General features: G+C 40.2%; 9 protein-coding genes and 1 long non-coding RNA gene across 12 annotated transcripts in view; 5 read left to right on the forward strand and 5 right to left on the reverse strand.

Annotated features, from left to right (window-relative positions):
• Nucleotides 1-4,667: 4,667 nt before the first annotated feature.
• LOC145436156 (uncharacterized) lies at nt 4,668-7,899 on the forward strand. The gene is made up of 2 exons (XM_080313436.1): nt 4,668-5,423; nt 7,163-7,899. The coding sequence occupies exons 1-2, from the start codon at nt 5,035-5,037 to the stop codon at nt 7,455-7,457; spliced, it is 684 nt and encodes a 227-aa protein (XP_080169562.1). The 5' UTR covers nt 4,668-5,034; the 3' UTR covers nt 7,458-7,899.
• An 8,438-nt stretch (nt 7,900-16,337) lies between these two features.
• Nucleotides 16,338-29,623, reverse strand: LOC145436157 (glutathione peroxidase 2-like). The gene is made up of 5 exons (XM_080313437.1): nt 29,372-29,623; nt 19,133-19,269; nt 18,915-19,052; nt 17,660-17,784; nt 16,338-16,883 (listed from the first exon to the last, which is right to left on the reverse strand). The coding sequence occupies exons 1-5, from the start codon at nt 29,559-29,561 to the stop codon at nt 16,811-16,813; spliced, it is 663 nt and encodes a 220-aa protein (XP_080169563.1). The 5' UTR covers nt 29,562-29,623; the 3' UTR covers nt 16,338-16,810.
• LOC145436158 (uncharacterized) lies at nt 23,432-26,904 on the forward strand. 2 transcript variants are annotated; one of them, XM_080313439.1, is made up of 5 exons: nt 23,433-23,522; nt 23,646-23,899; nt 24,428-24,526; nt 24,690-24,913; nt 26,464-26,904. In XM_080313439.1, the coding sequence occupies exons 2-5, from the start codon at nt 23,653-23,655 to the stop codon at nt 26,656-26,658; spliced, it is 765 nt and encodes a 254-aa protein (XP_080169565.1). In that variant the 5' UTR covers nt 23,433-23,522; nt 23,646-23,652; the 3' UTR covers nt 26,659-26,904. The 2 variants fall into 2 exon arrangements, with proteins under 2 accessions (XP_080169564.1, XP_080169565.1); XM_080313438.1 differs by having other exon boundaries at nt 23,432-23,899.
• Nucleotides 29,624-41,517: 11,894 nt separating the features above from the next.
• LOC145436159 (uncharacterized) lies at nt 41,518-51,194 on the forward strand. The gene is made up of 6 exons (XM_080313440.1): nt 41,518-44,014; nt 45,900-45,990; nt 47,141-47,240; nt 48,139-48,271; nt 48,964-49,234; nt 50,403-51,194. Exons 1-6 carry the CDS (start codon nt 43,186-43,188, stop codon nt 50,614-50,616), a joined length of 1,638 nt encoding a protein of 545 aa, XP_080169566.1. The 5' UTR covers nt 41,518-43,185; the 3' UTR covers nt 50,617-51,194.
• Nucleotides 51,195-59,687: 8,493 nt separating this feature from the next.
• On the forward strand, nt 59,688-66,486 carry LOC145436160 (uncharacterized). The gene is made up of 3 exons (XM_080313441.1): nt 59,688-60,049; nt 60,192-60,645; nt 65,801-66,486. The coding sequence occupies exons 2-3, from the start codon at nt 60,205-60,207 to the stop codon at nt 65,906-65,908; spliced, it is 549 nt and encodes a 182-aa protein (XP_080169567.1). The 5' UTR covers nt 59,688-60,049; nt 60,192-60,204; the 3' UTR covers nt 65,909-66,486.
• Nucleotides 66,487-71,515: 5,029 nt separating this feature from the next.
• LOC145436162 (uncharacterized) lies at nt 71,516-77,152 on the reverse strand. 2 transcript variants are annotated; one of them, XM_080313442.1, is made up of 3 exons: nt 75,426-77,030; nt 75,034-75,365; nt 71,516-72,966 (listed from the first exon to the last, which is right to left on the reverse strand). In XM_080313442.1, the coding sequence occupies exons 1-2, from the start codon at nt 76,017-76,019 to the stop codon at nt 75,348-75,350; spliced, it is 612 nt and encodes a 203-aa protein (XP_080169568.1). In that variant the 5' UTR covers nt 76,020-77,030; the 3' UTR covers nt 71,516-72,966; nt 75,034-75,347. The 2 variants fall into 2 exon arrangements, 1 of the variants encoding a protein (XP_080169568.1); XR_013914201.1 differs by lacking the exon at nt 75,034-75,365 and having other exon boundaries at nt 75,426-77,152.
• A 6,605-nt stretch (nt 77,153-83,757) lies between these two features.
• LOC145436163 (uncharacterized) lies at nt 83,758-85,501 on the reverse strand. The gene is made up of 2 exons (XM_080313443.1): nt 84,585-85,501; nt 83,758-84,131 (listed from the first exon to the last, which is right to left on the reverse strand). Exons 1-2 carry the CDS (start codon nt 85,455-85,457, stop codon nt 84,018-84,020), a joined length of 987 nt encoding a protein of 328 aa, XP_080169569.1. The 5' UTR covers nt 85,458-85,501; the 3' UTR covers nt 83,758-84,017.
• A 5,274-nt stretch (nt 85,502-90,775) lies between these two features.
• On the forward strand, nt 90,776-105,809 carry LOC145436164 (uncharacterized). Its single transcript, XM_080313445.1, has 8 exons — nt 90,776-90,957; nt 91,719-91,777; nt 91,848-91,902; nt 93,653-93,850; nt 99,585-99,643; nt 99,713-99,767; nt 103,676-103,867; nt 105,495-105,809. Exons 1-8 carry the CDS (start codon nt 90,867-90,869, stop codon nt 105,611-105,613), a joined length of 828 nt encoding a protein of 275 aa, XP_080169571.1. The 5' UTR covers nt 90,776-90,866; the 3' UTR covers nt 105,614-105,809.
• A 9,664-nt stretch (nt 105,810-115,473) lies between these two features.
• Nucleotides 115,474-117,643, reverse strand: LOC145436165 (uncharacterized). Its single transcript, XR_013914202.1, has 2 exons — nt 116,987-117,643; nt 115,474-116,639 (listed from the first exon to the last, which is right to left on the reverse strand). It is a non-coding gene; the product is annotated as an uncharacterized LOC145436165 (long non-coding RNA).
• Nucleotides 117,644-143,950: 26,307 nt separating this feature from the next.
• The window catches only part of LOC145436177 (uncharacterized), a 4,067-nt gene continuing 3,838 nt past the window's right edge, over nt 143,951-144,179 (reverse strand). The window contains exon 4 of the mRNA XM_080313520.1: nt 143,951-144,170. Coding sequence (XP_080169646.1) covers nt 144,064-144,170 — 107 coding nt within the window. The 3' untranslated portion in view covers nt 143,951-144,063. The remainder of the gene's footprint in view (nt 144,171-144,179) is intronic.

Raw genomic sequence — 144,179 nt, forward strand, 5'->3', positions numbered from 1 at the left:
GTCGTGATCGCTGCCAAATAAAGGAGCTAACATACTGAGAGATATTTGGCGTCAGCTACGTTGGACAGTAATTAAAAACGCAACGTCGAAATCGATTCGAAAGATCCTTAGCAATCGATTCCCGGACTCAATAGGGACGATTCTGTAATCCAATCAATGTCCTTCATGCTTAGAATGTAATCAAGCGTATACGAAACCTCAGTAAAAGCCTAAATCCATGCATATGAATATGCAGTTATCGGCAATGCATTCGCTTATGATTGTCTTGGCTAGAAATGTGTATATTCATGAACATCGGATGGCATTGGATGCTTCATGAAACAGGTACTTATCGCGGACATATTCAAGATATAGGTACTAGATAGATGATGTGGGTATGGAATTTTTCGACCAAGAAAAAGGAATGAGTTATAGCCAATACCAGGCGCGCCATGCTCTGTATAGCTTTATTTGATCATGAAAAGCACAGCAAGCACAGCACGATAGAAACCAGAAACTCAGAGTCTATATGATCCAGACAACTACGAAATACACAGGGATGTCACAGTCTTGCTGTGATATAAAATCTGTGACAATAGTGCACTTTTATGTCAACACAGAGACTGTAGCAAAATGTGAAAACCAGGCGAGAAAAATCGCTTCTTAAATTTTACTGCAAATCAAAATTTTGATAAGCTTATTGAAAAAGACTGAAAAATTGATTTTATTTCGACATCATAGCATAACTATGCAATATCAGTATACCGGTTACTCCAAGAAGCAAGGGAGTCAGGCGTGAATTTTTATTCAGTTTTCGCTATTTATACTGGCTCTGACCATCAATAAGTATCAACGTCCCATTATCAAATTAAATTGATCCCGTAGCTTATTGGACTGCCCCTGTAAATCAAACCCGTCCTAGCACAGATACATATATAGGAAATGGGTTTTCGTTTATTGATCAAATTGCCAACAACGGTCAACCTGCGGCTGCGTTTACGGTTTAGAACCCCGGATTACGTTATCGTTCCAACCGTTCCGAGAGTGGATTCATGTGTTTTATGAGGGCTTCACGCCGCGATTCATAATCATACTTATGTCAGTACGAGTGGAGTTAGCTACCGTGCCTCTATTGATGGCGGCGCGAGATGAGTGTCTGTTTATGGAGCTGCTTGTCAGCGTGTTGCCAAAATCTTCAAACGGCGGAGTTATTATACTGAGCTTTACTTCGGGGCCAGAGTTCGCATGAAGCAGGCATATGAGCTGGTGCATTGCACTTGGCTTAGTGGAATATTCGCAAATTCAGTGTCTAGCACTAGGTAGCCTATATTATTTGGCTTAGCAGGTTCAGTGTGGAATAGACTTTGCATTATTGATAGGTTGTGTGGAGAGACTGCGGATAATGTGCCATCGGGGCCTACGATATTCAAATATCGTAGGCTCCGGTGCCATACTAATCATGCATGAGCAGTCGGTGCTTCTGAGTGTAGATCGACGACATTTATGATGCCTACTCGCCGAGCTGACATTTAGCGTATTGTGTAAACTTCTTCGGTCACATTGATGCGGGTAAGTCGCATATTGTATCGGACAGGGTATGGCGCGGTTGCGTCACTTAGGACAAAGTCATCACTCATCAGGGCATATGTTTGGAAAGTAGCCTAAGGCTTTGGACAAGTTACAAAAAGTGTCGCTTATCACAGCTAAATGTTTTTTCCACCACGAAAATAAACAATGAAAATGACTTGCAGTATGCTGTTTCATAAAGATAATGAACGAATGACATGGAATAAGATAAGTATGGAATAGGCTATGAGTAAACATTCAAAATTTATCGACAATACTAAAAAATAGTCAGTTCGCCTGACGATGAATCGCCGCATTGTATCATTCTAGGTTCGACAAGGAGGCTAATGGGCGAATCCTTAATTTTTTCCCTCGCATGGAGGCGCAGTAAGCTGGTTGCAGTTGCGTGTGTGCACTGCATATGTTTCAGCGTGTGTGTGTTGCAACTTGCAACGACATATAGTTTCCGTCCGTTCTGATGGCAATAAGAGCAATATAGTGATAATGATAGAAGATGAACAATAATTCAATTACGAGTCGATAGTTTTATATTTTACCAGCAAGAATAAATGATATTCCTTTCCAGAACATCACCTTGCAGACTTTATATCTAACTATACTTACCTGGCCATTGTAAAATCTGTCTGGATAGCACCATATGATTCATGTATAAATGTCGATAGACACTTGAACTATATGAATTATTCAGTGTGCTCTTCCGCGGATAATTAATTTTCGAAACGCCAGCTAAATTGCATATCCGCAATTGCGAACCACCTGCAGTGCGCCCCGTGTCTTAATTGCGAATTGATTGTCACATATGCGATATTAGCATTCGGCAAGGTAACCATTTTATCAACTGCGCCAATACGCAAACTCATTAAAACTTATTTGAAACTGTGACTGTGTCGAATTCAACAATGTCACGCTGAACGGGTAAACACTTGCCATCCCGCGGTAACTGTTTCAAGGCCGCACATGCAGCTTTTAATGACGAAGACGCAAGGGGAAATACATTCATCTTCGCGATTTCACACTTCCTAATGAAAGTCGGGAAAGTCAAGGAAAGTGTCACGTGATTAACACCGTGACCAATTGTAAGCTGTTTGAAGCTGCAGGGGGTGACTTGTTAATTTACACAGAGGAGGCAGTGATGTGAAGTCATTTAACTAAACGGGATTAGAGTGAAGATGTGCCTTACGCTGAGCGAATTGCATATCCTATTAAACAGCACGGCAGTGTGAGATTTTGAAGGATTGTAGATGAAAGACCAGCCGTTCGTTGTCAGCATCAATATATAGTTGTGGGATATTGAGGAAATTGAGATTGCGTGGCATAAACGGTAGATAAGAAGGGCTCTTCCCATCATATGCTAAACATCACCTTTCTCACGGCGTTACATTTGCTGGAGCTTGAGTTTCATGTTTTCAGTCGACAGCGTGCAACGTAGCGCAAATTTCGACGTGAAGTAATAGATATCGTGATTGGCTGTCCACCTGTGAATGCCCATCGACATATAAAAAAACTGGTTTTGAATGAGAATGCCAATCATAGATGAAAATCGAGATCAAATTAGGTAAAATTCCAAATATCCTATAATTAATCTGTTTTGATATGTAAGTTATATGGCGTTTCGATAAAGATATTTTATTTGGAGACGCATTGTCGATGTTTGTCATACTTTTAGAAGTCTATTCAAAAGGTAGCATGCATCGTGTTGATTGTTGACCTCGTTACGAGACGAGTATGTCATATTTTGCAACTATGGTAGCATGATTTTGTGTATACCATAATCGTCAGATAGATAGGAATCGGAATTTTATTACATTTCTCTACTGTAGATTATAAAATAACCTGTATCGCATTTTGGTACCGAAGACACCCGTAATGCATTCGGTGTTGCGTTACAATGCAATCAGTTTCTCTCTATTCTCGACAGCATGACCAATGAGCTATCACCATGTATATCGATAGTGTAGCGTAAGGCCAATAGAGTTTCGAAATGATCTATCCAATGCCGTGGTAGCGATAGTTGATCACGCCTTCAATTCACACCTCAACACCAAGGTGCATGATTGATACGATGACAACGCGCAGTACTGTTGACGCAGGTGCTTCTCAACGATGCTGAGGATGATATGTTTGCATGCAAGTGTAGCCATCAATTTCAAGTCTTGTGAAATATTAATGGTGGAGCATTTCCGTTACTTAGAAAGTTACCCACTTGATGATTAGCCGTGCTATGGCGTTATCCAAAAACCGTAGAATTTACCGTAATTATTCGGCTCTATTTCTTCATTTTGAACCAATTTGTATTCGACGATAATAATCACTCAGTTCCCCCATCGAATTAATACGCATTTATGTAACATCGCTTCCTTGGTACTTTCATAAATCAAGGAATGCAAACAAATATTTAATTTGGGTCAAGCAGCATAAAACCGTAGCAGTCCAGCTTACCATACCGGTACCTAATAAAGCCGTTTTATTGCATTAGCTTCTACTAGCAATGTAATTGTTGAGATACTGTAAAACTTATTGCTCTAACGGCTACATTCCTAGCAGTTCAATTTAGTAACTCAAATACTTTTAATCTGTGTCTAGTCAAAACTTGACGCCGCAAGAGAGAGGATATAAGATTCAAATGACGACCAGTCTTGAAAGATTTAACGCGGAAACGTAATCATGAAAAGAACGCCATGCGAAATCAGTTTTGCTTTAGGTGATAACGATACGTTATTCATGACAAATAATGTGCGGGGGAATCAAATTATAGAATAGACGGAAAACGCAGTACAGATATAAAGAAATAATTAGTAGTATAATATTTTAAGATTTTCAAGTAACTCCATCTGTCTGCAGAAACCCGGATTATTTATTATAAATGCGTATATACTGTATCTTTGGAAATCGCAGTGAGGAAGTGGCTATCATGACGACTACATCGCAGGTGTAAGCCTACTTAGTAGCCTGGACACCGTGATGCCACCTTCTGTTAACGTCACAGTGAATTTGTGATGTCATATCATCTTTAAATAAAATTGCCATTCCCTCTCCAAATTTTATCTCGCACCCATCAAATTTCCTTTCTAGCTACGCCTATTGGTGTACTTAGACGCACTCATTGATATCACACACGCTGTAACGGGATGCAGATGCAGGATAATCAGCGTCGAAGATATTTTAGTCCCTCCTGTTTGTGTAAGGACTTCTAATGTTAGATGTTTGTTGAGTTTATTACATCACGGCATCCTGTGTCAGCAGGAGAAATTGCATTGTACTTGAAGGGAAGTTGTTTTCATTGGCGTGTCATGTGTCAAATGACGTATTATCCCTATACAGTGATTGGGCAAGTACAAAAGAATGCGCTCTACCTTATCGTGCGATGGACGATATTTGTGCAGATGCCAATATATTGTTTGTATTTCATTCAACAGATTTGTCGCACTGTAAACCTACTGTTTATTGGCCGTTGGATATCGAAGAGAAATGAAAATATTTGGGTCAAGTCCAATCTCTAATAGACGGGGAGAAATGCTTGTGTCGGCAGAGTTTTCATACTACGTGCCGAAAGAAAACGCATCCGGACAACCGCGTCTCGAAGTCGATTGTTTCAAAAGAAAGAAAGAGCATCAACGTAACAATCAATGCGCTTTAAGGAGAAAGGAAAGTTTCGGTAAATCTGACAATGACTCTGATTACGGGACCATGTCGCACGATTTTGAAGAAGATATTTTCCGACAAAATTCACTTCTCACCAACGATATCCTGCCTACCGTGACGCAGTCGCAATGCGAAGGCTTCCGGGTGCAATTACATCCAGAGGAGGAATGGGCGAGAAACGCTAACAGAATTTGGTGGGACGTGGAATTTAACAAGTGAGTATACACGGCACTGTTTGTTTTCTTCTGTTATTGTTCTTCTTTTCATGTGTCGTATCTTGGAATTGCACTGCGCCACCGAAAGTCGTGGATCAGATGGAAATTGCTCTGGATTACGATTGATAAAACACGGCTATGCAATTGCTATTGAGTCATTTTGGGAGAAAAGTCGTTTTTATACCTCATTATTGTTTTAAAATGTTATTTACATTCTTGATAAACGGGTTAAAGATCCAAGCATGTTTTGATATTTTTTCAATTCGGCCATGCCACGAAGGTAGAGATCTATCATAACATGGAAATTTTTCGTCTCCCGAAATTCTTCTCAAACATGCATCCCTCGCGTTTCCATTTAAGGAAATAAATGTTCATTTGATTCTGGCATGGCTATTGGCTATTTAAATATCCGTACCTTTACAGGTAGACAGGTATATACAATGATATATAGAGATATGATAATTCGTATTTTCGGTATACTTGCGTTACTTATTCAAGTGGTTATGTTTTTGACATCATGTCTCAACTCAACCCGTTAGCACGATTGAGAAAAGAATAGAGTAGTTTTGAGATAATTAAGCATCACGCATATGAGTAAGAGTGTCAATAGAACTGCCTGAAATAGTCAAGTCCAGGTAACTCACGATAACTAAATATATATATTCGACTATTGCAGATATTTTGTCATCTTTCAATTTCCAAATGTAGCTATCTCTGAGTTGCTAAAAAGTAGGCTATGCGACAAGTCGTACTAATCAACGTTTGAAAGTGAAACTACTTACTTGAGTTATTCAGACCATAGATTTTCTACGTTTATCTTAAGTAGTACTGACATGTTTTTGAAATCGGGACTCCCGATTTTTATCGAAGAGCAATTTTCTGTGTCACTTCTACTTGACTCACAACTTCGACTACTACTGTTTAATTCTTTGAAATATCTAAGTAAATTGAAAATCCTAAAACCTAGGTACTCGCACTAAACTCACATTAAAATCTCTCACCTCTTCTGCCGACTCTACAGAGTGCAATCTCAATCCATATTGATTTAGCATTTAGTATTCAGAAATTAAGTGTAAAATCACTGGAATATTTTAGATCAGAGGTCTCAAACACGCGGCCCGCGTCGGCATTTTGGATTTTCATGTAGTCGACATTATTTAACCGCCACATATCACTTTTAGATTTGAGAGCATGAATTTCACTCCAAAACTGCCAAAAACCCTAAACCATACTCGTCAAACTTCAATATTGCCACACTTTCAAAGGCTACCGTGCAAGTGACAGACCAGCTATTATGTCACATTACCTGTTCATGATGATAAAACATGACCCGTTGATGATTTGTGACTGAATATTGTGATTTCGACATATCCGCGATCTTCCGTTTGTATTCGGGCTGACTATGGGGTATATATGTGTGTGGAACGCCAGCAGTCTGCATTGCAAGGTTCCGTCAGATAAGGCATACTTGAAAATACATTGAATCCCCCTATAAATGAGGCTGAGGCCCGCGGGGTCTTCAAAAACTATGAAATTGGCCCGCGAGCACATTTGAGTTTGAGACCTCTGTTTTAGATAGTAAATAATGGTCATGGTCTTGAATGGAAAGATGCCAGCTCATAGCTTCGAAGAACTGAGGAGTCAACCCACGTGCAATATGTAGCCGCAATTTCATGACATCATCAAATTCTAAGCGCCAGCCCACATAACTCGACTAAAATATCCGTTCGCTTTCTCAGGTATTGGAAAATTCTATGCGACGTGACGGAATGCAGAGCCGGCGGGATTTGTATCCGAAGCAGCGAAGCGCGAACGTCGCGAAACGGAAACGAAATCATGATATCGGGGAAGTTCAACCGCGGAAAATCGCCAGAATTTCAACTAACACTTTCAACGTCTCTGACAAACGACGACAGGCGTCGGGGGTATCTATACGTCGGAACATTGAAGCAGGGTCGACTCGGCAATCTCGTGTCGACTCATTTTGCGGCGGTTTCGTTGTATCAGCCGTCATTGCGGCCGGAGTTGTCGTGAATTGCTTGAGCTAGTTATCGACGTATGCCCAAATCATTGCTATTGTGATGTCAACGGAGGTGGTCGGCAACGAAGTATTTCTACTTTTTTTGGAGTATCCAAGTATCATTTTCTTACTTGCCTCACTTGTTCTTGTGGTTATGCGGGGAACTTTTATTTAGACGAAACTACTGAGCTTTTTCAATTGGCATTTTAAATAACAGAAAGTAGTTTTCTGAAAAATCCGAACGACTTTGTATGAGTGAAACTGTAATAGGCACAGCGTGAAATAGGTACTATATGAAGATATGAATGCGTTCACGGAGATTTTATCTATTTGAAGTGCCATCACTCAGTCTGCGTAAGTCGCGAAGATGCTTCGTGCGATGCCGAAAGTAGCTGCCTCAGATTAAATTCCATGCGAGTAATTCAACTTCTTCTTGTAACCGTGTAGAAAATTTCGACGCTCCAACTTCTACTTGAGTAGCAATTTTGACTTTTCTGAACATCTCTGGTATTGCATCAATTCTATATGTGTAGAATTGGTGACCTAAGCGAAATAGGTACCAGAACCTAAAGTTGATAAATATACTCGGGGGCTTTACGTGAACAGAGCTCTTCGTGATAGGCCTATCTGCGATAATATTTATATTACCTGTGATTGTATCCTGTGCTTGTTTTCAGTTGCTAACAACGTATGTTTTACCACAATTTACTTCTTTGATATCCCCTGATTAATGATAAGATTTGTGGCGACGTTGATCGGTAAAATGTCATTCTGCGCGTTTAGATATGTGCTTACTCGACCATAGCGAGTGGTCAGTACCTTTTTATTGCATTTGAATCTATGCACTTGTTCGTGAAGGTCGATGTTGTAATAAATTTTATTCCAATAATAATGGATTTCCGTACTTTCTTCTTTTATTGCTACCTCGTACTACTACGTATCGAAAACTTGCAGAAACGTGTCTCAAGTCTTCGCGATAGTGACAGAACAAGGTTAGAATAGGTAGATTTGCCAAATCCCTGCAGTCGACTTTGAAATGGTCGAACTCGGAAAATGTTAGTTTGGATTTGGATAGGAATAGGCTACTTCCTTAGATTTGTTGCATGATGATACCGTATAAGCTGTACGTGCTATCTAGCAGCGTATAAACTCTAGGGATGGTATGAAAAATTGTACATATGGACTGGTCAAGTGGTATTTAAGTGCGAAACGTGTAACGTAGCCGAAATTGTCAAATAGTTTCCGGACATGTCCTCGATTGATATACCGATACATTATGTACAAAGACGTAGGTCAAAGAGTCAGCTTCAACTTTCACTGTCTGTTAATGGCTCCGAACATAGTTGTATTCAGGTTGTAGAATTTGGTTTACTGAATAGACATATCTGATTTCCGTATCGCTCATGCCTGATGCACAAGACCGGAGTGGTCAGGCACCATAAAACTCCCTATACTTACTAGAGCGGGAAATAGACTGGAGCCGGATTGAATATCGGGCCGGAGTCAGATTAGAGCCGGATAATCACTCCTACTTATACCTCCGGCCGCCGCGGGATGCCTAAATTCAAAAAATTTGCAGTCAGTGTTTTACTGTGTGCGCGTTCTTCATGAAACTTAATGTGAGAGAGCACGTACTGCTGACGCCGCGATCATGCGGTAAATCTCTCAAATAATTTGACGTCTCCACGTAGGCGAGACTAAGGCGTTACTGCTCTTTTCATGATTACTTCTTGTGGCGTTTTTCGCGAAAGGACGATATCCAGCTAAATGGAGAAGGTGGTCATTGACGAATTATTTCTACTTCTTAGGTGTACACAAGTTGGTTTTGCTTACTTGCACTGCCGACTCAAGTGTTTGCTTTTGTGACCATCGCTACTTCCACATCGTGGCTTGCGATAACTTATCGTAGGATTTACTTTTCACACTTCGGACTTTGCGAAGTAGAAATAACGTGTGGGCCATGTTTGCATCACATCTACGGGTGAAATAATAATTGTACCTGGCGAAAAATCACGTTAATGGAGCGTATTTCCGGAATTTGTACGGATTTGTGGTGTCATTAGTAAATTTTCGATGTTCGCCAAGATGCACCCGTGAATTTCGAAAGCAGACACCTTCGACGTCTCCACTTCTAATTTGCAAATTCTCATTTACAACCAGGAGTGTAATCAAGTCACAAGTCAATCTCACATTAATAACTTCGACTTGAGTCAAGTCGAGTCATTTCAGTTCACCACCAAGTCAAGTCTGAGTCCAAGTCAGTGAATAGATGGTCGAGTCCGAGTCATAGTGTTGTTGCCCGAGTCATTGTGAGAGAGACATTGTGATCATTGTTCAGTTTTGGGTTCAATCCGGTTCAACCACCTTTTTTCAACTCTGCTCGAGTGATATAGTATTTCTCGCATTCATAATATCGTAATTTGCCTCAGCCCTATAACAGTTTCCAAGTATCAGGACTGATAGACGAAACACGTATAACGTGGTGACGTTATTATTCTTCGAAGTGACAAGGAATGTCTGTGTTGGCCGTCCTAGTCTCGAGTCACATCACTTGGTTTGAGTCATGCACAATGTACAACGAGTACAAGTAGACTCAATACACAAATTGACACGAGTTGGACTCTATTCGAGTCAGGACTCGGGTCATTACAACCCGGTTTACTAATTGCACTTGAAATATAGTTTCTGTATGTTTCTCAAATAGCTACTTCTGCCTGTAATTGAGAAGAAAGTAGTTGCGTTAGCTTTTACATCTATATGAGTAGAAACAATGATTACTTTGACCACTTAAGTTAATATGTTGTCTTAAAATTTGTGAGCCGCGCGACCTACATGTTGCGGTATAGCCCTGTTAGCAACTTCATACGTAATTATATGGATCAAACAACGACCATCCCCGTTCTTATAGATCAGGTGGTTTGAGCCAGTAGCACGTCACATAATAACCCGCACACGGTATGAAATTGAAGTTATTTAGGGTTACAGAGTCAATTCCTTAATTTTTTAGTTACATTATTGCTGGGTTTGACAAGACAGGATAACTGCGGTGATGACCCAGCTGTATGTGTAATTGTCTATATAGTGTCCCATGTAGTCATTGTATGGCGTCAAAGCGAGAAAGTTGACTGTGCAAGTCCCATGACTTCAAAATATTGGAACACAATGAATAAAACCTTTTTTGCATACCTCGTTGGCACAGAAATCATAAAATAATAGCAACTCTTTTCCTGCATGCTAAAATCCATGATTCTACTGTTCGTTGAGTACTACAAGATTAATATTGTTGACATTATGTAGATGTGATAGCTATATCCCTGCAGTCATTCGCCATGAAATTTGTCTTAGTGCAATTTGCAATTACTTCTCATGGAAGTGAGGAATTGTTTGTTTATTGTTGTTGTCTGCATTGGAAGATTATTTTCTGTATTCCACATGACATGCATTACCCACACGTCACCGATCTATTACGGATTTAGGTAATCTGTATACCAACACAAATCTGTCCTGTCGACAATTAATATACACGATTTAATCTTAGATAACGTGAGTCGAATTTGATTCAGTTTTCATTGATGAATGTACTGATTGATAGCCTGACGGATTCCTTGGCGAACCAAACTATCGAATAACATGTGACATGTGGATTTCAACAAATGGTTCTCATAGTTTCGAAAGCTAGCTGCAACATCTATCTTCAAATTTGATTTTACATCGAAAGAGTTTATTTACACTTCATATAGATATATATTGCTCCCATAGTGGTACCCATTTCACCGATTTTCCTATATATTGATTCACAATAGTATATTCCGATTTTTACGACACACGCCCCTCGATTACACGATTGTTATTTAATTGAATGAACTAATTCCCAAAAGATATTGAAAACCGTTCAAATCATGTAAATCCTACATATTCTACTTGTGAGATAAACCATAACAGATCCTTACTGCCTCAAACAAAAACAGGATTACAGGCTCTTAACCCCAATATAAGCCAATCACGCTATTCTCTCTCTAATTTTGGGATCAGGTTTGAAACTCGACGCTATGTTATTTATCGAGTTCGGCATATAATTGGTATCATTAACGTACTTTGTTATTTTCAAGCTCCTATGTTCGCTTTAATTAGATGATCTTGTTTTGGCAGATCATTTTCATCGAAATTTGTATTCCGCTTACCAAATTGTCGTGCTGATGTAACACCGATGCTAGTGTGTTATGATGGTGTTGGCTACTGCAATGAAAATGTGTTACGGTGCCGTTGCTCTACTTTCGCGCTCGCAAATTAATTACCGAAACCGGCGTATTACCATGTTCATTTACTGTCAGAGATGAAGCATTTTAGTTATATGTTGTCGTTGTTTATTGATATATAGATGCGCTCAAACTATATCAAACAGTACCTTTTAATGAAACCAACGGATATGGTTAAAAAATGTTACGTTACTAATCAAATAGAATTCACGTTATAGATTTCTACTAAATTCAGGGGAAGTATTAGAAGTAACTGTATAGAAAATAAGAGGTCTTTAAGTTATTCATGTGATTAGATTCTAGATGTAATTTGGTCGACAGATACCAAGCTTTTTGCAGGTTATCGGAGACACTGGCTACATTCCAAATGACTGACACTATCAGAATAGGTATACAGCTGGGGCCTACGATGTTCATCGATACATCGTAGGCCCCGGTACAATCCTCGAAAATGACAATGATAACCAGTAATCATCAGGTTATATTTTTTCATCTGAAAGAAATATACGCAATCTGCAACGCGATAAGACACAATGCGATGTAATGAACAGATAGGGGGATGCTGAACGACCGGTTGCGGTCTCTTAAACTGGCATCCACCTCGATTTAGTACCAGATGTCACAGTTCTTTTTCGACGATACTCTCTATTCTGCGGCTCTATGCTGCTGTTTTTATTCCTTTTGAGTGCGTTCTTTCTTCGGTTCTTTTTATGGGCTTTTTCTGTCGCCGTAAGAGCAGCGACGAATAGCCTCCGATCCGGAATCTAACCCGGGCCGCCCGGGTGGCCGGCGCTTATCGTCATTACTATGTTAAGTCCCCCGAGTTGTTATGATATCGGGGTTATTCCAAGCTGCTTATAGGACAATTGCATTTATAAAAGTGATGCAAACTTATCTATTTTATACCTTTCAAAATCCAAAGTGTAATACCTATTCAAGTCGATGTGGAAGTAGTCCAAAGCATAACAACTCGAGTAAGTGAAACAAGTAGACATATCAGTCATTCTGTAATCAGAAAAAGTAAAAGTGCTTTGTAACCGAACATCCCTGAAAACAAATCCCTACGCCATTGGATACGACAATTTTCAAGGAAAGCCACGCGAATTAGTTGTTCTGAAAAATATTATACGGCACCCGAATGCTCATTCAGGATGCGCCGATTATTCTTATTTGCTATGGGTCACTTTTTATTCCTGCCAGTACATTTCTCCGGTGTCGGTCCGTTGCTTTGGTCGTTTGCAGACAATGAAAATTGGGCGGTCTGTTCAGTTTTGTCAGGCGATGTGGGCAACTCAAGGAATTCAAATATTTGGATTATCACTCAGTGAGTTAATGGCGAGCGTGTCTTCAGCGCAAACTGCTCTCTTTGCAAAGAGCTTTTGAGTCTAAATTCTGAATGTGTTACCCTGTATGCGGAGATCTTATGGTTTTATGTGAATATCCGCAATGACATATAACCCTCGTTCACCATCAAGCGGCGGGATGTCATCGCAGCGCGAGTCCACATACATAGGGTTATCATATTTTGTAAATTTGAAAAGATGACACTTTTTCAAATTTTTTCAGACTTACAATACTGGAGTCAATAAAAAGTCATTTTTCCGACTCCACTATACACTTTTGTTTAATTCGCCGTTGACTAAAAAATAGGTCAACTTAATGGCTCAACTCCCGAAATACCCGCCACAACGCTACTTGAGTACTGATTTCCTATATCTCAGACGCATTTTAACCTATATCTAACCATATTTTCAAAAAATAGGACATTTGGTCGTTCATCGTGGACACTTTCAGAAAATTCAAAAAAGAGGACAAATCCGCTTAAAAGTGCACATTAGGGTTGTCCAAAATTTGGAAAATCTTAAAAATACTCCGTGATTGTGTCTCATTCTATGGATTATCGATAAATAAAAACAATGAGCCAGAAAGAAGGTCACAGGAATTCCGTTAGGATTTCGATCAAAGCGTTTTAAAGTAGCTGCCCAAGAATGGGCGTGCCACCGACCATAGAACGAATAGAAGACTAGTAATCAAATAACCACGGCTCTTGATTGGCTAATCGGCTATGCTTCAATGATCATTTAATCAACCCTGGTGGACATATTGTAACCCTAACATGACAAAGGTAATGAGTAGGTCTACCTATTAAGTTTAATTGTTAATTGACTCTTGCACCTTCGCAGGTTTTCTTAATATTAAACCTAAAACACCACCAAGGTAATTGGCCTGCAATTTCAAGAGGTACCCTCTCCACGACTGTACCTCGTTGCAGCTATCATATATGCAGGACCTGCAGTGTGGAACAGTATCTCGCCGGCTATCCGAAAATCGTCGTGCTTGTCCACATTCAAGTCGAACACAAACAATTTCTATTGAAACAATACTAGTCAGCGCTCTAGTTTACCGGACCACGACCTGACATATCGATCTCGCCTCCCGACACATATGAGGCCTCTTTTTTGTCGCCTGTCTTTTTATATTATCTTCTTTCACTTTTCTTTCAGTATGCAGGCCTCCTTTTTACACAGCCTATAGGCGAGGTGCGTGTCTGACTTCGAAGACTACTCCTGGTCGTTTCGACATCTTCCAATCTTTCATTGTATCGCAGTCTTGTGGCGCAATGAAATAATGAAATTCTTAACAATAAATTGAATTGAATTTTTAATTGCCTCCTCCTTTATCGGCAAGTCTATCAAGTCCGAAAATATCATCTATATTGTTATGTCAATGCATCATTTGATTGGTAATGCGCAATGTGTCACTTTATAACAGTACTTTTATGTCAATTCCTTTTTCATGGATAAATATTTACTCTGTGTCGCATTCCAGCGGATATCAATAATGATAGTAAATTTTGATATCACGATGTAGCGTAGCCTGTGCTTGCAATGCCTCTACTTATTGAAGAAGTAAATTGACTGATTACTAACGCATTTAAATCTGCTTGCGCTACTGACTCGATTAGGTTTCATTAGGTAAATGTATTCCCGTTCTTCAGTTGCCTTTATTCAATTAGCTCTTAACCTGAAGTCACAGACTTAACATTCGGACTTCGATCAAAGAGAATGTGCTGCATTCTCATGCATTAAATTATTGTCGATCTGCAAGGGCGAAGCAAACCCGGGTGTTAAATCGCATTCGTAGGGTCAAATTCGTTGATACCTTTCGCGTTAGCGTAGCAGTAGGCGTAGCAGTAGCGCTGCTGGCGGGCGAGAGTTCAAGTCCGGCGTGTGTACTATACAATCACGTCTGGCTTGCATCGTAACGAGTTCGCTATCCTTCTTGGCAACTTTAGTTAACCTGTTGTTTGTATTAGTACGTTTTTGTGTGTTTATCATCTCGCCTTTCCTATCCCTTTCTATAGCGAACGCCGGTGCAGGCCCCCTAGTCTTTACTTCTGTTATCGTCCAATTTCTCATTTCTCAAAGTTTAATTGTATTCGGAGTTGTATATTAGATATAATATTAGGTCGCGAGATAGCGCAGTGGTGTAATCCGCGGCTGTAACACCAATGTATTACGGGTTCGAGTCCGACCGAGGTCGACTTCTGAATTCCTATACTTAAGTGTTGGGGGTTTATCTAGGCTCCTCCTCGCCATCACATCCGGGTAAACGGTGTCTTACAAAATGCCTAGAAGTGGGCCGTACTATAAGTCGGCAGTTACGGAATAAAAAGGAAGAATATCGGCCTGGTGTAAATGACCATAGTAGTCGAAAAACACCATGAATACCCCAAAAACCAAACCAAGGTCGCGACTCGGTCCCCTTTAGGCCTAGTATTCGCAATCTTGTGATGATAAAATTATCAGAATTAAACTCAACAACTCAGGATAATGAAACAGAATATCGGCGACCAGATCAATCGCAACCCCCTAAACAACAGCAACAACCCGCGTGTAGTGTCATTCGCAATTCTGCGTAGGCCTACGTCGCGACGGTGCACCTTCCAATTCTGAGACAATTCACATCAGACCGACAGCAAAAATTGTACGACTCCACGACCAATTCTACTTTGTACTTACTTCATTACTTTTCATAGCTATAAGGTGTCTGCTGCCTCTTTAAGTAGTTTGGACATGTCTCGTAAATTGCTAATTCTACTTGTTCTTGAGTAGAAAGTTGCGGCGTCACTTCTACTGTTATTTGAATAGCAGCGTTCACTTAGTTGTATACATACGCCTGTATCATATACTTCTGTGGAATTATACAGCACTACCAACTCCTATCCTTGTATGTTGTCCGTTGGCATTATATTGGCTGTCGCGGTAGAGGTGGTCCAAAAAGTAAACACGTAGCCTACTTGAGCAATTCAATATTTAGAAGTATGCTCGTAACGGACTATCCGTGTATTATAGAGCGGGCATGGATAGGCCTAGCCCACGTAATGGATATCCGTCGGATCCGGATACATGTAATTCTATATACGGTCGAAGTACTTGAGAATAGTGCTCGGGATTCAGCCAGACCCGGGATGGCGTCTCACGACACCTTGCTATCGCAGATAAATGCCCGTCATTTCCAAACGTAACTTCAATTCTGACGGACTACCCAGTTACCCGTTACCAGCTGTCTGTGATAAGACCCCTTTGCCACAACTACTAAATATCTTCATCACCAACACTAAATTGCACTCTCCAATATCGCACACAATGTAGCATTCTTTATTCCTTCTTTAATAGGTTAGAGATCACTGCCACAATTCGTACATCCTTACCCCACCCCTTAGTGCACTGCGGTTGGTATTTTCGCAAAGATGAAATTCGCATGCAGAACAGTGGCGCTCGGGACAAGATCCTTGTACACTGTACAGTTTCGATCAAGCTCTTCATTAAGTGATCATTGACCTATGTCATAAGGATATAAAGTGACAATACTACTGAGCGAGTCACCAGAACTGATGGGTGCATACATCCAGTCTGTTCTGTTTTGCAACATGCCCCAACACAAAATAGAAAAGATAAATTCTTATGGCCACTAAGTGAAATGGCATGTTCCAATGTGTTGAAAGTGTCGAATGTGAGAAAACGTCACTACTAAATATCGCGAACCTACGGACTGGTCAACTGACAGGTCAACAAAATGAAAATTTCTCTTTTAACTGGCTTGTGGTTTTATTCTCTGAGCAAGCGGTCGATGTCGCTTGTGATTCTGTAGTCCCGCGGTCCGACTCTCTGACTGTAAGACCTGTTGAGTATGCACAGTTATTATAATTTGATGCCTTCTGGGATTAGTAAGACTTGAGATCAACTATAATCCATGCATGAACAGCTATGGTCATAGAAAATCCACATGAAATGAATTACAAAATCTGTTCCTGTGTATTAACTGCGCCAGTTAATACTTAATAGTTGTATAAATTTCCTCCGCAGTTTCGCGATAAATAGCAATATGCCCTTAAACAGCTTCTTGGAGGTACAGAACTTCAATATACAATTGAATAGTATATACATATTGAAATGAACCGAATATTTTCGGCTGACACTCGTCAGCGGTAATCGTCAGCAACTATAGTAGAAATGTCGAATACGAGAGCGTTCAATGTACTATTTTAAGATGGTACACGAGCTCATTTTGTTGACACAGCCTTGGCTGGTCTATTTTGAGAGAAGTCGACTCCAAGGCCCACAAATGAAAGTGTGAACGACCCTTTCGGAGTATGCGAAATCTGTCGTCTCGATAATTTTTCGCACAGGCGGGATTATCCAACAAGTGTTTGCCAATTGTAGAATTTGTGACCTTTGATTGTTCCGCATCAATCTTGAGCGGATGAGTTAAGGGTGAGCGTGTTCTAAAAATAGTACATTGAACGCACTCGTATCCGACAATTCATGTTGGTGACGTCATATTTGGTTATTTCCAATTCTCTACTAGTTGCTGACGATTACCCCTGACGAGTGTCAGCCGAAAATATTCTGGTTCATTTCAATATGAATATACTATTCAATTGAATATGCCCTTACCATCTCACGATGCCTCGAGTATCGACAAGAAATTTATGGAAATTCCATTCGATGTCAGTGGGACGCATCGGATCCCAATACAGTTTGCTGGTGTAGAGATCCTTTTGCGTCGGCGGACAGTTTTTCTGTTGAAAAAAATGTGCTACTATTCAACACATTTCGTAATTAATCATTCTAATGAAGCGAAAGTACTTGTAGCTAAACGGATTGTAGCTTGAAGTGTCACAATTACTTTTCAAACTCAAGATTTTGAAAAGTAGAAATAGTTTGGATATAGGTTTGCATCACTTCCATAACATAAACTGTCGTATCAAATGGGTCAGATAGTCCGCTTGATGCTGCAACTGAATATTCATTCGAAAATCGCACCTATATTAGTGTAATTCGTCATCTTTCGTTTTTAAAGTATGCGATCCCCGATCCAATCTACTCTTCAAATTATTCATTGGAGTACTTTTTAGAACTTTCGCTCCCTCTTCCACATTAAACAGTTTTAGAATGACTTTCAAATTGCTATTTCTACTTGTAATCGAGTGGAAACTTGAGATGTTATTACTCGTTGAGTACCAACGCAGACCAAATTGACGACCTCTGCATAAACTGATCAAGAGGGCAAGTTTTTGCAACTTTTGAAACTTTTTTAACAGCTTCCGGCAACTTCCTAAATACTCAGAAGTTTTGTAGTATGATGTTTTAAGCTGTTTGGAGGAATCCTATAGTGCAACGTTTTGCAACTTTTCTCCATTTTTTCACACAATTTTTTTCAACTTTATCGATATTTCATGCAAATGTTTGCAGCATTTTTTCGATTTTTCATGCACTTAACTTTTTACTGGAAATATTTGGTACTATATGTAAATGGATCGTTTGATTATTTCACTATCGATTAAATTTGAGGTCCTTTCTGAATTGTTGTATATTCAGGCTAGAACGCCAAAAATTATATTTTCACTTGGTCTATTTTCTCAGACTATAGATTTTGTTGAAGTTGCCAACACTGAGTTTTGCTACAGTGCCTTAGATACGGATCGATTTGAGTATCTCATACCCTCATAATATCAAGGAACTTGCCCGTAAATGCAACTTTGTAGTGTAACTTTTGTGAAAAATCAATGAAACTTTTTACTGCAACTTTTGTGGAAAATATGTGCAACTTTCGTCGGATTGGACTGCAACAAAAACTTGCCTGACTGATCAGCTATGTCCCGACAAATTATCATCTAGGTCGCAACTAACAACCAATAATATCACCAACCTTGAGGTATGTGTAAATGGGACTCTCCTGGTGGCCGTTGACATCAATTTTATGAAAAACTGGAAAGTTCGGTGTATAGCCATGCCCTGGTCGGATATACTTTAAACCTTTCAGGATCTCGTACGGCGCTCCAGGTTCCTTCAAAAATTCAGCAGAATGATATCGCTGTTCAATCGCATTTCAAAGCATATTCCGTGATTTCGTCATATACAACCTACCTGATGTCCAAATTGATTACAAGGAAAGGCCAGAACTTGTATCTTGGAGCCGTATCTCGTTTGCAGTGCACTAAGGTGGGTGTACTGATAGGTTGAACCTCAGTACGTGGCGGTGTTGACGATGAGCAACACTTTGCCTAAAATATATAATTTATGAAGTGCAGTAAGGACTGACTATTGTCAGCAATTTAATACATTTATTGTGTATTCAATATGTAATACTTTGGAATTTACAGGGCGCAGTGTGGATGTTACTGAATGATGACTTGTTTCAAGCGGTATTTGGCACTCTGCAGGTGTTATTTCATGTACTGCCGAGGTGACTCTAGTCGCGAATTGCATTCATTCTTTATTTCATGATGTCTTTTCCAGTGAATCATGGGTGATTAAAATGCTTTGAACCAAAACCTTGAGTCTGGATCTAGCATCAATCGTCAAATACTTCGATGGAACGAGATGTCTTGAATTAGATATGGACCAGTTACGTTGTAACAAAGTGTCATGAGCAAGCTATGTTTAAGAAATACAGAAATATTTCAGCAACGTTTGTAGGGTTGCATTTAAAACAAATGGTTGTTTAAAATACTTTGTTTAAATACACTTTAAAGAGTGTTTTAAACAAAGACTATTAAAAAATTGTGTTTTTTTACGTTGTAAAATTATGCCATAATTGTATAAATACTTTATAAAAAGCCTACGGACAATTACCACCCGATATAGCCGACGTGTACGTATAAGGTGGTTTGAACCCTCAAAATAGTCGGTTCAACAGCTATAGCACGTAGATATTTCGCCCCAAGGAGCTATATTTACACTTTATTTTCAATCGTCAATGCCAATCCACAATGACGTTACAATTGAATATTCGTGACGTAATGGCTTTTGAAAATAACTTGTTTTAAACAAGTGCCTTGTTTCAAACATGTTTTTTTAAATTTATTTTTGTTTTAAATACAGCCCTGGGCGTTTAACTGGCATCTTTTCGCTTGCGTCGGCTGACAGAATGAATTTCACGGCTTTTCACGTCAATTATCTGTGGCGGTACTCCAATACTCAAATAACTTCGTGGAATCGTCGCTAACTAACTGCAGTTGAAGTCATACTGAACAATATTACAGAAATAGATTGTATTGTATCGTTGATGTTTAAACACCGCACATCAGGTGGTTTCCAACCTTTTATGGTCGCGACTCCATTTCCAATTTGAAAATGTCCCATGGCCTAGCTCTCAATTTGATGAGCTGATTACTAATTAAAGGTCGGCACATTTGCCTGGACTTTCTCACGCCCTATTTTGGAAGCTGATTACGTTCAACAACTTCGCGCACCCCAGAATAAAGGCAACTACCCCCAGGTTTAGAACCACTATCTTTAAATAAAGCATCCAAATGGCCTACCCTAAACCGACTCTATTAATATACCGTTATCTTGTAATTGCGATTACAATTAGATTTATTGTTGTCAATCAATGTTATTTTTATTTATTTTTGATCGCAGTTTTTGCAAGGGTGATAGTCCCCATATTAAAACCAATATATTTGATACTAAATCGCGCACGGCGCGAAGAAAATTTTCATGTGGCATAAATCTGAACAAAAATAATACTATTTATGTTAATTTACGAAAAAATTATGAGCTTACTTCAAGCCTTCAAAATTCCGGACATTTAGGCATATTTTCTAAATTCCTTCCGGACGTAGTTTTAGCAGTGAAATTCCGGATATGTCCCGGAAATTTCGGACGTATGGCAACCCTACAATAGACTTGAAATAAAGCAATTGGGTTCTTCAGCACCGTAACAACATTGGACGACGTTCGACAGATTAGTACATCGCTCTCACGAACTGCACCAAGATGCGTCACCGTGGTTTGTAAGACACAGTTCCGTCATAGTATCGGCTGACAACTATCTTGAATTCCTTTTATTCCCGGACAGCTGACTTGTTTGATCTCGCCGACAAAGTGCTACGCTACGGTGAAGAAATGCATGCCAGAAATTTGACAAATGGTGAATGGTTATGAGCGGTGACGTACGAGTGACTGCGATACCTCCGAGATATAGTGGAATGGTAAACATCCCATAAAAATCCAGTTCGAATACGGTGGCTCTTAAGGAGCTGCCAATATACTTTTCACTCCTACAACTTTACTATGAGAATCCATCTTATTTAGAGCTCATTGCCCCTTTAAATTGCGTCTGTAGCTCGTTACTTCATTTGATAACTGTCCCTGGACTAGAGAGTACCAAAATAAGGGCTGAATTAAAGATGGACATGTGTTAGCTGTCGATTTCATCTTGAAGGTCCGTCGAGGTGTTCCGGCGGGGTGGGTTATGTCATTCACCATTCCTAGAGTTTGGAGAGAGATCAAAAACATTATGACGGATGTTATTACTTCTGCATGATAATGGCTCCTAAATTTTGATGAAAAGACTCTCGTGCCCTGATCTAGTTCGTCACTATTTCTTAGACTCTAGCACAGGTCAGTGGTATTGCGAAGGAAATTTCGGTTTTGACCCGTCTACATGGTTACGGTTTATGGATTCACAAATGGCTTAATTTGGCAACGGATGACTGATTCGAGCCCTATGAGTTAATTTTTCTACGGTAGCTGTCGCGATAGCCTCAAAATTCTCTCGTGATCGATGATATTGGTCAACCCTGCTATTGGTGACCGTAAGTAGGTTTTGACAGTATAACTTGTGACAAAACTCAGCGATGCAAGAAAGCATAAAAAAAATTGACAGCATCAGCAAGTCGCTCGCGTGAGATTGTTCATCTATTGAAGTGGTTCTCAAACTGCGGGGGTGCGATCCTTTGAGGGGCGTGAAAGCACCGAAAGGGGGACGCGAAGCTGCGGTCAACTTAAATCTTTTTGCGCTCCGCGCGATTTACCTCCAATTCATAATTGTTGCTGTGTATAGTTCGAGTTTCATATTTGAGAATTCTCTCATTAACAGTCATAACCTTCCATGCCGTCAAACTATCCGCTGGGATCGCTAGCATCCGGGTTGCAGTTTGTAATATGATGATAAGGGGGGGCGAGAAATTTGTCACTATCATAAAAGGGGCGTGTCTAAAAAAGTTTGGGAACCAAATTGCAAATTAAAGATTGTGCGGATCTGCTGAAACGTATGTGGGCGATGAAAGCAGATATATAATCCGATCTTCTCTTTTCTCCACAGCGTGAACTGAATATCACCTGAGTGTATTTAATTGGTCTCTTCGTAGAATTCTGGCATGAAGAAGCCCGCGTAGACCAACTCTACGCTCGTGGCGAAGTTCCCACGCTAATATGACATTGGACAATGTGATATATGCATGCCCATGACGAGACCGCTACCACATCAATCAGCTTGATCAAACTCAAGACAAGTGTTTCTCGCTCTTTGAAGATATGATTTTCTGAGAATCACTGCTGAAGATTGGTCAGGATAAACGTTCTATTCACACTATCGGAATATAGATGATAGATTGGCTTTAACCGGAAACATCGTAATTAATAAATAATTATCACGTGGACTTGTTTGTGATTCCTTGGTTCCATAATTCGACTGACACTTTAATCATATAAGTTTATGGCACTGGGGACTTCAATGTCGAGTGGTATATATCTTGGGTAATTGTGACTTTGTAATTGATGTTCTACAACCCATGCCTTGAAATCGTAAATGTATTCCAAAAACCGATTTCTTGTGCATAAAACTATGCCTGGTATCTAGTATCTATGATTCAAGGTTGTGATGACTCGAGTCATGCATGGACTTGAACCGCAACTCTTTCTTGACTAAAGTCAGCAGGTTCGTAAATATGGAAATGACTCGACTTGTCGTTATAGTTATGTTTTGCGTTGTTCGTGAATATGCACCTTGCAATTTCTGAAGTATATCGTAGCTATAGCCACCCTAGATCGACAGCGACAATTCTAAATATGCTACCATATTCACCAAATCTGCTTTTTAAATTTACTCACTTATGTATTCTTCAGATATTCAATCTCTACTTCCACATGAAGTAGTTCTGAAGTGTCGCTACTTCTACTTTTACTTGTACATCAAATGAAGTAGAAATATACTGCATTACTTCTACTTGAGTTTCCTCAATGACTATAGGCCTACTTTCACCACATAGGTAGTAGAGCCATCACTTCCAGTTCGAACTATAGCGTATGCTATATCAGCTCATCGCATTTCGTGTGTAAGTATATTCGGAGCTAATTCTCTAACGCCGGGAAATACCCCAAATCGTATTCGGTATATATATGCCTGTGGAGCTTCAATTCAAGCAGTCAACACTCGAGTGCTGGACGAGTATATACGCCTCTCGGTTTAGCCTAGATATCACATGCGGGAAGTAGTATTCTGAGGCTATTTTATGCTATGTCAATGAAGGTATATAGTTTAATGAGATGTATTATGCATATATAGGCCCATTAAATAATGTGAATATATTCACAAATATGAATATATTAACATAGGCATCGTTTAATGTCCATATAACCGCATATATTACAGGGAATTCATGATGATGGGCAGGTTTTGTGGATCAGTCGTAATCTTGATGCTCGCCAGTTACTGCTTGGGCATCAGCAACCGCATGATATGTGAGCCTGCGCAGTTGGGCAATCATGAACAGTCAGGAGGTACGGCGCAAATAATTCTTCAGGGTCGACCCGGTAAAAGAGGAGCGGTTGGTCCAACGGGTTTAAGAGGACCGCGTGGTCCGCCTGGACCTGTCAACGAGGAAGCTTTAGCGAGTTTGAAGCAAGGTACGTCATCGCTTTTCATCCGACTGATTAACCATTGCAGCGAAATATTGACGCAAAATTTGTTTCGAAGTATATGATTCGTGGGATGCGTTTTTTTCAAATTGTTTGGTTGGTGACATGTGACGGAAGGTGAGATTGATATGTTAGGTCTTGGTCCCGTAAGCTTGCGGGCTGACAGGGGGTCCGCGAGCTTGAGAATTTCCTGCAAAGAGTTCGTTACTAGAAAACGTGGCGACCATTGACGCACGCATACCGCACCATATACAAAACCGTCGTGCATTTATAATACAAATTTCAGTGACATATCAACTTCATTCAAGACTTTTGTTGTTATAGATATTGTTTCCAAGAATTGCGTAGCGTACAACTGGTTGTCTGCATATTAGCTGTGTCATGCTTCCGCGTAAAAACGAAGCATATACTATACACTAAACATCTACAATGAACATTTTTATATGTGTGAGGCTGAGGTCGCGTTCTAAAAAGTTTGAATATCACTGCTGTAAGGTAATCTAATTGGTTTTGCAGCATGGACTGAAGGGAGGTCCACTACCGAAGACGAGTTGGATCAAATCAGAAGAAGATTAACTCATATCGAAGAAAATTACATTCGCAAAGAATTGCTTGGTGAATATTATGGATAAATTACTATAGTGAAGACTCGGTACAGATCGGAATGCAGTCTAGTTATACCATTGAATAACTATATATTTAAAATATCAGGAAATTCCAGGCTTTTTAATTACGATGTAATGACAGGCAAACCAGACCATTACGTATTTTTATTCAGAATTATGCGATCTCATTTACGAGGAAAAATGCTTTTTCCTACTTATGCCCGAATCCAGAGTAAATGTCCCCGAAGCAGAAGCAGCATGTGTACGACTCGGGGGCCACCTCAGCAATATATACGACCGAGAGCATTATCGAAAAGTGGAAACTCTCATACGCTCCAGATCGCCGACTGCCCACAAATACAATCACATTTGGACTGGAATGACTATAGACGCACAGGTACGTGGAACGTAGCGAACTGCACATTTTAATATATATTTATTGTATATGTACCATATTTGTGCATCGTTATAATCCTCGAGGCCGTGCCTTTCCACCTGTGGGATGGTACGAACTTGTGAGGATAAAAAATTGTTGTACGCGGATGACAAACATGGTGCGGATGAGTGCGAATAAAAGTCTTGAATCCGATTTTTGTTTTACTTTTTTCTGACGTGTAGTAATTCAAATAAACATATTAAGATATTAAGTACAGTGGCTCCCTAACTTTTGTCGCTGCGACGAATTTGTAAAATCTTGCTTCACCAAGGAAAGTGTCGCCGTATTGTCAGGTCGAAACGCAACAGCGTGATGCCAATTGTTTGATTACAATTTCGAGCGCTATCTCCCCTACGTACCACGTTGGCACACCACGTGTACCACCACAACGAATGGCGAGGTAGCGTAGTGGTGTAATCCACATCTGCAACAGAAAAGGGTTGCGAGTTCGAGTCCGACCGAAGTCGACACCAAAATAGTGTAGGGACTTCGGGATCAAATTTGAAACGTTGGTAGTTTGCCCATACCTGCCGTAAGTGGACTTGAAGTTTTGATAAAACGTAATGACTAAACTTGAAGGAAAATACGACCATTAACTGGTCTCGATCTCGGACTCTCCCTTGTTCAGAAAAATTATGAACAACTACCACAATCGTTGGTGTTTCTTCATCTAGGTCGTCACTATCAATCATGGGGCGTCTTGACTTGCACCAATAGAATGTCCTTACTACTGTATTGGAGGGAGCATTTTCAAGGGTTGGATTGAAGTATTTTAGGTTGTGGGGAATGTAAATTTGTCAATCGGATTGTAAAGGAGTCAGTGTCGACAATAGAATGGATGCAAATACCAATGGCAATAACCAATGTTCTTTCAAGATTACCTGACCTGAACTATCGATCTCGCCTTGCGTGACATACCACCACACTGATATTTTTTTCGCCTGCACCATCGAGATGCTTCGACGACGGAGTTGCGATACGGCCGTATAAGGTCATCTAGTCTGCGCCCCCGTTTTTTTCTCCTTCATGCTATCCGTGACTGCCGAGCGCCTAGCAGGATAGCTGCGGATACCAATTTTCGAGCCTTTGGTATGACTCGGCCTGGGATCGAACCCACGACCTACCAATCGAGAAGCCGGACGTATAACCATTACACTATCTCGCTCGTGATCTTGTTGTACTTTTCATCCAGTGTATATGCCTCCTCTTTACATCGTCTAGGCCGAGGTGGGTGTCTAATTCCAAAGACTACTCCAAGTCGTTTCATCACCTTCCTATCTTTTCATTGTATCGTATTTTTGTGGTGGATTGAACTGATAAAAATTGCTAATAAACCGAAGTGAACAATCAATTTATGCAGATTACAGAATTGGCATTGGCTGTCATTCGGCCCGGAGATCAAGATTAAATTATATTTTCTTCGAGCTCGAGCCGCAAATCCAGTTTTGACATGACAGCTTACTTCACACAGCTCACTTAACTATGTATTATTCAAGATTATCTTCTATCAGGCACGCAGGATCAGGCTTACAAATGGCCAATGGGCTCCTTATCAAAAATGGTATCCGAACAGGCCGTTCACGCCAGCTCGAAACAATGTTGGGATTCACACAGATTACGACACTGGATCATCGGGAACCGGTATGTTTGACGAGCATGAAAGCTACAAACTCCTCGGTGGATTTTGCGAGAAAGCCCTTACTTGATCATCCTCCAACTGGACTGGCATCGTCTCTTAGCGGGCGGACGTTTTCAAAAACTTATTTTTATTCGACATCTGATATCATCATTGCATCGATCATTTACCATATTATTGAACGAAACAATAGCCTATATCATGCCGATCGCTGTGAACGTAGCATTTTCTGCGTTACGGATATAATTATGGAAATTAACTAACTCGCATAGGCCTATATGCTGATTGCAAGAAACAGAAAGGTGAATAAATGGATATGGTCATTTTCACAGTTTGTCCTGTTCGTTGAGAACGTTTATTGAGGATAGTATAGATAGGGGTTGATAGAGTCAAGCAGCAAAGTTCTATAGTCCATCAACAGCGATCAATAGTTTTATATCCTCTTATAAATTTAGTAGAAAAACACATTCGCCTGGTTATAATTCATATTTGACTCATGTAAAGTACGTTATTTTCATACAGTGTACTACTGTACAAGTTTCGGGAGTAGGGGAGACCGGGGACAAATGTAACTATAGGGGCTAATGTAACAATCAACCTCACCGCTAGTAGGATGGAGAAATTGCCTTGATATTTTAAGTGCGCATGCGGTAGTTATCTCTTCTATTATACCTGGAGTTACGTTTACCACCATTTATGACGTCATAAGCACGTATCTGACCTATGCGAGGTGTAATTACATATTCTATTAAACTAGGCATTATCAGTCAGGGCTGATGGGATGCATGGAATAGTTATTTCACCACCAGTCAGTCACAAGAAGAACAACATAATGAATTATCAACAAACAACAAAAGTCAATTTATTTAATGCGATGGCTGCATGTTTATTTTCCACTAGCTCAGGGGCGGCCAACCTTTTCGACCAAAGGGCTATATGAGATTTGCGAACCATTGCGCGGGCCACATGAATGATGGTGACCTTATTTTCGCCACCCGATAGGAGCGAACCGGATTAGGTAATGATGAAAACAAGACTTATATTACTACGCATCAAAATCGATAACAATTATGTCATGAAAAGTCAGTCTGCACCTGCACAGTGCATTCATGAAGTAACCGCGCGAAGCGCGAAAAATTTTCAAAGTCAGTGAATGAGTTCGGCCAATACTAATGTCACTTGCATATATTGCGGGTGATCTCTGTATACCACTGGGCTCACTTGGCAAACACAGGATTATTTGAGTGGTACGCGTACCACAGGTTGGGAACCACTGGTTTAGACGAATAGTGGTTACAACTAGGGATGGTGTGAACGCGAGGTTCACGTTCGCGTTCTGTGTGTGATTGTGAACCTCGCAAATTTAGAGGTTCACGTTCAGAAACGAACCTTGGTAGGTTCTGCACTGTGAACCTTTTCCATATCTTACAATTTTCACTTTATTATAACATCTTAGGTTGAAATTTATTGCATTTCAACTGTGGGCCACTATATGCACGGCGCTGCCAGCATAAAAAATTAACACTAGCCGAACATGTGCCTTGACAATCTTAAAAATATTACTTGCTTTGTTACAAAAGTTTGCTCGAATATTTAGTGACTCTCTGCCGTGATCTTGACCAGCAATCACACAACATCGAGGGCGAAATGCGCCACATATAGGTATTCAGCGAATGATGCTTATTCAGCCAACCGATGAAATTGATATCGCTGTCGTTTGTATGATGTAAAAAATCAAGCGGGCGCACGGGGACAACCTTGATTTCATATGTTTATTATACCAACTGGCCTATTATAACAACTGGCCTAAACCAAATCCATGAGATTGGGGTGTTGGCTACTGCTGTATAACTTGTTAATGGGGGTAACATCGGTAGCAAGTATAGAAACCCGTTTACAGTCTGCTCAATATCAAAGTGGCAAAACTCAGACGCCGAATATACATTGTCCGGTCTGGCCTAGACCCGTCAAGGTGTAAACTTATATTCCCTTGCGATTCCTCGTTGAAATTGTTGGCAGAGCGACGGAATATATTGATTTTATGGGATTATTATATCATTTGATTGCCCCAGTCGATACATTTTGGCGACGTTTGAAACGTCAATATGTACTTCAGCGTAGTGGCATTATATGGCCCGAGTCGTCGCTAGGTATCGTGTATATTAATATAGGCTATCACTTCACTGAAACGTAGGGTTGGAATTAGCAATATGACGTCACGTGACGTCATGAGGTTCACGTTCGCGTTCACACAGAACCTTTCAAAAAGGTTCGCGTTCACACGAACCTGAACCTTTCAGAGGTTCACGCCATCCCTTGTTTATTTATGAAATTGTCTTCGTTGTCTGACGATCTTATGCGTCGCGGTCACCGAGAAATCTGATAATACACTCATTGCAGAGTATATACCGCGATTCGAGGTTACATGAAGTAACGAGCAAGGATCAGAAATAAATATAAACACTCACCTAGTAACCTCTATAATACAAATTTAACAATGTAAGGAGTTGTGTGACTGTCACTGAGCAAATCGGGTATTGAAAATCAATTTTAATTGGGCAGATTTATCAACGACGAAACTACGACAAGCAAGTGAAAATGATCCACGCTTTCAGGATAGCGGCGATGACAACAAAAAGAATAATATACCATTCCAGATTCTAAATTGGTTAAAAGCAATTTGGTACCCGTGTGACTTACGCGACGGGAACAGTAGCTATTCGCCGCAATACATTCGAAACGGCATCGAATGATCCTACAGATACTTATTATAACGGACGCACCTCTTAAAGAATTGTAACTGAAAGAGTTGTATGCCGTATTCAATGCACGCAAGGGCGTCCTGCGGAGGATTGAGTATATCGAATCGACTGTCTCGCACTCCATCCTGTCCGTATAATCGAAGCAAGACGCCATTACGCTACTGGACATCGTCATGACCATGGCTGACAAAGCCAGAAGTCGGCGCGCCATAGTTTCGCGCCGGCCCTCAGAACTGCAATATTTCACTGTAGAAATGACATCATTAAATGCGAGTGAGTTGAAAATTGACAATGTCACCCTCATTTCACAAGACCACCGCATGGCGTACCGATGCCGTTACCTGCTTCAGATTAGCAGTTAGTGGGATTCCTTGCTTGAAATGATAAATATAGCAAAACTAAAAATGTTTGTCCCGTTGGTATGTAATATTTTCAGATTGACATATTTTGTCACGCTTCAAACGACAGGTTGCCTTCTTGACTATTTCTGATCTAGATTCCACCTTAAACCATATATATACAACGTAATTAAACCGCCATGATGCGTGAGGGACGCACTATGCGCTGCATCCTGGATAATGCTTCCTGCCTGGCTGCTAATTTCTGCAGAATGAGGTGCTGCAAAAACAAGCAGACTCGTATTCGTGTTACGCGGGTTCGACTTTTTCTTGAAATCGGTCTGCGTTGCCAAATATGGGGCTGAAATAGGAAACCTATCGCTGCCTCTCAGCACTGATTACGAAACTTGTTTACGGTCGGTTAGCAGCTTCTCGCTAAACCCAATGACCCATATTGAACAATCAACTCCATCGATTACTCAGAAACGCCAAGAAGAGCACGTCAACGACTTTCTTGTGCAACCGTGCGAAGGTAATTACATAATATTGTCTTTTTTTCGTAACTCACTTCACAACAGAAGCACCAACATTTAAATACACAATAAACCTCTTCTCATATTTTGCTATATTTGACAGCGTACCCAATTAGTCACATTTGCTGCAACTGTATTGACTTGCAATGTTTGTTGTTTTTTATTTTAATTATGTTGGTTTTGATCGATGGAATTCTATGACACCGTCAACAGAGATTCAGTATTAGTCAATGGGCTTTTCGTGGATTTGACATTGATCAGAAGTCACTGTAAGTTACTCTGAGCAAGAATTGGATTCTTATAACTATTGACATAGCATTGTTGCTAAAATGAGCCGTTGCAACTGTGTTGGACTGTTTTATGGAAGATGTCCTTGACTTTTCGAGCGTCACTAAATTGTAAAATGCTTCTGGCTACGCGCGACTTATTATCGCTGCATATCTTGATTTGAACATGAGTACGTACTCCTCAGCCATAATTTACTCGAGAGGTCTATGATATTCGTAGGCCCGAGTACTCGTAACTTAAGGAAATAGGCATTTCGGTGCCGGTCATTACTGCGCCACGACACAACAAGGCATACTAAGTTTCGATCAACATGTGACTCCTTTAAGTGTGCTGTCAAACATATCGGCGGCGAGCAATCCTTGGCTGAAAATCACCACGACTCGTTGGCCAAAATCTTCGATATATCTCTGTCCAATTGTCCACTATTCATATAGGTGCCTGGATGCTCCTGGCAATGCGAATCTCGCAGTAGAAATACCACCAGGAGCGGGGAATGATTGACCCCGTGAAGAAGTGTCGACTTGTAATCCTGTGCGTTTCACAAGAGAGGGTTTGTTTCGTTTAGTATGGTAGTATTATGCGATTTCACTGTCATTTGACTATATAACAGCAGGGAGGTCATAATATGAGAGCATCGGGTGTTTCCGTAGTGGTGACATCCAGTGCGATTTGCGTAAACAGCCCGCTGGTTCAATTCCCCGACAGAGGTTTACCCTGGATTCCTCTTCCCCAGATCAAGATCAGATGAATAACGTACTCAAACCAAACGTGAACGGGAAGAGCAAGAATGAGTGTCTAAAAATACGCCTAATAAAGGTTAACATCGTAAAAAATGTGACATCAGACCCTAGGACTGAAGTCTTAGCCAGATTAGGATAGTGTTCTGATCATAACACTACTTACGAGTCCCAAGTCATGAATGTCAATGCGCAATTTGACTCGAGTCATATCAAGCCACTCATTTTTAAAGTGACTCGGATCAAGTCAAGTCGCTGGATTTTGAGAGGAGAGTCAAGTCAAGTCAAATCAGGTCCAGTCAAGTCAAATCACAAGTCAAGTCCCAAAGTGATGTCAAATTATCGGTGCACGAGATATGGTTCAAGTCATTACATTTTGCAAGATGATTGAAGTACCACGGATTGAGTGGCTGAATCGAGTTGATTGCACCTTGATCGGAGCGTTGTATGGCTGAAATATTTACCTAGAACTATATTCTCCCCACACACGCTATCACCAAGTAACAATGAACTCGCTGGTAAATGGATGTCTATGCTGGTAAATTCGATGATAAAATGGATGTCTAGGAACAAGATCTACCCTGAATTTTGGTTGATCATTCTATTTAGTTTATGGGAGACTGATGAATTGCTGTTTCGGTTTTAATACACAAATGTGTTAAGTAACCTACGAATTAGTGGTACCGAAGCATTTCCACTTTCCGTCGCGTTGGCTTGTTGTGTTGATCCAATTTATTGGCAGCCCAATACACATTATGGCCGATTAACATTTTTGTAAGAATTCTAGGTCAGACACAATCAGTGAAAACAAGGCAATTTCTCTTCCGAATCATTGTACTTTGTTGCGTTGCGAATTGCGGTAAAAACTTTGCCGTCCTCGTTGGACATACGTTTTAATGTATGCTCGTAACTTGCGCTCGTTTAGTGTCACTGAGTAATTTGTCATTTCGATTCGTTGTTTGATTGATAGTCTGGCTAGTTAGAAAACTAAATGTTACAGAACAATGAACAACTGCACAGAGCGTTGGTGACGATTTTCGATTGAATGCACGTTGTACAACCGCAACCAACGTGCCCAGTGCCCATATATTCACAAATCAGACATTGGTGCACAGAGAGCGGTACTATTTTACGGATATTCCCAATCAGCTTCCCATAGTCCATAGCACCCACTTTCACTCTCCGCGACGCCTTATTCTCCCAGCGCTCCCCGATCGCCCAATTTGTAGCTAGTGCCCCCTTCGAGGTCGCAAACGTCCCCATGGGGCGCTGGCGCCACTGGTTTAGTGTTTACCGCAGTAGTGGTCAGTAAAGAAATGCTTTAACTTTTTCACAAATCCCTCCAACAGTTCTACTGGTAAAACCTACCACTACCTGCCTACTGGAGTACTTCATTAGATACCTTGATTTTCGACTTCGACCTGGAGTAGTTCTGACGTATTTTGGTTATTTCTACTACTTTTATTCGAGTATAAATTCATCGCGTTACTGCTACTCATACTTGAGTGATAGAGTGAGTACCAACAATAACTACTTTCGGTCGTTGGCGATATCGCCACCCAGCGAATGATTTGAAAAACAAGGGACGATCGAGTGGGGGCGATAGGGGGCGAAAATGTTGAAACTTAGAGATGCATATTTAATTGAAACGATACAAAAATGCACGTGAAGCCGGCTTATTCCGCATATGAAGCGGAAGTTGATTGAAAAAGGGTCAACCCAACGGAAAGTAGACGTGGATACCGGTTGCCCGAGAAGCCAACCGTCTCGGAAATTATATGACCTTCTTTTCGTCAATTCACGATCACAGTTAGTTGAAGAATTTCCCCGTTTATATGTCCCTTTTTCAGATCCGAAAATAAGGGGGGCGAGCTTCATAAGGGGGCGATGAGTCGAAAAAAGTTGGCAACCACTTGGTTAGACCGTCTATAGTTTACTCCATATTAATCTTATTCCTTTGGTGTATTTCACCCTGCCAGTAAATGTCTCTGTCGGCTCAATATTCATTCAGAAATAGGGATCGAGCGTGGCACCCATTACTTGACGTATGGTTAGCTGGATGTACAGATCATATCGCTTGATACGGCAACAATTTGTAACATTTTAATGTCCTGTTTATACGTGCTGAGCCTCCCCAGACATGCAGGTTAAGGTTGGGGTACAGGTTGCGTGAGACGTAGGCTACACCTAATGAGGAGTGCAAATATGCAACAAGGTTGCGCAATAATATCTCCCAATGGATGTATGGAAAAGTTGAATTGAATAAGAGCAGATTCCATTCAGCCGAGTGTGATCCCGTCAGGCACTTGTAAACTAACGTGTTGGGTTGGTTTTACGCCGTATATTCATGAACGTGCCTTACAGACATATTGACCGTTTTGCAATACAAATAAATCCATTGTCTCTGTCTCAAGAACACCATCGAATTTTTGACTGCAAGAAAACCGGAGAGAAGAAATACATCTTGTTTAAAGCTTTTGTAATGCATATCATAAACATTTTATCACCTGAAACTCGTATGCATTCAACGGATGATAGCGCCGACTGTTTGTCAACAGCGAAGAGGCGGCGAGAGTACAACGCCCTCGGGCGCAGCGAGCAGGTCGTCACGAAGTCCTACAATAGATTTTCAGAATTGTAAACTTCGCGATTGAATGGGAGCTTTATAGACTGTAAAGACTACGTGGGTCTAAAACCTAACCACATAACATCCTTTAACGAGCGGGACTCTCTGAATCCATTGATTTGAGCAGATGATGCAGTTCGCAAAGCAAGGATAGTAGTGTGTCATATACGTACTCAGGTATAGAACTACTGATAGGTGTAGTTTAACCAGTGGATATTAAAGGGATTCCCTAGTATAGAGGTGTGCATCATACCAATATATTGTATTGTAGTTAACTCTGGGCAAAGCCTGATGGTTGATTCGATTTAGACTAGTGTAGTAAGCTTCGAGTCGTGTCGCGTATTATAGTACCGCTGTTTATGACGTCATACCAATGATGGTGACGTAAAATGTTTAATAATGTATCTTCTTCTGATCACAATAAATTATTCCTATAGTTGCATGTCCTCAAGAATGATTTGTCTTGTGGATTATGTCTGAGAGTTTGACTAACATTGCACGTACACCTGCATGGATAAGTTGAGAATAACTGTAGCGACACAGCGAAAATATCCAGGCCATTGATCGATGACGGGTCTTCGATTAGCCTACTTTGTAACCAATTCAGTGTTCGCCATCGCCACCATCATTCAAGTTGTTGGATAACGATAATCCACGAACGCAATTTTCTGTAGAGACATGTGGCATCAACACGTGTTCTATCTCTTTGGACAAAGTATTCGCACTCTTAACAACATAACCAAAGCGTATAGAATCATACACGCACCGTAGCTTCGGTGTTTGCGCAGTGCGATGGTGTAGGGTGAATTACCGGTAGACTGCGTTTGGCGTGACTCCTACGTTGGCTCATTACGTTGCATGGACGCACTGTTCAATTTCTTCGCAAGAATTTGCGTCATACAGGTTATTTCTCTGCGATGTATATAAGAGCAGTGTGAGCTCTTACGAATTATAATGTACTTGTAAACGGATAATTTAGTTGAAATGAAGTGTTTGTTATTCGCAGTACAGGAAGATGATCTTGACGCCGTGGCGTTAGATAAGAAAGATGCATTGTAAGGTATCTGGAAGCGTTAAACGACGATATTCCGAGACTTTGCGGTATTCATTCACAAATTAAATCACTTGTTTGGACGATACTAGACGACATCGTGAGAATGAGTCATTTTGTTATTATGATTTACCTGACATTTTGGGATCTTTGGACCACGAAAATCGCGCTAGAAATGAGCTGATAGGTTCTAAAGGATTGATCAAACTTTTGTCGAGGTTGATGTTTATCAGTCACTACTCGGGGTCGTAAAATGCCTAGTACTTCGATGATTAGTTGCAATATTTACAAGGGATGCAACAAGTTACGTCCACTGTCCACCATTGCTTCACTATTACATTAGTATAACGTTTCTATAATTAATTTTATCATTTAGGCATAATCCTCAGCTGAGACGTATCTATGCGACGAAAAGTAGTACTAAAGTATATCCTCGACTGAAAAATGCCACTGTGACAAGCATTCTGCGGCAGACGAATTGAGTAGGTGTGAGATCTTTACACCATCGACATCGCAGACCGACCAAAATCTATTTTCAAAGCAATCAGCAAGTGAGCTATACCTGAATGAGCGTGGGCGTTTCGAGTGTATTATAGAGACATATTTTCAACCCTTCGTGTCGGATGATGAATGATGATGCATACCCAACTGTTTAGATCTAGCTTGTGCTCGGCACTGTGCGATTTATGCCTGTTTTTCATATGACAGCGCAACCTGCTCATTTGCTCTTATACCTTTCAAGCAGGTGTACTTATCTCGATTGTTTTAAACCTACGTAATAGCAAGTCTACGTTTCGCTGGATGCATCTGTGTCATGAAAGCTGTCTTTTACAGAACTCACCATGCAGAGATTTTCTAATCTAGATTCCTATCATCAGTTTACTGGAGGTCTATTAAGTTTATAGTTAGTTCTGAGAAGACCGCGCTAGGTTGACACGAAGGTATATAGTAAGAAGAGTTGAATTCCCCAGGTATAATTTTAAGTAAGAGCATACTTATGGCGTATCCCATAATAATTGCGATACTGATTCGCTACGGCGAATCCTATGGAAATTGTATCATGTCTCACATGTGGATGTTTGAGGAGACTGCTAGTGCATCGGAATTGATAAGTCTGACAAAATCCTACTAGTGATGTGGATAAGGCTGTATTCGAAAAAAAAAATCAATTTGAAACAAACACATTTAAAACAAGGCCCTTGTTTAAAATAAATTTTTCTATGCCATGACGTCACGCATATTCAATTGTGACGTCATATTAGATGGATATTCACAATTGAAAACATAGGGTAAACATAGCTCCTTTGACGAAAAAGGCTTCCAACCCCTGTCATATACGGACCAAAAATATCTTTAACCAGAACTTTAACGTCTTGCAGCATTTTCACGGTCGTCGGCGGTCATCATCATCAGTACTAGCATTCCGTACCAATGAAAATGATCTATATTTAAGTACTATAGCTGTTGAATCGACTATTTCGAGAGTTCCAACCATTCCATATCGTATACGTCGGCTATATCGTGAGGTAATCGTCTTCCGTAGGCTCATACAACATGTTTTTGGAAAGTATTTACAGAATCATGGCATAATTATACAACTTAAAAAAACACAATTATTTTTCAGAAAGGCCTTTGTTCAAAACACTGTTTAAAAATGTTTTAAACAAAGTGTTTTCAACAACCATTTGCGTTAAATGCCACCCTAGATGCACCTGAGATGTAGCATTATTACCGTCGTTTATAGATAGGCCTATTGCTTTAATGCTGCTGCCGAGAGCAATTGCGCTCCGCATCACCTCTTGTGAAACCGAAGGCCTTTATATGCTTCGCAGAGTATGTGGAATGTACACAGACATAAAATAGAGTTGGCCATTTTATGCCACGAATTTAAGTAGACCTTCCGCCTATGCCTGGTATATTTAAATAAAATCAATTACTAGGACGCATACGTTAAGTTTAAGAATCATTCAATGAAATTACCAATGTAGGATCGATGGAAAGATATTCGCAATTGCTTCGCTGATGTACTTGTTTCAAGTTCTTGCCTACTTCCGATCAAACTATTAGCAACACTTTAGCATTAGCGCGATTCACTTGTAGACAAATCGTCTGTATACTGAGAACAACACTCGCGAAGCTTAGCGCGTCGTTCTTACAATTCCGATTCCTCTTCGAAATGGCAATGAAATCACAGTTAATACTCGAAACCAGATTTTTCGAAAATACTTGACCAAATTTACGTCCTTTTATCCCCATATTATGTTGCATAAATCAATGACGTCAAGAGCAGAACAGACGCCTGGAGATACGTATGTTGCTAGATGCCGTTATATAATAATTGAAGTAGCAAAAAATACGTAATACGAAGCTTCACAAAATTGCAATCAACATAACAAGGAAATATCAGTCCCAGGAGTAAACAATGTTTCCGTCTTGTTAAATACACTCGATGAATGTCGTGAAGTCTGTCTTTTGGATTGAGATTCCATTAAATGGTAAGAAATCGGCACTGTTGTTTTAGTGATATCAGAAAATGTCCGAGGCCGTCTTCATTTCTGCCACAATAATGTACACAATCATCACTCTATTTAGCAGTGTTTTAAAAGCTTAGGTTGATTTCGTTGTCAACTAGGCCTATATAATGTCGGTTCCCCGACATATGAGCATGCGACACAATGGAAAACGACAGTTCGGCATGGAACAAATCAGCATGCGTCACTTCAGCATGTGACTGTATAACCCAAAAACTTACCCTAACCCGAAACATAGCCTAACCTAACCTAACCTAGCCTAACCTAACCTAAACCCTAACCCTAACCCAACCATAAATCCAACCCTAACCTACCCCTAACCCGTAATTTAACCCACATGCTCATGTGTCGCATGCCAAATTGTCGCATGCCGAAGTCTCGCATGCTGTAATGTCGCATGGTCATATGTCCACGGACCATATTGTAGGATTTCTCGAAAGGTTGTCTCTAGTGTTAACTGGATGAACAGCGACACTATATAGATATATATTAATAGCCGTGAGTGATAGACTAATACAACGATATCGTTAACAGCTATGCAAATATGTGTCATAGGCTAGACTTATTGAATATTAAAAATAATGATTTGGTCATTCGCACAAATTCAAGGTTTTAACGTGGAGGAACGGTAAATACGCATCAGTAATGTACTATTGAACGCTACGCCGAAAGCGAATTGTTGACACATGTCAAGTGAAGTGGAAGACCTGACCGAGAAGTACTTTTTAGAATGCAATCGACATTAAATGTTAATCGCATTGTTCAACTCCATTTTTTCGTTGCCTTAGAATGATTTAGAAGAAAACCATTTAAGCTATTATGCATTGTTAAAATTACTATTAAACGATTGCTTGATGGCGATGAACAATAGTATGAATGTACACTTGTACAGCGATGGCTGGTATAGCCTGGTGAAGAAACAGAAATTAAAATTGGAGGTATGTTCTAGACGAGATTTTGAGTACAGTAAATCGCATCGAGTTGCAGGGATATAGATGATTATTATTATTAGAGGTCTCACACCGTATGCAATGACCTGGGATATATGATACCTGAACGAAGTCTTGTAATCTTTACAGCCACGTTTCGCGTTATAACACTAGTATACATCGCTAGCGGTGCCTATACCATCTCCCGATAAAATCACGGTAATCACTATTTCGGAGCCGATACCGATATAATATTTATTCGCCGGAAAGCCCGCTTTTTTATTCCGTCATCAGAATGTGTCATATTCTGTTCAAAAGTTTCAATGACAGTAATATTGAAATGATATCTCACTTAAACTTGTTTTGTTTTGAATAAAATCCCAGATGAGTAAGTAAGTATTACTTTTTGTGCAACACGCGAAATTGTAGTTCAGAATTAAAAACGTCGCAGCTTTTCCATTAATAACTGTACTCTTATAGTTGTTCTAAATTTATTCAACAGTATTAAAGATCATCTCTCTGATAGCAATTGTAGGATAAATTGTCGAAGCGGACGAATAACGACGAGAGTTTACCGATATCGACATTTATATAGATTCAGGTATGGAGGCTCTACTACCATAGTTAGTTCTGACAATACTCATCGGTACGGTAATTCGCATAGTGCTCACACGCATTTAATGGGATAGGGAGGTCCGATACAAGGTCATGGTGGTATGCGTGAAACTAGCAAAAGAAAATGTGCTGCGTGAGTTTCGTTCCTTGCGCTTCTCAATGTACCATGCAATAGCTTGACGGCATTGTGGTACTGATGGTTCGAGCATGCCTTGAGCAAAGAAACCCTACTCATGTTTTGATATGTGCATTGAGATTATTGCTTCGCGAAGCCCTGCTAAATCGTGCATTCGCTGTGATTCCTTAAAATGAGCCGGAATTGATAGATGTTTGACAGGGACATCTAGAACTAGATATTCCGGTTGTTTGAAGACGCAGCTGATCAGATATAATTCGTTAATATTGTGCGACGAGATCGTAGGTGTTCCGATAGGTAATGAGAGTTTTAGTCACGCTTGAGAGATAGTCCATGTCGTACGCGGTACCAGGCTGCACCGTATAAGAATGTTAAATGATAATACATGAAGTTTGGAATCCGAAAAGCACTCCATCATCAAATCATACTGTCCTCTGCAATATATTACATATTCAATACACCAAACAGCCCATGTAGCTTACCTCAAGGATATATGAGCTCATTGACTCTAAAAATGTTGCCACTGGTATGTTTTTAGATCTGAAAAAGGCATTCGACTGTGTCAATCATTCCAAACTAGTTGATAAACTTGAATTCTATGGTATACGTGGACTTGCAAAAATGTATTTCGAATCTTACTTAAATAATAGGAAACAATTTGTTCATATTGGAACAACGCGTTCACAATTACTACCCATACAGACTGGTGTACCTCAGGGATCAGTTCTCGGGCCCCATGCTGTTCATAATTTACATCAATGATATTGGTCATTTATTTTTAAATGACATCACACTGTTTGCTGATGACACCAGCCTAGTTATACCCGGTAAAAATTTATCTGATGCATTTGACAACATTAACACTAAGCTATCGACAGTGTCAAAATGGATGGCATCTAACCAACTTCAGCTCAATGCCTCCAAAACCAAAACCCTCGTGTTTCATACACAAGTCAATCGCAGTGGAATTATAGTAAATAACGCACATCTTGATACACATAAAACTGTTAGATATCTTGGCATTATCATTGATGATAAACTCGGATGGTCTGATCATATCAACAATATAAAAACTAAAATCTCGCGTGGTGTCGGGGCTCTCTATCGCCTTAAAAATTTAATTCCTCATCAAACTCTCAGATCAGTCTACTATGCCTTAATTCACTGCTATCTTATTTATGGGATCCTAGTTTGGGGACCTGCTGCGAAAAAACATCCGCAGAAATTGCAAGTCTTGCAAAACCGAGCCATGCGAATTCTCTGTCGGAAATCTAGATATGAGAATTGTAATAGCATGTATCGTAGCGTTGGAATATTGAAAGTGGAACACGTTTTCAAATTTGAGGTAATGAAATTCATGCATAGCTATCATCAGGGTGAACTGCCACTATATTTTGATAATCTGTTCAAGATATCTTCAGATACCCACCAACATCATACCAGATTTTCTTCTAACTTGTCTCTGTCTGTGCAACACCACTCTACCAGTCTAGTACAAAATTCAATCAGTTTTATTGGTGTCAATGTTTGGAATAAGCTGCCACCTGATCTCCGCAATTTAGACTCTTGTGCTTTTAAAAAACAATGTTTTCATTCTCTTATCTCTAACTACCGATAAATTCTATTTGTGTTGTACTTCAAATTGGTCCATGATAATGTGTCTTATTTTTCCTATCGTTCGTTGGTTTATTTCAATTTTATTTTATTTTATTTTATTTTTCATTAGTTATCGACTGTGAAAATTGCTCCTGTCCCGGGTGGCTCGGCTCTGAAGACTATGTCATATCGAGCCTCCCGTCTACCTTGCATGTCGCATTTCACTGTTACATTTTTGTAGTGTTGTGTTGATATGTAACGTATGGCCCATAATTGGTAACGTAAAATTTGCTATTTGCTACCATATATCCACATGTCGCAAAACCGTATCCAGAAAACTAGGACACTAACAAACTCTGACATCTTCCTTCTGACATTTCACGACATTCAAGCGAAGTCCGAAAATTATTTCCCGCAAAGTAATTTTAGCTTTCTAATTGAAATTCCAACTTGCCGTTGACAGATAATTTTGCGGTCACCGTACCGATAATTATGTGTTAGGTAAATATTTATCTGAGATTGCTGTATGTAAATCATTATGTATGTGTAGCTGTTAGCCACTCATCACACACTAAGTACCCGTCGTGGTGATGACGTTAATGCATAGCTCATGTCTTTATGAAGTGCTGCTCCAGCGAGTACCCCAAGGTCGTTGGCATTGCTACGATGTAGGTGAACGATCTTGCAATATCCCAGAGAATCCGATACAGGGAACGAGAAATTTCACCAATTCGTACTAACACAATAATTACGATACAATACAATACTAAAGTGAGGAACGACCCGAGACAACTTGGTAATTATATCAATCACACTTCCCCTAGCTAGGAAGAGCGTGTTGAATAGATGAAGAGGAAGAGGAAGGTAGTATACAGGCAGTTTTGGCATACAAAAAGTATATCTTGAAATCCCTAATGGCGCGCTCAAATTTAGTTGGCACAAATTGCTTGAATTTTCAAGCGAAATTAGATGCACCGAAGTCGCTAATTCACGCATACTTTTTGCAGTGAATAGGTGGTATAGGCACCTTCGAAATTACAAGGTGCATCTTCGTCGCGACTACCGCACAATGACGAATAACGCTACGAATAGGTACAATATAGGGATGGCGTGAACGTGAGGTTCAGGTTCACGTTCTGTGTGTGAACATCAGAAATTTAGACGTTCCCGTTCACAAACGAACCCTGGTAGGTTCTGCACTGTGAAACTTTTTCATATATTCAAATTTTTGTTTCATTTTAACATCATTGGTTGAAATTTATTGAATTCCAACTGCATACCACTCTGTGCAGGCACTGGCGGCATTAAAAATCAACATTAAATGAGCATGCACCTTGACAATCTCAAAAAAGTTACTTGCTTTTTACAAAAGTAAGCTCGAAATATTCAGCTTTCCGTTTGTGATTATTTAGTGAATCTCTGCTGTGAGCTCGACCCGCAGTTACACAATAGCGACAGCGAAATACACAACATGTCAGCGAATGATAGTCAGAGTACGACGTAGAAGTCAGCGAATGATGCTTATTCAACCAATCAATGAAATTGATATCGTTGCCTGATGTAAATAATCGAGCAGCAGCAGGCGTATACGGGATCAATCTTGATTTCATGTGTTTATTGTATCATAAGAACCAAATCCGTGCGATTGGGGTGTTGGTTACTGCTGTATAACTTGTTAATGGGGTAATATCGGTAGCAAGTATAGAAATCCGTTATGCTCAATATCAACGTAGCAATACTCAGACGTCGAATACATTGTCCGGCCTGGCCTAGACCGTTAAGGCGTGAGCTTATATTACCTTGCAAGTCCTCGTAGAAATTGTTGGCGAGGCGACGGAAGATATTGAGTTAATGGGTTTTATATATCATTTGATGGCCCTAGTTGATACATTTGGCGACGTTTAAAACGTCAATATGTGTGGCCCGAGTCGTCGCTGGGTAGCGTGTACCTGTACATTATTATAGGCAATCTCACTGTAAAGTATAGGGTTGAAATTAGCAATGTGACGTCACGTGGCGTCATGAGGTTCACGTTCACACAGAATCTTTCCAAAATGTTCTCGTTCACATATACCTGAATCTTTCAGAGGTTCGCACCATCCCTAGTACAATCTCTGACAACAATTGCTCTCAAAAAACTGATAAAAAGTGATTATGCTGCAACCTTGCACTTTTCAAAGCCCAAAGTGTAAAACGACAATAGTTTCGCTTACGAACTCTTCAAGTAGAAGTGTCAGTAGTTTACAAGCGCATCCACTTGAATTACGAATGAACGTAGGAATAAATTACGTGAGTACTTCGAAATAGTGGAAGTATTATGTTACTGACTACTTCTGTGTAAAACTAATGATGAAGTGAAGGTAAACTCAGCAGAACGTGGATATAGTCAAGGATTTAGTGTCACTATTGGTCAAAAACCGAGCTTTGTGTCTGATGCAGATTTACATTACATACCATGACTAACGGTGCTAATCCCTTCGACGAGGATGACGACCCAGTCCTGTACCCGCGTCACAAAGACCCGTTCACGAAACGCACTAAAAGCGTCAAGCAGATGCGGAAGCGCGAGAAAAAGAACGTGAAAGAACAGCAGAAACTGGAGAAGAAAGAAGGCAAAGCAAAGAAAAAGAAAGGGACTATTTCAAACGGCACTGAACCTCCTAAAAACGGCGACAGCCTCATTTCGAACAATAATAAGAACACAGCTGGCAGCAATGATTCGACCCGTGTCGAGACAAGAAATGACTCGTCAAATAGCAATTTAAAAATCAAGCCGTCGCTACCTAGATTGGCTAACGGTTCTTCGACACTTCCCGCGCAAAAGTCACCCGATGGACAAACCAAGTTGCCTCCGCAAGGCTACCAAACTTTGAACGCACGCAGCCCAACATCGGACCCCCAAAGCCCACCTATATTCACCAACAAAAGAATTCTTGAACTGAAATCGCCAGGCACCGCGAGGCCTCCGTCGTCACCGTCGACTTCAGCGGAATCGAGGAACAAAAAACAAACCTACGTCCCAACGAAAACTCCGACTCCTGACAGCAACGTTGTCTCTAAACGACCCGATACTTTGACTCTTTCCGGTAACGCGAACGGCAAGAAAAAGACTACGTCACCTCTTACGGATACGAATCATGTCATGGATGACATCACGCGTGTGCGTCGCTCTTCGTCGGTGAGCAAGCTGAATAAGGAGAAGAAAAAACGGAAGAAGAAATTAAAACGCAGATTGGGGAAGAAGCGGAAGTCTGACCGTGGACAGGAGCTGAACGTTCTTGAAGGTGAATTTAGTTTTTCTCTCGTCACTAATGGCAAACAATGCATGTTCCCGTCGTTATCAATTACTAGGAGATTGCTGTGTAGCAGCGTTCATCGTTGGTACTAAAGTATCCGTCATAGTATTTCCATATACTCTTTAACCTGATGAAGTAGGGATTTTCATGAAATGTCAAAACACTTCGATTGGATTTGGAAAATGTGAATGTGACAAGTACTCAAGTAATCTGCTTAAAATCAAATTTGGTTGTGGCGTCGTAGGATGCATTTGCGCAGCCATAACTCAAAGTGACTAATGTTGCCGCAAATTGGCGCGATTTTCGAACATATGTCCGTTTCCGTGAAGCAAGGTCCATTTCAGCCTGTAGTTATGTCAATTTCACCGAAAAACGCGATTGCAAAATATGCCAAAACGACTTTTGTCAAATAAATCGAAAGTCTAATATGTAAGTATAATTCTACCATAAAAATGTTCAGTAGAGAGGAAGTGGTATCCACTTGAGAACGCTTTAAAAGTAGTTCAAACATACGTGACGACTTGGAAAAGTATTTCGTCAATCACAACCTGCGCGTTTGACCGAACTCCCAAGACCCGTGTAAAAGGTCTTCATAAGACGTTATAGACAGAACGCTATAATTTAGTATACTGAATTGCCGTTGAAAATATCAAATCCCGCGATGTCATTAGGCGCTCACTCTTTATCGGCAACCATATATTTTTAGGTCGAAAATACCACGATCGCTGCACGTCGAAATATAGCATAGGCTTTCTTTCTACTAATGATTTTAACCATATTTGTCACCCTATAACTTGGAACTTAATCTTGTCATTTAGAGTGGTTACGAAAACGTGACCCGGCTTACCATTATGGACACCGTGCATCAACATATTTACCTTTCTTAACAGTCATAATTTGTAAATCATCAAACCGTCGATCGACACTTTAAAAAAGTGATAGGCCATGATAGCTTCTCCATAGCCCGAGGGTGTTACTGGATAATATTCAGCCTTTTAAGTAGGTATATCTAACGTTGAAACGAAGTATTTTTCTAGCGATCAATCATGGCCAATTAAACTTGAATAGGATTATTTGTTTTACTGGCGTGTAAGTTCTCGTCGCTGTGATCGCTGGCGCGAATTATGCACATCGTGCAACGAGATCACTTTAGGAAGCCGTCTGATATCGCACGGTTTGTTTCGAACGCGACATGGTCCCATACATTAAAACAGAATTATGCCGTGCAACCTTTTTGAAAATCGAGCAATGCAAGTAGTATGGTTATATGAAACCGCTGGCCTCGTATACGACGGATGCACATTCTGGAATCTACAAGGTCAACCATACTATTGCGAATTGCTATCGGTGATGGCGTAAGTTATCAATAATGATTGATAGCAGTCTGCAGAACACTACTGCTAAAAGCAGAAGTAAAGTCGCACCATAGGCAAACCGATTGAATAAATGGTGTCTAATTAATATTCATGTGCAAAGGCATTCTTTTAATCCATTTGAGCTATACGCAAGCAAGACAGACTATACGCTAAATTACAAACCGCGACACTTATCCGATGTCCGCAAAGTGATTCTATGCGGGTCGGATGTACGACCATGCTCTAATATGCAACGTGACTTAATATATTTTCTAAAATATCCATATAAAACTACCCAGAGATTTCATGCATTATTATAACTAATAATTATCCTTCACACTTATACATTTGATATTGTGAAGTATGCCATTAACGTGTAACCACCCCGTGACATGGTTAGCACAACTTTAAGGCCATTTTCTCTGGTCAGAGTGTAGTGTGTATGAGATACCGCATTTTCATCTCTGTGAACTACATTAGTCCAATGTCTCACGGCTCATGCTGACTTATGCTTGCAGACAAAGAAGCCATGGACCAAGTAGTGATGAGAAACAAACCAAACCTGGCTAATCTTCAGAAAGAAGTCGAGGAGACCGAGAATATTTTGAGGTCTGCAAGATCATTATATACCTCTCCTCACTCAGTTGTAACACTATCTCCCTCCCTCATTCCCTCGCCATCTATCTGTCGATTTCCATCTCTCTATGCCTCACACATACACACACACACACACACACACACACACACACACATAACACTTGTGCACACCATGAAACACAATCATCATAATAGATATACCGACTCATGGATCGGTTAACTGCTTGTCTGGGCTTTCCGATTCACTATATTTCGAGGTCGACTCGCAGGAGCCCATGTAAAATGCAAACACCTATAAGATGGTCAAAACCTGGAGTAAGATCCATTGATCTCGTGGTACTGCCGTTTTAGTCACCACGACTATTGCATATGTCATGGCGGCCATCGTCAAAACTATGTCCGCAGTTATTCCTACTCCTTTGAGTTAATTTACATGACATCCCAAGTTACGGGTGGCGTTTTTTTATGTCGTTCGTGGTTGTAGGATATGTTTTTATGGCGGTTTTAACTGATTGGCAGTTTCGCCATTTTTACGATAGTAATTCACGGCTTATTTGGCTGCATTTGTTGACAGAGTGAACTCTATACCACCCATGTTAATACTACTTTCAGGTTCATTGGTAATTTCGTGTATACGAGTAATCGTTAAATTGCGCTCTGCCTATAGACGGGTGCACTTCTCACGGCACATTGAAAATTGTGATATGTCTTTTACCTTGTTACACTACCCGCAAATCGCAGTGTTAGGACTACAATGACCATTTCACACTATAGATATTACTATTTTTTATCATCACGATATTAATTTTATGATTATCAAAAGACCAACTTATAGCACGGCCCACGTTTCTTCCAGGCTTTTCTAATAAACCGCTTTCGCGGATCGCACGTCAATGAATGGCCTATATGTACCTCCAACATTTCGCAGGGGTTTCTGGAGTTGACCTTGGTCAAACACAAACCTGTTAACCATGGTTTTTGCAACCGCGCTCGCCAACCCTGCACTACGCACCGTAAAATCAATTTCTCATATCACCTTAGTCATTTTGCATCTATACTTGCGAATTTATCCGCAATTCACGACCAATAGCTTTTGGAATGCGCCACCTGTATTGTGTACATTTTATCTGTCCGTGGTTAAAGCTCGGTTTTTGATATTTAGAAACAGCGTCGTGAACCTTGTGAATCAACGCGACTCGATGCTCGAAACTATGCTGGGTAAATCGGAGCAATTGGAAGAAAGGGCATACGATTTCGCTCAGGTATGAACCACTTTAAGCACGATTGCAGATCTGTTGCTACGACAGGTCGACAACTGTATTCCATGCAGTACCGCTGTTATAAACAATGCATAAATTTTCGCGCATTGAATAACGGAATTACCAGTCATTTATCATTGCTCTTTATCATACCGTATTCGTATGTCGTGCGCATTCACTCTGAACTTGAAATAATAAATAGTATGTTGACGCGTTCCGCCTTGAAATGTGAAAAATCCTATAAGTAGGGCTAACTAGATCATATAAATAATAGCCCTATAATATTATCGGCTGGTAATGAGAGGCCTATAGATAAACCACGATCAGGCGTAGGAATTCTGGAGTCCTTGTCGACAGAACTCCATCCAGCAACCAAATGGCGTTTCCGTACTGCTGTATCAAACGGGACAGTTCGACATCTTGTGAAATCTATGAAAATAGAATACAAAATGGAACTATATTACCGCCATTTGTATGGTGAAATCGTCAATACTCGTGCACTGTACACAGTAGATGCAAAAGGTTGGCGTCTATTCCGCCGATTTGCATCATAGCATAAAATCTTAATAGGTGGTGAAGAGGGTTATGTTTCCGTGTGTCACCTCAAGAAGGCCAAAAAAGTTGATACGCGTAATCATGATCGAGTCCAGGGATATATCTGCATGCAAATTGCTGTGCTATATGTTTGACACGTAGCAACCGATTTGAATGAGTGTGACAGCAAAATTCGGTAACAGCAAGAGCCTATGACCTGATTTGCAGCCTATGCGATAATATGGTGGATTATGGTAAATGCAACTACTTTCCACCTGTGTATTGACAGCGTACAGTATTATGTAGAGATCAATCCGACTTCACGCTTAGAGCTCATGCCTCACAGCACATGCCTTCCTACTTACAGGTTGCAAACGAAGCGAAGCTGAAGCAGAAAGCTAGAAATACCTGTTGCGGTATCGGATCCAAATACCGGATATGTTGGTATATTTGCGCCTGCAACACGGGCGTTCGGCGAAAGAAGAAGTCGTCTAGAGCAGGTTCGCTTTCAATTTCGATATTCGCGCTAGAAAAGCAATACCTTACAAGTCATTCGGCGTATACGTTGCGTGGTCGCTGATATCTCTGACGTACACGTTGTATCATTATCTCGTCGTGCTGTGATCAGTTTGGTAGTAGGCTATTGAGCTTCCATTCTAATTCACCAATCTCAATACACCGCGTTAGATTTTTCTATAAATCAAATTTGATAATCGAATAGATCATTAGCGGAACATAACTTTCAATGTTGCTTCCAGGACTACATTCATTGCAGTGTAATTTAGACGCGAATACTTTCCGTGTGCTCGTTATCAATGTGCAGTGTGCACCTTGTGAATTACATTGATTTCAATTTGAATCTCTGTTCATATACTTTTTATTTTACCGTGAACTATTGATACGAAGCACATGACAATTCCTCCCGTAAAATAAATTATTCTGCGATGAATGTAGTCCCGAAGGCGAATCTTATAACATGAATATTGGGATGTTTCTCTCCGTGCGTAACCAGTTTCGAACACTAGGGTACGAAATCTGATTTAAGCCTAGGAAATCAGCTTCTGTAGTAACCCCTACTCCGTGTTTACATATAATATGAGTGTGGATTGCTTACTTTTTTGACTCCGAATATATAACGTTAAAATTGACGCCATGCTTCGGCATCCTTAACGGCCAAGTTTGCGATTAACAGCCGGTTCCCCCGAGTCTGACAAGCTACTCTCGCCTCGAGTCGCCGCTGACCTCGCCGGTGACACGAAAGATGATTGCTACAAACGAACCACACCACCGAATAAGGCTTCTCCGCAAAAGTCATCGCAGGAGACGGCGTTCAATCACAAGGGCAGATACGGGTACAAAGGGAGCACGAACTCTCTCGCTAACCGGCTATCGCAACTACCTGCCGCTATGAGAGGATCTATGCCTAATTTGTTAAAGAAGGAGTCACCAGGAAAAGATGATACGTAAGATCTGAACCAAAAATTGAAATTGCTATGTAGCATATTCCATGGGTTAATTAGCGGGAATCGAATCCAAAACCTGTGATTATCTGGACAGGAGATGTAACTACTGATATTCACCCAAGATGCCAATTTCTTCACCCCCTAAGCCCACCATTTTAAACATTCTTTCAAGTACGCGTTTTTTCATTACAACCCACTATTAGTGGGATAAAAGATCAATTTATCACCCCGAAAAGTTACATTGACACATAATACATCGTACATGAGTATGTAAATAGTGAAAAGACAGTTTCCGCCACAGTGAAAATCTGGTAAATGCATCCATTTCCACTCATGCATTTACGATGTATTGGTAGGTTGCGCGGCACTGAAGATTTACCGCTGGAGCAACTGACATAAATGACTGGTGACGGTTGGCAAGTGTGTTAGGGGCAGGTTAGCAGTCCAGACTATGACCCGACTGAATCAATTGAATGGAATTCATAAAGTATACATAAAGTATCTATTGTTGTATTATAATCTGAAGCTTCTGGTATTTCCGGACTTTATGCAGTTGCCAAGACATGTTCGTACTGAATACGTGGCGCACAGCTATGTTTCATGCAAAACTTTTACCGTTCGCGTCAGCAAAGTTCAAACAAAGCAAACATATAACATTACCGAAATTACTTGGCTCACAAGGTTTTTCCCTGCGGTTGGTCACACGGAAAATCCGCCTTTTAAGAAATTACTTAGTTATAAACCGTTTACGTGCGTCACCCACCCACAAAGAAAAGTTGATCTCTGCAGAATTTACACTTTCAAGACGCGTCACTGAAACGGCCGCAATCGTACTCGTTGTGCACGTCTAGTTGCGTATTTTTCCGTGATTTAGAAGGAGTAAATTTGTGCTTCAACCATAGTAATTAGAAGACCGCTAGCGATATCTTGCGGCGTATCGCTCTTGGAATGTATGGTTTTGATTGCGGCTGTTCACGGTGTTGAAGCTGCCAATTGCATAGGAATAATCACTGTGCAACTGCGCGTATCTTCAGTTCTATACGCACGTATGTCCAAATATTTTGCATTGAAACGATGTGTGTCACCCATTGGCTTTTGGTTCAAATTGTGATCGAACCCGCTGCTCTAGCCAAATTCATCCCTTAACAAACCACTGATGTTTTGGCAGGGAAGGAATATTTCCACGACGAAAATCTTCTTCCGTCAGTTCAGCGCAGGAGGTCATGAAGAAGATAAATAAGAAACAGCTCGAGAAGGAGAAGAAAGAGAAGGAAAAGAGAGAGAAAGACTATCGCTCTTACGCCGCGGCGCAGTTTGAAGATGAGGAATCTCGAAGCAGGGCGATAAGTTTGCTAAGGATGGACGACAGAATAGCCGTCTGAACATTGACCGCACGACGAACTCATCAGTGATCTGATGTTTGACAACGCCGTACAGATATTTCTCGATTCATATTCAGGGTTCGACTGATATGAGGTCACGCTGAATCAATTCAATACCGCGTTAGAGTTCAAGAATCGCGGCCTCCTGGGCGTTAAGCTCTGCAACTGTATGTATGATGAGAACTGATAATAATAAATAAATACTACTGCACGACGAATATCAAAAATGCCAGACTTTGACAAGACATTCCTAAATTCAGTTGAAACATAAATTCCAGCTGTATAGAAATAATGACTTATTGGCGAGATCAGTGTCTTTGTGATAGTTGGACAAACGGCCTGTTGCCTGGTTTTAGGATTTTAGCGTGTTTGTCGCCGACCAATACGCAATTGCCAGTTGACGCATCATTCCCATTTTAGTAACACGAGCAGATCCGGCCTTATTTTTCTATCACTTGATCATCCGTGTCGTTTGCTTTTGCTGCTTGATGAAAATGCTGGACGCTATGCCTTTACAATATTGAATGGGATCAGATTGAGAATGTCCATGAAAATAATGAAAGTTGCGTCAAATTCGAGTTTCACCGTGTGATGCTGACAATAATGCCTGTAAGAAGTTTGACTCACGATAGGAGTGTCTAACACAGCGGTTCTCAACCGGGGGTCCGCGGACCCCTGGGGGTCCGCGGAACATTCTCAGGGGGTCCGCAAAGCCTCAAAATAATTGATAAACTAATTTTGTTTTAAATTCAGTAAATCACAAGGCAGTTTCGCTTCATTACTAGTAAAACTACAGAGCTTACATTAACAGAATGGCCATCTGAAATGAAATATCCTACACTGCGCGGACTCATTTTAATTGCCAATAGCCTACTGATACAAACATTTTGCAGTTTAGAAATGTTTTGTTGGGAATTGTGGAAAAAAGTTGGATGAGTAAGGTCAATCACGGCGAATTCGAAATGTTTACAAAAATCGTTTCTCTCCTGTGATATACATAGCCTTTTTTCCATTATAACTTCAAGATAGCATCCTGTGTAGACAAGACCAGGCTTGACGGTATATATTCAATAAAAAATGCGTTTGTCAATTTTGGTGCCATATTTGTTGCGATTATACCCATATGCGTCGTCGGAAGCGTTATGTGCTATTATTACATTCGCCACCACATATATTTGTGCAAATGGATTTTCGGCACTCGTTCCTATCAAATCGAAGGCGCAAATTTTCAAGACACGACTACATATATTTCAAGAAATGCAGTTGCAGAATTCGATTTGAAATAATAGAAGTCGACCCGAGCTCTACATGAATAGTATGATCTTATTTTCAAGAAAAGTCATTTTGTGACTATTTATCACTATGCCTACAGTAATCATTTGGCCGAATGTTGCCCGGTCACTTTCTCGAGATGTTGCCCGATTGACATGCATATACTGCGCTGTATATCATATGCGCTTCTAGCTCTAAGGCAACTTCCTCGCCATTTCGGGCAACTTTGTAAAGGGCGACTATGAAGACCATGCATTTGTAACGTCTCTAAGGGGTGAGATCTCGGATGTGCTTAGAGCGTTTATCATAATCTTGCCGGATACGTTACACAGCGCTCGGATTCACTCACTGAGTTACTGAAGAGTTCTTTTGCGTGGTAACGAGCGTCACAAGTCAACCTACTAGTGACAATCTTCTTCTCACAATTTCGTGTATGACTTCAATGTACTATTCTTTCTATGATACGTCAATTTTGGTTTCTCAGAATAATTCATTGGACAAAAATGAGGGAATTCTTGTCTGGTATTCTTGGCGGGTACGCTGGAAAGCCTGTTTCTGCAAGGAGTTCTTGTACCCACCAAATAATGCTTCATGAAATGTCCATAGGACCACCAGATTTCATAAAAAAAACTATTAACTAGCAAGTTAACAGTCTTACTACGAATTCTATGATTCTACCACGTAGAACACGCCTACGTCTGGTTTGGAGGCAAGTTTGATCGAGATTGAAGGTCTTTTGATACAATAATTTCTCTCCGCAGCTGAACCATATTTGCGCAAACTGAAAAGCAGAGAAATTGAACTTTTCAAATTGAAGACTGTATATTTGTGAAAAATTAGGATTATTATATTATATATAATCTGATGATTTGGCATTGTCCAGCCATGCGTAAGGGGATAGACTACACTGCACCCCACCCCTCCTCTCGTATTAGAAAATCAGTCATAACATTTTGAAACGAATGAATCAATCGATCTTTATGAAATTTTAATCATAAGGACGCTTTAGAAAATGTCCTAACGTTGGGCAAAATCCGTCATTATTAACACGATTTGCAGTAGAAGCACAGATAGTCGACAAAATACTAATATTGCTTTCAGAATAGATTCATTGCAGTAGAATTTAGTAACTCGAAGACTTTTCGTGTGCCTATTCGGCACAATATGAAGCATGATTAATTGATTATATTATGGAAAGAGATCCAAACGAAAGCTAAATTGGCAAAGTGTGGCGTAACAATGCAATATTAAAACGGAACGCTAGGCAAATCAGCTGTACCGGTAATCATAATAAAGACACGACAGAAAATCAAATTATATATTACACGGGCAATTAGCGGTAGCCTATATATTATTGGACAATTTTAAGATTGTATAGAAACTACTCCTGCCGGCATAAATAGGCGGGATTGGTCAATTTTAGAGACAGAGACAGATGGGAAGCAGATCTACATTTAGCAATCATTCCTGCGCCGCTAACTATTGATAAGGTGCACACGAAAAGTGTTGGAGTTATAAATTCCACTGCGATCAATGTAGATCTGAAAGCAATATTGAAGTTTATTACCGCCACTCACATATTCAAATAATACGAATGTTCGATAGATAATCCGATGCTAGCTATACTAGACTTGCTCGTATGGCTTCATCTACATCCCAACTTTCAAGTAATTGCACCACAGTAGTTCAATTACTTTCAGTTATGAAACAGACCTATGTCAGTGTGTAGGCTATCGAATAGATTGACGGGTAAGCTAGTCGCATATCCGAAGCACTTGAAGCTTAATAATCAAATCGGAATTTGACGAAACCGGACCAGGACGGGGCTCGTTCACTTTCGAACCAAACTGACTACAGCCTTACGGAGAAAATGTGTTTTTGGTCCGAAAGTGAACGAGCCCCGTAGGTCCGTCTTTTAGTAGGTAGTTTGCAGTATCATATTAAGTCGCCCATTCCTCCTTGTTTAGGCCTATTGCACAAATCAGAGATGACGTTTGCACGATTTGAAGTAAAACTTGGTGGGGGTCCGCGGGGTCCGTGACATTCCGAAAGGGGTCCGCGAAGACAAAAAGGTTGAGAACCACTGGTCTAACATACCGCCCGTGGTTCGCATCTGCCCGCCAGACGAGATCATCCAGCGGCCAGTCCACGAAGCAATTCTGACGAAATGGAAAATTGATTGTATCATCCACCAAATCTTTAACAGAAGTTGCTATTTTTAGTGAGAATTCCTTTCGCGTAAATAATCCACGAAGACAACAAATGTCGAACAAGAAAAAATATTTATGCATTGTCCGCATTAATGTCATTCAACTTAAGTGTCGAATATTTACTCTAGTCGCCAATAGCAGCATGTCTTAAACGTTGAGACGAAATTCAAAGGCAAAAGATCTGTGTACATTGAGTTCAGAGTTTTCTGGAACAACCAACCGCGAATTAACTTTTCAGTGAAACGAAAACATGAATTGAAAACTATTGTGTGTCGGACTGTTGTTTTTGATGTTTGTTAATCGTTGTGTTCGACAGCATTGGACATTTTACACCAGGCGGATATTCTTTTTATTATGATTACGCATTTAACGACATGTAGCAGGGACCACTTCTAGGCTTTGTAGACACCGCATACGCGGATTAGACGACGACGAGGAGCCTGGATATACCTCGAACACCCCGAGAATTTACTTATATAATAGAATTATAGATAGATAGATAGTCTTTTATTCGTCACATCAATAAATAAACAGTATACGAAACAAATATTGCGGAATAGACTGGGAGACGACGAGGGGCCGTTAGGCCTTCAGAGTCAGTCGCCACCCGTTGGGAGTGTTTAATGCATACATAAATAGTTACGTGAAACATATATATTAAATCACACACATATACGTAGAGTCAACATTCGGTAAATATATGACTAACGACACGATATTAAGCTTTAATAAAGGTGTAATAAAGGATAACATTAGAACAAGCATTGCATAAAAGAAAAAAATCAACAGTACGTTTGGAGTAGATAATTCTTATATTTTTTTAAACTGCCATGGCGGTATTGGTATCAGCTCTGCAGGGAGATCATTCCAAGTTTTCGCACCGACAAAATGTAAACTATTGCGGGATGAAGATCGGGACAGGAGAGGCAGCGAAATAGAATTTCTCGACACCTGTCTAGTTTCATATCCATGAGTTTTCGCAAAAGTTGTAAAATGCGAATTAAAGTATGACCTGTTTGTGTGGAAGATGGTGTGCATCATCTTTGCCGTCTCGTACTGAATTAGGTCGGCAACTCTGAGTATACCATGACTTCGATATTCCGGGAGAATTCGTTCAAATATATGTGACCGAATTGCTGGCCTTCAAAGCAACGCAAATGCAGATTTAATAATAAATATAATAATTATCCAGATTCCAGAGTCCGCGTTTACCGTTATTATCTTATATTGCTCATCACAACGCATACGCAGGGTCAACGCCACATCAAAACTAAAACAAATGAAGCGTGATTTAATAATAAAAATTATATCTTCGTTACAGCACTGCTGCCGCCATTTATTGTAGCCTGTTCTAGGCAATTTCGTTGTTTTCGAAATTAAGTGATGCTAGAATCAAGCCCCTATGACACTTAATATAATTTATGAAACTATATTGTGCACAGCAAGGGTGTCAAACATATGGCCCGTGGGCCGCATCAGGCCCCCCAGGTGACTTCATCCGGCCCACAGAGCAATCCTGAGTAATTGATAAAAGCCATCTATTGTCCAGCACATTTCCTACAAATGTTAAGATTTTTAGAAATAATTGTGTCCAATAAATAATCCCACATGACGGCAAATGTCGAGCATGTTCAGTTAATAGGCCAAATTATAATCACCTGGCAGTGCAGTTTTGGTTTCACTCGAGTCACCTTTATGAACATTGAACAAGTATAGGTGACATTGGCACCCAATTACGAGAAGGCGAAATATTGCACACTGGATCAAAATTAGTCGTTCACAGACGCGAGAACGACAATGCGAAACCATTGTATGCAGGTTACATGTAGAATATAATCGTTGCACGAAAGCACAATTCAAATATCTGTGGCTGCGCTGCTGTATCACTTCTGACTCAAAATATATCTGAGGACTCCAGAGCATTCCAAATCGTGATTTATTATTAATGAGCTTAATTTCGACGTCTGCGTAGAGCAGCGGTTCTTAACCGAGAGTCCACGGATCCCTAGGGTCCGTGAAGCATTTTCAGAGGTTCCACGAAGCCTTAAGTTTGCAAAATGATTGATAAGGAAATTTGCATTTCAATAATTAGCGAAATCATGAGGCAGTTTCGCTGTACAACTGCTGAAACCTCACGACTCACATCATACGAATGGCCGTCTGAGAAGTAATATTCTTCTGTGCAAAGTCATTTTTGATTTGAAAATCGTCAGTGTCAGCAAATTATTGAACAGTCGTTTGAAATAGAAATTCCTAAAGTTTTTTTCCTAATCATTCCCATTTAGGAATTGAAGCCCCGAAATCCTCTCGTGTGATGTGCATAGCCACTATTCTATGATAACTTCAAGATTAGATGCTAGATAAAGAAGGACTAGGCTCGAGTGATGTTCATTAAAACTCGTTTTGGTACTCATGTTGCGGCCGTTAAAGGTGGCGTCGGACGCGTTACGCTTGAATATTACATTCATCTCAACCTATCTCTGTGGAATGCACTAGTTCATATCAAATCGAAGACGCGGATTTTCCAGACTTCTAGAAATAAAGCTGCAAAATATGCCTTGAAATAACAATATAGTCAACCCAATTTCTACATGGGATGTTATTTTCAGTAAAAGTCATCACAAGCCCTCAGTTAATATTCGCACAAGACGGTTGCACGATAAATGATCTAAATTTGGACTGAAACTTGTGGGTTCCGCGGGGGGTCCGTGACGGTCAAAAAGGGGCCCACGAAGACAAAAATGTTGAGAACCACTGGCGTAGGCAGTTTAATATATTTTATTCATCACAACGCATGTATGACAGGATCAACCCCACGTTAATCCTAAAAAAAAATAAAGCATATAAATATGCAATCCTATGTCGTCGTTAGAGCCACTGTTTAGCCGTTTATAACTGTATTCGACTAACTAATTATCGTATTTTTTAAAAATTCCATTGTTTGCGAATGCAGGTGTTGATAGAATCCTTCCAAAATATAATGTAATATACTATTATGTATATAGGCTTCATAATAATGTCTTCCATTAAAAAAACACGGGCACGTGTTCTGAGGTAACATTTGGAAATCAATTGACTGGTCCGACCCGCGACCCAAGTTGAGTTCCACACCCCTGGTGTATAGGCTTGATAAATATCGCATTCCAATGAGAAACAACGCTATGTGTTTGGAGGTAACTTTTTGATACCGTTTGACTGGTCTATATCTCGCAAGCGATAAAAGGTTTGAATCCGGCCCGCAACTCAAGTTGAATGTGACACTCCTCATGCATAAGTAGAGGCATAGGTTAAAGTTTACAGTCACTTCACCAAGTAGCGTAAGTATAGCCAAATGCTACGTCAGTACTGCATGCCTGATTATTACACCTGCAAGAACATCAGAGATGAGCGATGAATATGGATTATAGCTTCTATTTGTTCACGCCATGTTAGAAGATTTGATGTCGCGATATTTGCGAAACTGGATTTAGATTCGGACTTGTTTACGCAATTCATAATGATGTCCAATTTCCGTGCGGCTTCCAAATGATAGTTTTGCCACCACTGGATGGGACATTTTTAATAATGAATTCTGGTTTTCGATTCACGTCGGGATTTTAATCGCTAATACGGGACGGCATTTTTGTTGTGAAAAATTCCACCTATATCATTGGCTTCCAACGTGTGGTACGCGTACCACTAGTGGTACGCGAACTTCTCCAAGGTAGTACTCGAGGAGATTAGGTTTTTTTCTACCGAATGGAGTCATTAGTTCAGGTGGTTTATTTCAACCTCGTGGATGAATTTCGTCGATGATATCAGTAGTTTCAGATATTACTGTCAGATATTTATCCATTCTCAGTCCACGTGATCAGACAGGCGCAGCTGATGGAAGGGGTGTCTTGGAAAAACCTTGGCACAAAATTAGTGATGATGCACTTTATTGCATGATGGTATATTTCCTTTCCTTCCATTAGGATTGTCGGTATAGTAAAAATTATTGGAATCGCTCCAACGTAGCAGAAATACCTTTATTCGTGAGACACACACGGTTTTAACTTGATATTACTTTATGCCCTAACTTAAGTAGGTGGTACGCGAACACTGCATAAAACCTCGAAATGGAACGTAGGCGGAAACAGGTTGGGAACCACTGAACTAGATGCTAGCTATGCATAGGGTTACCACACGTCCTCTTTGGTTTGTCCTCTTTTTTCGACTTTTTTGAAAGTGTCCTCGGAGGACGCCCTTTTGTCCTCTATTTTGAGATTTGAACCTGTTTTTTGAAAATTTAGGTCAGATTTAGAGCAAATTGCGAGTGATATGCCGTAAATTAGCACAGAAGTGACGCTCCGGCGGGTATTTCTGAGTGAAAAACGGCGATTTTAGGCCTGGCGGAATGATGACCTTTTTTTTATTTTTATTTTTTAGTCAACCGATCACAAAGTGGGAAAAATTCACCGGTTTTTGAGATTTCTTCTTCGGTTTTGCAAGTCTCAAATTTCTGAAAAAGTGTCATCTTTTTAAATTTCCGAAATATGGTAAGCCTAGCTATGCAGCCACATGAACTTGTTTTTTGGAGGTAAGAAATTGTTTTAGCCAGATGCTAAATTCGTACTGCACCCGCCTTTCTTCCATACGGATGTTGCAGCAGTTGCAGTTACCAATGCACACGTAAGTTTTCTCTTTACTTGCGATGAAGTTGATCTGATACGCCCGATTATTCGCTCTGTAATGTTGATATGATACGCATGATTAACCATACGCCAGAAGCGATGTTTTCGATAATTTCCTTCTGCGCTCAAGGTTTCAACCGATACTCTAGTAGCGACTGGTCTATGCGTGAAACTCGTCTAGAAACATCGGAATTTGAATGTGTCACCGAGACCACTGCGTGCATTTGTCGCTAATGGCATGTCAGAGAATGAAGAATATAAGAAACTGGTTGCTGCCGTTGGGCCAGTTCAACTGTAATAGTTCTAAAAGGAGGGCAGCAGTCCCTTTTGAATTTGGTCCCGTCGTTGCATGTAAATGTTCGATTATGATGTCCAACAAGATAGACTCGCATGGTGTATCTTGTTTGTGATCGAGCCGATACTGCAGGCGGAGGCAGGACTAGCAAGAAAGCATGCCCGTCCAGTTTTGTAATTGAGACAGCATCACGTCTATATCCTTGACTGTGTCACAGCATATTCGTGACCAAACTTCATAGTTAAAGTTTTGTTTATGTCGAGGTTCAATTCGATCTACACTCAGCATTGCTTATTTAACATACCGGTTGGGCTTTTTACCAGACATTGGTACGGTAGTACTAATAAACATACAATTGAATAGCATATTCATATTAAAATGAACCCGAATATTTTCGGCTGACACTCGTCAGGGGTAATCGTCAGCAACTAGTAGAGAATTCGAAAGAACAGCGTATATCAACAATCGCTGTTCTTTCGAATTCTCTACTAGTTGCTGACGATTACCCCTGACGAGTGTCAGCCGAAAATATTCGGGTTCATTTTAATATGAATATGCTATTCAATTGTATATTGAAGTTCTGTACCTCAAAGAAGCTGTTAATAAACATACACTAATAAAGCTTCATAGTAAATATTGCAGCGTGACTGATATTTATAGCATAGCTTGGTCCTTGAAGCAAAACCGCATTTAATCATCGCACGGCACAGTTTGTCACTGAATGTTTGATCAATAAACACATGAAAATCACGTTTACCGTGCAAGCGCTTTGTTTCCGCTGGTATTCATTCTAATAATGCATCCGATAGCGTCAACCAAGCAAGGTAACGAGCGGAAATAGAAACCATTTAGAAGTGTCTACTGTGCTTTTGCAAAAGAATGTCAGGCTAACAAGTAGCTATCTCGTGTTTAGTGTCGCGGTACCTTTCAGTGCATGGCATGCCGACTCAGAAATGTTTGTATATAGCAGTGATTTAATTGGAGTGAACACTGGACAACAGGTATGTATGCGAAACGACCTATCGCCACAGTTTCATGCAGTGCCACGGCGTTGTCTGTCTTCCATTAACAATATAGCAACACACAGAAGTCTAGCAAGCGTTTCTTCATTTGCATATATTACAATACTGGTATTCTTTTCAGATCGTATGCCGTGATGGTTCGTTACAAGGTGTTGCAACCATCACTGATACGATTCACTACTGATACAATACCATGTAACTTCGATAACGGATTGCACGTTAATGCGTGCATTGAAAGCATTGCACAAGGAAGTATCAAACCAGGAAACATCGAACCGATACGAGTGTTCAACCTGAAGGGAACTTATTACACCTGCGACAACAGACGACTGTATGTTTTTCGAGTGGCTCAAAGACTCGAATTACTCGACTATATATCCGTGGCCGTCGTGAGCCCCTGCGAGTATCTCGGTATGATAAAGCCCGGGCAAGACGGATTGGTTGTGGCGTTTGTCGACGGCAGCGAGCCGCACGTACACTGGTTGGATTCGTGGGGATTTCCAAAGGTGATTGATCGGCAAATATCGAACAGCTCAACCGTGTCGCACGAACAGCGGAAGAGTATTTCGGAGAAGGTAATACCGGTTAGCCTAAGCTTCCTATTTATGCGATTCCACACATACGTCTAATTAACCTTATAGTTGAACATTTCTAGGCAAGTAGATATCAAATCACAAATAGACCTATTAATTACAATTCAAGCCTTATGCCAAACTGAACAATAGGGCTCTTCAAAAATGACTTTTTTTCTCAAATCGTACTGGCTACTTGATAAAATTGTTAGGTCACCTAATTTAAGCCTAAACACAAAATTTGGTTCAATTCCAGCCAGTAACCGCTTTGTTACAGGAGCAGAAAGTTTCTATTTATTATATAAAAATCAATATTAAAAGATTTGAAAATTTTCCGTTCACCCCCCGAAAGTGTTGGGCTGGCTATAGAAACGATGCTCACCAAATTTGGTTCAATTCCCACCAGTGGAAGCGGAGTTATTGCCGTCGAAAAATTTGGATTTGAATAAAATAGTATTTACGGTGACCGATTCTTTGTTCATTTATTATAGTTTTGCTCACCGTAAATACTATTTTATTCAAATACAAATTTTTCGACGGCAATAACTCCGCCTCCACTGGTTGGAATTGAACCAAATTTGGTGAGCATCGTTTCTATAGACAGCCTAACACTTCCATGGGGTGAACAGAAGATTTTCAATTTTTTTATTATTTATTCATATATAATAAATAGAAACTCGCTGGAATTGAGCCAAATTTTGTGTGTAGCCTTAAATTGGGTAACCTAACAATTTTATCAAGTAGCCAGTACGATTTGAGAAAAAAAGTCATTTTTGAAGAGCCCTACTGAACAACGCTGTTTGCTGAGCAGATTTGGTGCATTTCGAGGTATGGGCCACTGCTGAACTGTTACATCAGAAGTGTTCATTAACGAAATACTTCCACTCCTTCTTAGTACTATAGTAAGTTTTTGCCGCTTGTAATACTTACATCGTTATCTTTAAAACTACTTACACTTGTTTCAAGGCAAACCTAATTGCTTCTTACTCTTTTCAATTTTATAAAGTATACTTCTATAGAAGTAATTTTAGGGTAATTTCGCATCACCTGTTTTATCGGGTTATCATTTTTGCTCCTTTAGCCGGATTCGTCCTACTTTTTAAGGAACCAAAAATATGTCCTTCGAGAACGCCTGAATGTAATTGTTTTTCGGCAATCCGTCCTCCTTCACAGCTTTGACAGCTAGGCTAATGGCCAGGGTCAACTGAAAATCGCGTGACATGACGCGAAATACGTAATGCGGATATTTGACCGCGTCATTTTGGAGCCGAGTCTAAGTGAAAGTGAAGACCTTTTTTCAGTCAACAGCACAGAACTATCGTTCAAACTGGATAATTTGGGAGTCGCGTCAGAGTGATGAGCTTTTTTATTTGTCAACACAATAAGATTTCCAGTAAATATTTCGAAATCAGCTGTTTCCGATTTCGCTGAACCAACTTTTATGATTTTATAAAAGTGACCTACTTTCCCGATTCCAGCATATGGTAACCCTACTGTTGTATGTGTGAAATTGCCATACAACTGGCCGAAGAAAAACTGCATCAGGGTAGCTCAATTTAAATTCTGAAATTGCACCTATTTGCATTGTTGTTGGTTGCTTCGCGTTAGTCGCTAAGATGCACTGTGTACTTTTGGAAGCAGAATCTTCCCAACAACCGTTAAATATTTACGGCCTCTCGACCAATCCTATTACTCAGTTGCTTTCCTGACTTCTACTTTCTATTTTCACCGGACCTGATTTTGACAAGCCTTATAGTTCTGTAATACCTGTAATTGAGTAGAAAATTATGATGTTACTTCTACTTCTAACTGAGTACCAGTTCTGACTACTATGATCAGCTATGTGTAAGATTCACATTGCTGTTGCGGCAACGGTTCCATTGCAGTACTGGTTTTGAACGTATGTTGTGTTCCCCATATGGATATGGCGTTACATGGACGCCAAAATTACGTTGTTAGTGAACTGGTAGACGGCGTTTCACTTTCGGCTGAACTTCAATACGTGAATATTCCGTGTGGTTGCCGTTCCATGTCAGTAAGATTTTGTTGGGCATGGCTATCTATTCCACAATACGAGAGAATTTGGAATATGAAATGCGTCTGAAGTATATACCTGAATCACAACTGGCCTAACCTGTGAACTTAACAGTGGCTATATATATATGATCAATGATCACATCGGTGTATGATCATTATGATCCGTGGTCTTTCTCTCACTCTAAAGTCGGCGCAATACACGCGTGTCGACCTTGAAGCATATTTGCCGAAATACTCCTGTAACTGGCTGACAAATAGTCCGATATGTGGATTATTTTCGATTGTATCGTAACGAAAGCGTTATTAATGACGTGAATGCAACGCAAGAGTATTCACGCTCTACTTGATAACCGATGACATTTCGAGAATTCCGACTTGCGGTCGGTTTGCAGACTTGTAGAGATTATCAAATTGATGTCCAACTAACTATTGCTTTTAGTAGCTCTTCTTCTAGTTCTAGTTGCGGATTATAAACAAGTGAGTATCCCTAGTCCTACTTTTAGTAGTGCATATAAAAGTAGTTGTTGAGCCATTTGAAAACACTGCCGTCCTTTGGCGTGAGTCGTGATACCGGTCTACTGTTGTTTGATGTCATTGCAGCCATTGCTAACTCAATAGTGATAACTATCGACAGTGGCATGGGAAGGGTCTTGGGGTCGAAAACCCTCTCACATCAGAATTGAAACTTAGCCATTTTGTAACAACGATTCTGTCTCCAATTTTCTTACCAATTCAAGTTAATAATTTTGTATTATCAGTAAGGCGATTTTATTGACCTAAAAAAGAAAGACTTTAACCTAAAAAATGTAAATTTTGACATTTTCTTTACGTTGAAAAATTAATTTAGACAAGATTTTGACCTCATGCATGTAAATTAGGTGATTTCCCACATAATGACAGAATTGTACTACTTATCGTCATTTCTGGTTCGAAGTTTCTGTCCTTACGAAGTAGTTTGGCCTGAAAAACTTATTTGACTAAAATACTGTATTTTAACGAATTCCAGACCTATTAAGATTTCCAGTAGTTACATCATTATGGTAGAAATAATTAAAAAGATACTTTCCTACATTCTCGGGTAGAAGGTGTCTGTCCTTACTAAGTAGCGTACCAAGAGTGGAGAAGGAATATTCAACAGCAGCAGTTGTTGGCTGGCTACACTGAACTTGTGTGTACACTGCTGGTGACACAGCGTGATGCTTCATTTTGACAATATTGTCTACATCAGTGGTTCTCAATCGCCGTTCCGCGGACCGGGGCCGGTCCGCGACGACGTTTCTGCCGGTCCGCCAGATATTTACAATCTTATACCTTAATTTCAAGATGCAAAATGTTCAATTCTTTTGAAGTAATGAGATAAATAAAACATCAACATATTCAGAACATCGTTAGGTAACATTAGACCTGGAAACTGTTGGATTTATTTTGAAGTTGAAGCCGTCTCCTTTGCCGACGTGCGAACGACAACTATAAGCTGACTCGCTAAACCACGCAGATTGTACGATGATTCGTTTTCGATTCATTCCTTTTGTTGATAATCCCGTATCGCTGTTGTCAGTTGTTTTCGTGTGGCGATAGTGGAAAACGAGCAAAATAGCACGTCAAGGTGCTTGGTCCAGTGTTTGGACCAAGTACCTACCTTCTGGTCTAGTCACAAGCAATACTCCCACTTAAAAAAAGGTCATCACGTCGGCTTTCTTGTGCGCAGCTTTGTGCGCAGAGACCGTGTCAGAACTGCGCAATTCCGCACGCGCGCATTGCATTTTCTTACTCTGGAGACAAGTCAAGTCCAGTGAAGTCACGAGTCAAGTCACAAAGTCATGTCACATTTTGGATGTTCGAGGCATGATTCAAGCCATTTGATTTTGCGAGATGTATGAAGTACAGATTGACTCAATACGAATTATCAATCGATTAACGAATATCGAGGTGATTGTACATTCCACGGGGCATTGTATGGCTCACATATATGTAGAACTACAAGGCCACGTCGGTAACTGTCCGCAAAATAGACGACAAGAGTAGGAAATTTCAGAAGTTGAAACAAAATGATATGATCAAATACACAATCCACTACTATCAGGTGACAAAACTCACAAAATATAACTTTCTAGTACCATACTTGCAAAAAAAACGGGCTTAGACTTAACAATTTAGGTTGATTTCAATTTTTATAGGTCCTCCGGTCCGCCAAATATTTTTTGAAATTTTACCGGTCCGAGAGATGAAAAAGGTTGAGAACCACTGGTCTACATCACAGTTTTGCATCATACGCTTCTTGATATAAGAACCAATGTCCACGAAGTCTTGCTTCAGTTAGGATATATTGCGGTACGTTCAGCACAACACCATGTCAACGTATTTACTTAATTTTGCGGTTTATGATTCATAATGAGCAGATAATGGGCCGTCTACAACTGTGGGCCTGTAAAATAGGCAAAAAGCCGTGGAATGTCAAGTGAAAAGTTCACCGACAGTGCAAACATTTACGATACAAACGAAATGCAGGTGGCAAAAAAAACTTGACTTTTTAAACAATTTTGACAATTTCGTAACGCTACAATTTTGACAACATTATGACTTATTTTGACATGTCAATAAATCGCCTTAATCATCAGGTTACAGTTATAGTTGTGTCTTGGTTGATTGCTGACTTTTAACGATAATTTGGTCGAGTTCTAGTTCTAGTTCAACACGTCAGGACTAATTACACTATTGGCGGAGAGAGCGTGTATTTACAGTTCAAATCCAAAGTGCCGAGAAGGGGGTAACACGAAAACAGAACCTAACTCAGAATTATATCGCGGTCGTAACACCTTCGTACCCATACGTACATACCTTCATACGTTTCTACTTGCATGCATATTGCATAACTTAGAATGAAATGTTGCACCAGATCTGTGGTATGTTGTGGAGTCGTGTGCCATGGGTGTGTACACAATCACAGCCGTATATCAGGGGTGGCGCACAAGTTCAAATACACTCTATTTTCGCTGTGAGTGGCATCGCCTCCACTGTTACACGGCATCACGATTATAAGCGGCCAGCAACTTTATGCAAATGCACAACGAATTCTGTATTTTTCAGTATTTTCAAAGGCAGTGTTCTGCTATACTTTCAGAGCATAAACAGCACGTACTCCTCCTCCAGCCGAGATGATTTGATTGTGCGAGACGCGGGGTGCTGTATATGTTGCTGCAACGGCACAACGGAAGATGAAGATAGCTAGTGGGCTTCAATGCTGGCTCCGTATTCCAAAAATCGGTGGGATGTCTCGCGCTACAGTGGAAACACGCCGAATACTGATGCTCATACCGGCTTCATGAATGGCTTTTGTGTCATCGGATTCAATAGTAAAGACTGATCCCAGATGTAGGCACTACACACTGCACAGCTGCCTTAAGGAAGCCATATGCTTGGTTCCATATGCATATGCATACGGTTCATATCGCAATATATCACGTGTACACAGATACATATCTTCTCGTACAGAAGCGATATATAATACCTGGTTCGTTTCAACACTAGGTCCCTAAATCAACACGTAATTGTGACGACGGCTGTTAAAGCAAATAGAGGCATCGTCACTTTCTCAAATTTCACTTTGAAGCATTCGTTCAACAACTCCCGTAGCGCAAACGTAGCGTCCACCCAAGCATTGTGTCTACTGAATTTAGCCTTCACGTTAGAGTTGATAGAATTTCAATAACAGATTTTCTGTCCGACAAAAAGCTTTTGCTTTTCATTCCTGATTTGCTGTGGTATACTTTGATAAAGTGAAAATAAATTTCGTTTCAACCCTTGCTACATGGCTTGGTACTGTATTTGAAGAAATAGCAAAGGCTACTCTTTTAGCCTGGCTTCTACAAACTACCAATCTGGTTAGGTGAAAGTAGTTGAAGTTGTTTGTGGTATTCACGGTGTTTGTCGATTACTAATGTCATGTCCACCAGGCCAAGTTATACTTCAATTTTATTCCGTGGTTGCCAACCTGTAGCCCATCCCACTTCTAGGCTTTTATAAGACAGCGCTTACGTGAATGAGATGGCGAGGAGGGGCCTAGATAAACCTGTATTGATTGTGTAGGAATATCTGGAGACGATGTTGGTCGGACTCGAACCCGTGACCTATTGGTGTCGCAGCCGTGGATTATACCACTACGCTACCTCGACAATCAGTTAGTTGACAGTCAATTACCTACTGAATTTTTTGAGTAGTTCTAGTTGCTCATTTTGAAAAGCGAGTAGTTCTATTTCTGAATTTAGAAAGTGAGTCGTTCTAGTCCTAGTTGCACATTTGGCGTCATGTTGGTGGTTACAGGCAAAACAGTTACAACAACGTACCTAACACAGTAAATTTAAACAGATGTTAAGGGTCGCTGGAGAGCTGTCCTTTTTTCAGTCAGCACAGCGTGAAAAGGCTATAAAAACCGGGTATACACCTTAATACGAGTGTATCGTGCGGAGTTGACCTTGTTCTTTTAGTATTCGCACAATGGAAGAGGGCGACAATGACAAAATGGAACATATGGGCATACCCGAAGGACAGTTTAATTTGAGAAAAGAGGACAAATAAGCGATAAACCCAGTGCAAAGCAATTCATGTCAATGGAGATGATATTTCTGTGAAGCGCACAGCATTGTCCACAAGTGTGATCAACAAAATGTGGTCGAAAGAAATACCCAATAATAATACTTAATTTGAAGTAGAACTGCCGCCATATTATTTCTGAAGGCATAAAACAGTCGTTCTCGAACTGAGGGCGGATCGAAGCAGCGGTGAACTGAACAAACAATACCTTTTTTTCATAGTTATTGCTCTGTGTATATAGTCCAAATGTCATATTTGAGAATTCTCCCATCAAGAGTCATAACCTTCCGTGCCATCAAACTGACCGTTGGGATTGCCAGCATCATGGTTGCATTTTGTGATATGACAAAAAAGAGGAACGAAATTTTTCAATATCATAAAGGGGTGCTTGTCTAAAACAGTTTGAGAACCACCGGCATAAAAGGTAGCGTAACTTTAACTTTACACGTCATGCGTGCGGTTGTGACGTCGTAATGTATGATTCTCGACCACTCTACTCAACTCAGAGCCTATTGCTCGATTCAGAATCAAATAACTCAGATAGGCCTACTCGATTTTGCCTAGCCCTAGTCATGACTATCGATAGTGGCGTAGCCAGGGAGTAAATTTTGGATGTCAAAACCCCTTCCATTTTAAACTTGAAGCCCGTTTTTTTTTTGAAAAGTGAGCCTAGTTCAAATTCTAATTAGGAATTTTAAAAAGTGAGTGGTTGTAGTTCTAGGTAGAAATTTTTAAAATCCAGTAGTTTGTTCAAGTCTGATTTTAACCCTGCATCTGTGTGCTACACAGCAAATAAATAACATGCGATATTTATTGAATGCTGGCTTGATATTGAAATATCGTACAGGACCGTATGACTCTTGTACGGTTTCTGAGACGAAAACCAATTAGCCTACTTTGGTATGGCGTAGCTACAATTCACTTATTACGCAACGGTGCAGTGTTATTAATGTGTTGTCACACCATGAAATGAACAATTATTATTCCGCCTAATTCGGAAAAATACGTTTCTCCGCTTCGGTCGGCCCAAAGTGAATGTCGTGATCTAACAGCTCATGATGTCTACAAGGGGTCAATACGCAGCTAGTACCAAATTAATAATTAGGTCACCATGTTTTGAGATCCGAAAAAGCTCTAGTATACCGGAAAAGAAAACTGGTGATTTTAAAAGTTTTTCGACCAATAGTAGTTTCGTAGTGTTGACTAAAAATAGGTCATCTGTTCCATTTCTCATCCCGAAATACTCGTCGCCCCGCATTTTTCGTTGATTGTCTTGCTAACTCTGGCGTTCGCTACGAAGTGGTCGAGTTTTTGTTCGCATTTTAATACTTTTTTTGTTCTAGAAAAGAGGAGTAATTCCGAAAAAATAGGACATTTAGGCATCCTCCTAGGACACCTTCAATTAATACTCAATATGACATGATCTGGGAATTGTTTGTTTTAGTCGTGTCGCAGGCTTTACAAGCAATTGTAGTTTGTTGCTAAAATTAGATATAGTCAAATTCTGTATTTTCATAATAAAACAACGGATGATAATCATGTGTAATCTGCTTCTGGAAACCAGGAACACAACCGTAAAACGTATGGGCGAGAATCCGTCACACAACCAGGTATATCTTGTTTGGAGATCGACAAATTCCCTCGTTAAACTCCCATCCGTTTGCTCAAAATTGAATCCGACTCCGATCCGACTCTGGTCGTGTAAGGAAAAGTATGAATCCGGATCCGGTCAAAAGTGAAAACTTGTGTCAATATCTACCAGTGTTGGGATCAAGTCACTACCTTCGAGTCACGAGTCATCTCGAGTCATTGCCTATTTTGACTCGAGTCAAGTCAAGTCAATCGATTTTCAAAGGTGACTCGAGTCAAGTCAAGTCACTCGTTTTTTGGCGGTGACTCGAGTCAAGTCGAGTCAAGTCAAGTCAAGTCACGAGTCAAGTCACGATTCAAGTCAAATTGAATTTTCGAAGTATGAGTGATGATGCTAAGTCATTATATTTTGCTGACTGGGTGAAGGACAGATTAATTGGCCATTTATCTTGAATCAAATAACGAATATAGAGTCAACTATACAGGCAAAAATGTATTGTATGCTAATAAAATACGTGAGTAACTGTATAGCGACATGTTACAATCTGTTATTATCAGTCAATATAGAGATTCGAATACGAAGCCTCGAAAAGTTGAACAAATATGTGGCACAATACACTATATACCCATCTACAAATACGTGGGAATATAAACTACATTCGTTCGATTTAAATCATACAAGATGGTTGACTAAGGTTAGCACTGCGCAATGTAAGCACTGAGCAGTCTAAGAAACGTTGCTATTAGATTAATCTACTGCTACTACGAAAACGTAAGCTGTGATGGTTTCGTTTGCGGTCAATTTATCAGTGATGTAACAATGGAGTATCAGTGAAACTTACAATCATTGAATGACTGATTGCTCTCACAAGTGAGACTGGCGCATCGCGAACAACCCGCGAACATGCATAAGATAGGATGATTTAATCGACACCGTTTACTTAATGACTTGAAATTGACTCGTAAATTTTGCTTCGAGTCACGAGTCAATCCACATTTCTGAAGCGCCGAGTCAAGTCAAGTCAAGTCATTTTGGCAAAGTGACTCGAGTCAAGTCAAGTCATACGAAAAAGTTGACTCGAGTCTGACTCGAGTCAAGTCATGACTCGAGTCATCCCAACACTGATATCTACCACGCAACCGACTAAATCCAGCATACTAGTATAGTACCATACATTACTCCGACCGTTACAGTAAAAGTACGAATTCAGCCCCAATCCTAGTCTGGCCTTATCAGCGAAAGTATTAATACGGATGTCAAAAATAAAACTACGACGAATATTTAGTCCGTGGGCCGCATGGTGTTATAACTGTATATTCGGGAGACGAGTAGCGCAGTTTGTAACTGACTGCGCTAAGACACCATGGTGGCTGGTTCGAATCCCAGTTCGGGCTAGTTTCTCTGTGTTGGAAGTTATGTGTGCTCCTCATGGCCGATTCCGCTGTAGCAGCAGTGTATTGAAAAGTCCCAGAAGCACAAAAAGCCACACTGTAAAATGTCGGCAACATAGACCCGAAGATGGATCCATGCGAGAGAGTCTGTGACTGAAGGGTGAAAGTGAATGCAAGCGAATGAAGAAGCATGCAAACGACAAAAGATGCTGAAGGATACAAAATCGTGGAAAGTGATATAGGCTATACAATATCAATATCGCGATGCAGTAGGCCATAAATGGCGATAAGCGTCACTGAAATGCCGTGAATTATATAATAATAATGACTGTATTGTCATTTATACATGACCGATATTTCCTACGATTTCTGAACTGCAGACTTGTAGCTCGGGCAACATGCGCGCTGGGCTCTTTGTAAGAAAAACGCCTACGCGGATTACATGTCGAGTAGAAGCCTTGCTAAACGTCTAACATTTACGTTGGAATTTCAGAGTCGATGTTGGTCAGTGATAACGAATTGGTGTTACAGCTGTGGTAGCTAGTATTAAAGTGAACCATCACTGCATGTCAGTATAATATAACTTGCATCAAAATTAGGGTTATGAGTCAGATATAAATCGCAATAAGTACGATAGTACCCCACGCATATTAACCCCGCAAACTTGTACAAAAGTTCAGCCATTCACTTGTTAAATCGTCGGGTTGCCTAAAAAAGTTGCATGCCAAATTTGGATTAATTCCTACCAGTAGAAGCCGCCGCAGATCAATTTGGAATTTCGACCATTTTTGGAAATAATGGTATATTTACGGCGGCAAATTTCGTCACTACGACATGACAAAAATCGTGTTCCGTGTATACTTATTGGAGAGTGCTGCTTTTTCCATGTGTTTCCATCTTGACAAGGGTGTACGATAGAGTTTGGATAACGACATCGCCATTCAATGAAAAATAACTATCACACTGATTCGCAGGAAAGAGTCAACTCTATCGAAATATCCACATTAAAATATGATGCTACATTTCGCAAGCACAATACTTTGCTCATTGAAATTATTGACCACAAAAAAATAAATAAACTGAAAAGCACATTACTAGACATCACATTACTGATATCGCGTGCTTAACGATTTTAATATTTAACATTTGATACAATATCTCTCTCGCGTGAGTTTTGAAATTCCGAGTTCCAAGATGATATGAAGCGCGCATTTCTCCCGATATTCAGCTGCTGAATACTGATAGACATTGTGATGTGCTGGTGCATCGTTCACGACTCAATTTATTCGACTATAATAATCACCGCTATTTCATTATTCCTTTAAGTTGTCGAAAAGAAAGGTTTATTTGTGTATGCCTCGTGTCATCGCGGCTGAGTAAAAAGACCTACCATATACAGCGGTCAAAACACAGAAAAGGCGCGCATGAGCGCAGTCTAGGGCTTGCACGAATGGATCCAACAAATTCCTTGTCGACGTTTAAATAGAATGAATTATATATGTCGAAGAGAAGGGTTTATTGGTGTATGTCCCGTGTAATCACGGCAAACATAGTAAATAAAACTATCTTAGCAGCATTCAATATAGATATATGTAAATGCAAAAGCTTTTCCATTTTTAGACACTGTGATGTGACTATAACTCCGACGAACACTGCCGAAAATTGTTTATGTGCATACCAAATTTCCAGTCACCCCACGCTGACATAAGATATATGGGATGAGACAAATATTGAGCATTACCTATTTTGAGGTAGCCTACCAACACAGCAAAATTCAGTGTTGAAACTACCGACGAAACTCATTCAATTATAAGTTAATATTATTAATAGATAAAAACTGGGAATAAGTGGCGCTTGTCATAATTACAGGCTTTCTCCGCCACAGAACATTCATAATATATAACGAAAATACAGCATAGTTCACACGTACCCATAAAAATTATAAAAATGTTGTATAACGCTCTTCGTGTCGATCTAACATCTTCAACCACATATTGCATTACTTGTGGATCAGTCAGTAGACTATACATATCGATAGTTACAGCCTCCTCCTCTGCCTGGCGTGTAAACGCTCTCATGGTATTTTCTGCAATTCATCAGATAGCGCTCTACGTTTTCACATATAGGCTACCACATACTTCGAACAGTTGGTGTGCGATGTGTCGTTCTTAATCGCAGAACAATCGATTTATTCATCGATATTACAGTATGAATATTAGAACCTTGTGCCAACTTCCGGTGTCCATTCATGTACTGAGGTTCGCACAAGCCCTCTCAGTATCTGTCGATTGATAGATGCTGCCCCACTCCTTTTTGCAATTCTTTAGCGTTGTTGATTCAGAATGAGAGCGAATGATCATCGTTGATGATCTGTATCTCTCAAGCACGCCATCAGTCGGAAATATATTCGGATGAAGTAACCCGGCAGTGGTCGGCAGTACTCGGCCTCATCAGACAGAATCGCTACTCGAAGAGGAGCATAGATTTTGTAGCATTTAGAAGTAAGTTGTCCTTGTACCGGTAATTTCACACGCACTTTCGCGAATATGAGCAATCATTATGATGTTGATCGAATCTTCTTTTTGAGATCGCAGAAATCCATTCAGCATCTCGCAAACGCATTCAATTTCTAAAGCAACAGCAACAGCAGCAGCATAGTCGTCTTAATCTTTTCCAATTAGTGAGGTTATCTCTTTGTGTTGAGCCATACTCTACCTGGAAACGGTTTTATTTTGTTAATAATTCGATCTTTAAAAGGGAACACATCTCAAATAATGCCGCATATAAAGTGTGAAAGACAAATCCCTTCAGACTATGTATTTACACCTTCAAACATCATACCACTCTCTAGACATTTTTTCGACGCTGTGGGATGCGAGCTTGTCATACTAGATCAGTTTAACAAACGTAAACTATAGTTTGCTCATCATTGTACGTACATGAGCAATATAATGTAGGCTGCAATAGCGCTCCTCAAGAAACCTCCATATTAAACTGATGACACTGTTTCTGAGAGAACTAATCCGACAGCTACTGTATAGGATACGTAGTAGCTCTCATCACAACGACAATAGAGGAACATAAATTCGCTACGCATAACGTAGGCCCGAATCAGGTGAGTAACGTTACGCGGCAGTGGAGAAGTTTGGTTGTATTATGCCTTAATAAACAGTTGATTATCTTATACTTAATTCTCGATTTGCACATAATTCCCAAAGTCACAAGTCAATGCTGGTAGGCGGTATGCGTATCGGTTTGAGAACTGCCGTTGTACGACTGCCAGTTAGTAAGAGCCCAAACCTGGTACTCAAAATTACCGCCGTGCATATGTAATTCATGAATTTTACAATGATCGAAAGCGGTATTCTTCTTATTTATCGGCATGTGTTAGGGAGAACGAGAATATCGCATGGATTTTTTACCAGTGTTGGGATCAAGTCACTACCTTCGAGTCACGAGTCATTTCGAGTCATTGCACATTTTGACTGGAGTCAAGTCAAGTCAATCAATTTTCAAAGGTGACTCGAGTCAAGTCAAGTCACTCGATTTTTGGAGGTGACTCGAGTCAAGTCGAGTCAAGTCAAGTCAAGTCACGAGTCAAGTCACATTTCAAGTCAAGTTGCCCTTTCGAAGTATGTATGAGGCATGATTACGTCATTGCAATTTGCTAGCTGTCTGAAATACAGTTTGAGTGGTCATTAATTCTGAACCAATGAACGAATATAGAGTTAAATATACACACAAGCAGGCGCTGTATCGCTCACATATACGTAATTGCGTAGCCTCAGTTTACAGTTACCAGCCAAGATAGAGAATAGAGAAACGAATTGATAAGATGCAATACATTACCCATTTACAAATAGATATGACAGGCTACCATTCGAGCCTGCACCAATGGTTGAGGACTATATAAACTATATTCAACTTCAATTTCAATAAAACAAGAGTTTTGGTTAAGGTAAGAACAGAGAACAGCAGTAATATTTTGTTATTCTATTACTTTACTAATAGAGTTACGACAACTTAAGCTATAAGCTTCGATCACTTCGTTTGCGGTCATTTATTTGTGAGAGAACAATCGAGTCTCGGTGAAACGCACGGTCATTGAATGATTGGTCGCTCTCACGGGTTACACTAGCGTTTCGAGAACTGTCCGAACATATCCAAGAAACGGTGATTATCGACACCGATTACGTGATGACTTGAAATTGACTCGTGAATTTTGCTCCGAGTCACGAGTCAATCCACATTTCTGATACGCCGAGTCAAGTCAAGTCAAGTCATTTTAGCAAAGTGACTCGAGTCAAGTCAAGTCATGCAAAAAAGGTGACTCGAGTCTGACTCGAGCCAAGTCATGACTCGAGTCATCCCAACACTGTTTTTTACTGCTCGTTTTTTTCGGATACAAATAAATAAGTTACAGGACGCTTTTCGCGGGGAGGAGATGCGACACTTACACTTCGACTATAAAGGCGTGTTTCCGAGACAAAGTCTGGACTCGTCCCGTTGGTACGTTGGTTTAATATTTCGAACGAACTGCAGCTGTTGAGATTGTGTCAATGTTGGCTTCGTTACGTCTCACTCCCGCAAATTAGCCACCACGCGTTCTAACTAACTTTGTATTATTTGTTATTCACGCGGAATGAAATATTATGCGATGACGTGTTTCTTTCGTTACGGTTTCCTAGCCTTAAGAACAATAAAACAATGGCTTCTCATATTACTTTGACTGTCCTGCTGGTATGCGAAAGTGGTTACCTCGATGAGACGACAGTTAAATACCTTGTTACATATGATATAGTTGGGCAGCGTCGCTTCGATAATTCCTTTGTCCTTGCGGCCTTGTTGCGCACCTTCACTAACACATCACATTTGACCAATACATGTGTTCTGAACTGGTCATAAATTTAAATTGTTGTTTTGTGGATACATTATAAGTTTGGAGCTAACGTACGACTTGCAATACTTTAATGTAGGGTAGATGATGACTTGCGGAGTCAAATTTGCACATGTTGCTATTAATCTGTGGGTAGAAGTGCGAGGTATTGAGGTTATTTGAGGGGGTTTCAGAACGCCATTTTCACATTTGGTTAGGATCACACAATATTCTCAACCTGTGATTAAAATTGAGCGCATAATAGAGGCAATCTGTTTGAAACACACATCGCACTTACTGTGTTTGCTGACGGGTGCTCATTCAGTTCCCCCACGTCTCCGGGTAAAGACTCTGGTATAAAACTAATATTGTTCACTCCAGCTCCGTACTGTTTGGTATTGTCCACAAGACGAATCGAACCGCAACGACTTATCACCACTGAGCGCACAGATGGACTGTCCGACCGGTATCGTGACCCAGTCTCATCGTGATGGTCCTTTGAAGTATGAGGCAACTTTTTGTCTGGACATGAACGTGTTGCAGTACGCTTTGGCAGATTACGACCGTCGGTGTTTGAATGTGTCTCATCTAGAGTTTTCGTTGCCAACTGCAACTCTCGCATATCCCCCGGTGATAGTGACTCCCTCCTTTTAGATAACACGCTATCTTTTTTAACGGCCCGTGAACGTGTTGTAGTACGTTTTACTCGATTACGCCCGTCGGAGGGTGTTTCATCTGGATTTTTCGTTGCAAAATGGAGTTGTCGCATATCCGCCTGTGAGAGTGATATCCTCCTTTTTGATGGAGCGCCATCTTCTCTGACTCGTTTCCGACGCGGATTCGCGGTAGTTTGACTTTCAGTGACATCCGTCGGGGATGTATCACTTGACATAATCGACTTTGGACGATAATGGGAGATTTTACTCCGGAGATATTCGGTGGCGAAGAATCCACGTGTCCAGCTCCTTACGACGTGCTTCGCGCACTTACATTTAGGAAATCCGATAGCTCTACCGAGCAAGTGGAAAACATGTTATACTAACTGGAGCTGGAGACTCAGGCTGTCAAACAAGATGACCCAGTGACAGTTCAGGCGATGTAGTAAATAATTCATGTAATGTCATGTATATTGGAAGTATCAACACAGTATGGCGGTCAAGGTATCTGGCATAGCTACTCAAGTGGTAGCAATTTCAAACTAGTAGCGAAAGTAGAAAATGGAGTTCTGAAAAGCACTCAAGTAAGTGGGTGAAAAAAAAGATTTCCACATACTGTCACAACTGCTTCAAGCTGATGTAAAATGTAAAAGATTGTAAAATTACCGAAGTATGTACTCTTGGGAATTAGATGGTGTCGAGGCTTCGCATTTACATACTTTGGGTCAGACCTGGGCAATATGCGGCCCCCAACGCGATTTTGAGCCGTCCGGGAATACTTACCTTTAACTCAGAACCTGAAAAATATTTTGAATGTAATTCCGTGGACTGAAAACATAGGCTCTTTAAACTGAACCAGACGTTAGTTCAGTATGAAGCCCGTTCAATTATTTGCCGTGATTACGTTGCTTGCGTACGTCGTATAACGAGTAATCCAGATTCAACATAAAGCCAATGAAGCGAAGTGTGCCATAACAACTAACTGTTTCCATGTAGCACTTTTTTGTTTCCACCGTCACATTTACACGCTCTGTGTGCTTCAAATTATTATGCGATACGTTTCCAAATCCAAATTCGTGAAACAAGTCACTCAGTGTTCGTGATTACCAGTCATCATCCATAGCCAATGAATGGACGGCACGCCAAAAAAAAGTGAGGGCCGTCGGCGGAAATACCAAGAAGATTCGGGAAAATAAATATTTGTTTACCGGAGCCAGGGGAGAAACTTTTTTTCTGGTTTGTGGCGAGCAGGTGGAGTATAATTAAAGTCGCTACTATCAGAAAAATGCAAGACAGACAGCCGGTTATGGGATGGCAAATTTCGCTAGCACTGCTATAGTTTCCGTCAACAACAAGACTATTCACTAAGCTGCACACTGCTCGGGGGGGCAGCGGCCGTGATAAGCCGCTGATAAGATAAGGTTTTTGAGAATTCTTCTCCGGTTTTGCAAGTCTGAAATTTCTGAAAAAGTTTCCTCCTTTTAGATTTCCAAAATATGGTAAGCCTAGATTTAGTAGATTTGGAACACACTCGCATGCGACCAAATTCTAACCGTACTGCTGACAGGAATAACTTTCGCTGGTACTAGCTAAAGTTGACACCAATTAACTACAATACTTTCGGAATACCACACTGACACGACACTGACACGATTTTCCGTTCAGATGACCTTTCTTTTGGGAGTGGTGCAATGCTGTTCAAACATATCTGTACGTGCTATTAGGTGAGCTACGTTCCTGGACCGGGGAGAGTTAATAACAACAAATTTCTGATACTACGGTGCTAGAGTGAATTCACAAAGTGGTAGTATAATGAGTCCTGATCGCATGTCGTATTGGTATTGAGGCAACATAATACCTTGATCAGAAAAGGAACAATATGTGGTGTTATGTCGTATACAATACCGATTTGTTATCGAACGCCGTACACAGCGGTACACAAAACACGACTCGGTAAACTTTCGTAGCGAGAGAAATACCTACACTGAAACGACATTTTCAATAACCAACCTCTACCCACAGAATTGCCTTATTCATACCTTGTTCACACGGATATCCATAAGGGCTCTTCAAAAATGACTTTTTTTCTCAAATGGTACTGGCTACTTGATAAAATTGTTAGGTTGCCTAATTTAAGCCTAGACACAAAATTTGGTTCAATTCCAGCCAATAACCGCTTTGCTACAGGAGAATAAAATTTCTATTTATTATATACAAATAAATAATAAAAAATTTGAAAATTTTCCGTTCACCCCATGAAAGTGTTAGGCTGTCTATAGAAAAGATGCTCACCAAATTTGGTTCAATTCCAACCAGTGGAAGCGGAGTTATTGCCGTCGAAAAATTTGGATTTGAACAAAATAGTATTTACGGTGAGCACAACTATAATAAATAAACAAAGAATCAGTCACCGTAAATACTATTTTATTCAAATCCAAATTTTTCGACGGCCATGACTCCGCTTCCACTGGTTGGAATTGAACCAAATTTGGTGAGCATCGTTTCTATACACAGTCTAACACATTCATTGGGTGAACAGAAAATTTTCAAAATTTTTTATCACTTATTTTTATATAATAAATAGAAACTTCTTCTCCTGTAGCAAAGCGGTTACTGGATGGAATTGAACCAAATTTTGTGTGTAGGCTTAAATTAGGTAACCTAACAATTTTGTCAAGTACCAGTACGATTTGAGAAAAAAAGTCATTTTTGAAGAGCCCTAATATCCATACAATATATGCATACCCAGTTATGAGTATGATCACCTGCAAACAAATTGCTTCGATAGTCACTGCGAAGTGTTGATGCGCATGGCCAGCATTAGTGTATTAGATTGAAGTAATAGTGATTGTGTCACTATACTCATTAGCGATGACTTGGGATAAGCATAATGGATTTCGATACTCCAAAAGTTAATCGAATTGTACGTATCGTCACATTCTAATATATTTGTTTTGCGGATATGTAGGCCTACATCGAGGCAACAACCCATCGAACCGCAATTCAAATCGATTTGCACATTGAGATGCAAAGAATGATAGCCTAACGAATTCATTCAAAAATCAAGGGCCATTCTTTATTGACCTAAAACAGAGGCGGGCAATTTCTCCGGTCGGCGGGCCGGATATGAGAAAATGAGGTACTTCGCGGGGCGGATTACAGAATACCATACATTACTCATTTATCCACCTATACCAGAGATCTCAAACACGCGGCCCGCGGGCCGCATGCGGCCCGCCAGAGCATTTTGTGCGGCCCGCGACGACATGTTAGATTTTTATTAATTTGACAATATATAAATGTTACATATAGCTTTTCAGGTTATAAAGTGAAAATTCCCTCTTAAATTGCCCCGAAATTGCCTGAAACTAATCATCAAACTTCACTATCACATCAATTGCAAACGCTACCATGCAGTGGAATATTCACCATTTCGGCACATTTCCAATTCACGATGACAAAACCTGACCCTTAGACGACTCGCGACTGAAATTTGTGAGTTGGACTTGGACGTGACCTTTCTTAGAATTACTCAGACTCGGGCTAACTCGATAGCAAAATGAAAATGACTCGAGTGGACTCGGAGTGACTCGGAATGCCGTGAATTTGTTAGAACTATGGACGCAACAAACTAATCGCGTATCAGGGGAATAGTAATAGATCAGAAGGTCGCAGCTTGGTATTTCGCTAACTAAGCAAGTAGCTATGGCAACCATTGGCAAGCTGTTAGTTACATCTTTGGTCGCTAAACCATGTTATTAAGGCCACTTATAGTTATCGAGTACCGTTGTGGTACGCTCCAACGATGTAACAACAATGGGCCGTTCGGCGTTCCGACATTTCAATCACTAGGACACATTCATTAGCATATTTATATTATATTTATATTTTTTTCTGCTCCCATATATTTGAAGATATTTGGTCATGAGATTAATAGCCTACTTATCAGAAGTATACCCAAATCTTGGATTAAAATTACAATGCCCAACTTGAAAATGTTTTGATATCAGATCAGTCTCTAAATTATCAGTCTGGTAAATTCAAAATATTCATAGTAGCTGCAAAATTATAACCTGGTAGCTGGTGTCTATATCTTATAATTAATATATATCAAGTACAACAACAATTCTATTCAAACGGTAATAAATGTGATTATTCTTTTCGTGCCAGGCCTAAATTGATACAAGAGTAAATCACATTTTGACGATGTGTGTTTACTGTCAGTCTGCTGGATCGGCTCACTTTCCATAGGACAATTCATTCCCGCCAAATAAGGCCTAGTTGGAAAGTCATAGAATACCCCTATAAATGCTGCGGACCGCGGCGTCGTCAAAACTGGAAAACTGGCCCGCGAGCACATTTGAGTTTGAGACCTCTGACCTATACAGTAAATAAATCGTATTCTATGCAGGGTTGTAGCCAAGTCACAAAGCTCCGAGTCACAAGTCATTCTCACTTTTATGATTTTGACTCGAGTCAAGTCGAGTCATTTTCAATTCACCACACGAGTCACGTCCGAGTCCAAGTCATCGAGCAGAGGTTCGAGTCCGAGTCATGGTTTCAGTTAAAGTCTCGTTAAACCCACTCTTATTACTCTGTTTGGTGATATCGAATGGTTCGCATTTATAATATGCTAATATTCCTCACTTTTACCAGTTTCTTGTCGCATTTTCAAGTACCAGTACCTATAAACGTAATCCCAATAGGGTGGTTATTTCGGTGTTCATCGAAATTACATTGAAAGGTCGGTCTTGGCCGTTTGAGTCTCGAGTCATATGACTTGGTTCGAGTCATGCGCAGTGACTCGAGACCAAGTCGGGTCAATGCACAGATTGACTCGAGTTGATTCGAGTCATTTCCGTATTTTGAGAAAATGACTCGAGTCAAGTGGAGTCATCAAGAAACCGTGACTCGAGTCATTACAATCCTGATTCTGTAAACTTCAAGATTAAAGCATAGAGACCAAAAAAAGTATTTATTGAAATTATTAACAGTAGCTGTTGAAGTCAATCAGACATCTGTGGCCGGTCGAAGTTGTCAACAAGTTCTTCGATCTCTGGCGGCATGTCGTCTCCCTAGGCAGACCTTGAGAACCATATATTTCTCATTATTTCACCCTCATCCGCTTTATGGATTATGTGTATGGGGGAAGGCCAATCAGACGGATTTAAACAGAATCTGTGTCATCCAAAATCGAGCCATAAGAAATATATGTGGCATAGATTCTAGGTCATCTGCTACTCTTGGTTATTTAGCTCTCAGGATACTTAAGCTACCCGATTTGTATAATTATGAAATAGCCAACCTGATGCATAAATTCACAAACGGTAATATCTCCCCTTACTTTAATAGCTTGTTTGAGCAATCTTCCACTGTGCATGGGTATTCTACTAGACCATCGAAATCTGGTCATCTTTATGTTCACCGTATGAACTCCAGACTGACCCAACAGTCCATTGAATATATGGGCCCAAATATTTGGAATGACGTGCCCGGCAGTATCAAAGAGCTACCTCAGCATGACTTTAAAACACAATACCAGGATTACCTTTTTTCAAATTATAATCACAAATGAGAGTATCTACTATCTAGTACCCGTTGAATTATAAATTATACATCTATTTATTTACTTCATATTGCTTTACCTAGTATGTTGCCATGGCTACTGTCTTTGTTATATATTCGTGCTTATTTTCTTCTATTTGTGATTATTATTTTCTTTCATGTTGCAGACTGTCCACTGTTATATTTATTGGGATGAGTGCACTTGATTATTTCACTGCCATGGAGGTGACGAGTAACAAGGCCTTTATAGGCCATATCGTCACCTCCAGTCAACTTTTTATGTTTGACGAAGCAATAAAATGTCTGTCTGTCTGTCTGTCTGTAGAAACTCTTAATATAGACTGCACATGTACATCAGTCTGACTGGAACGCAGCTTTGTCTTGTTAATGTTCATGGTCGAAAATATATGTACACCCGAACAGAGCAAATATTTGCATGTCCATCTTTCTCAGGTTGGCAAGCTGGAATTCATTCTGTGAAACCTAATATTTGTCAATACTTTGAGAATATAACTTCGCGGTAGAAACTCTCTGCGGAATGGGCAATTCAGCATGATTCACGAATGCTAACACAACTGAATGGCTTGCATATGGGATGCACTATAAGTTGAAACGGAACTCGTAGCTCGAGACATCCTCGGACAAATCAGCGAACAATTATATATCATTGTTAGCAGCTACCATTAGAGATCGCTTTGTCCGATGAGAGAAATACCATTTTGATCTAGACTTTAGCCGTACACCATTGATAGGATTATAAATAAATTTATTACTATTCATTCGATGTGACATGCCTGATTCGAATTATACGACAAGGTAAGTGATTCGAACCGTTTCGAATCGGTGATATGCAGGCCGTGTTATTTTTGGCATTTCAAGAGCCAGATGCCAAAACTGCCAAAAATAAAAATTTGCAAATGCCAAAAATAAGCAATTTTTGGCATATGCCAAAAATAACACGGCCTGCCAAATAGTGTATTTCGTTCATGGTGTTGTGTTAACAGGACCGCGTTACAAGCGAGAAGAGAGTTTGTGAAAGGCAGGTTTCTTAATCTGGGTCCAACCCACCCATTAGGGGTGAAAGTATGGTGTCCTAAATGGTGTGGGCACAGCGAGATTGAACGGCTGACTGCATTTGGTTTACGTCATACTTTCCATTTGTCCAAAGGCAATTTTACGACCATTTTTGACCGGCTTGTCGAGCGTAAATTTGATAAAACGGGTATCAATGAGAAGCTGCCGCAGTACTGATTATTGAAATATAAATTATATTCTGCTCACGGAACTGGAACCCCCAAAATCAACCACGATTTTTGCATTGTGATCGAGTTAAACATTGTGACGCAACAAACTGTCTGGCTATTTCTGATCTGCATAGTCTCGTTTTGCCAGACAGTCTTGTTGCGTCAATGTTCTCAAACAAGCTAACCTTCATAGGACTCTTCCATGCGAGTTGGTAATATTAAAGCCACCTGAAGTGACAAAATTCCTCCGAAAATATATCGGTAGACTGAACGAGAAATAATAGTCGGGCTACTAAATAGAATGTGTTGAAAGACAACACAGGAAACTCCTAGAAAAGTATCGGGAAGAAAATTCTTTCCGCGATGAGATCGATGGCACTGGCGAAGTGATCTCTTTTCATGATGCATGGAAGGCGGTTCGGCCCTCCAAAGATTTTGAAGCTCTGAAAACCTTTTGTGGATGACTGGCAACATTCTTTCCCTAAATGGCTACTGTTGAAGCCGATATTTCCCAGATTCGCTGGGCGAGAAATGAATTTAAGAGAAACTTAGCTGACCTGAGTTTGGAAGCACTGTTACAGTGCAAACGATTTAAGTCTATTCAGCAGCTGTAACAATCAGCTGTTGAGCGTGTTTGTTAGGCTTTTCTTCATTGTTTTTGTGCTTATTGGCACCGATTCCGATGGATACTGCACATTTTCTGGTTTCGTTTGATATTATTAACCTATGAAATCGTTAGGTTTTTTCTTCTTCTTATTGTTTGTTGGCACTGATTATACGTGGATGCTGCACATTTTGTGGTGTCTTTTGACAAACTAGCCCGAATAAAGCGTTTTTGTGACTAATTCAATGCTGAAACTATCTATTTAGAGGACGATGCCAAAACTGCCAAAAATAAAAATCGAAAAATGCCAAAAATAAGTTATTTTTGGCAGTTTTGGCATATGCCAAAAATAACACGGCCTGGTGATATGCCTTGCTCGTTTCTTGGTATGACTATTCTAGGACAAGTTATATCAAGCTAATATTATCGGCTCGCTTCGTTCATTGGCATTTGTCCCTGTGACGTTGTTGACTTGTTATTTCCATTGCCGCTTCTGCTCTATGTGATCCAATGAACACGACTTTGTATATCCATGAAAAAATACAGTAATTGACAGTGATGTTGGAAACGACCGAGATATCCGCTCTGTCATATTATTCGTAAGTCGGCCTGAGTAGGCGCGTAGCTTCATATCAGAAATCCATATTCTCTTAGAAATATAATAAATACAACGGTAATTCTGACACATTGCAAGTTCTGCGGTTAAATCAACAACTTTTAGACGACAGTTATTAACGAATGATAATATGAAATTGACACATTAAATTGGGATAATCGTCGAGTGATAGATTGTAAATCATTTATGGAAGTCTCCAGAACATTTAACAGCATGGTCTGAAAATCCGATCGAATAGGCTTCTTTTCGGCCGCTGAATCAAATCGACATCGTCTCCTGCGGTTGAGGAGGGGGCTCTTTGCCTTGGCATGACAGGTTCCTGAATTGCAAATATACATATAAATCATTAAGTGATATGGATGATAAAATAATCCCATTAGCTTGTGACGCAAATGTCACAATCCGATTCTTTTTATGCCTTTACCTTGGGTAATTTACTTATCCATTTATGGAGGACTGTTACAGCGATACATCTCATTGACAACCGATGTATCATGCGGTGCACCGTGCCAAAGCACAATCGTTATCATTCAGAATTAAGTCTTTGGGCTTAATTTTAACAAATGAGTTTTGCAAACTCTATAAAACTGTCTAGTCTATTCGTAATCCAAGGTGAAACATCAAGCAAATCAACACTATTATTCATGTCGGAAGTTATGATGATATTATTTGTCGCGAGTACAGCATCAATATAATTTGTCCGGTATTTGCGTTCATAAATATGATTACCATATCCGTGATCATGTAATTGTCAGTAAATAAACCTCCTTACCGTCAAAGCTGCTACAACTGGAATGCCAAGTCGGGACTGATGGTTACCAGTAGCAACTGATTGGGATTTTTTTACTTCCATTACCGCGGAAGGGAGATTGTTGCTGGTATGTGAGGATTGCTGTGGACGGTGTTTCGACTTATGCACGCTTGCATCATAGGTCTTGTCGGCTTGTGACGATGGAGTCTTAGACAATCCTGGTTTCTCTTTGTTATTGGCGAAAGCCTTTCTACTTCGCCTGGAGGTCGGTAATGTTGCTTGGTGTCGATGAGCTACATCGGATGGTAATAGTAAACCTGGAACATCAGTGGTCGCACGACGTATTGGCTGCTTAAAGCTTTGGTGTGGTGATGATACCGTAGATTGTATATTTCTCGCTGTATTTACTCGCTGCGAGATATTGTTCGGATTATCTCTCGGCGTAGTACTTTCAGCCTTTACTGTAACAATTCTGTGTGGCTGCTTAGATGTATTCGAAGGCGGTAGATTTCTATTGCCTCTCGCGTCCGCATCGCGTAGCCATTGGCTTTTATAATGCACTAGCGTCGCGCGACGCCGTACTCGTATCGTGATGCCGTCGTTAGGAGTCGTAAATCTCTCCGCGTAGAACTTTACAATTGGCATAGGAATAACCGGTATATCTTCGATGTGACCTTTGTATTCGCAGACCCGGAAAACGTACAGTCGCCGGTTATCGAAACTGTACAGTTTGCCGTTCATTTCCACGATTTTTATCGGCGGAAATTGTTCCGGTGTAAGGTAACCGCGCGAAATCGCTTCGATGGCTTCGTGAATGCATCTTCCGTCTTTGAATTTAGGAGAGATGCTTTCTTGTATGAAGCGTATTTCCGACGGCTTAACACGCATGGACATATCACTAAGTCAGTATTTATAAACTGTCAGTAAAGAGAAAGCGTAAAACCAAACCAATATGTAGAAGCTGATACCATGGCTTCCGGAATGGATAAAGCTCTATCTATGGTACTTCGAATTGTGACTTGGGATCCTACCCAATACAGACGTGGTCAGGGTGAAATATCAGCGCTGCTACTGCATACGAAATGCCACTGCAATAGTCAGAATGGACTTAAGATCACGTATAATTCGCTGCAGTCAATGATGACCAAGTATAGGGCGTGTTGCTAAACAAAACATATGAGTTGCATGTGTGTTTCGACGTCGGGAGAATTCAGGAGCTGTCTCAGCGATCTCCTAGGTTCGTTGAAGCAATGGTTGAGAAGCACTGTCCTACCGTCCTGGTGTTTCCAAGGAACTGGCCCTGCCGTTCTGTGCGACGGCGAGGAACGCCAATAAACCTTTAAAACATACCTCTGATCCGACTGCCACAGCTACAAAACCAACGTGCTGCGGGTTCGCGGTGTAACGAGAATCATTCCAGAATTTCTACCTAATATTGGAGGTTGGCATAAGCTCCTTTATTTGCGTAAGATGTAACTCAATAAACTCTAGAGCGAAAGTGGGATGAGGTAAAAGTCATAAGATTATGAATCGCAATGTAGTAGGCATTATAAGTCTAGTGAAAATTTCCCCCAATATAGTCAAAATACCGTGATATGCTAAAGAGCATTAGAGCACTAGTGACCACAACTTACCAGGGGTATTCTCTTTAGCAGAGGTAAATACAATATAATAATTTATTGCGATTCCATTTGTGGTGATCTATGAATCAATATCACCTACGCACTGTACTTACTATTTACTGACTATCTCAGCATGTCTGATTTCTAATTAATTGCTTGAACCTTCCTATAGTCGTGTCGCCCCAGGTTTGCTCGAGGGGACTGCAAGTGACAGGGTAGCCCCAAGGTTTTCTGTCATCTTAACATATGGAAACATTTCTAAGCTGGCCCTAACCTCATATTATTCATCAGAGTGTAAGAGAATGGCCGTCGATACTTTGGTTCCGGTTTTAATACCAAAAAGTAAATATTTGATGTCTTCATCTAATAGAGGCGTTATCCAGGCTCAATTGTATGCTTAACCTGATGGTTGAGGTTATTGTCATATAATAATTAATATCATCTGTGAATGTCACGTGAGGCTGATTGCAATCTTCACTCCACACGGATGAAAACAGCTTTTCTAATATTTCGCATAGTGACTAGTCACCACCCGTCAGGCGTATTCAAGTTATCACAAAGTGATCAGCAATAGGTATAATGATCATTACATTCTGATGTTCACAAGATGGTGTCAAGTCTTTCGTTGGCCGTGAATTTGCGGTTTAGCCAATTCACCCTCGACCCATACTCGAGGCAAGAATAATGATTGACTTGATTTTACTCGACACACTGCCTCAAAATGATTCAAATTTTCTAAAACCTAACCCTAACCCGTAATTTAGCTCATATGCTCATTGCTCACGTGTCGCATGTCGAGGAGTCGCATGCCGACAGGGCCGTGTTTTTAAAATCCGCGCCTTTGATTTGATATGAAAGAGTGCCGAAAATCCATTTCCACAAATCAAGGTGGTGGCGAATGTAAGAATAACGCGCAAGGCTTCGGACGATACATTTGGGGTATGATCACATCAAATATGACACCAAAATTGACCAACAGTTTTTTTTTCATGAACAAAGAACGTCAACCCTGGTCATTTCTATCTAGCAGCTTGGCTTGAAGTTATTATGGGAAATGGCTATGTATATCACGGGAGAAAATGGATTTTTGCAAATATTTCGAAGTCACCGAAGTCACTGATTGATCTTACTCATCCTACTGTTTTCCACAATCCCGAACAAAATATCTCTAAACAGCAAAATGTTTACATCAGTAGGCTATTGTCAATTTCGCAATTAAAATGTGTCTGCACAGTAGGATATTTCATCTCAGACGGCCATTCTGTTGAAGTGAGCTCTGGAGTGTAACTGGTAATTAAGCGAAACTTCATCATGATTTTCCGAATAAAAAAAAATAAATAAAAATTACCATCCCAGTCCCGCGGTAAATAATATATTAGCTTTCGCCAATGACTGCTACGTGTTTCGCCCGAAAAGGGATTAAGCAGGACGATATATGCGTATATTCCAACGCAGGGCCGGACAACTTCTCCAGTCGGGATATGGGAAAATGAAGTGCTTGGCGGGCGGGATTCCTGAATGGAAACATTATTCACGTATATATCCCCATATATAATGAATTTATAGTGTTGTAAACCTTAAGGTTAAAGCATGAAGACCGAAAACAGTATTTGAAATGAATTTATTAACGTGACTTAGGCTATTTCAATAGCTGTTGGAGTCAATGAGACATATGTGGTTCATCAGAATTCTCAATTAGACCAAAAGTCCATGTTTTTCGCGGCAATTGAGCCTCAATGACTTATGGACCAGTTGCGCAGAGTTACCGGGTAAAAAATCTTTGTCACGCTCAATCAAAGTGAGGAGTGATCTTCTAATAAATGATGTATAGTACCATTGTTTATAGTTTTAACATTGCCTTTCATGGACCCCTCAAAACTTGTCTGTGCTGCCTGAGCGATCTGTGTACCACTGTTAAATGACACCTGGTAGAGAGACCCTGAACCAGAACCACATGCTTGTATTAAGAAGGTGTCGAATAAAATAAAATAGATGAACAACGATACATTCTTCTCTTTGTTATACGTGAGCAATAATTTTTATTAAAATATTTCGGAGTCAAGGTACGATTGCGTTTTCCTTCCGTGTCCGACATGATCAGTGGATAATTTCTAGACAAAGAAGGAGCGAGTCTCCCAACCTCTAATTTTTACTTGAAAAGAAATTGTGTAAACGGAGTTTGGATCAACTACTTAACACGATTGATGTTCTCATTATAGAAAAATCAAAACTGAAATTAAAGTAATAATGAACCAAAGTATTAGCTAATAATAATTTAAAGGTTCATGAGATTGAAGCCAAACAGCAAACGTCGTACGGAAAACTGATATTATGATGATGCTGAGTTCAGATACAGATACAAGTGATGTTGTGAAAGTTCGGTTCACGTTCGCGTTCGCTAGGCGAACCTCGATAAAACAGCAATTGGCGTTCGCGAACTAACCTTGGTTAGTTCTATACCCTGTGAAGCCGTAGAATGTAAAGTAACATCCCGTGATCTCCATATCTGTGATCAAAGATCCTTAAATTTTACCTTCATATCGCTCGCTGTGTCACGGATTCTTAATAATGTTGACAAGCAATATCCAGACTATAACATTTGATAATCCTTCTAGAGAGGAATCACCACAGCTACCATATCTTTGCTTTAGATCAGGGCCGGCCAACCCGTGGCTCGCGAGGTAATTTCTAAAATTAGTAATATTATCAAAAATGGATTGCACGGATTGTGAACTTGCAAGGCCAACCAATAATGTAATTAGTCTGGCCGCAACGCTTGAGATGTGATGAATAGAATATCAGTTCCGACGCATTGGTAGATCCATGCGCCAGTCACATTTTGGTAGATCTCCGTACACTACAATAAAGCAGAATAATTTGCGATAGATCTATCAAAAGTAAAAATTTCTAAACGCTTCGCGCAACATGTTATCATTCGATTTCTTGCTTTTAATATTGATACGCCTTTGTGAAAATGAAAGAACGCCTAATGTATCAGATCGAGTCTAACTACATTCGCGCTTGGTGCGGCTAGCGGCCCACGATATAGTTCGTCAATCAAATGTGGCCCTTTGGCTGAAAAGGTTGGCCACTCCTGCTTTAGATAATAGCTCCTAATGTGGGTATTGCTGTTTGTTGATTGTAGTATTCGTGGTGTTTGTCATTTTCGTTTTTTTTATTACGTTGCTGCCGACTTGTAGACATTTTTAAGACACCGCTTGCGCGGATGGGATGGCGAGGAGGAGCCTAGATAAACCTCCGAAAGTTAGGTAGGAATTCTGGAGTCGACCGCGGTCGGACTCGAACCCGCAACCCATTATTTTACTGGCATTCATAGCGCTACACATCATATTATTACGAATTTTTAAAGTACAAGCCAGTGCTGGACTACTTCCGAGTCACGAGTCATTTCGAGTCATTGCACATTTTGACTCGAGTCAAGTCAAGTCAAGTCACTCGATTTTTGGAGGTGACTCGAGTCGAGTCGAGTCAAGTCAAGTCAAGTCACGAGTATAGTCACATTTCATGTCAAGTTGCCTTTTCGGAATATGTATGAGGCATGATTACGTCATTGCAATTTGCTAGCTGTCTGAAATACAGATTGAGTGATCATTGATTCCGAACCGATGAGCGAATATAGAGTTAAATATACATGCAAAAAGGCACTGTATTGCTCACATATACGTAGAACTGTTGAACTACGTAATTGATTAGCCATATTTTCTAGTTACCATCCGAAATAGAGAATAGAGAAACGAATTGATAAGATGCAATACATTACTCATTTACAAATAGATATGAAACAATTCGAGCCTGCGTCAATAGTTGAGGACTATATAAACTACATTCGAATTCAATTTCCATAAAACAATAGGTTTATTATGGTTAGGGTAAGAACATACAACGGAAATAGGAATTTTGCTATTTTATTACTTTACTACTAGTGTAACGATAACGTAAGCTGTAAGCTTCGATCACTTGGGTTGCGGTCAATTTATTTGTGAGAGAACAATCGAGGCTCCATGAAACGCACGATTTGAATTGAATGATTGGTCGCTCTCACGGGTGACGCCAGCGTTTCGCGAACAATCCGAACATATGCAAGATACAGGAATTTTTATCGACACCGATTACTTGATGACTTGAAATTGACTCGTGAATTTTTCTCCGAGTCACGAGTCAATCAGCATTTCTGATACGCCGAATCAAGTCAGTTCATTTTAGCAAAGTGACTCGAGTCAAGTCAAGTCATGCGAAAAGGGTGACTCGAGTCTGACTCGAGTCATCCCAACACTGGTACAAACTGAATAAAACGATGTAAGAGTGACCTTGAGAGCTTTCTATTATGTGATGCGTAATGTTGCATATTTCTAATAGCAATTAAACCACAGATTAGCACTTTTCGCAGCCTCGTAGAAGTCCGATGGTTCTGCAAAGGCAGTCGAGTTTTGTAAACAAATAGCTAAAGTGACCATTTTGTAATGCCAGCATGCACTGTTAGCATTTTACCATGCCAGTTGACGTAATAAATTTAATCACCGCGTGAATATGCCGTCAAGTAAGATAACTATAATAGTATAGCTTACATCCGGTCGTCGCATAATTGCACATCATAGCACGTATATACAGCTACTTACTAGAGTTGCGTTACCACCCCAACGAATGATTCACTGTCCCGTAGATGTATGTGTATTATAACTCGAATTTGAAAACAGCGGAGGAAATGAACTTGTGTTATATACTTTTACTGGGGATCATAGATTACTCGACAGGTGACTTGTGTTCTGTTACGCTTCGCCGACCAAAATCGTGCTTTGGTAGATTGCGATTAGAAAGTGTGTAATGCGGCCTTTAGGTCACATGCGAACTGTAGCTTGTGTCGGAATAGCGAGTGTGATAACATCAAGTCATTGAAAGTAGTGAGTTACGAAATAGGGAGGGTCAAAATAGATAAGGTTTAGGTACGCTTTGGGGTTTGATTGGGATATAATAGGACAGTATAGTTCTTCATCTTTTTTTAGACATGCCCCCTTTGTGATAGTAAAATATTTCGCGACCCCTCCCTTCACGCCGCCCTTATGGTGATATCACAAAATATTGAAGAGAGCAAGCAGAATGCTACCAACCCCAGCGGATATTTTAATGGCATTCAAGGTTATGGCTGTTGATAAGAGATTTTTCAAATATGAAATGCGGACAATAGACAGAGCAACAACCATGAGCGGTCGGCTGCGCGCCCCTTCCAGATTCTTTCACGCATCTCAGTTTGAGAACCCCTGTAATAGGGATATGTTACTTATTAAATTTTGGCGTGGGTTGGGTTACGGTCATAATAAGAAAGACTCCCGCCCTACAACTGTATTGACTCTCGCTATTTTGATTGACTCGTTGTTATGACACTTGCTATTTTAATGACCTCCGCATCGAACGTGTTCCGATCTGTGAATAATTTCGCGCCAAATACATGTGTATAGGTGCATGCACTAATTATATCGCGACAGAAGTGAATTGAACTACGCAAATGCACTTTTAGCGCAATTCTGTATCAGACGCTATGTTGGAGGAAGGTGGATCACGAAAGGAGACTGCGGGGTTAGTAACGAATAACTCCCATATCAATATCAATCTACGATTGACTATATACTGCATATTGAATCAACAGAACAGTAAAAGTGCGGCGGATATAGCTAGCAGCGTCAAATCACAGGTGAATCCAGGTAACAGCGATATATTATTCATATGGTCTTGAGTCAAGCGACTTGTTTTCTGTTGTCTATTCCTATGATCAAAAATCTGCAGTAAATTATTCCTAAATAACCGAAATCTTAACCCTAAACCTTGCCATATCGGTAATCAAAGTTGTTATTGATAGTACTCAACTACAAATAGAAGTGATGCTATGAATGTCTACCGTAGTATATAGGTCGTCATGTTTGTAAAACATGTCGAAACTGTGTATAGTCTGTGCAATAGTCGATTCGGATACGTGGTTTATGATTTTTGTTACATAGGTGACAGCTTTCGACATTGAAAAGTTTATCTTCCTGTTGTCCGGAGAATCGTTAGCTACACTTACTAGAAACAGGTCCTGTTTTTGCAATTACAATCTGTAACCGCGAATCAACTGTTAAACGCTCTATTTTTATGAGGATTTCAGTCATAAAATTGATGCAGACCAATCGCATGAACTTCTTGCCAATAACAAAAATGTACAAAGTTATTAAGTTTGAATTGAAACTACTAAAGTTGATGCGAAAGCTGCATAAATCATTACTACTGCATTTCCAGAAATATCGTAAAAGCAAAAGTAGACTGCGTTATTCACAGCATATGTGACTTATTCTGCTAATTTCAACTAAGACGGAGTAGCTGAGTGCCTGATTGCTGTACCATTATCATACCTACCACGTAAACGCAGTTGCTGCAAGACAAATATACTTTTAAATACCAGCAAATGCTGAGGATGGGATAACACGGCTCGGGCACTCATCATTGGGATCAGGTTAACATTTTCTACCGTCTAGTTTCGCGTTACATTTAGTTAGGTTTATTTTAAATGCTGCTATCATGACACTCTCTACTTTCACACTGGGTATTTTCAACCAGTCGCTAGGTATTGGGAATAGGCCTACTTAGCGAACATGGCAAACGCTGTTTCAACAATTACGATCTTGAACGCCTCGCGATTATCATGACATCGCTTTTATGAGACTCACTGTTTTGAGACTATAGTATCACGGATGCGTCGTTATTTTGAAAACCGAGCTATTATGACAGTCACCCTTTTGCGGCATTTCAGATGAGATATCTTCGAAGAATAATCTGTGGCCCTGCGCCTCCTGTGTCGTGTTCCATAAACATTACTTTGGAGTTGTGAACTATACATTTGGTTTCAAAGCTATAACGCTGTTGTGTTGGATATCTAACCCGTATTAAAATGTCACACTGGCTGATATCAAGATTTCAAAATCAAGTTCGTAATAAAAATAACATTTATTAACTATAAGACTAATGTTAGCACCTCTTTAGTGTCATCAAGATTTACCGACACGATAAAAGAAATATAACAACGTCAAAAATCAAATAACGAATTATGACCCTAATATATTGGTGATTTCGATCACAAATGAGGAGAAGACGGATACCGATACAACATAAAGGACTGCTGCGATAACTAGGGAAGCATGAATCATAATGTTCAACTCCTTCCTGAGTATACCCGGATCATTGTGCCCAGTCATAATCATCATCTCCCCAGAAACTAGCAATAAAAACTCCAGTGTTACATCTCCAAAAATGCGTTCCTACCTATATCACCGAAGACCGAAGTATATCGAATCAGGTCTATCAAGTCCTATAAGTGACAAATGCACCGGGAACTACAAATGAAATATATATCACAGAGTTAAATACACCATTGCGTCATTCTCAGCATGCAATGAATCCCGAAATCGACGTTACTTTCAGACGTAGAGAAGACATACATCGGAGGATCTGCAACGTATGAGAGTTCGAGAATTGCTTGCAAGGAAAGGGGAAAAAGACTTTGCCGCTCCCGCGAAGTTTGTGCTAACGGCATACCATTGTTCGGAATAATTGATGGGGACTTCTGGGTTGCAGTTGATGGCAAATACAACGAATGGACACAAATAGGAAACTCTCCACGTAATACATATTCTTATTTTCAAAAGAGTAGTGATTTGAAACGCCATGTTCGATTACATCACCAATATGTCATATAAGAGGATCTTACAGCATTAAGCAACGACCGATCATGTGTATACGCTGGGGGTGTGAAACCAAATGAGCGTCGTGGGTCGGATTCTGACCGGACCCGAACAGTTAACTGATGCATATGTGGTTCCTCGAAATTCATATAGGCTACCTATGTCTTTTCTTGGTTTCTATGCTGACACGATCTGTATTCGTAAATGATGCCATCAGCAGAATACAATCACTTGCCGATTGGATACAGCTATAACCATCTAAAATAGCGGCATATATGCCCCGTTATTTTAATCGTTATTTTAGTCGGCGCTGCGTGCGTGCGTTTATAAGAATACAAGAGATATATCTGTCAACTCTTCGAGATCGGTCCGTTTAAAAAATCAACATTCGGGTTTCGGCGACTACAATTTTGGCTCGATGCATACAAAGGCTAATGGACCACCGCAAATCCATTTTAAGGGCATGGGGCTTTTGAGTAAGACGTTATATATCGATGAAAAGTGCACGCTAACTTCTCTACCTTAACGGAATTTGGTGTCGATGTCGATGATGACGGAAGTGAAACCAAATAGCCGTCGGCCTGGTATATTGGGGTATATTAGCTTCTCGGCATTTGCTGTGATGAGGGATTATTGTCGTGGAAGAAGTTCTTCTTGAAAATCTCAACATTTCATGGAAATTCGCTGGATAATCTAGATATTTTTAGATTTACGCAGCGTTTCTTCGTGCTGCGACCCGTAGCCTATATTTGTGACATCCTTAGTATAATCTTTGGACCTCAATTATTATTAGTAGGCTAGCATATGGAAGCTACAACGCTGTAACGTTGTTTCATGGCGCAGATCCTCCTTGCATCAATCACGGCGAGAAATTTGACCCGTCAGCGTGGGGTATAAGAACGAACGGAGAAGACTACACCGAGCTAGGATATGTGTTCTGTTGCCCACTGTATACCTAAGGTTACCAATTGCACGTGAATCTGTACGGCTGTTACACATGTTTGGGATATCATAAAATTGTACTGCCAGTCCTATATTCGTGTGCATTAACAACGGAAGCAATCAGCGAAATCCTTGTGGGTTCTACTTGGAGGAAAATTGTTTGGATAAATCAACAGGTTCGTTCGCCCTCTAGTACAAATATATACGAACAAAGTTTGCGGCGCCACATAGGCCTAATACGCAGTCTCAGTGTCGGTTTAAAACTTTTAATCGTCATATTTCGCAAGCCTTCGAGACAGTGATTTTCCCAACTTTTTCAGCTGATCACACACTAGAAAAATTATAACATACCAGCGACACACTTACGAGAAGAGAAGATGGTATTTTACAAATTCATTTTCATGCGTGCATGTGCTTGTTTATACGAAAATAAAACAGAACCGCATTTCTTCGTCAGCTCCAATCAGTCTCTCTCGTTTTCAGCTCCTAATTTGAGTCAAAATAGAAAAGCTATATGTTTAGATAACCAAGACCATAAAATGACAATAACATCTTGCTTGCGCTAGGTTTTGTACATATAGTGGAATATGATTGGGAACCAGCTGACATCGTCGTAAAACACTTGTCGTTTAGTAAATCAAAGAGCTCGTCTTATTAGACAGCGGAAAGATTGATTGTCTCATTGCTTTCAACTGGATTACCTACCCGCCCTATACTGTAGGCTTACCATACGTCCTCTTTTAAGAGGATTTGTCCTCTTTTTTGACTTTTTTGAAAGTGTCCTCGGAGGACGCCCTTTTGTCCTCTTTTTTGAGATTTTGTCCTATTTTTTGAAAATTTAGGTCAGATTTATAGCAAATTGCGAGTGATATGGAGCAAATTAGCGCAGAAGTGAAGCTCCGGCGGGTATTTCGGAGTGAAAAACGGTGATTTTAGCTCTGAGCGAAAAGATGACCTTTTTTTTTTAGTCATACACCTGGCAATGTGGAGAGAGAAACGGTATTTTGAGATCTGAGCGGAAAAGATGACTTTTTTTTTTAGTCAACCGATCACAAAGTGAGAAAAATTCACCGATTTTCTGGAATTCTACTCCGGTTTTGCAAGTTGGAATTTTCTGAAAAAGTGTCCTCTTTTTACATTTCCAAAATATGGTAAGCCTACTATACTGTGACCATCAAATTGTAAGAAGTAGTAATGTTGACTATAGGTAGTTCAACAGGGTTGTAACCAAGTCACAAGGCTCCGAGTCTCAAGTCAATCTCACTTTTATATTTTTGACTCGAGTCAAGTCGAGTCATTTTCAATTCCCACCGAGTCAAGTCCGAGTCCAAGTCAGCGAACAGAGGATCGAGTCCGAGTCATGGTATTATGACTCGAGTTCGAGTCCAAATCATTGTGTTGACTGCTCAGTTTCCAGTTAAAGTCTTCCTAAACCTACTTTTTCAACTCTGTTTGGTGATATTGAATGGTTCGCATTTATAATATATCAATTTTCCTCACTTTTAGCAGTTTCTGGTCGCATTTTCAAGCACCTGTTCCAACAAACGAAATCCCAATAGTGTGTTGGCTTCGAAATTGCAATGAAATGTCGGTCTTCGCCGTCTGAATCTCGAGTCAATGACTTGCTTCGAGTCATGCGCAATGACTCGAGTCCAAGTCGAGTCAATACACAGATTGACTCGAGTCGAGTCGAGTCATTTCCGTATTTTGAGAAAATGATTCGAGTCGTGTCATGACTCGAGTCATTACAACCCTGTAGTTCAAGTCCAGGCAGTGTGTTGGTGTATCGAGGAAGATGATTGACTATACCATGGTCCTTTGCACCAGACTTGCAGTTCGAGATTTTCCATCCTCTGGCATTAGATTGGTCGGGTATCTAAAACGAATTATGTATGGAGTCAATATTAACACCCGTATATAAGTCAAGTCAATATAATTCCGCCTGTATGGCTACATCCTCAGAATGCCATCTTTTGGAGGCCTGGACTGAACACACCGACGGGAAATGCTCGACTGGGTATTTTACCATGCACTAGTGGCACAGCCGCTGTTCAGGACAACTTATCCGGTGAAGATGGGAATTCAATGAGCAATATCTCGACTTAAGCATCCGTATAATCGAATAGTCGTTTCCGAAAGGTTCCGCGGTAGATAAAGTTCCAGACAATCCCGGAACAGGGTCTCCAGACAACACGATGCACTCAGATTTTCCTGAAAGAAATACCAACAGCTTTGGAAGAAGATACATTTCACATGACTAAGTCCTATAATTTAAAATGAAAACTTTAACATGAGCACATCAGCAGAACACAGTGGCTTTCTTTCCAGGCGATCACGTCACTGAAGTCCTACCAAATCGCCCATTCCATGATCTGTTATATTAAAAAGAAGTTCAGGGCTGTTGTGTAGTCAGTACAGCTGGTGCGTTACGATGGAAAATGCAGTATACATAGAGTATCTTGCAATCACTCTTGGCGCGACAGCAGGTTAAATTCTGGGAACTACCTTCCTGCGCTACAGACGGTGGCTTGGGATGTACGGATTGCTTTTATTCTGAACAAGTTGTTGTTAGCGTTATTTTGCGCACCATTTGTCGCCCTATCGAAGGACTTCGTACTCCACGCGCCTATGTGCTATTCGGCATACGGAATAAAGCATTTTGCAAATATTACTTGTGATATATTCGAGCGGGATTAGCAAAAGCATAAGCGAAATGTATGAATTTTCTTTTAATCACAGATAATGAGCGAATTAGCATTTCTTTCTTAAATTTCCTGCTAGTTCTTTAAATTTTAGTTCCAAAATGATGGGTGCATCTCGAGGGCAATGGTGACATGCGAAATCTATTCTTTTTAAAGTTCATAGTTGACAACGGTGACTCGCAGCTGTAAGTAGAAGCAAACATAGGAGCATTTGAGCTGCTAAATTGCGAAGAAAGGGAACATTTTTGCAAATAATGGATTTGGTTTTGCTAATAAAAGAACTGAATAGGGAATCTGCTAAATTTCAGATTCAACACCGAAAAGGATCCGCATTGGGACCGCGGTCCGACAGTTGGGTAGCCCGACGGCATATTGTCGATGGTATAATCAGGTTATTGTTTCATGTAATATTTTTAAAGTGGTAATAGCGCTACGACCATGAAACGGTTGCCTGCGTTAGTGGAATGGAAGTAACATCCGGTAACATTCATGTCCGTGATCTACATTCCTTTAGTTCTATCTTGCTATCACTCGTTGTGTCACGGATTCTTGCTAATCTCGACAATCAATACCCAGAATACAATAATTAATAATCCTACTCAAGAGCAATCCGGCCCGCGACGGGATTCTGACCGGACCGCGGACAGATTCTACCCTGAAAGAGAAATTAAAACCAGAAGCATGGACAACTTTTTGCATCGCTGAATTAATCCAAATTTGCCAACCTGAGAGAGATGTCCTTGAACGCAGTTGTTCTGTACGGGTCTTCATAAATTCATGGGCAAATATTTTCGATCGTGAACATTAAAAATACAAAGCTGCGCCCCAATTAACAGATGTTTCTACATCTGACATGAAGCCAGAGTTGAAAGAACTTGTTGACAACTTTGATCGAGCACAGATGTCTCATTGACTTCAACAGCTATTGAAGTATTACATTAATAAATTTATTAAATACTGTTTTTGGTCTATTTGCTTTAAACCTAAAGTTTACATTAAATACGAATTATTCCTTGTATAGGCGGATAAATACGCGAATAATGTATCGATTCAGGAATCCGTTCAGGTCAGTAATTCATTTTCCCATATTCGACCCGACTGAAGATGTTGCCCGCCACTGTATTATGTGCACATCTTTAATCGTATTTTAACCACAGATTGGCACTTTTCGCAGCCTTCCAGAAGTCCGACAGTTCTTCAAAACCAATCGAGTTTTGTAAACAAACAGCTAAAGTGACCATTTTATAATTTCGGCACTCCAAGCATTTTACCAATCCAGTTGACGTAGTAAATTTAATCACCACGTCAATGTGCAGTGCTGTGAGATTAGTAATAATATATATAGCTAACATCCGGTCGTCGCATACTGGCACATTACAGCACTGTATAGACCTTCACCTGCTGGAGTTGCTTAATCACTCAAACGAATTTCCCGCGGATGTAGGTGTATTATAACTCGAATTTGAAAACTACGTATGAAATGAACTTGTGCTTTATAGTTTTACTGGGGATCATAAAGTACTCGACAGGTGACTTATGTTCTTGTACGCTTCGCTGACAAATATTGTGCTTTCGTAGACAGCGATTAGAAAGTGTTTAATGTGTGCTTTAGGTCATAGGGAAATTGCAGCTAACGTGAAAATAGCGAGTTTCACAACATCCAGTCCTTGAAAGTGGAGAGTTACGAAACATTGAGTTTCAAAATAGTTTAGGGTTAGCTTTGGGGTCAGATTGATGGTTCGGTTTGGATACCTGCGTAAGTTAGGATTGCAATATGTGTTTCGTTCCATATGAAATTTTGGCCTGGGTAGGGTTAGAGTTAAATTAAGCAAGTATTCTGGATCTACAGCATTATTGACTCTCGTGATTTGGAAAGACTCGTTGATATGACACCTGCTGTTTTCAATGACTCTCCGCATTGGACGTGTTCCGATATGTGGATCACTCCGCGTCAAATACTCGTGTATAGATGGTCGCAGTGATTATATCTCCACTTAAGTGAAGTGAAATACGGGAATGTACTTTTAGCGCAATTCTGTATCAGACGCTATGTTGGAGGAAGATGGATCGCGAAAGGAGACTGCGCGGTTAGTAACGAATAACTTCCATTTCGAAATAATCACTCTCCGATTGACTCATGGATTTTGGGTCAACAGAATAGTAAAACAGTGGCGGATATAGCGCGCGACGTCAAGTCTCGGGTGAATCCAGGTAATAGCGATATTGTTGTGTTGTTTGTGGTGTTGATGGTGTTAGTTGACTACAATGGCCATTTACACCTGACCGATATTCCTTATTTCGATTCTGTAGCTGCCCACTTGCAGCACGGCCCACTTCTAATAATAGTATATGTTATTATGATGGTCTTAGGTCAAACGGCTTGTTTTCTGTTGTCAATCTCTATTATCCAACATCCCGCAGTGTACTTTCGGTAAATTATTTTTAAATGGTCACAATCTTAACCCTGAACCTTGCCATGTTAGTTTTCAAAGTAATCACCGGTAGTACACAACTAAAAATAGAAGTAACTCTCTGAATGTCCACTGTGGTATAATTGGGCATTTTTATAACATGTCAAAACTGTAGTCTGTGCAATATAGTCGATTTGGACACGGGATTATTGATTTTTGTTAGGTAGGTGACAGCTCACTAACTTGGAAATTTGATGTTGGTGATTCTAGAGAATCGCTAGCTACTTCTGCTACAAACAGGTCCAGTTTTCGAAATTACAACCTGTTACTGCAAATCAGGGGCTTGAACCCACTATTTTTATCAGAATTTCAGTCTTAAAATCGATCACATCATTTTTCCCCAAAAACTAAAGTGTAACAAGTTATATAGTTTGAATTCAAACAATTAAAGTAGACGTGAAAGCAGTGTAAAGCATAATCAACGGATATTTCAACAAATTACGCGAAGGTAAAATTCTACACTCACAGCACATGTCACAATTGTCACATATCCGACGATTTATCCTAATACTGAATAGCTAATTGCCTGAACCATTATCACAACTTCCACGTAAATATAGTTGCTGCAAGACAAATATGGTTTGAAATAACAGCGAAGGCATCGGATAGGATAACATGGCCAGGGCATTGATCATTGGGATCAGATTGGCGTTTTCTACGGACTGTTTTGCATTGCAGTTAGTGTGAATTATTTTTAACGCCGCCATCATGACATTCGCTACTTTGACAGAGGAGATATTATAGGGTTGCCATACGTCCGGAATTTCCCGGACATGTCCAAAATTTAACTGTTCAAACTGGCGTTCGAGAGGAAATTTTGTAATATGCCTAAATATCCGGAATTTTGAAGGCTTGAAATAGGATAATTTTGTTTTTGTAAATCAACATAAACGAGATTATTTTTTGGGCAGATTTGCGCCACTTGGATTTGCGCCCTCGCACAAGATGCAATCAAAAATTAATAAAAATAACCCCCATTTACCAAAATAGGTCTAATTGTAATCGCAATTCTAGGAGAACGGTATATTCCTAGATTAGGAAGGCCATTTAGATACTTTAGTCAAAGATAGTGGCTCAAAACATTGGGGTCGGTTGCCTTTATTCTGGGGTTAGCGAAGATGTTGAACGTAATCAGCTTTCAAAATAGGTCGTGAGTAAGTTTGGCAAAGGTGCTGACCGTTTTTCAGTAATCAGCTTATCAAATTTTGAGCTGGGACACGGAACATTTTCAAATTAGAAATGGATTCGCGATATTGAAGGTTGAAAACTACCGGATGTGCAACCTACAGCTGCGTACCGGCATTTAGGCTCATAGATAGTCTTATCAGTGTGACACGACATGACTTTACGATGTATAATTCCGTTCCCTGCATTTTCGAAGTCGTGATCCTCCACCAGCTCTACCGCTAACTATGGTCATGTGCGCGGAGAAAGGTTAACAATTTTATAGTAAGATGTGGAAGAATCCATATTATAGACCAGTGGTTCTCAAACTGGGGGGCGCAGGAGGCTCTCAGGGGAGGCACGAAAAATTGACCAAGTCTGTATGAATTCCGACTAAGCATGTGTTTCACAACCATTCTGAGAAGACGATTGTCGAAGATGAAACTTATTTCGTATTCAAGAAAGCTCGCCAAATTTAAACTCCAGCAGTCGCGCTCAACGGAGTAAAGGCTGATTTCAACTTCATTTGAGCAAATTTTGATATTCTTTGAAAATTTGGAGCAATTACCACGTGTAAGTCATTCATTAGGCCTACTTCGTAGCTCTGGCAGTAGCCTAAATGTCGGTGCTCTGGGTAGCTGTTGTTAATAGCTGTCGAACTGCACTGCCTAAGACAAAATTAGATGCAATATAGGTTGCCCGGTTTCGCCCTCAATTAAGCTACCCTAAATCAACACAATTTAATTCAATTAGAAAAACTGATCAAATTTAGCATGGTAGTACAGAACGACGCCGTGCTCTCCGTAGTCGTCACCAGCATTAGGATTAGTCTCAGTGCAACATACCTTGAAATAGATTGATGTCCTGTTCAATGTTTTCTGCTATTTTAAAACAAGTTTAGGGAAATTTGTTAGAAATGTTAAAGACTCAACAACTGGAATGTGGATTCAAACTTGACGTAAGACATACCATATGCATACTATTAGATCAGGGATGGGCAACCTGCTGCCGTAGAAGGGAATTTGTGAGGCCGTCGACACCCAATTATTATAGTATGTGTTGGCATCCGTCGACATGCAAATTGAAATTACAAATTAACTCCCAAATTTTTGAGAGATTTTAATTAATCTTGAAATTTTCTTCACGATCCGCGCAATTCAACATAACAAAAATTTTCGATTTTAATATAGTAGCGCCTTTCTCATTCTGAGCCGGCATCGGAATCGTGTGATCCTCACGAAACAAATTTGTTTATGGCACATTTGGGCGATTTTAATATATTTCCACTATACCGATATAATCGACAATCCTGATCGGGGATCAACAAATAACAGCATGCAACAAAGTGACTAATAACAATTGGCCCACTCGAAGATGCATTGTCTTTTATAACTTGACCTAAATTTTCGAAAGCACTCCCTCCATGAACCCTACCGGTGAATCTGATCACATGGGCTGAGAAAGGATAAATATTCGATAGTAATATGTGATACTGCTACAATTAATTACGGAATTCATTCGTGAAACCGAAAAATACGACGATATGCAATCCCAGCATCTATTGATAACATTGCTACTCGCGATTTCGGTGCGTACAATAGGCCTTTGTGAAAAGTGTGATAGTCCGGAGTTTACCTGGAATGGATATGAACAGATTAAAATAGGTATTTGGCGTCCAGTTAGGTCATTATGGATATGCCTGGAATGCGGCCTTAGGCTACATAACTAATCGAAATGGGACGTGATTAGCAAAATGGTTACCTACCTCTGTATTAGATGATGTGCTTTTTTGGGGGGGAGGGGGGGAGGGGGCGCGCGATTTTTTTAAACCATCTCCAAGGGGGCTCATGTCCAAAAAGGTTGAGAACTGCTGTTATAGACAGATTTCATTCATAAAATTTAACGAGCAGATGCATATAGGAACCAGATGTATATAGTAAGCCCCCCACAAGTTGCATCGATTACCATATGGTGGGCTCAAGATCAGTGTTTATTTGGATGGGAGTGGGCTGAAAAACCACATAAATGAACCGAAGTTGCATTATAGCGGTTCCTGATGCGGATCGTGCCCACCTCTGGTCGATAGGCGAAGCTTTGCTAGTGTGACGTCATATTGACAGACAATGTGTCATACCTCATTTTAAAATCCACAAGTGGGCGCTAAAGGGTTTCCGGAATTCGCCTCACCAAAATATGGTAACCCTAATATTTTGGAACTGGTCGCAAGCTATCACGAATACTTGACTAATATGACACACGCTGTTTGAACAATCAAGATCTTTAATGCCTCGCGACCATGATTAAATCGCTATTTTGAAACTCACTGTTTTGAAATTAGTATCACGGACGCCTCGTTATTTTGAAAGCCGAGCTCGTATGATACTCGCGGCTTTCAACTTGTTATTTTGACTTTCAGTTTCAGTTGAACATTGCTTGCGTCACTTTAAGACATGCGATAAATTCCTACTCTGACTTTGTTTGTAGTTTTGGAGAATATAGGAGAAACTGCTACGTATGAGAGTTCGACAACGGCTTGTACGAATCAGGGAAGAAGACTCTGCCAATCTTCCGAAGTTTGCACTGGTGGAAAACCCGTTCATGGAGTAGTGAATGGTGACCACTGGGTAGCGGTCACCGACCGATACAACGAATGGACGCAAATTGGAAACTCCCCTCGTAATATTTCTCTTTTTAAATTCGAATTGAGATTACTTACAACACCAGCCAAGCACTGACTCGGTGCCAGAGATGAGCATGGATTAGGATTAGGATTTGAAAAACCGGATTTGTGTAATTCTGTCGGATTAGGATTGGATGTGGATTAGATATTTTTTTCTGAACGGATTTGGATTTGGATTGGATTGACCGATTTTCCGGGAGATTGATATGTCGTGTGGCGAATGACGACAAACTTTATTCAGATCAGCAGTTATTAATGTACTTATGGTACACTCGATGACAATGAACATGAGAGGTGCAGCCCCAAGCTAAGTTGTCCTAAATCCAGAGAATTGTTGGTTGTGAAAGATAAATTTACAATTCCTCCCTTGCATAAATTAGCATTTTTTCTGAATTTCAGGTTGAAAACGGATTAGGGTTGGACACGGATTTGAATATACAAAAGTTATGGATTAGGAATTGGATTAGGAGTTGAATCTTCGGATATGGATTGGATCGGGCATAGAAATTCCAAATCCGCTCATCTCCGCTCTGTGCACAACAGTGATGTCAGACTTAATATTGGTTTACCGGGCCGGATTAACACATTTTGATAGCATCCGGCCATACCTGTGGAATCAACGTCAAATTTCCCTCGAGTTTCGCATGATTTGGTGTCGCCAGATTTATTGATTTCAATATGGGCAGTTGGGCACCCCATTCTACTCGAAAATACCCACTGTATTCGCAATTGTGTGGGAAAGCTTTATTCGTAGTACATCACTTGAGGGCATTGGAGCTCTTGAGATAGACTTTCTATCGTGAAATTCGCGCGATTCCTAGCTAAAAATAAAGTCTGATGAAAGCCATTTGCAGGTAGTTAGACGATGCTATTTGGGCGATGCGTGATTAGTAGGGCATGTTTTTGCAACTTTTATTTACAGCTTGCTGCAGCTTCTTAAATAGTCGGGAGTTATGTAGAATGCTGTTTTTTAAGCTGGATGAAGGAATCTTATAGTGCAACTTTTTGAAACTTTCGTCCATTTTTTTCATGAAACTTTTTGCAACTTTTTCGATTTTAAAGAAAGTTTTTTCGATTTTTCATGTAATCAGCTTTTTACTGGAAATATTTGGCCGTATCTGCAAATAGCTCGCTTGATTATGTCACAGTTGTTTGAGAATTTTAGTGAAATACACGGCTGAATTCGACTGCAATGCCGTAAATCAGCACTGAAGTAATGTTCTAACGGGTATTTCGGGAGCTGAGCCGGAAAGTTGACCCTTTTTTAGTCAGCTAATGGCGAATGTGGATGGAAAACTGTATTTCGGGATTGGAACTGGGAAGTTGACCTTTTTTTAGTCAAACGACCAAAATGTGGTTGCAACTTTTGTGAAAAAATAAATGCAACTTTCTATTGCAAGCTTTGTGAAAAATACTTGCAACTTTCCTCAGATTTAACTGCAACAAAAACTTGCCCTAGTGATTAGTCATGTCGAACTACTTCTTACAATTAATCTCAAATTTCCCAATGAAAATGTGTCGCATAAACAGGCATATTACAATTTACTCGGGGCTGCCCTATTTTTTACATTCCTTGCATTTACATCAAATACTAGCAGCCTGTAACTGGACTTCATCTCGCAGATCCTCCTTGCAACAATCACGGTGATATACTCTCCAGACTTCCGGGATGGGGAACACGGACGGACGGAGCAGTCTATTCTTTCGTTGGCTATGTTTACTGTTGCCGGATTTCAGCCTAGAACTACTTATTGAACATACCTCGTATTATCTATAAGAAAAGTGTATCGATATCTCACAGTACTGAACTCGCTATTGCTCTTTGGGCAGAGGTATCTGTTATAACTGTTATTACGTTACGGGAGTTTCCTTTGGTAATGTCCTTCTCGCACCTTGATTAGATTACCATTTTCCCGATCTCAGTGCACGTCAAAAGTTTCGCAAACTGTTTACAGTTGGCGCGTCAACTGAAAAACTTCTTCGTACCCTGCGCGATTTAGCTGCAATACTTAGTTGTTGGTCTTTGTGTATGGTCTGGATTTCAGATGTTAGAATCCTCTCATCAACAGTCACAACCTTCCATGCCATCAAGCTATCCTCCGGGATTGCAAGCATTCTAGTTGTATTTTGTGTTCCCATTAGGAAACATCCTCTCGAGACGGCTGAATGTGCAGTGAGGTATATTCGTGATTGTTATCGCCTTTGAACAACATCAGACTTTCTTGAGGATGCGAGGATTATTAATTTGTGGTAAATTTACTATAAACCATGTCAAATTTGCAGCGATGTATATAAGTAGCACGAACCACTTACAGGTTCGTTTTCATGTGAAGTCGATTTTTCCTAAAAGGTTCGCCGTGAGCCGAACTTGAAACACGATCACACGCCGTCCTTCGACGTCATAATTCTCATTCTAACGAAAATTCATTTTTTAGCTTCCTGTATGCGTCCATGTCTGTATACGATATTGCTGCAGTCGTCGTGATTAATCGAGGTACGCTTGGTGTCGTTTGGACGACGTCGCTCGATACGATGTCACCGAAGCATAATGTCCTATCATGATATATAATATATTATTGGTTTACTTTTTATTATTACCCGCGGCAATCCTAATTGGCACCAGATATTGTTTCTTTGCTCAGCGGATCTTTTAATCGATGATCACTTTGGCACCTCGGGACTCAAATGAAAATTGTGGTTTATGCGGTATGACCTACTCTGTCTCTGCGCGGGCTACCTCCTTCCCGAACAAAAAACAGTTGTGATGAGGGGGCATTATATACTAGTCAAGGTCGGAGTCCTGTATGTGACTATCGAAAATAATAAATGAGCCCGTTCGATTTACCCTTTAGTTCTCTGTCTACGAACCTTTTCGCAGTGGCGAGATAGCGCAGTGGTATAATCCGCGGCTGCAACACCAATGGATGCGGGTTCGAGTCCGACCGAGGTCGACTTCCGAATTCCGATATCTAAGTGTTGGAGGTTTACCTAGGCTCCTCCTCGCCACCTCATCCGCGTCAGCGGTGTCTTACAAAAGCCTAGAGGTGGGCCGTGCTATAAGTCGGCAGCTACGGAAAATAGGAAGAATATCGGCCTGGTGTAAATGACCACAGTAGTCGACAAACACCATGAATACCCCAAAACAAACAAAAACCTTTTCGCAGTCGCCCCCATGCAAATATTATTGGAAAAATTAAATTAAATAAATTAAATTGTGATGAGATTCAATTATAGTATCTCATCAAAATGTTCACTGTGTAGCGTAGAACAGAAGTTTCAAAACTTTTTATGGTAGCGAGCCAAATTCGAATTCGAAAGTGTTACACCATCCACCTCTAAATTTTGGAAGCGCATTACTAGAAATGTCTGCCGCAGATCCCAGACCTACTCACGGCTCAAGTGAAAAGCTGGTGACAGTGTGCTGCGCAGCAATCAGAGTTTAAACCAGCTCACGAGGATCCGAGTTGAAAGTCGATTTCACTTTCATACTTTTTACTCAATCCAAGTCGAGTGGTTTTCAATTCATTGTTAAATCAATTCCAGACCAAGTTGTACCAAGGTTATAGTGCAGGGGTCACCAATGAGGTGCCCACGGGACCCCAGGTAGCCCGCGAGGACCAGATGAGTAGCCCGCGAGCCTGAGCTATTTAAATATATGTAGATTGATTGATTTAGCATTTTCAGTTGACTGTAGTTCGTAGAATATAGATATTTTTGCGATTTTGGAGTCTTTTGAGCTTAGCTCACACGTAAATCAATAACCAATGGCCCAGACCGCGCGCTAATAAAACTTGAAACTTTTTCACGGAACAAACAATTCTTCTTTACGATTCGCAGGTGTTCGGCAAGAGAATAATCCAATTCAGTACTTTAATGCCGCCTTAAGGTGCGGTTCCTAGAAGTGGCATTCGACAGGATGTGCCCTAACTGAGCATACTCAGAGATGATTCGAAGTTGTAATAAGCCACTTCGATCTAAATCTTTGTTTCTTAGATTCAAAAGGCATATTATACATGGCATATGATATATCCTTATAAGGAAGTATATTATTTAACCATACATTTGTGCCGATCTACGCACTCCACACTGATCCTTGACCGACATGTTATAATAAGCATCAACTATGAGTTACACGACTTCATCGGTTAACCTTAATTTAGAGACCACTTCTGGTCGGTCATCGGTATCAATCAAAATCGAGCATCGGCTTATGGATGGTAAGAGGCAATTTTAACATTTCAAATATCGATATATAAAGGAATATTGCAGTTGTTGAAACATGTTTTCAGTACATATTGAACTCATTTTAAGATCAATATAATCCGTTATCACGGACGGCTTCGCGCACCTTTCAGGTGTTTTCACGCCCCCGGGGGGGGGGGGGGGCGCACCCCATCTTTCAGAACCACGGGTCAAGTTGAAGTTACACACCAAATTACAGCGCACTAGTTGATAGCATGCAATGTCAGGCTTCCCACTGACTGATAAAGAGACAGTTAACATGATGTCCATCAGTCCAAAGTGTGAGATGATTTCTTTAATAATTTGGGTTGACTGTTGTTGCATAATTTGTACAAACAACGCTGTAACTGCCGCACCCCTAACCCCCAATTGGGGGAGGGGCGATCTCAAAGGAGGCCCAAAATTATTTTGCAAAGCAACATAAATCATATATTTTTTAGATTTCCCACAACTACAAATTGCCTTCGCGCCCCAGAAAAAATTACATATCATTTATATAAAAAAACAGGTATTTCAGCAACGTTCATTCAAGTTTTTTTTCGGGGGCCTGACGAAGTGCCGTTTCGTTCCTGCCAACGGGTATAGGCCCCAAGATGTATAATTATTATTGAGGGGTCCTACCTTTTCAATCACACATCACTCAGCTTAACCGATAAATCTGTTTACGTGAGCAGAAAGAGGAGAAAAATTGATCTCAATATACATGCAATTCCCGATCATATTCACCAATTCGATCAATAATTAGTGAAATTTTGGCGCTTCGCGCGTCTAGGCGAGAATGGTTACCTCAGTAAATGGACACCCAATGTAGATGACTAGTGTCAGCAAATAGCGGACAGCCGAATGGGGGTCTGGGGGCGAAGCCCCACGGAGGTTTGGTATATCACCCGATGGGGGGCCCAAGCCCAACGTTTTTCGTTCGGGGGGGAGGGAGTGCTGCTGATGAAGTGCTGTTACGGCCCTGGTAACGAATGAATTGTACCTTCGGGCACGCCCGAATATGTTCAATTAATAATTACGTGCCCTATATTTTCCTATACAACAGCTCACTCAGCGCTAATGGTAAATCTGATTACGTGGGCTGAGAGGAATAAAAGTTTATAGCGACTTATATATGTAATTATCACCTATTGATTCATGCATTATAGAAAGTTTTGGAACATAGGGCGACCAGGCCACACAAACTTTGCTGACCATTGAAATCTCGCTATGGGGTTCTTGGGGACGAAGTCCTCAGATGTTTGGTTTATCAGGCTATGGGTGCGCAAGGCAATCGTTTTAGGGGGGTGTACGAAGTGCTGTTACGGCCCTCCCTCTTACTCATTGTCTTTATTACATTCCTTATAATATGACATTGGGGGGCGCTGGAGCACGATAATTTTTGAAAGGGGCGCTGGAGGAAAAAAGGTTATGAACCACTGGTTAGGCCAACCTGCAACTTCGCGAAGTGTGATACCAAATAAAACCTTGGGCGAAAATGACCGCCGCTTGTTGACCGAAACCATCAATTGCCAATTGTCCATTATCCACAGAGGCGGAATAGTCCTGCGATGTGGTTGCTATCTGAAGTCACCAACTCTTTCAGCTCTGCCAGTAAATGTTATCGCGGGGTTTGAGATAGGTTGAATAATAATTATTAGCATAATATGCGATTACCAATATTATAGACAAAAATCCATCCCGAATATGGAAATTTTTCGCACTCGGCGCGACTACATACTTACAGTCACCACCAGCAAAACGTGCCTTACTGGTAGTGGCAAAACGTCAGTCCTATGCACAATTGCGCAGTACTATGAATATCAAAGTGGAAAATCAGTCTTGTACGAATAAACGGCGGGAGTGAATGAATGGTAGCCCGTCGCTTCAATCAGTGTCCAATAAGTAGCCCTTGGGTGCAAAAAGGTGGGTGACCCCGGGTCTAGTGACTCTTTAATGACTCTAGTCTGAGTCAAAGTTTCCAATGATTAGTCACAAATTCAAGTCACTTTTTAAATCACACTTGTGGCTTTTTGCAAGCGAGGATTTGTTGCGAAAAGCCTTTTAGTTGGGTCGGTTTTGAGTATCTTGGTGGTTGTATACAATTTCAATGATATTTTGTAGAAACAATGAGTAGTGAATTTATTCCTGCACATGGTATTTTTTCTAGCATTGTAGAGAAGGCAGCATTACACAGCCAGCCGCGATGTCTTTAGAAAAGCCTAGAACAGTGGTTCCTAACCTTTTTCGGTGGCAGGGCCAAATTTAGAATTTTAGAGTACCAGGGCAATGAAAGGAACCCTAAATAGTCACCAAAATATCAAAATGGGCATTGTTCCGATCATTCGCTTGACGCCATTGGCCATTGTGTTGCCGCCCTCCCGTTGTTCAGAACAATCAACCTTTGTTGGCTATTTCGGAGTAGTTTTATTGCCCTGGCGAGATTTCAATTTCAAGTCGTATTTTTGGAATCAGTGCGACACGTGCTTTCGATAAACACCGACATATCAAATTATTCGGACGCTTGGGTCGTGAGCTATGGGACTACCAATTATGGTGCTTTTTGCAGGCTAAGCAGTACGCATCTCGGCGTATTCAATCATGAGTCACTTGTTGCACATCTATCCGTAAATTAGGTATCAGTACGCAGGGCCGTAACAGCACTTCGTCAGGTCCCCCCAAAACGTTGCTCTTGGGCCCCCCATAGGCTGATAAACCGACCCCCCCCAAGACCCCCCTCAGGCTAGATGGCTGTTTACCGCTATTTATCATCTAAATCGGGTGTCCGTTTGAGGCAGATGCTCTTGACTAATCGCGCAAGCGCAAAAAATTTCTGTAATTCAATATTATCGGGAATTGCATATATATTGGTATCAATTTTTATCCTCTCTCTGCTCACGTAATCAGATTGACCGGCTGAGCCGAGTGAGTTGTGTTTGAAAAAGTAGGACCACTCAATAATAATTAAACATCTTCGGGCGTATACCCGTTGGCAGGAACGAAACAGCACTTCGTCAGGTCACCCAAAACACTTAGGTCTTGAGCTCCCATAGGGTGATAAACCGACCCCCCGTCCCGTTGTTCGCTTCTGCCACGAAATCAGGATCCCCGTTTAGTGAGCCAGCGTGGAGCGCCGCGAAAATTTTCGATAATTCAAAATAAAATAGGTAAATAAGATCGGGAATTGCATATATATTGGTATCAATTATTTGTCCTCTCTGCTCAGGAAATCAGATTTATCGGTAGAGCTGAGTGAGGTGTCTTGGACACTGTAGGGCCCGTAAATAATAATTAAACATATTCGGACGATCGGACCCGTTGGTACGACTTCGCTACATGATGTTATTTCGTGACCTCCAGTCTGCTATATCAAAAAATATAGAATCGCCCAAACGTACTAAACTAAAAGATGCACACGATTCCAAATTGGTAGTTCTTTATTGGCATATAATTATTCCCTGCGGGATGGTAGCCGATTTGTCTCGTGAGGTTCAGATTGCCAAGACAGGAACATTCGGCGCCAGTCATTTAGCCGCCTATGGTCAATTATACCTATATGTATTTTGTATATACATAACGAAGTTTTCGGTCAGCGTAAGGGTAGTCCTTTTCGGCCAAGGTTTTCTCGCTGCCGATCGATCTGGCACACTTCTTAGAGTCGCATGTTACATGGCCTAAAACATTGTATGTCTTCGTGCGTCGTGGCGCGGTAATGTCCAACGCCGATATGCCCACTTCTATAAATCTTGCGTATTTTATCTTGGTGGAAGAGCACCCAATAATTAAGGTACTTGGAAACTTGAAATTTTTGAAAAAGTTGCATAAAATTACATGAAATACTCTATAATTTATGCTAATTCATCAAATAATTTTGGGCCCCCTTCGACCTCGCTACCCCCAATTGGAGGGCTTGGGGGGCGGCAGTTACGGTCCTGTCAATACTTATATCTATACCTATAGGTACTGCTCGTTCAACTGGAAAGTTAGGGCACATTGGATTGAAACAGCAGTGACGTAATCTTCGCAGTTTACTCACAACTCTCCCGCAATCCTAATTGAAAACTCCAACCCAAGCAAGAGTATTTTATAAATATTTTTTTTTTCTTCATAAATCGATTTCTCAATAGTTTTGTGGGGGCTGCAAGAAGGCTAGCTTGGGGCCGCGGTTGGGAATCACTGGCCTAGAACGAAATGGGCCGTCCAGCAGGTCGGCTGACTAGGAATCATGATTATGAATATGGGTCTGCTGTAAATGACCTTTGTAGCCTAAACACCATTAAATCCAAAACAGTAAAATCCGAACCTCGACCAGTATGGTGATTGTACATATGTTGCAAGTCGTACCGAGAGTCAGTGCCGTTTTATCATGTGGAAACAAAGTGAGTGATGCGGCATATGTTTCCAAAACCGAAGAAAATGGGACTACAAGATTTAGGTCGCGTCGAGCAAGTGCAACAGAGAAAGATATCGAACCAGAAATTTCGCAACGTGTTGAGAAGCGAAGCCGCGACAATTCGAGCGGAACGGGGCGTTATGAAATCATATCAGATCATAACGAAACTAACCTTAGTATTATGCAGTTGATACCTGGCAAGATATCGTTTCATATCTGTTAGGCCTGCTTTTTCAATTCATCTGACGTCTCGGCAAGGCCGCCTCCGGGGCCATAAGTTCAAACCCCGTAATCTGAGCCTGGACAATTTAATTGGTAATACAAAACCTACGTTGACGGCAGGCATTTAAAAGTGTCAGAGTTGTGATAAGACGTGTCCCGTGCTGATGCTGATTGTTGCTTGTATCGACCAAGGGCGTAGCCAGGAAAAATATTTGGGAGGGGCGAAAAATTCGAGGACGTAAATGAACACCCCCCCTTAAAGATAAGTATAAAAGATAGGCAACGACGTTGGTCTTGGGCCCTTATTGGATGATTAACACAACATCTGGGGCGATCGTTATACATATATTCCACTCACAGACATAAAGTGATGTGATAATGATTGCGGTGGCAGTATCAGGCGTCAACACTTTCATGGTTAATGAATGAAATTGGTTCCTTATATGTACTTGCATATTGGAAATACGTTTTAATTATCATATTTACCGGCAGGGCTCACCGATAGATCGCTCACACGCAGGGTCGTACCCACGTAGCCAGACAAAATAAACATTTGTTTTATCCATTGCCCATATTCATCACTACCCTTATATACATACGATTCTTAGACACACACACACAAACACACACACACACACACACACCCTATGGAATCTTCAGGTTGCCAACTACAACTTGTATAAGGCGGTCCTTTCACGGACGAGCCAGATCGCTGACACTAGGTGTGAACAATCAGTGTGAATTTTGGGCCTAGTCGCGCCGCAGAGCGTAAATAATATATTTTTGAATAAATGAAAGAATTTGATCAATAATATTGGTGCGCGCGTGTATATGAGCAAGTACTGTCCATTTTTATTAATTAATTCGTTGAAGCACGGTTATTTAGTAAATTCAGGTATAAATTGACGCTACTTCAAAGATTGGAATCGCTGATAGGCCTACATACCAAACCAATTTAAAAAACTCCTTTGATCAGACCAGACATGGGGTGATTACTTCATGAATGTAATCGATTGCGATTACGATTACTTCCGAATGACGCGATTACGATTACGATTACAGCAAAATCAGGAAGTAGTTGATTACGATTACGATTACATTGGAAAAGTAATCACGATTACTCACGATTACATGTTTTAAACAGTGTTTTAAACAAAGGCTTTAACAAAATTGAGTTTTTTTAAGTTGTAAAATTATACCATAATTGTGTAAAAATATGCTTTCCACAATTACCACCCGATTTACCCGACGTACATAGATATGGGATGGTTGGAACCCCTCACAATAATCCGTTCAACAGTTATAGTACGGATATTTCGTCAAAGTAGCCATATTTACCCTATATTTTCAATTGTCAATGTCAATCCACATTCGTCACGTCATGGCTTAAAAGAAATAGAAATAAAATAAAATAAAAAACATGTTTTCAACAAGGGCCTTGTTGTAAACATGCTCTCTTTAAATTTATCTTTGTTTTAAATGCAACCCTATTTTATAGCAATAGGTATTTAGATTCCAGTCAATACCATGCCACGACACACCAAAAGACATATGTAATTTCGACCAACACGCGACTTCACGAAGTGTGCTACTATAGAAAGACTTTGGCCGAAACTTAGGGGATGGGTCCATTGTCAATTGCCGCGCTGGGTGGGCGTGACTACTGATCCGGTCCTTCCAATCCGAGCCCACAATGCAAATGCCCCCCGCAAACCCACAGAGCATTAAAGTCATGATAATTTGTGTGTGAGTCTCACGAAAGTTTTTCTATTAGTCTGCTACGTTTGGGATACAACATTATCTTCTGATTATAGGTCTCTAACAGACCGGGAGTCACGAATGAACAACATACGCTAAAGTAATTATAACAAGATAACAGGCGGTATAATTATGAATTACGTGCCCCAGCTCTACAGGTAAATCTGACCATCGGGGGGGGGGGGGGGGTTGGCAGAGGGAAAGATAGGATTAAAAATTAATATTAATATATTGAACAGCTTCTTGGAGGTACAGAACTTCAATATACATTGGAATAATATAATGCAATAACCGATATTCTAGACGAAATTCAGTCTTCAACTTGAAAATATCACCCTATGGCGGCGAAAGACCAACGTTTGGACTGGGGGACGAACTGCTGTCTTGGTCCTGATTCTAGCTAAAACCCACGTTAACATGATATATAAGATCATGGCTATGGCGGCAGGTCCCAATGTTGAGTAAAGAATTATGACATAACCATTGGCGCCTGTTTCGAGTAGAGTCGTCTGAGAAGAAGATGAAGAAAACATAAAGTTCTGCCTTCAACTTAATACATATAATGTACTGCAAGCAGCCGCTACGAAAAACGGCAAAAACGGCTCGGTTTTGATATATATCAGCAGCTGCTGATTTTTATTGCTTCGGTGTGGAAACCGTAATGTTTTATTTCACGAGTACAAAATTTAAAATCTCTATCCGCTGTACGTACGTATACGTACTACATATAGGCCTAATGCTCGCTAAGCGGCAACGGTCAAACTGCGTTTGCATAACCAAACATTAATACAAAAGTTACTCGGTAGAGTCTAGAGTGGTGATTAGTTATCCTGATGGGGGGTACACTGTAAATTCTGAAGTGTTGCTCAACCCGGAAAATTGAACACGAAACGTGATCCAAAAATTGAACGCCTAGAAGTGTTGCGAAGTGTTTAAATTAAAAGTGTTTACCTAAAAAGTGTTCAGCCTCAAAGTGGCTAGTTGACTAGTCACCGGAACGCAGGGCTCAAAATAAAATCAGATTTTATTGATTCATGAATAGATGACGCTTATAATACCCAACCTGGGTGATTAAATACGTGCAAACATTGAAATTTCCAATAGCTGACACTGTGACAGGGTTTCATAAATTCAGATCAGCAGTTGAAACCGTTTCCGGAATAGTCCATGAAATCACGAACATCACAAATGATCAAGAGCAAACTCACTACAAATATCATGCAACTCGTTCAATCATGAAAATGAATGCATAGGGAATTAGGGATAGTGATAACAAAATATCATTTAGTATCTTTAACTTTCGTGACAATGGCATGGAGTCAAATTCATTGGTTACGTCCGTTAACGGAAAACATGATCAACACAAATCAATAAAACTTATTTAAAATTGATCAAATTATGGCTCGTAAATTTCTAATTTTATTGTAAATAAACAAACAATGAATGTATCAGTTTCACTACCACTACCACGATAAACAAGTAACAAAGTATTTTTTTACTCTTAATGAAATTGGGCCTGCTAACCAGGCATCAAAAATATTCTTGGACTAGCATTACAAGTATTTATATCAGGTTAATGCCAATCAATTTTGTTTAAATAACAAAGAAATCGTTTCTTTGAGTCAATACAAATTTTGCAGATTTACAGAAAAGATTTTGTTGTTATTTACCAGTCTGCAGCAAAATATGAAATCTGGAAGTCATTAGGGCACTGGTTCTTGAACATTTTTGGACACGCCCCGTTATGATAGCAAGAAAATTTCACACACCCCTTATCGTCGTATCATGAAATTAAAAAAAGCAACCAGAACGCTAGAAATCCCAACTGATAGTTGGATGGCAGTGACGGTAATAGTTGTTAATGAGAGAATATTCAAATATTAAATTCTGACCATACACATAAGCAGAAGCTGCCATGTGCGAAAAAGATTTTAGTTGACAGCGGCTTCACGCCCCTTCAAATGCTTTCTCGTGTTTGAGAACCACTCCTTCAGGGTATGACAATCCAATGCATATAGTAGCTCAAAACGTCAACAATGTTTCTGAATACTCCATTTTCACTGAAGCAGTTTTATATTCTTGGCATCAGCTGCGATCCAGGATCGGTCAATCTCTGATTCGTGGCGTGCCATGGTGTTTGCTTCTTTTCTACTGGTCGACTCCAAGTTGCGCTCCTTGAAAATGTGATTAAATTCCAAAGTTTTGAATATGTCAATGAAAATTCTAAATTTTATGCAGAAATAAATATAAATATTTCACACATGCAGGTTACACAAGTGCAGGAAAGGCGCTCGGGTACATGTGAAATCCTATCACTGAGAAGGACTAGAATTCGCATAACTACTAATAAAAATATCTTGAATTAGGTTTGCGTTTTTTTCAATTCGGCCATTTTGACATTTACATTGACATTCAGACGCACAGGCCACAGTGAGAATGCAGAACTGTAACTCAGAATGAAATTTATAGCGGAACGTCTATGTAAATTTGTATGGTCCACAAAACAGAAAGATTACGATACCTGTTCCAATAAGACATGCGCTTGGGTCTTGGATTGTATTAGCTTGTCTCTAAATTTGGGTTGGAGAAGAAGACAGTTGATTTCATCAACCTCGTTTTGCTGAAAATGTAATTGATTGCAAACAAGATCCGAAAATAAATATAGTAGAATCGTTATTCCTATGGGTTTGGATTTCCATTACAATAATTGACAAACGGTAGGCTTTACATATAACTTCGATTCTAAGATTTTATAGCTGCTTTGAATTGAGACAAGAAAATATACCAGACAAAGGACACATTAATTGTCTTTAGTACAAAAAATTTTGTGACATCTTATCGGAGGTGTTGAATACTTTTCCTTCATTGCAGTAATTGTAATTGTTCTCAATCTTTCAAAATCCCTCCTTCCTGATTAAATTTAATTACCGAAATTATTTGGAATTAGCACGACATGGGAAATGATCTCAATTTGATGTTCAAAGTATAGTTCAGTAAGCAGTAGTTTAAATACAAGTTACCCCAGCTCTTTACATTCAAGAACACCTCTGTTCAATGTACACAGATCAAGCCTCTCTTCAGCTCATATCGCATATATAGATAGTTATTGAGAAAATTAGGATTGCAAAAACCAGCACATTACATAATCAATGGTGATATATGAAATTAATAAATAGACTTACATAATCACATGTTTCCATGGGTTCTTGAGGCAAAAGTATTATCGCAAAAGACGACTGCACCGGCACAAAATCCGTTCAGATGACTCGTCACGTCACTATCAACACTGTCTGTTAGCACAGGCACGGTAGAACCAGGGGGTCTTTTCGAAGAGTCGACACCAGTTGGATGAATTTGAAGATCAATACAAGACTGTTGAAAAGAAAATACTTGTTTAAAAAATTTGCAATACAAGGGAACTATTCAATATTCGAACAGCTTCTTCGAGGTGAAAAACTTCAATATAAAATTGAATAGTATATGCATATTGAAATGAGCCCGAATATTTTCGGCTGAGACTCGTCAGCAACTAGTAGAGAACTCGAAAGAACGTTGTACATCAAAAATCGTATCACAAAATATGACGTCACCAGCATTCAGTATTACGCAGATATCAGACTGGATACATTTGTATGTGACAAAAGGGTGTCTTTCATAGAACAAATAATTATTGTAATGGAAAGTTGCAAGTGACAGTACCACCAATTTTACTCCAGCACGAGTAGCATACTTTCCTGGATTGTTAATCATTTTAGTGGAATTTTACCAGCAAACATTCATAAAAATAACCGAATGCAGCAGAATCAAATTCATTATCTAAGGATATACCAGTTTACTTACGAAACACCGCGATGCTTACCAGTATTTTAAACAACAAATGCATTTCAAGAAGGTGCCAATTGCAATACATACTACCTACACATTAGGGCATTTTTCATATTCTTTCCATCAGCCGCAACCCAGGCATGACGAGTCCCTGATTCGTGGCGTGCCATTGCAGATCTTTTTTTTACTGGTCAAATCCAAATGCTGCTCCTAGAAAATACGAAACATTACAAAGGAAAATTGTAAATTTGATGCAGAATTAAATATAAATATTTTACACAGGTAGGTTACAGAAGCGCAGGAGAGGTGCTCAGCCCCCCAGGTTAAGAGCCACTCACCTAGCCCATTATAGTTAAGTAAGCAATAGTTAAAGTACAAGTTACACGAGCTCATTACGTTCAACTACATCTCTGTTCAGTGTTCAGTGTACGCAGTTCAGGGTACACTGTACAGTGTACACAGATGAAGCCTTTTTCAGCTCATATCGAACAGCCCGTAAGCTACTCTGCGAGATAGTTCGTGAGAAAAGTAGGACTGCAAAAACCAGCAAATTAGACAATCAATGGTGATATATAAAATGACTAAATGGGCTTACATAATCACATGTATCCATGGGCTCTTGAGACAAAGGTCTGTATTACATAAGATGACTGTGCCGGCACAAAACCCGTTACGAACGACTCCTCACGTCACTGTCAACATTGTCTGATAGCGCAGGCACGGTAGACCCAGGGGGCTCTTTTCAAAGAGTGGACATCAGTAGTAGGGTTTGGTCAAATTGGTACGCACCAATCAGAGAGCGCCACGTCATCCTAATTGCCACGCCCATTTTCATACCCTAAGGGTACATTCATCTGCTACGTCATCTATGCCACATCAGCAAGCGCCACGCCTATAGTGCCACATCATCCATCCATTGCTATATCATCGCTGCATTGATTGCCGCATCTTGATACTTTTCTCAGATATTGTATTATGTGTATTTAGGACTAATATCATCCATCCATATTTTTTAAACTTGATTTTATGTGTACAAGTTACGGTTTCTGCAGTTTCCACATTTTACGACTTATGATTGCCGCGTCAAAACTTACATTGGCACTTTACTCAGTCTCCTTGAAATAGCATTGTATAGTGTACGAGTTCATTTTATTTCGAAAAAATAGCATATCAATGATATCATTGATCGTTATTGCATCGATTCACTAGCTGAAATCCTCCAGATCGATTGATGTTTCGAGGTACACCGCTTTGCTGCCGTCCGACACTGCGATCCGAGTTCTTGCGTTCGATCTGACCGTTTTGTTTGATGTAGCGATCACTGGCTTGTAGTATATACGATACGAGCGGAAGGTCGGGATTATGAACAACTACGCTAGGTGAATAGATGACGAATTCATCAGCTCGCAGTATAACCGCTACCTGTATAATGTTTGCATGTCGAGTATAAGGGTATTTAACTCGGCACTAAAATGCCAACGGAATAGCCGCAGGGACCCGGTTCTCGTTGCTATAATTAAACGAACACCTTCGCCGCAGGTAGGCGATCACCGACGTTATAATGATAGGGACAAATTAGCCGCATGAAAGCGAGTCTAATGAATATAACGACAGACAACAAGTTAGTTGAAAAGTAAAACTAATCGTGACCGATGCAAGACGGCGTGAAACAGCGCTTTCGCTCGATTCTTGTAGTGACCACAATTCATACGATTCAGTCCTTTTCATGTCACTAGAATAAGGGTGATTAAACCGACAGTGAAACGCCGCTTCACAATTGCAAGTTAGTGTAATGCAAATTTTACCCCTTCAAGGGTTATAAAAGTATGGACGGCAAAAGGTATAATTTTGGGTCGACATGGTGCCTTAGCTATCTATCAATAGGTATGTAATATTTGTTGAAATAGTTGCTATTGATCATAGACCAAGCTTGCTTTCAGAGCTGGAAACTAAACGCATATGAAAATTTACCTAGGTGTTCCCCACACGCATCAAATGTAGGCCTACTCAAGTGTTTATGAGGTGGCGAATAGTTCGACGGTTGTTGGCATGCAAGGACGTCACATAGAATTGTGGAGTTTTCTGTAAACTATAATCCAGTGATCTATTTTCAATCACTATATTTTTCATTAATCTAAACTAAGTACTGTTAGTAGGCAAACCCTAGGAAAGTATATCCTCTGATAAAAGCAGGAGTAATTTGTTATCCGTGAAATAAATAGATGGTGCGACTCTAATGGACATAAAGAAATGAAAATTTTGTAAAGTAGATATTTTTCGGTATGCTAAATTCGGCTACGCGGTGCTAGACTTCTTGGCCGCATGAAATAGGATGTTTTAGCTTCAACCTCAACGCATTAGCACACCGAATTTAAATATAGGCGATAAATAATATACAGTAGCTCCAATTTTAATGAAAAAATAAAAATAAAAAAGCGTGAAAAATTGCATTTATCCTGGAACGCACCAAGAAAAACCGTATGAATTTGTAAAGTAGTTAGAAAACTACACTATTCCGCTACACTAAAGACTTAAACAATCCGGATTTTGTATGGTGTATACTAATTTTACATTGCGGAGTATTCAGTAAAGTTCAATCCAGTGAATTCGCGTAGGCTATGCATACAAATGAGGAAAGTTACATCAGCGCGTGTTAACTAGTTGTATTATGTAGCTTGCAATTCATGCAAGTTTCGAAACTTCCACACTGAGTCTTTTAAAATAGATAGAAACGAAAAAAACTAATCGAAAAAATTTACGAAGTTTGGATGCGGCATATTTAGGTTTTCTAAAAATTATTCATACCCATGACTCGAAATATTGTTAACTAACTTATCATGTTCTGAAGTCTCATACATGCACCGACTCTGTGCATTCAATGTAGGGGTAGCTGACTTGGAGACAGAAAAACACACATATTTGACCGTAACATGGTCTTAGTATGAACCGACATGCATTCGACTTGTGGAAAAATGTGTCGCACACTATTTCACCGAGATTACAACCCTTTCGCGGATATTCGTTGGTGCTATCGATACGGTGAACAGCACGTTATGTATAGCGATATCTCCACAGTCAAATACGCGAACCATGCACAACCATATACCCAGACTTTCGTTGAATATTCACGACACCAACAAATCTGTACATCTCCTTTCCCTCGACATCAATGATAGAATCCTCATCCCAATGCGCGGTACGAATGGTGGGTTCATCGGGTGTAAAATCCAAATCAAATGACACCAAGGTCTGCTTTCTCATTTTCAATATTTCCACAACCGCGTCTTGTCTGTGTCTTAGCACTACCGTGTGAGGATGGCGAAATCTGTGGGTGGTAACACGGATGGACATGATATTCTTCGATATGATCAACTGAAACCACGGATGTGGTGGGTTATCTGAGAGCATCGTCATTATTCTCTAGTCCACGCAATTTCCCTCTTAGTACGTTATGTCTTTCAACAGAGCATTTGAATTGCTATTTGAAAGTATCTGACAACTGTGAACTAATTCTTCAAGTTTGTTCATTGTGGCGTAACGACCATTTTTACCAATCCATAACTGTATCATTTGATATCGTTGCTCGGTTAAGTTATAGCAATCCATGTATTGACATTCGGCAATTTCATTGTCAGATAGCTCAAGTTTTTCGCGTGCAAACCTATACCAGTTCATCAGGTCAATTCGATCCATTATGACGTATATATCATTAGCAGTAATCTTTGACATATTCAATCTACAGCGTACAGCGAATAATCATGTAATAAATATTATACGTTATATATTGCCTTGCACTTGCTTCAACTGCAATAACAAAGGCGATCAACGCAATGTTGACGTAATCATATCTCAGCGTTACTGGAACTAAGCAAAGTCGCTCTCGTAATATCTAAAGTAATCGCATGTGACGTAATCATGAACATGCTGCAATACGCAATTGAAAGTAATCAACTTACGCAATGACGTAATAAATATCTCAGCGTTACTGGACTGGAACTATGTCATCTCTCACACAACCAAAACCTCTCTCGTATTGGAACCACACCCACAGAAAAAAACTAATCGAAAAAATTTACGAAGTTTGGATGCGGCATATTTAGGTTTTCTAAAAATTATTCATACCCATGACTCGAAATATTGTTAACTAACTTATCATGTTCTGAAGTCTCATACATGCACCAACTCTGTGCATTCAATGTAGGGGTAGCTGACTTGGAGACGGAAAAACACACATATTTGACCGTAACATGGTCTTAGTATGAACCGACATGCATTCGACTTGTGGAAAAATGTGTCGCACACTATTTCACCGAGATTACAACCCTTTCGCGGATATTCGTTGGTGCTATCGATACGGTGAACAGCACGTTATGTATAGCGATATCTCCACAGTCAAATACGCGAACCATGCACAACCATATACCCAGACTTTCGTTGAATATTCACGACACCAACAAATCTGTACATCTCCTTTCCCTCGACATCAATGATAGAATCCTCATCCCAATGCGCAGTACGAATGGTGGGTTCATCGGGTGTAAAATCCAAATGAAATGACACCAAGGTCTGCTTTCTCATTTTCAATATTTCCACCACCGCGTCTTGTCTGTGTCTTAGCACTACCGTGTGAGGATGGCGAAATCTGTGGGTGGTAACACGGATGGACATGATATTCTTCGATATGATCAACTGAAACCACGGATGTGGTGGGTTAGAGTCTTGTCGTGATGGTCCGTTTCGAAATGCAAGCGGATGAACTAGACCAAAAGTTTCGAAGATGTGTTTTATAATTGCTCTAGGTGTGAAATAGACATCGCACTCTTGCGGGGAAACAACACGAATTCAGTCTTCACACCGCAGAAACACAGCCGCTTGGTTAACATCACAAAACCGAAATTGAGCTCAAGATTGCCATACACGGAATCGCTGTTAACGATGTCTGACTGCGGCGTTTCGACGAGTAACGAATTCTCGTATTTGGTATTGATTGTGACACATAGTCAAAACAGCGACAGTTTTCACAACCCGATACATACATTGAACCAACTGATGTAAGGTGAAACACTACGTTCGCAGCAAAAAAGTTTGCAGGGTATGACCACCACCAACATAAAGAGTAGTGAGTGAGTAATTATCCTACATACCCCGATTTTACTATATTCCGAGATCCGGATCACGATTCAAGTCTACCTGAGAATCCGAACCACCCTGTGAAGTTGATATATCAAGTTGTGAACCGTGAAAGGGTTGTAATCTCGGTGAAATAGTGTGCGACACATTTTTCCACAAGTCGAATGCATGTCGGTTCATACTAAGACCATGTCACGGTCAAATATGTGTGTTTTTCTGTCTCCAAGTCAGCCACCCCCACATTGAATGTACAGAGTCGGTGCATGTATGAGACTTCAGAACATGAATTTGTAATCCATGATGCTTGTAGTGCCGACCATGATGTTATCCATGATGTATGTAATGTCACACACCTCGTTTACGCGAATACTTGGTATCTATGAACAATCGTGAAGTATTCTGGATGTGTAATGTCTTGTTATTTTCATGGAAACATGGGGGATGTAACATGTTTGAATATTGTTCATTGGTTTGTCGATTCAGAGTTGATATCCGGATCCGGGTCCTAGTTTAAGTTTTAGAAAATATGATACCGACATCCCGACATCTTTCGAAAACAAAACCGTGGTCAATGCTTAAGAGACCATTTTTACTATTTTTCATCGCCATAAGTCATTCTGGACCGCGAAAACGCATTGTACGATATAGATGAAACTTATGCAAATCCTAGGATGCTCATTTTCAAAGTAGCTTAGATCTCGAAATAAGCTCTGACTCGCTATTCTCCTCAAAGCATGGAATTATCACGAGTATCACCTTCGATCACTGAAGAAAAGTATGAAATGATATCCGAAGCATATTCCTTGACCAGGAATTTTATCATGTACGAACTCGACGGCTCATGCGTTAAGGTAAATACGAAAGCAGAGAGAACCTTACGTCGAGTTGGGGATGAAATGTTCGAGCGACATCGAACTGTCCTAAACGCAGTCTCCAAACGTCTCCGCTATGGTGATGTCGAAGTCAATGAAAAATATAAAGAATATTTACCCGATGAGCGAATGTTCCTGATGATAGCTGATGAAATTTACAAAGATACCAAAGAAAATTTGGGTAGGATTGTCTCCGTTTTTGTGGTCGGTAGCATTCTTGCTCGCAAGAACGAGGATGAACATGACGGGGACCATATAGAAGCTATCATACAGACAGTCGGAAATTACATTGCTAGCAGAAGACTAAAGTGGATTATGAAAAATGGAGGATGGGTAGGTGATTTACATGCTTTGCTTAGGAATTATAAATTATCTTTTAGCATGGATATATAGTGTATCTGCTCTCCAGAGCCCATATCATCTCTCAATGATGAAACTCAGCTTTACCCTCCAATTCGGTTCCCGACACGGTAACTTTCCTCCGTACGATCATTAGGGCTTCTATTTTTGTTGCAGGATGGCTTTGTAGGATTCTTTGATAATACCGCTCTCGACTACAATAAAGTTTGGAAGGGACTCGTGTATGTCGGAATCGGACTGACATCTATAGCAATGGCATTATCAAGATAATGGATGTTCGTATGTTTTGTCTCATGTAATATTTAAAGAATAAAATTCTTCATCGTTTAATCGCATCCATTTTACTGTAGGATGTATACAGTTTCTTCTGAGAATACTCGAAGGATTGCGCCATATGGAAACCTTCTTTATACTTTTAATTTTTTCAAATTTCTACAGATAACGCAGTCGAATACCGACTTTTACGCAAATCTGTTTTGCGTGAACATAACAGAGACCTACACATAGTCAATTTTATTTAAATGCATTGCGACGCTGTCACTTGGCTCTTAATTGGGTTGTTTCATCTGAAAGAACTAATTTTGTCTGTTATAATACTTTATTAGACTTGTATGGCGAGGCGTCTGGTATCGAGAAGTGAGATCGCAAGCAATCATTGAGTCAGTCGTGATGTCTGATTGGGAGTGTCGGCCTCTTATATCCAGCAAGTGTAATGTGCCATATTAGGCCATAAGTATCGTAGGCCCCGCGTGAAGTGTACAAATTTCGATGTTGCGCAAATACCACAAACTTTGCTTGCTTTCAGAGCCGGCAACTAAATGCAAGACAGACTTTACGCAAAAGTTGCTATTCTGAAAATTTTGTCAAGGTAATGGTTTGAAAACTTATACTTGAGCACTCGTACTTCTTGAGAATACCCAAGTAGGTTTTTTTGCCTAGATGCACCACATAGTCTCAAGTCCTTATGATATTGGAGTACATCAACTTCATGATAGCTAGAGTATTAAACAGTAATATACCTAGAGTACTAACGTTTTACTTACTCGGAAATGACTACTTCTACCTTATTTTAAAGGATACCTCGTTCGAAGCGAAATTGTATGTGGTTTTGGATAACATCCAAGATGTAGGCTCACTTTGAAGGTTACTTCGTAAAACTCAAATATTGCGCAGTGAGAGTTCGCAAATTCTCGAAGTATTTTTGTTATTTTTATTGCGATAAGTCATTCTGCAGCGCGAAAATGCGTCGTAGGATATAGATGAAACTAGCACCACTCATCAAGACCGCCGAAAACAGTACGTTTCAACATTTAGTAGCAGTAAATTTCTAGTAAAGTACAAGACGTGATGATTTCTGAGTGAGTTAAAAAGTATTGCAGGTATAGTTTAGCTGAAAACCGAATACTCTGAAATAGAAGTAGATGCAGTGTAAATAGTTAATCACTTGATTAAGTTTAGCGCAAACAGATAAAACCTATACTTGAGTAGTACAAAATGCACGAGTACTTCGCTATCGCCTCCCTGCACGTAATAAGTGCTTTTACCGATACTCGTCGGTTTCAGTTTAGATAGAATTCAGAAACCAAATAATTTCATAAACATAAGCTAATTTAATGAATTTACTCGAATGTACTATGCCGCACTGATAAGATTAATTATAATATACTTATCATGTTACAGCGATTTTTTCTAGCGTAGAAAATCTTTAAAATGTAGTAAGCAGGCCAAATGAAGATATTCGTTGAGTTGAATAAACATAAAAAATACTCTAGACCACTTTATCGGTACTTTACAGTTTCAGTTTTAGATAAAATTTGTTACTTTCACCTATAATTACAACTCCTCGCTATCTAAACATGTTTAGAATATATTATTTGCGATGATACGAACCCGTGAAGTACTCAAGTAGCTTTTCGTAGGATATAGATGAAACTGACAACACTCACCAAGACCGCTGGTCCACTGAAAAAAGTACATTGTAGCAGTAAAGTCCTACTAAAGTACAAGAAGTAATGATTTCCCAGTTAGTTGAAAAGTAAGTATTGAAGGTATAGTTTGCTGGAAAAAGCGAAAAACTCTGAAATCGAAGTAGATGCAGTGTAAATAGGTAATCACTTCATTAAGTATAGCGCAATCAGGCCAAACCTATACTTGAGTAGGCCTACTGCAACATGTACAAGTACTTCACTATGTTCTCCCTCCACGTAAAAAGGTCCTCAACATTCAACTAGCCGATGCAATGGTTTGTAAATCTCATGTAGCCCTTTGGCCGAAAAGGTTCGCCACACATGTCCTAGTGTTAAGAACTCCTGTAATAAGTGGCGAGATAGCGCAGTGGTATAATCCGCGGCTGCAACACCAATGGGTGCGGGTTCGAGTCCGACCGAGGTCGACTTCCGAATTCCGATACCCAAGTGTTGGAGGTTTACCTAGGCTCCTCCTCGCCACATCATCCGCGTCAGCGGTGTCTTACAAAAGCCTAGAGGTGGGCCGTGCTATAAGTCGGCAGTTACGAAAAATAAAAAGAATATCGGCCTGGTGTAAATGACCATAGTAGTCGACAAACACCATGAATACCACAAACCAACCAACCAACCAACTCCTGTAATAAATATTGGTGATAGAATCGGCATTTCAAAAGGACGGGGTTTCTATTTTAAACCAATATAGCCTTCATACTTACTTAGGATTGTAAGTAGACTGTCTCGATTCTAGAAACTAAATTTGAGTCCATGAGCAGCGATCTGTTCGCAGATTTACTGATTGTACTTTTGGTTTGACAACAGAACACACAATGTTTTCAGCATGATAGCCATGTTACCTTTAAATACGCTTTCACAAGATATAAATATAAATACTTCTGCACACAAAAAAATGAATCTATCTAATACACTCGCGAATCAGTAATGAACTTGCTCGTGCTTGCAATCACACTCGTGGTCGGAATTAAGTCAGTTACGTTTAAGTTTCTGTGATTTTCTAATAATTGAAGTCCTTTCAAAATACATGGGCCTCGGGGTCTGGCTATCGTGCCATCAATGAAATTAAAAAATAGTATAGTAAAATATCACTTATCAATATCATGTTGAAATATATTATGAAAAGGTTTACTCAAGCAATTCGATTTTTAGTGCGAATTTCCTCAGTACTTTTGGACGTTTCCTGAGGCTTTCGTGGGTCGTAGTCTGCCCGCCATTGTGATAGATGATCTCTTGCCATGTCTCAACAAACTATATATTCGCGTGTCATCTAAATAGTATTATTTCATAAAATCATAGCTTAGTATTTCGATATCTAAGCAAGCTCTTACGGCAACTTTCGGCATTCTGTGATCCCATTGATTCATAGTTTGTTACATCTTGTGTCCCTTAATTCACGTGATTAGCTAGGGTAACCATATTTGGCCATACCAAAAAGAAGACACTATTTTCAAGTTTCAAAAATTATAATATCGGATGAAAAAGGAGTATATTGAATGTTTTTCCGAAGAATATTTTCAGGCTAAAAACGGATAGGTAGTTGCTGGTTTGGTAGGGTCAAGACTGCTTGATGATGCTCTCTCAGGCGCGAGCGTGAAGCTACAGATAACGAGCCTGCGGACACATGCGGTACACGTGATTAACAGTTGAGCACCCAGATGCAAATAGCGATTGCTGGTCGCTTCGTAAACAAATATTGTATGTCAGCGGCTGGACAGCATTATGTCTGGGGTAGATTCTGACTGCATTGTCACTCGGACAGCACGCTTGGGGCATGTTCGGGCTTTGTTGCCACTCGGAGATCATATCTGGGGTATTTTCGCGCTGTGTTCCGAAGAATGGTAATATTAAATGCGAGGGATGAATTCGTTGTGATATCGATCAGGATATGATTAATTAAAGCATTTAGAAATACAACATCACTTATCTTTTCCGAAATCTGAAACCAGGTCGTGGGTGGCAAAATAACACATGTTGAGCCGCGTGCTGGTGACCCTGCCCTACAGGGCGTACCAGAATTTTTAAAGGGTATATCACTCGAATTGGGTGTACTGAATTATACCAGATACACATCACAATCGACCGATGACTAGCCATAACACGAAATAGGCAAGTTTATGCTTCAGAACAGGGTGACCGGATTTGCAACATCGTATAATGTTCATATCAACTGCACGTAGCTTGTAAATTACATTCCTTTTGTGATGTATTAAGAAAATGTCTATCGTCACCATTTAACCGTTAGCAACGGACTCATTGGTTTTGGAGTGAAGAGGATGAATTTGACATGTTTTCAGCTTTCTATATCGGCTCCTAATGATCCTCGAGAAAAAAGTGTGATAGTTCACACATGGTGAATGGGTACGTCCTGCGAAATGGTAACAAATAGTTCTGTGTACATAATTGCAGGAGCGTAGCCATCTGGGTATCAGAAAAAGAGGTGCTCAAAGTAGTCAAGTAAGCTACTCAATTACAAGTAGAGGTGACGAAGCTGAAATAGACTCAAGTAAGAGTAGATGTCGTCATTTTAAAGGCATCCTATAACTACTTCAAGTAGAAGTAAAAGTATCGTCGCCATAATTTACTTAAGTAAGCAAGCAACTAATTAGTTGTGAGAAGCAGTCGTAGATACGCTCTCATGAGCTGTCAAAATCTGGAAACTGAGCCCTGCACTCGGTATAGAGAGCTGGAAACGTTCTGATCAGTACAAAGTTTCCACATATAAGAATTAGACCGTACCGTGGCATGCAAATGATAGTTTTCGTTTACGCCAGAGATAATGTCATCCAGTTGTACCCACTGCAGTATTACAAGGACGGTAGTTGAGACGAAAAGCAATACGGAGTTGTATCAGGAACGGCATTACCGATTTGCGCGATGATTGTGGCGCGAAAAAACAATATGTTAGCTCGTAAAATGGCATTTACATTTAGTTTTACTTCGTCATTTCAAACTTCTACGTGCGTGTGATCCGGACAAAAGAACTCAAATTGATTAGAAGACCTCTCTGTAAGGTTACCGTGCACAAAGAAAAATAAATATTTTTTTTCCCTATTTGAACACTCGCTGTGCGGCTAAATTGCCAGATTACGATTCGATAGTACCAAATATTTTTCTTAACGATATTGCCCGTGATGAAACGTGTCATATGGACAATAATACAGTATGGAAGGAGTCCGCTATCTAAATGACACTGACTAACACTTTCATCACTCAATATCCATTTCGCACGGAAATTCTGAACTTTCCTTAACATTTGTGAAAGGTAAATTATTGTTGGTACTCGGCGAAAAGTCCCTAAATTCATCCGTCTCCTTCTCTCTTTATCTCATTGGAACAATAAAACACTTCTACTTCACAGACTGCAAATGGCGAAAAGTAAGTAGGTAAATCACAAAATATTATGAAGTAGAAGTAGAAGTTGCGAAAAAAATTAGATGGACTTGAGTAAGTACTAGAAGTAGAGGAAAACTATTTCAGTAATTCAAAAAGTAGAATTACTTCGTTTCTGACCACCTCTGCTCAGGGGTCGAGTCTGAGAACCACTGTGTTAGATGGTGGTGCGGAAACCTTGAGCCCCGAATAATATTTAGCATTTCCTATACATTACAGTCTTGCTCATCATTATTCTAGTTGCGCCAGTGAATGCTGCAGTAAAACAATAATTATGCGGTAGTCTACAGATAATTAAATTAACGGTAAAGCGTGTTTTAAACGACGTCGACATGCAATTTGAATTAACGAATGGGTTCCCATATCGTTGAGAGATTTGAGTTCGGCCTACTACTTTTATTCGCGCTTAGTGCGCTCCGGAGATTTTATTATATTATTTTCTTTGCAATCAATCACGCCGTAAAATGCGAACCACAGAGGAAAATAATGTGCCCCATAAAAAATATACCAAGTTGGAACCGCGTGCGTCTCACAAAGGAAGGTTTCTAAGGTTTGTTTGGGCGATTCCAAAATATTTTGACGATCCCTACAGTCCTAATGGCATTTCAAGCATATGCAACAAAGTGATTAAAACAACAGGAAGACGTATCATCATTATTTTGTGGCCGGATTCTTCGGAGAAACCACTCTATCAGCTCTACATGTACATTTGATTGATCAGAATTGATAAATAGTTTCAGTAATATTGGGAACTATAAATATTATCGACAAAATTCATTCAAGATGTTGAAAATTTTTTCGTGCGGTGCGCAACTACAAACCAAATCCCAGTTACTTTTTCTGACATTTATATTCGCGATGTTGGCGTATATAAAGTGTTCTGCTTCAAGGATTAGAAAATCTAATACGCAAGGTGTATCTCAAGAATTCCGTGGTAGCACAGAACGCTATGAGGGCTTTTCGTAATGCAAAGCTCCCATGTAGTCAATTTACCATGAGTATTTGTCGTCCGGATGGACCATGACGACGCTCCGCGGGGATGCGGCCGGAAGCTAGGCTATCTATGTTATCAAAATGCGGCCGTGTACAGCAAAACACCCCTAGTATAACTACAAAATCGGCGTAACATGGTGTCAGGGGTGTACGAGTTTAGAGTAAACGTTAAAACAGTGTACGGCGACGAAAAAGCACTGCCCTAGATGACGAGCCGCGAAATTCATGAAGTTCATTAATGGATTTTGTCAATAACATATGTGCTTGCTTAAATTACGAATATTTATTAGTCTTTCCCGGTCACGTGATGAGGTATAGCGGTGGAGCTGATGTAGGTGGTGTCTACCAAAATTTAGGGCACGTAATTATACATCCTAATGGAGTCGTGGTAATGCGTAACCACTTTTCTGCGCGTTGCGTTTATTGTTTGTAGTATCCAACACAGGGCGCTTGGACATTTAGGAATTACCCACAGGATTTTGCGCGAAGCGTGAAGAATGTTTTGTTGGAAAGAAAATTATCACATATCATATACACGATAAACGTTCGCTCTGGTATACGGTCGCGACCCTTTTCGACCCATGCACGAGTCTCGACCCATACTTCGAAAACTATTATGAGTTCTGCCTGATTGACAGTATTTGCAGAAATACGATTCACTACTTCAAAGTGAGCCGAGTTGAACGCTCTTCCGTGTCGTCATCGCTGTCATTGTCCGTTGCAAATTGATGTGAGCATCTACTGCTACTCTATTTGATCATACACAACAATGTGTATTCACTCTACGTCGCTACTTCTCTAGTGGTATTTGCGCTTCGCTAGTCGAGACATATCATATGCGAGGACTCACGTGGTAAGAAATTCAGCAGACCAAATGACGCGTGTTGCAAAATGATAAATCGAAATTAGACTCTCCATCTGAAAGATTAACAGTGCGAACCTTTTACCACTCATACTTGAAGATGCTGGGATAGCTGGCGCGCCTACGAAAATATGTACACTACGAAAATTGCCAACAAATAAAAAGTAGTCACCCGATCAAGAATTATGACGTCGAACACGTAGAGTAGCTAATGCCAAAGGGCTTGAAGTGAGTATTGGGTGACAGTCTTTGCCACAGTTCTCATTCCTATACCTGCAATTGATATCGTCTATTAATTCCATCCGTGCATCACCCTCGCTGATCTCGCAAAGTGACCTGGTCTAGGAATTCACTACTGGAATTGTAGGATATTCAGAATGCAGAAAAAATCGCTATCCTCATTTGACGATCATAAGCAAAGTATATTTGCTTTGATACGAATTGAACCATCGCTCCTTCGGCAACAGTGTTACTTATAAGTGATGTACTATCGACACACCGGCACGACGATATCAGGCATTCGAATTCGCGTATCAGGTTGAACAAACAATCTCTCTATGGGCGCTCATATTATTGTAATATTATATAACAATGGGCAAATCCACACGAGATAGGCGTTGGTAAGGTTACGCGTCAGCTACTCTACATTTCTCTATAAATCTATTGTCATTACAAAGCGTCAGAGATAATTCATGTCACACTTGTACAGTTTGTACATGCTCTCGCACGGCAGCCTTGCTCCGTAACAATGTTTGTATAATCTTTACGTGGGTCCGCAAATACGATTGGTGAAGGGCCGGTGCAGACTCAAAGTATGTCACCCGGCATATTAATAAAGGCATTCAGCGCTGGTACTCATGTAGAATTATAAGAAACGTAGTAAATATTGCACCCAATTATAAGTGGAAGTAGTGATTTCCAAGCATATGGTAAAACGGTGTCCGGTCAATACCGAGAAAACCATCACCGAGAATGCCATTACCGAGAATGGACATCACCGAGAACGAACATTACCGAGAATGGACACCATCGAGAATGGACAAAACCGAGAACGGACATTACTAAGAATTGACACCACCGAGAATGGACATTACCGAGAATTGATACCACCGAGAATGGACATTACCGAGAATGGACAGCACAGAGAATGGACATTACCGAGAATTGACACCAGCGAGAATGGATATTACAGAGAATTGACAACACCGAAAATGGACATTACCGAGAATGGACATTACCGAAAACATGCATGGACATTACTGAAAACATGGACATTACCGAGAATGGAGATTACCGAGAATGGACAAATTGGACATGGCCGAGAATATGGACATCACCGAGAAATGACATTACCGAGAATGTTTATTACCTAATATGGAAAATGCCGAGAGCCTAACCTCCCAAGATGGACGATGTCGTGAAATCTAAACCTGAAAATACCTAATACCACGAAGTTGTGATCAATGTTTCCTCTAAGCTGTGCGCGTGCACGGTCGCACAATGCTGCCAAAGTCTGTATTATTTCTGACGAAAGATGTGTTTCACAACCATTCTGAGAAAATGATTGTTAAACATGAAACTTATTTCGTATTCAAGAAAGCTTGCCCAATTCAAACTCCAACAGCAGCCCTCAGCGGAGTATAGGCTGATTTCAACGTCATTTGAACCAATATTTGATATTCTTTGAAGATTTAGAGCAATTCCCATGCGTAAGTCATTCATTACTTTAAACCTTCAGCAGTAGCCTGAAGCTCGGTGCGCTGGGTAGCTGTTGTTAATAGCTGGTGAATTGCACTGCCTAAGACAGTTTTATGTGCAATATAGGTTGCCCGGTCTCGCCCTCAATGCGGCTACCCTAATTCAGCACAATTTAATTCAATTACAAAACTGATCAAATTTAGCGTGGCAGTACGGAACGACGCCGTGCTCTCTGTAGTCACTACCAGCATTAGGATTAGTCTCAGTGCAGCCTACCTTGAAATAAATTGATGCCCAGTTCAATGTTTTTTGCTATTTTCAAACAAGTTTTGGGAGACTCAACAACTGATGGAATGCGGATTCAAACCTGGCTTAAAACATACCGTATGCATACTATTAGATCAGGGATGGGAAACCTTCGGCCGTAGAAGGGATGTTGTGTGGCCGTCGACACTTAATTCAATTACTATGCGTTTGTGGCCGCCGGTATGCATATTGAAATTGCGAATTCGCTCCAAAATTTTTGAGAGAATTTAATTATTCTTGAAATTTTCTTCGCGCTTCGCGCAATTCAACATAGCTTCATTTTACGATTTTAATATAGTATCGCCCTTCTCAATCTGATCCGGAATCGGATTCGTGTGCGCCTCATCACGAAAGAAATTCGTTCAAGGTGCATTTGGGCGATTTCAATATATTTCCACTATTTCCATAGGCTTACCATACGTCCTCTTTTAAGAGGATTTGTCCTCTTTTTTGACTTTTTTGAAAGTGTCCTCGGAGAACGCCCTTTTGTCCTCTTTTTTGAGATTTTGTCCTCTTTTTTATGATTTAGAGCAGATTTAGAACAAATTGCGAGTGAAATGCCACATATTAGCGCAGAAGTGAAGCTCCGACGGCTGGAAAGCGCTGATTTTATCTCTGATCGAACAGATGACGTTTTTTTTTTTTTTTAGTCATCCACCTGGCGTTGTGGAGTAAAAAACGTTTTTTTTTTTTTTTTTTTTTTTTTTTTTTTTTTTTTTTTTTTTTTAGTCATCCGATCACAATCTGAGTGGAAATTAACCGATTTTCGAGAATTTCACTCCGGTTCTACTACTTGCAAATTTCTGAAAAAGTGTCCTCTTTTTTGATTTCCAAAATATGGTAAGCCTATATTTCCACTACTGATACAATCGACAATCCTGATGGGGGGTCAAGAAATAACAGCATGCAACAAAGTGGCTAATAACAATTGGCCCACCCGAAGATGCAATATCATTTATAACTTGCTCTAAATTTTTGAAAGCATTCCCTTCATGAACACTGCCGGTGAATCTGGTCACATGGGCCGAGAAAGGATAAATATTTGAAAGTAATAGGTGATACTGCTACTATAAATTGAGGAATTCATTTGTGAATCTGAAAAGTTTTCGTGCTTCGCGCGACAATATGCAATCCCAGCAACTATTCGTACCATTGACACTCGCAATTTATCTTAGACACGAGAATACGCGTTCTTCTCCTATAAGTTGTTTTTACGCTCAAAATTTTTCGTGAACCAGGTTTTGTTACAGTCGTTTTGATTGGAGCGTGAAATTTGAAAGTTTGTCTTTTTTGTGTATGCTTTAAAATTGGAATTCATTCTATCCTTCCTCCAGAGGTTTTGCGAACGGTGATTTGAAAATGCAGTTCGATTACAATTAGCAAACGATTACCACGACTCAGGCTATGCTCGGAAACAATTTGTGTTTGATGTGAAGGAGGAGTATAAAGCTATCAAGTTTGTCCCTGGAAAGCTTATAACTAAAATACTCATATGCGTCTCGTCTCTTTTCACTTGTAAATATATAATTTTCCGCAAAGCCAACAAAGTGGGTATACCTAGTACCCATATCAAACGCGAAGCTTGAAGCTCGAATCTTTGATAGATCTCAGATTCGAATGCGGACTAAGGACTACTATTTCATGATAAGAAAGATGCTCACTGCATGCAATCCCTTTTAGGATGTAGTAAATAAAACTTCTTAGGAGATCACAAAGCACCCGACTTCAAACAGTTGGTCTGAGAATTGGCATCTGCATATGGAAACCTTGGAGCAAACATAAGCATTAAATCTCACTTTCTGTTCAGTCTTCTTGATATATTTTCTGATCATATTGTTGATTAGAGGGAATAGAAAGGGGAACGATTCCACCAATACATCAAAACAACGAAAGAAAGATATCAGTGCAGATGCGAGGAACATCTTAAGGCAGTCTATTGCCGTAACCTTTCGAAAAACTGCGCCGAAAAAAGTACAAGAATCAATTTTGCTTCAAGATAAGTTATTAATAGTATATTCAAATTGATTATTTTGAATTAAATATACAGGTGGTTGACATAAAACTGATTCAATTAATTCAACGTTATTTGAGTATTTAGGTATACTTATATACATGATTGAAGTTTATTAGTGTACATGATACCCGTGAAAGACTCCAATTATGATAAATCTAATGCCCCGAAATATAATTGAGTTGATGTCTTTTGATTTAAAACAGTCTTCAGCGTGTCAAAATAACAAGCAGATTGAATTTGTGAACTTTAATAGTACGACTGAGCCGATTTTTCATCTAGCTTATGCAGCGAAAATATGAGATTTCAGCCAAAATAGCCCCGAATCTTTGCGACATTCCTGTGAATTTATTGCAGTGTCGTTGATGTTTTTTAGCAAAATATTCAATACAATGACACACCACAATGCAGCATTTTTGAAATACCAAATTTGGACAATCCTAATGGCTGTATACATTAAAAATGCTGTCAGTATCTTTGCACGGTTTATCTTCGTGACGGTTGGCGGAATAGGAAGATGTACATGCTTCCGGAAGCCACCGCGATACTGTGACTATTTCACAAACTCTGAGGGGTAATTTGCCTAATATATGAGATGGTATCATATCCCAAAATATCTGTCTACTTTACAAAATCCTAAGTCTAGAAAATTCGGAGATTCACCTACAGAACTACTATGTAAAGGGGACGCAGTCACAAAACATAACCACTTCACCAAGTAGATGGAGAAGACGAAGACTACTTGAGTAGGCTACGGTGGAGCAGTAGAAGTGGGTCGTTACCGACCAGTTTTATAATTAATGCAAATGCATTAACTCGTGTTCCTCAATTTCATATTCTAACCATGTGCTTCGTGATTTGGCTTATCTCAATTACCGAGGTGCAAGAACCCGTAGTGCGAAAAGCACCACGCAATCACTTCGTACATCGCGGGTCGGGAATCTATGCCAATTTTGATGAAAATATGCCCCTTTTTAAATTTCTACTTTGACACTTCATTCGCATTTAATTTGTATATTATCGCAAGTGTTCGATGAATTTCTTTATCAGTCGAAATCAGTATGATATTGGTAGCTAAGACAAGCCTTTATCACGTCATAACAGCGGTGTATCCGGGGGTAGATGGTTAGAATCATAAATATCCCTTCTTAAAATCATGAAACTTATGCTAAATATTGGACACTGATATGCTAATTTATAAACCGTGCATGACTGTTGGTGCAAAAATGATCTGATTTGAGTCCTTTCACGCATGATTGACGTCGGGAAATCTTCAATTCAGACATAAGTGTAAATTTAAATCCTTGCATGACTCTTTTTTTGTGAAAAGTTTCAGACCGCTGTCATATATATAATATTAATATTGAATTATCCCAAGTATTCATATCGTACTCTTGTCCAATGTTCCCTCTAATTTTTCAAATGTCTGCGCAAACACGCCAACTCATTGCGCAGGCCCTCGGACAACAGTGCGCAACCACCCTCCAATAGGGTGATAAAACTAACTACTCTTGGGCATCGCCCCCCATACCCCCCTACGGCTCTGGGCTTCTTCCGGTACTTATCATGTACTTTGGTGCCCATTTAGTAGTAGCGTCCCTAAATGCGCGAAGCGCGAAAAAATTTCTATAATTTATGATTGCATCGGCCAATATGATCGGGAATTGCATATATATATGGCTATCAATTTTGATCCTCTCCCTGCTCATATAATCAGATTTACCGGTATAGCTGATCCAGTGAGGTGTGTTGGAATAGATAGGCCCTCTAAATAATAATAAAACATCTTCGGGCGTACCCGTTGATATAATGACTTCGTTACATGATGCTATTTCGTGATCCCCTATCTGCCATGTCAAAAGATATTGAAATCGCCAAAATGTACTAAAGTAAAAGACGTACACGATTTCAAATTGGTATTTCCTAACTGGAAAATAATGTTCCCTCGATATGGCATTTGTCTTGTTGTGGGACTCGGATCGCCAGGACAGGAACATTCGGCGCCAGCCATTTAGGCGCCCATGGACATGGACAATTACACATATCTTTGTATATATCGAAGTTTTCGGTCAGCACCGGGGCAGTCTTTTTCTCGCTGCTGATCATTCTGGCACACTTCTTGGATTCGCATGTTACATAGCCTTTAACTTGATATGTCTTGGCGCGTCATGGTGCGGTAATGGCCGACGCCCAACTGCCCATTTCTATAAATCATGCCTAATTTTTGTTGGGAAAGGGTACCCAATAATCAGATATCTTACAATATTAAAACGCGCGTAGCGTGAAAAAATATTCCTTAAAATTTTTACAAAATACACCTTGATTTATGTTAATTCTCGAAATATTTTTTGACCCCTTCGAGCTCGGCCCATCCAATTGGGGGGTTCGTTCGTTTCGTTCGTTAATTTCTCGCAGATTAACTCCGAGCTAGCCCATTGTTATTTATAACTTTGTTAAACCTGGTTATTTCGCCTATTTCTAGAAAATAATGCGCTATTGAAATGATATCAGTATCGCTCACGTTTACGAGGCCATACTAAAAAAAAATATTTTCCGTGAGGCGCAGGTCATTGTGAACTCTAATTTCCTCACGGAGCGCAATAGTTACATTTGCGGGGCGCACTTGTACCTCGGTTTCAGACTTCAGTGATAACACTATTTGGCCCTGGCAATGTTCCATCCTAATTTTCACGAATCTGCGCGCCTGCGTGGTCCATTGGACAACAGTGCGCAGCAACTATAAAAAAAAAACATCATTTCTGATTTTTTGTGCGCTACGTGGATTTTCTGTGCGCAGAGACCGTTTCAGCACTGCGCATTTGCGCACGTGCGCAGCTTAGAGGGAACATTGGTGTTGTCCCTTATAGTGCTTCTGTTGTTAAAGATTACATACATTGTATAATGTTGAACGTCATTCGTTTATACTTGCTGCTGTGACACATGCTTGGAATGTATCAAGTCGTGCAAAAAATCGGATTCATTTCCTATTTCTGCAACAAATAGGCTACACATCGAGCGGACCTGATGTATCGAAACTTCTCGGGAGCAATATTATTAGGTTCGTGGCACCCAAACACTTTAAGTACACCAAAAGCAAGATCAGAGAAGCTGATGACTGAAAAAAGGTTATTAACCTACATCATATCACTGTTTCACTCCCGGTTCTGATTCTAACTGTGAAAAGGTGATTTTTTTGGCCAAGCCTCGATATTACGGCCTCACTTTTTTAAGTCATCAGATACCCAAATGGTACTCAAAAATTGGATATCCTTCATTTTTGTTGTATATAGAAAGCAACCCTGTTCACCTTCTCGCGGCACCCCTAAGAGGTACAAATGGCAACCCAGGTTGCGGAGAGGCCTTGATTGGAAATTACTGATAGATATATTGAGGTCACTTCCCTTGCCTTTTTAAATTATGTTACTCAACTGGATTGCAAATCGTCAACTAAGTGGCGCAGAGCTTACTATAGAGCAGTGGTTCCCAACCGGTGTGCCGCGGCACACTAGTGTGCCAATTGGACTGCTCAGGTGTGCCGCGAGCAAATGCGCTAAACTGGGTCGAAGTATAACAAAAATCCAAATTTTGAGTGTGTCATTGTAGGAGTTTCTATTGAATTTACTATATCAAGACACGCGATGTACAATTCGATGCAGTGAACAGATACAAGGATGTCGCGACGGCCGTAGTAACGTTATCTCAATTAGGCATCCCTATCAGGTCATGGATTGGGATTTTTTCTGGCTTTTTATTGTAAAGACGCTCTGATCACAGCAACGTATAGGGTTGGAGAATCTTATAAATCTGCCACGCTTCGTAACGTGCTACTGCACTGCCATGAATGAAACTGGGGCCTCCACCGTCAATGGGTGTGATACGCTAGTTTGCCCACATATAGTAGCATTTGGAACGGTGATAGATAGATAACTAGACTCGGGCTATTGGACCGCGATGTTGAGGTGTGGCCGAAGGTGACCTTTTACTTGTCACCCCATCAGAACCGGAGGTAGAACAGGGACGTGACGTAGTTGATGAACTTTTTCTGTTTCTATTTGTAGTCGTATTCTTGCCATGCCTTCGTTATCGATGATAATTTTATACCATGCCGATATAACATATTTTGATTCCTGAGATGCCAACTTATAGCATGGTCCACTTTTTGTAAGATACTGCTTTTGCAGATCCGAGGACGAGTAGGAGCCAATATAAACCTCCAACACCTAGGAAGGCATCCCCACCATCGAGAAATGTATACTCATTTGGAAGTGAGGTTCACGTTAACAAATTAGAATTGCCGACTTGGCCATTCACATTGCGATTGTTACGTAGCGTGCCAGCATTGCAGGTAAAATGTAGGCTCAGGGCGCAACGTAATGTTGCAGGCAACAAATCTGAGAATTGAGAAGTAATGTTGATCAAATTATATCAGTTAACAAATTTAACCGGTCCTGAGGTTTATCATCCCGGTTTGTTGGAACTGCAATTGAACAGCAGCTGGCTGCCAGTAAGACTCTTGACTGAGGTATTGCTATCCTCCCAGAAGCTATTACACGATCTGCATGGAAACGCGTTTGGCTTCCAAGTATAGACACTAGGGTTGTCCAAAATTTGGAAAATCTCAAAAAGTCTCCGTGATTGTGTCTCATTCTATAGATTATTGATAAAAAACAACTATATAGCCTGAGATAAGCTTACAGGAAAGCCGTTAAGATTTCGGTCAAAGCGTTTTAAAGTTGCTGCTCAAGAATGGGCGTGCCACTGACCATAGAACGGCGAGAAGACTAGTATTCGAATACCCACGGCTCTTGATTGGCTAATCGGCTATGCTTCAATGACCACGGCAGCAGCAGCTTGCTGATCAGGTGTTCAAGAAGTCTGCTACCGGCGGGGATTCTGAGTGCGCATTGTTAGTAGTTTGGCAGGTGATGATTTAAGATTAATTCAGGACATGTTGAGGTACGAAATACATGATGAACAAACAACACCTGCTTCACAGAAGCTTTTACAGCATGACTGTTTCATTGTGAAGGAAACGGCTGAAGCCTACATGTCGTGTTTTCATCGACAGAAAGCAAAGGCGCTTATGCAAGTGTTGAGCGAATTCACCGTTTCACTACGGATCCACCATCAGTGAATACAAATATACAAAGCTTAACAATGACACTATACTTGTGTGATCTTATTGGGCTGCAGCTGTAGTATATAGGTGACGTTTTGAATGCTTTAGGGATCGGCGGAATCAGCCGGTTATGCTTGGCCCTTATCAGATGCTTACAACAAATTGAATGCACTTGTAGGCGTTGTTAAACTCCTTAATGATAACGCAGAAAAGAGGTGGTAATGTACGCACACTCGCACAGGCTGTGCTGGATATGGTATGTCAAAGTCCTTATTGATCCCGCAGAAAAAAAGAGGGAAAGAAAAGCACAGACTGTCATATAGTATCCAGCATTGTTTGGATATCATATCCTGCATAGCCTGTGCTTACCTTAAACCTCTTTTCTGCAGCATCATTAAGGACTGTGACAACTCTTATAAGTGAATTCAATTTGCTGTAAGTATAACTGCCAAGCATAACCGACCGATTCAGTCGATCCCTAGAACCTTCAATACTTCACTATATACTACAACTTGGATCCAATAAGATCACACAAAGTATAGTGTCATTGTTAAGCTTTGTATATTTGTATTCACTGATGGTGGATCCGTACTGAAACGGTGAATTCGCTCAACACTTGCATAAGCGCCTTTGCTTTCTCTCTATGAAAACACGACATGTAGGCTTCAGCCGTTTCCTTCACAATTTAAGCAGTCATGCTGTAAAAGCTTCTGTGAAGCAGGTGTTGTTTGTTCATCATGTATTTCGTACCTCATCATGTCCTGAATTAATGTTAAATCATCACCTGCCAAACCACTAACAATGCGCACTCAGAATCCTCGCTGGTAGCAGACTTCTTGAACACCTGATCAGCAAGCTGCTGCTGCCGTGGTCATTGAAGCATAGCCGATTAGCCAATCAAGAGCCGTGGTTATTTGATTACTAGTCTTCTCGCCGTTCTATAGTCAGTTGCACGCCCATTCTTGAGCAGCTACTTTCAAACGCTTTGACCGAAATCTTAACGGCTTTCTTGTAAGCTTCTTTCAGGCTAATTGTTTTTTTTATCAATAATCTATAGAATGAGACACAATCACGGAGACTTTTTGAGATTTTCCAAATTTTGGACAACCCTAATAGACACCTCTATACGAGTCTGTATTTGTTAATGACGATCGCGATTGGACTCTTCCCTGCGACGGTTGATTACATCGACAACGAGGTAGTGGGTAGTGGCAGACTTTGTCAAGCCAATCTTATGAAATTAACCTCAGCCTGAAGTTTGAACGAGATCTCAGCAGGCAAGTTATGTGGCAACAGAGGTAATGGTTGATAATTCAAAACCTCACACGGATTGAGAGAAAGTCCTTGCAATAAAATTGCAATAAAATTGAATTGAAAACGATCCCTATGTCAAATTATACCATTTGTAGACGTATTTGTGAAATGTCCGCAGCGATTGTTTGTTTTCAGATATTCATGGTGTTTGTCGACTACTATCGTCATTTACACCAGGCCGATAATCTTCATTATGTTCCGTAACTGCCGACTTATAGCACGGCCCACCGCTAGGCTTTTGTAAGACACCGCTTGCGCGGATGAGGTGGCGAGGAGGAGCCTAGGTAAACCTCCAACATTTAGATATCCTGTCGGATTTCAGAAGTCGACCTCGGTCGGACTCGAACCCGTACCCATTGGTGTTGCAGCCGCGGATTATACCACTGCGCTATCTCGCCACCCACTTCCGCAGAGATAAAAGAAAACTTAGTTCTTCTTTGAAGCAGCGAAATGCTTTTGCTTTTGCCGTAAGGCAAAAGAGTTCAGAACCACTGTGCTAGTGTGCCGCGAACTCTTTTTCATTTTCAAAGTGTGCCGCGAGGTCAAAAAGGTTGGGAACCACTGCTATAGAGGATACATTGCTGACAATCAGATGACATGGGATCATACTTACCTTCGGACGTGTGTTGTGTCTAGGGTTTCTTTTAAAACACCTGGTGTTTTAAGACACTTTATTTAAACATGTTTAAACGGAGATTTTTTAAAAGTGTCTTTTTTCGAACTTCGTATAATTATGTCCTAATTGGATGAACACTTTCGAAAAAAACATCTAGCATGAGTCTATGGACGATTGCACCCAATATAGTCGACCTATACGATGTGGGGTTGCTGGAATCCTCGAAATCTTTGTCTCTTCAACAGTTATAGCAAGTTGATATTGATCATTGATACTGAATCGGTTGGCTGATGATGATGACCTCCGACCGCAAAATTCCGCATAACGATGCAGTCCCGGTTAAAGATAGTTTTGGTCTGTTTATGACTGTGGTGTGGAGCTTTTTTAGTAGGAGGACTCATATTTATCCTTTATTTCCAATTTGCAACGGCAATCCACTGTGCCGTTATAATTAAGAATTCGTTTGGAAAAGAAAAAGAAAAAAATTCTTAAACAATGCCCATGTTTTAAACATGTTTATTTTATTTTATTTTTGTTTTAAATGCAACCGTAGTTATGGACGTCACAAATTCCTTCTGCACAAATATTTTTAAATAAAAAAAAAAACAGCATTCGGTGACACATCAGACACACACCAGTGTGTCACACAGTGAATACGCCCGACATAGAATCGATGAAATCCACTACCTAACAAGTGACTGGAAAAAATGCATATTTGTATTTTAAATCGTACGCCACTCGCAATGGATGAGGCAATATTCGTAAAAGTTGCAATAAGAGATCGAAATTTCTAAAAAAATCTTTATTCACTTGCTTTATTCTATTTTTGAAAGAAACAGAAATTAGTCTGTTCAGTCTAGCTAATTGAAAAGTATAAGATAGTCTGTAAAGTATCATTAGATAGCTACGATGGTGCCTTATTGTGTCGCAAAATACTTTGTTGTAGGCAGATCTACTCCCGATTTCGCATCGTTGCATTCCGCAGAACGAAAAGGAGACAACAAGTGTTCGAAGAGTCACTTGGTTTTATTTTGCAGACTGATTGTACCCCAATTAGAAGAAAATGGATGATATAGAACCAAATGTTGCGTACTGCTCATTAACAGATCCGCAAAGTACATCATTTGCAGCAGTACAAATATCCTAGAAAGTCTCTCGTACTTCCATCCGTCCTTGTTCCCCACGACCGGTGGCCGTGTTTGGGACCGTGGAGCGTGCACGTATTTCCTGCACACA

Source organism: Botryllus schlosseri, chromosome 3 (genome assembly GCF_051294905.1).
Source record: "Botryllus schlosseri isolate E-star chromosome 3, Bs_hap1, whole genome shotgun sequence".
Taxonomy (NCBI): domain Eukaryota; kingdom Metazoa; phylum Chordata; class Ascidiacea; order Stolidobranchia; family Styelidae; genus Botryllus; species Botryllus schlosseri.

What these genes read in the sequence shown, in the direction of transcription:
- LOC145436158 (XM_080313438.1), top strand. Translation starts at nt 23,653, where the DNA reads ATGATGATGGGCAGGTTTTGTGGATCAGTCGTAATCTTGATGCTCGCC. An exon ending in CATTCGCAAAGAATTGCTTG is followed by an intron (nt 24,527 to 24,689) that starts GTGAATATTATG and finishes ATTTTTATTCAG; the next exon opens with AATTATGCGATCTCATTTAC. An exon ending in GAATGACTATAGACGCACAG is followed by an intron (nt 24,914 to 26,463) that starts GTACGTGGAACG and finishes ATCTTCTATCAG; the next exon opens with GCACGCAGGATCAGGCTTAC.
- LOC145436156 (XM_080313436.1), top strand. Translation starts at nt 5,035, where the DNA reads ATGAAAATATTTGGGTCAAGTCCAATCTCTAATAGACGGGGAGAAATG. An exon ending in TGGGACGTGGAATTTAACAA is followed by an intron (nt 5,424 to 7,162) that starts GTGAGTATACAC and finishes TCGCTTTCTCAG; the next exon opens with GTATTGGAAAATTCTATGCG.
- LOC145436160 (XM_080313441.1), top strand. Translation starts at nt 60,205, where the DNA reads ATGGTTCGTTACAAGGTGTTGCAACCATCACTGATACGATTCACTACT. An exon ending in GGAAGAGTATTTCGGAGAAG is followed by an intron (nt 60,646 to 65,800) that starts GTAATACCGGTT and finishes CTATACTTTCAG; the next exon opens with AGCATAAACAGCACGTACTC.
- LOC145436164 (XM_080313445.1), top strand. Translation starts at nt 90,867, where the DNA reads ATGTATGTGTATTATAACTCGAATTTGAAAACAGCGGAGGAAATGAAC. An exon ending in GATCATAGATTACTCGACAG is followed by an intron (nt 90,958 to 91,718) that starts GTGACTTGTGTT and finishes ATGCACTTTTAG; the next exon opens with CGCAATTCTGTATCAGACGC. An exon ending in CAAATCACAGGTGAATCCAG is followed by an intron (nt 91,903 to 93,652) that starts GTAACAGCGATA and finishes CGTTACTTTCAG; the next exon opens with ACGTAGAGAAGACATACATC.
- LOC145436163 (XM_080313443.1), bottom strand. Translation starts at nt 85,457, where the DNA reads ATGTCCATGCGTGTTAAGCCGTCGGAAATACGCTTCATACAAGAAAGC. An exon ending in CAGTTGTAGCAGCTTTGACG is followed by an intron (nt 84,132 to 84,584) that starts GTAAGGAGGTTT and finishes TTTGCAATTCAG; the next exon opens with GAACCTGTCATGCCAAGGCA.
- LOC145436159 (XM_080313440.1), top strand. Translation starts at nt 43,186, where the DNA reads ATGACTAACGGTGCTAATCCCTTCGACGAGGATGACGACCCAGTCCTG. An exon ending in GAGACCGAGAATATTTTGAG is followed by an intron (nt 45,991 to 47,140) that starts GTCTGCAAGATC and finishes TTTGATATTTAG; the next exon opens with AAACAGCGTCGTGAACCTTG. An exon ending in GAAGAAGTCGTCTAGAGCAG is followed by an intron (nt 48,272 to 48,963) that starts GTTCGCTTTCAA and finishes TGCGATTAACAG; the next exon opens with CCGGTTCCCCCGAGTCTGAC.
- LOC145436162 (XM_080313442.1), bottom strand. Translation starts at nt 76,019, where the DNA reads ATGTCAAGTGATACATCCCCGACGGATGTCACTGAAAGTCAAACTACC.